General features: G+C 46.4%; 1 protein-coding gene and 1 non-coding gene across 3 annotated transcripts; both read left to right on the forward strand.

The window, feature by feature from the left end:
• Positions 1 to 31,798: 31,798 nt before the first annotated feature.
• Positions 31,799 to 120,449, forward strand: EP300 (E1A binding protein p300). 2 transcript variants are annotated; one of them, XM_002721395.5, is made up of 31 exons: positions 31,799 to 33,073; positions 62,672 to 63,309; positions 68,824 to 69,000; positions 71,710 to 71,971; positions 73,108 to 73,221; positions 74,377 to 74,622; positions 84,518 to 84,611; positions 85,067 to 85,204; positions 89,379 to 89,496; positions 90,147 to 90,318; positions 91,148 to 91,225; positions 91,347 to 91,456; positions 92,846 to 92,983; positions 93,323 to 93,757; positions 95,234 to 95,413; positions 95,652 to 95,796; positions 98,302 to 98,420; positions 99,520 to 99,759; positions 100,326 to 100,414; positions 102,171 to 102,251; positions 104,382 to 104,438; positions 105,683 to 105,760; positions 107,411 to 107,478; positions 108,280 to 108,430; positions 108,552 to 108,698; positions 109,293 to 109,406; positions 111,193 to 111,358; positions 112,365 to 112,529; positions 113,402 to 113,563; positions 116,736 to 117,017; positions 117,165 to 120,449. In XM_002721395.5, the coding sequence occupies exons 1-31, from the start codon at positions 32,980 to 32,982 to the stop codon at positions 119,361 to 119,363; spliced, it is 7,257 nt and encodes a 2,418-aa protein (XP_002721441.1). In that variant the 5' UTR covers positions 31,799 to 32,979; the 3' UTR covers positions 119,364 to 120,449. The 2 variants fall into 2 exon arrangements, with proteins under 2 accessions (XP_002721441.1, XP_017206421.1); XM_017350932.3 differs by lacking the exon at positions 74,377 to 74,622 and having other exon boundaries at positions 31,809 to 33,073.
• Positions 103,016 to 103,117, forward strand: LOC127487695 (U6 spliceosomal RNA). The gene has a single exon (XR_007914749.1). It is a non-coding gene; the product is annotated as a U6 spliceosomal RNA (small nuclear RNA).
• Positions 120,450 to 121,896: the final 1,447 nt, after the last annotated feature.

The raw sequence follows: 121,896 nt of genomic DNA on the forward strand, positions 1-121,896 counted from the left end.
AAATAAATATTTTAAAAATGTTTTCTTCACTCCCAAGAGAAAACCTGGGCCTTTAGCCTTCACTCTCCACATACCCCAACTTCACCCTGACAGTCACCAGCCAGCTTCCTGTCTCTATGGAACATTCCGGACAATGACATAGATGTTATCACACAGTGCAGCCCTCTTACAGCTGAGTTCTCTGGCCTAGTACCATGTTTTCGAGATGCACCCATGTTGTGACATGTACCAGTACTCTATTTAAAAAAAAAAAAAAAAAAAAAAGTTTTCCTGGCCGGCACTGCGGCTCACTAGGCTAATCCTCCACCTAGCGGCGCTGGCACACAGGGTTCTAGTCCCAGTCAGGGCACCGGATTCTGTCCCGGTTGCCCCTCTTCCAGGCCAGCTCTCTGCTGTGGCCAGGGAGTGCAGTGGAGGATGGCCCAAGTGCTTGGGCCCTGCACCCCATGGGAGACCAGGAGAAGCACCTGGCTCCTGCCATCGGATCAGCGCCGTGCGCCGGCCGCGGCGGCCATTGGAGGGTGAACCAACAGCAAAGGAAGACCTTTCTCTTTCTCTCTCTCTCTCACTGTCCACTCTGCCTGTAAAAAAAAAAAAAAAAAGAAAAAAAAGAAAAAAAAAGGTTTGCTTATTTGAAAGTCAGAGTGACAGAGAGGCAGAGAGATCCTCTATTTGTGGGATCACTCCCCAAATGGCCACAACAGCCAGGGCTGGGCCAGGCCAAAGCTAGGAGCCTGGAACTCCATCTTCTGCTGCCTTCCCAGGCACATGGGCAGGAGTTTGCATAGGAAGCAGAGGAGCCAGGACCACAAGCAACCCTCCGAGCTGGGATGCCAGCGTGGTGTGTGACGCGTTGGTTCCCCATTCACCCATCGATGGACGCTCGTCTTTAGCTGTTATGAGTAATCCTGCTAGGAAAATGATGTCGGGTTTTTGCGGGGTGTATGCTTGCCTTTCTCTCGGATGTCTACCTGCGGATGGCTTGTAGGTAACTGTGTAGCTTCCGCAGTGTTTCCCACAGTGGTGCGTCATCTGACATTCCTACGATGAGCTTGTGCGGATTCCAATTTCTCCACATCTTCACCCACAGTTGCTACTGTCTTTGATTGTACCCATCCTGGTGGGAGTGAAGCACCTCTTTGTGGTTTCAATTTACATTTCCCTAATGGCTAATGATGTTGAGATGTTTTCATGTGCTTGTTATCCACTTGTACATCTTCTTTAGAGAAATATCATTTCAAACCCTTGGTTGATTCAAACTCTGAGCCAATTATCCTTTTGTTATTCAGTTGTGAGTTTTCTCTATGTGTTCTGAATATGTAATTTGCAAATATTTTCTCCCATTCTGTGATTTGTCTTTGTTTTCATTGAACAAAACTTTTTTCATTTTCCAGTGACACCCAATTTATCTTGTTTGTTTGATTGTGCTTTAGGTGTCGTATCTATGAAACTGCTTCCTCACCAAGGTCATGAAGATTTAGTCCTCAGTTTTCTTCTGAGGGTTTTGCAGTTTTAGCTCTCACATTTAGGTTTATGATCCATTTTAGTTGGTTTTAGGTGTGGTGTGAGGTAAGGGTCCAGTTTCGTTCTTTTGCATAAGCATATCTGGTTGTGCCAGCTGCATTTGCTGAAAAGATTACTCTTTTTTAAATATTTAATTATTTGAAAGGCGGGGGTGTGTGTGTGTGTCTTCCATTCACTACTTCACTCCCCAGATGGCTGCAATGGCTGGAGTTGCACCGATCTGAAGCCAAGAGCCAGGAGCTACTTCTGGGTCTCCTACGAAGGTGCAGGGGCCCAAGCACTTGGGCCATCTTCTACTGCTTTCCCAGGCCACAGCCAAGAGCTGGATCAGAAGTGGAGCAGCCGGGACTTGAACTGTGTCCATATGGGATGCTGGCAGGTAGCGGCTCTACCCACTACGCCACAGCACCGGCCCCGAAAAAATTATTCTTTTCCTCATTGAAATCTTTTCTTGGCACAAAGACAGTGGATCAGAATGTACTTTTTTTTTTTACATTTTAAAATGTTTGATAAAAAGCCGGCGCCGTGGCTCAATAGGCTAATCCTCCACCTTGTGGCGCCGGCACACCGGGTTCTAGTCCCGGTTGGGGCGCCGGATTCTGTCCCGGTTGCCCCTCTTCCAGGCCAGCTCTCTGCTATGGCCAGGGAGCGCAGTGGAGGATGGCCCAGGTGCTTGGGCCCTGCACCCCATGGGAGACCAGGAAAAAGCACCTGGATCCTGGCTCCTGCCATCGGATCAGCGCGGTGCGCCGGCTGCAGCGGCGGCCATTGGAGGGTGAACCAACGGCAAAGGAAGACCTTTCTCTCTCTGTCTCTCTCTCTCACTGTCCACTCTGCCTGTCAAAAATTTAAAAAAAAAAAATGTTTGATAAAAATTATATATATTCAAGGTACTCAATATAGTGATGATTGGAAATATGCATACATGGTGTAATATTTACAATAACCACATTAACACATCCATCACTCATAGTCACAATTTACATATGGGCCTCTGTCCAGTGGTCCTTGTGTCTATCCTTATGCAGTAGCCTGTGCTACACGGTCTTGATTGCTGGAGCTTTGTACACAATTTTGGAACTGGAAAGTGTGACACTTCCAAGTTCTTTATTTTTTCCTTGATTGTTATGGCTATTGTGGGTGCCTTGCGTTTTCATTTAAATATCAAGTCCAGCTTGTCAACTTCTGTACAAGAAGCCCCCGAGGACGTTCTTAGAGATTGCACTGAATCTGGAGCTCGGTTTGGGGTCTCTTTCTTCTTGAACTATCAAGCCTTCTGATCCACGAGCACAGGACATTGCTCTCTTCATCTTCAATTTCCGTCAGCGTGTTTCTGCAGTTCCCACTCTTACATATCTTCTGTTAATCTACAGATAAATATTTTATTCTTTTTCTTGCCTTTATAACTGAAGCTGCTTTTTTTTTTTTTAAGATTTGTTTATTTGAAAGGCAGAGTTACAGAGAGAGAGGGAAATACACACACACACACAGATCTATCTTCCATTTGCTGGTTCACTCTCTAAATGGATGCTAACAGCCAGGTCTGGACCAGGTGGAAGCCAGGAGCCAGCAACCAGGACCTGAACTGGTACTTTTATGGGATGCTGGCATTCCAGGTGGTGGGTTAACCTGCTGCTCCACAATGCTGGCCCCTGGAGTTATTTTCTTAAGATTTTTTAATTTTATTTAATATTCGTTGCAAGCATTTAAAAATACAGTCGTTTTACATATATTAATCATTTCTCTGGTAACTTTGCTGAACTCATTTAGTGGTCTTAATAGTATGTTAGCAGGTTTTTCAGGATTTTCTTTTCTTTTTTTAAGGTTTTATTTATTTATTTGAAAAGCAGAGTTACGGAGAGAGACAGAGACAAATTTTCCGTCTGCTGGCTCATACCCCAGATGGCTGTAATCGCCAGGGCTGGGCCAGGCGGAAGCCAGGAGCCAGGAGCTTCCTCCCGATCTCCCATATGGGTGCAGGGGCCAAGTATTTCGGCCATCTTCTGCTGCTTTCCCAGGCGCATTAGCAGGGAGCTAGATCAGAAGTGGAGCAGCCGGGACTTGAACTGGCTTCCATCTAGGACGCTGGTGCTTCAGGTGGCTTAACCTGCTGCTCCTCAGTGCAGGCCCCTTGAGGATTTGTACACACAAGATCACGTCATTTATAAAGATCATTTTACTTCTTCCGCACTAACCCTTACCTTACCTAGGACCTCCAAAATAATGCTGAGCAGAAGTGAGGCAGGAGATGTTTGTCTTGCTCTTGGTATTCAGAGGGCATTATTCAGTCTCAAAACTGCATACAGTGGTAACTGCATATGCTGTTAACTGCATACAGTGGTAACTGCATACAGTGTTAACTGCATACAGTGTTAACTGCATACAGTGTTAACTGCATATGGTGTTAACTGCATATGGTGTTAACTGTGGGTTTTCCGTAGGCTCCTGTTATCAGGTGTGGAATTTCCCTTCCATTCCTGGCGTGTTGAGCTTATTTTCTCATGAAAGTTGTATTTTTCAGATGCTCTGTTGACCGTAAGGCTGTCACTTTTTATTCTGTTAATGTGATGTGTTGCATGAATTGATTTTCAAGTGGGGGGTCCTGGAGACCACCCTCAGGATTCATGATTTACCCACCAGGAGGACTGCACACTCAGCAGGCAGTTTTCATCCACAGCCAAGGACACAAAGCAACGTGAGCAAGCGGAAACAGCGCGCATGGGACAAAGTCCAGAGGAAGCCAGGCACAAATTTCCAAAGGGCTCTCCCGGTGAGCCAGCACATGACAAGCCGGAGTCCTCTGGCTGCGAGTTGTGACGACACGCATGCAATGTTCTCTCTCGGGGAAATGCACTTGAGACCCAGCGCCAAAGGTGTATCACTGGGGCACCCTCTGTGTAGCACGCACCCAAGGCGCAAACTCCGAGGGAAGGCAGCTGTTTAGCCATATTGCTGGTGCAGTTCAGGCACAGTGAGCCAGTCTTACAAGTCCTAAAGTCCGTGTTCCCAGAAGCCAGCCTCAGGCCAACCTCAGAAGCAGGTAATTCAGGGAATAAACGTCTGACCCAGCTGTTAGGGAGCCTGTGTTCCACTTTGAGTACCTGGGTTTGCTTCCTTGCTCTGAATTCTCACTCCAAATTCCCTGATAATGCAGGCCCTAAGAAGCAGCAATAATAGCTCAAGAAATTGGGTTCCTATCACCCATGTAGGAGACCAGCCGAGATCCTGGCTCCCAGCCCCAGCCCTGGCCCTGGCCCTGGCCCAGTCCTAGCCAGTGAGCAAGCAGGAAGCTCTTTGTCTCCTTGCCTCTCAAATTAAAACATAAAATAAAAGTAAAAAGGGCTGACATTGTGGTACAGCAGGTTAATCCAGTACTCGCAGTGCCAGCCTCCCACATGAGTACTACCTCCCTCCTGGCTGCTCCACTTATGATCCAGCTCCCTGCTAATGTGTCTGGAAAGCATCAGAAGAAGGCCCAAGTGCTTGGGCCCCTGCACCCACACCCACATAGGAGACCCGGATGGAGTTAGGGGCTCATGGCTTCAATCTGAATCAATACTGGCTGATGTGACATTTGAAGGGTAAACCAACAGATAGAAGATTCTCTGGGCCAGCACTGTGGCACAGAGGGTAAAGCCGTCGCCTGCAGTGCTGGCATCCCATATGGGCACCAGTTCAAGTCCTGGCTGCTCCACTTCCGGTCCAGCACTGCTATGGCCTGTGAAAGCAGTAGAAAATGGCCCAATTCCTTGGGCCCCTGCACCTGGCTCCTGGCTTCAGATTGGTACAGCTCCTGCCGTTGTGGCCAGTGAACCAGTGGATGGAAGACCTCTCTCTCTCTCGCTACCTTTCCTTCTCTCTGTGTAACTCTGACTTTCAAATAAATAAATTAATTTTAAAAAGATATTCTCTCTATCTCTCTCTAACACTTCCTTTCAAATAAATAAATAAATCTTTAAAGAAGAAAGTAAAAAGGTGGTGTTTCTGAGGATAATAGTCTGAGGCCCACCATGCTAACTCTTTTCTGACCAACCTTGTGTTCCCAGGGTGAGTCCCTCTTGGTTATAATATGCAATTATGCAATTCTTCTTGCATGCTCTTGGGTTTAATCTCCTAGTACTTTGTTCAGGATTTTTGTGTCTAAATTAATAAGAGCTGTTGACTTGTAGTTTTCTTTTTCTATAACTGCATCTGGTTTTCATATCAGAATGATATTGGCTTTATAAAATGACTGAGAAGTGTTTCCTCTTCTATTTTTTTTTTTTTAGAAGAGTTTGTGAAATGCTGGTGTATTTGTTTTCTGTTGCTGCTGTAAAAATTACCACAAACTTAGTGGCTTAAAAAATGCACACCAATTTGGGTCAGCAAATTTGTCGCAGGGGTTAAGCCACCATTCGGGATACCTGCATCCCATGTCACAGTTGTGGGTTCAAATCCCAGCTCCACTTCTGACGCTAGCTTCCTGCTAAAGTCCACCCTGGGAAGCAGCAGGTGGTGGTTCGATGGGGTCCCTGCTTCCCATATAGGAGACTTGAAGCCAGTTTGAAGATTTATCTTATTTATTTAAAAAAGGCGGAGTTACAGAAAGAGGGAGATAGAGAAAGAGAATCTTCCATCCACTGGTTCCCTCCCCAGACAACTGCAACAGCCAAGGCTGAGTCAGGCTGAAGCCAGGGCTTTCTTCCGGGTCTCCAACGTGGGTGGCAGGGGCCCAGGCACTTGGGCCGTCTTCTGCTGCTTTTCCCAGACCGCTAGCAGGGAGCTGGATCGGAAATGGAGCAGCACCCATATGGGACGCCGGCACCGCAGGCGAGGATTAACCGCGTGAGCTGCAGCGCCAGCCCCTGCAGTATCTTCTTTCTCAGACTCTGCCTCCCTCTGCTTCCTTCTGACCGCAGGGCTCTCACAAGGACCCTGTAATGACACGGGCCCCTGCATATTCCAGAACAATCTTCCCACCTGGAGATCCTCAACTTATCACTTTGGAAAATCCCTTTTGTCATTCAAATTAACATGCATAGGCTCTGTGGATTGGGACATGGATGTCTGAGAGGCCATTGCCCGGCTTACTAGAACTGACAGTAATTCTTCGAATGTTTGGCAGAATTTACCTGCAAAGCTGTCTGGGCCTGGACTAAATGACTTTTTCTCCCTTTCTCTCTCTCTCTCTTTCCTTTTTGAAAAGATTTATTTATTTATTTGAAAGGCAGAGTTACATAGAGAGCTCTTTCATCTGCTAGTTTACTCCCCAACTGGCAGAAAAGCCCTGGGCTGAGCCAGGCTGAAGCCAGGAGCCTGGACCTCCATCCGGGTCTCCCACGTGGGTGCAGGGCCCAAGCACTTGGGCCGTCCTCCACTGCTTCCCCAGGCACATGAGCAGGGAGCTGCATCAGATCTGGAATAGCCAGGACTCCAGCCGATGCCCAGATGGGATGTCAGCTTTGCGGGTGGTGAGCTGCACCATGATGCCAGTTCCTTCAATATCTTCCTGAGTCAGTTTTGATTATTTGTGTTTTTCTCAAATTTGTCCATTTAATCTAAGTTACCTAATTTAGCAGCATATGGTTATTCATAGTATTTCCCTATAATCTTCTTGATATCTGTTAGTTTGTATCTTATTCCATTTTCTGTTGCTATAACATAATATTTGAGGCCAGGTAATTTATAAAGAACTGAAGTTTGGCTCCTGATTCTGGAGATGGAGGAGGTCAGGCGCATGGCTCAGGGGCATGATGGGGGTGCAGGGTGGGAGTGCATGGCTCGGGCACATGGCTCAGACGCATGGCTCAGGGGCATGGTGGGGGCCTTCCTGCTACATCACAGCATGCCAGGGGGTGTCACCTGGAGAGAAAGAGCAAGTTGCAGAGTCTCTTTTCGTCTCTGACAAAGCCATTAATGCCATCAGAAGCGGTCCTTGTGACTTTATCTAGTCCTCATGACTTCCCAGAAGTCCCACCTCCAAATACCGTCAACATATGGATTTGAGGATTAAACTTGCGACACACACACCCTGGGGAGACACATCCAAACCACAGCAGCTTGGTTGTTGTGTCTCCTTTTTTCTTGGTTAGTCCAATTTAAAATGTGTCACTTTTGTTGATCCTTTTAAAGAATTAACTTTTGCTTTTGGTGATTTTTTTCTATTGTTTTGCTACTCTGTAATTCATTTCTTTCTGTTTGAGTCTTCATCATCTCCTTTCTTCTTGCTTTGTATTTAGTTTGCATTTTTTCTTTCTAGTTTGTTAAAGTGGAAGATGGAGTTATTCATTTGAGATCTTATGTCTTTTTTAAAGATTTTATTTATTTTATTTGAGAGGTAGAGTTAAAGACAGTGAGAGGGAGGAGACAGAGAGAGGCCTTCCTTCTGTTGGCTCACTCCCCAGATGGCTGCAATGGCCGGAGCTGAGCGGATCCGAAGCCAGGAGCCAAGAGCTTCTTCCAGGTCTCCTACGCAGGTGCAGGGGCCCAAGAACTTGGGCCATTTTCTACTGCTTTCCCAGGCCATAGCAGAGAGCTGAATAGGAAGCTGGGACTCAAACCAGTGCCCATATGGGATGCTGGCACCACAGGTGGAGGATTAACCTACTGTGCCACAGCGCCGGCCCCAAGATCTTTTGTCTTTTGCAGTTATAAATTTCCCTCTGAACATTATTTTAACCACATTCTGTACAGTGTTTCCTAGGGACTAAGGTCACAGCGTCTGGAATCGCACTCTGGGTGGAAATTCAGCTCTGCTCTTGGTGGCTTGGTTTTAGGCAAACAACGGCTTCTGTGCCTCATCTGTAAAATGGATATAATAATAATAGTAAATACTTCACACAATCATTCTAAGAATTCCTTCAACCTATTTCTTTTTGCCCATATCTACTACTATTTGAGGGTACCTCAGAAAGTTTGTGTAAAATGGGATTAAAAGATGAGGTTTTAGGGGCAGCTTTGTGGTGCAGTGGGTTAAACCACCTCCTGCAGTGCCAGCATCCCCTGTGAGTGCCAATTCAAGTCCCAGATGTCCCGCAAGCCATCTCGCTTCTAAGGGGCCTGGGAAAGCATAAAAGGACCTGAGTACCTGGGACACTGTCACCAACTTGGGGGGCCCAGATGGAGTTCCAGGACCCTGGCTTTTGTAGTCATTTGGGGAATGAACCAGTAGATGAAAAATCTCACTAGTTCTCTCTCTCTCTCTCTCTTTCTCTCTAACTGCTTTTCAAGTAAATAAATAAATAAATCTTTTTTAAAAAGGTTATAATGGAACTGAAAATTTCCTATTGTGAACTCATGGCTAAAGAAGGGGCAGGGTAAAAAGAAGTTACAGACGAAGAAAAAGAACCCCAAAAGAATAACTCCTCTTCCCAAGTCCACAGTAAAGGGTTTAGCAGAAGTTTTAAAGATTTATTTGTTTGTTTGAAATGCAGAGAGAGAAAGCAATCTTCCAGCTACTGGTTCACCCCACAAATGGCCGTAATGGCCAGGCCTGGGCCAAGCTGGAGCCAGGAGCCTGGCACTCCCTCTGGGTCTCCCAAACACATGGGCCATCTGCTGCTGCCATCCCAGGAGCAGTAGCCAGGACACGAACTGGCACTCATAAGGGATGCCAGCACTGGAGGCAGAGGCTTAGCGTACTATGCCACAGTGCCGGCCGCAGACATATTTCTAGAAGGCGATCCCGCCTCAGGGGGAGCCTCAGCTAAGCCCCTCAGGAACATTCCAGAAGGAGGCATTGCCATCACAGGAAAGGACAGCTCCGTGCACGCTATTGCTCCTGGAGACCTTCCACAGGGACCAGATGTGGTGGTAGGAGTCAGTGATCTTTTTTTTTTAACTCAATTATTGAACCCATAAAGTGTAGAGGGGAAATTTGCCCTGCCCTACACAATCTTGGGCTTTTTCTATGTTCTTTTTGTGTTTGTGTGTGAAGATTTATTTACGTATTTGAAAATCAGAGTTACAGAGAGAGATGGAGAGAGTGAGAGATCTTCTGTCTACTGGTTCACTACCCCAGTGGCTGCAATGGCCAAGGCTGGGCCAGGCCAAAGCCAGGAGCCAGGAGCTTCTTCCAGGTCTCCCATGTGGGTGGCAGGGGCCCAATCACTTGGGCCATCTTTTCCCAGGCCATTAGCAGGGAACTGGATCAAAAGTGGAGTAGCCAGGACTGCTGATGGCCACAGCACCGGCCCCTGAAGCCCCTCAAATCTGACGCGTCCAGAGGGAACCTATTCTTTGACTTCCAGTTTGCCTTGTCTTCCAGACCCGTGGTCCAGATGCTTTGACCAGGTCCTCAGGCACCCTAATGGTACACCGACCGTCATCCTCTTCACCTCCTGCCTAAACCCTCCCGCACCCCACCTGCTTGAGCCAGGGAATCCCCCGCTCCTCAAGTGTGCGTCATGTCGGTCTTCTATGTTCACAGCTACTGATGAATTCAACCCCTGGTTATGTCCCGCTCAGGAACCAGTCTTCCTCTCACTTTTATCTCTCAGTTCCTGATGCTTAGAATTCATATTTCCTGGGATTGCTCCACAGATGGTCAAAGTTCAGGTGATGTCACCGGGAACCAGTCTTCCTCTCCCTTGGCCTCTGCGCTCGCTCTCCACGCTGACTCCCTTCCTAGATTCCTGGATTTCATTCTCCTCCTGCTGCCGTGGCTCCAGCCTTTCTTGTTCAAGTCGACACGTTAAAGATACAAACATAAGCCTCCCTGGCTGTGACTGGAGACATTTGTGTTATGAGCCCTATCTTGGATCAATCATTGTGCTTGAGAATACAGAGAATTCTTTTTTTTTTTTAAATGTATTCACTTAAAAATTACAGAGAGAAAGGGAGAGACAGAGAGATCTTCCATTCACTGATTCTGGGGCTGGGCCAGGCTCAAGCCAGGAGCCAGGAGCTCCATCTGGGTCTCCCACATGGTGGCAGGGGTCCAAGCCTTTGGGCCATCCTCTGCTGCCTTTCCCAGGCCACTAGCAGGGAGCAGGATCAGAAGTGGAGCAGCCCGGACTCAAAAGGAGCACTGTCATCGCAGGCGGTGGCTTTACCTGCTATGCCACCATTCGGCCCCTGAGAACAGAGCATTCTCATTGGCTTAGGACAGGTCACATGCTCCACTCCTGCACAGGGGGTGGAAGAAGTTTTACCCAAAGAACAGGGCCGAGAGTGGAGGAAAGATGGTTCACCAAAGCAAAATCAGGACATCATTATCACCAGAAGACAGATCTGGCGCCGGGCACCTGCAGAGTCTGGTACAAATTGCCTTTTGCTGTCTTACTGTGTGGTGCCACCTTCAGTCAAGCCACTTAAGGTAACCCTTGTCACTTCCACATGCAGTCAACCACCTGATTCCAAGATCCTAACCTATTGTATCCTCTCTGTCCCCAAAGACAGGTTACTGTATAGACCATGTTGTATGTTCATAATAACCATTCCTTCCCTCCAACCTGTAACATGCTTCCATGATCTGTTGACTTTGGAAGAGGCCTTGTGACATGCTCTGTCACACTGGAGCAGAGCTTGAAGCACCATGCATGGTGTGGCTGGCTGGGACACATTTGCTTTGGCCCTCCTCTTGGAATATGTCCCAGATGTTGGCTATTGCTTCTCCCTAAGTTCCAGGATGAAAACTTATGTGCAGTTGAGCCCAGCAGAGTGACAGCCAATCTGCAGCCCTTGTACCATGAGAGATCATTTTATTTTAAAATATTTATTTGAAAGGCAGAGAGGGAGCAAGGGAGGGAGATAGAGAGAGAGAGAGAGAGAGAGAGAGAGAAGCTTCCATCTGCTGGTTCACTCCCCAAATGGCCACAACAGATAGGGCTGTGGCAAGTCGAAGCCAGGAGCCTAGATTTCCACCCAGGTCTCCCATATGAATGGCAGGGAGCCAAGTCCATGGGCCACCGTCGAGAGCATTAGCAGAGAGCTGGATTGGGAGCAGAGTAGCAGGGACTTGAACATGCTGTACAGATGTGGGATGTAGGTGTCCCAGGAGGTGGCTTAACCTGCTGTGCCACAACGCCCACTCCTACGCTGTGAGATTTTAAAGGCTCTTGTCACACTGCATCACGTAAGGAAAGCTGAGTAGGACAGGTGCCTCTGTCCGCGCCTTCACTCTCGCCTGGGTAACTGTGACCTCCTCCTAGGTCCTCCTGTCTCCCGGCCCCTCCCCCTGCCCTCACTGCAGGCACAGGCATCGGAAGGGTGGAGCTGGTCCTCTTTTGCCCCTTCCAGCCATAGAAGTTGCACTGCCAAGTCCAGGTCCACTGAGACTCTTGTTGAAGGGCAGTGACTTCCGGGCCCCCCCACACCTGCAGCCTTCTCCAGGGCCCCCGTTTCACTGACCCCTCGCCACTGCTGAGTGCGCCATCCTCAGACGACCACACCCTCAGCCGTGCCGCCCCGCTGCGTCCAGTGCGCTACCTCTTGCTCATCTAACCGTCAGCTCTGTTTCTTAAAGACGTTTGTTTATTTGAAAGACAGAGTTACAGAGAGAGAGGGAGACACACAGAGAAAGGTCTTTTATCTGTTGGATCTCTTCCCCAGATGGTCACAATAGCCGGGGCTGGGCTGGGTCAGACCAGGGCCCGAGTACTTGGGCCATCCTCTGCTGTCTTCCCAAGCACTTTAGCAGGGAGCTGGATCAGAAGTGGAGCAGCTGGGACTCGAACCAGCACTCATTCAGGATTCTGGCATCGCAGGCAGCAGCTTAACCCGCTGCACCACAATGCCGGCACCCACCACCTGCTTGTCAAGCCTTACCTGGTCACATCTGCTAAGGAAACGCCTCCCAAGTTGGCACGCGTCTCCTTCGCCTCTCCTGTGCTCCCAGCACACCCTGTGCCCTCCTGTCCTTCTCACAGCACAGGATTCACCAGTCTCACTCCACTCCTGGCCTCAAAGTTCCACAAAGACCGACTCAGCATCTGGTTCCTTTCTGTGTTCCCTTGGGTTGGTGATCCCAGCACAAAGTGGTGGTGATAGGTTGGTGCTTGGATGGTGCTTGGTGCTTGGTGATTCAATGAGAGCATGAATGCCTATTCTGGCTTTTCTGTTACTTATGTCTTCCTAACTCAGTCTTCCATGTTTCTGCCAGTTATCAACTTACAAATGAGATTGATTTAAAGATTTTTGGGTTTTTTTGACAGGCAGAGTGGACAGTGAGAGAGAGAGACAGAGAGAAAGGTCTTCCTTTTTGCCGTTGGTTCACCCTCTAATGGCCGCTGCGGCCGGAGCACCGCGCTGATCCGATGGCAGGAGCCAGGTACTTATCCTGGTCTCCCATGGGGTGCAGGGCCCAAGCACTTGGGCCATCCTCCACTGCACTCCCTGGCCACAGCAGAGAGCTGGCCTGGAAGAGGAGCAACCGGGACAGAATCCGGTGCCCCGACCGGGACTAAAACCCGGTGTGCCGGCGCTGCTAGGCGGAGGATTAGCCTAGTGAGCCACGGCGCTGGCCAAAGATTGATTTATTTATTTGACTTTTTTTTTTTTTTTTTTTTTTTTTTTGACAGGCAGAGTGGACAGTGAGAGAGAGAGACAGAGAGAAAGGTCTTCCTTTGCCGTTGGTTCACCCTCCAATGGCCGCCGCTGCAGCCGGCGCACCGCGCTGATCCGATGGCAGGAGCCAGGATCCAGGTGCTTTTCCTGGTCTCCCATGGGGTGCAGGGCCCAAGCACCTGGGCCATCCTCCACTGCACTCCCTGGCCATAGCAGAGAGCTGGCCTGGAAGAGGGGCAACCGGGACAGAATCAGGCGCCCTGACCGGGACTAGAACCCGGTGTGCCGGCGCCGCAAGGTGGAGGATTAGCCTATTGAGCCACGGCGCCGGCCTGATTTATTTATTTAAAAATCAGAGTTGCACAGAGGAGAGGCAGAGAGAGAGAGAAAGAGAGAGAGAGAGAGCGAGATGTCCTCCATCTGATGGCTCACTCCACAATTGGCTGCAATGGCCAGAGCTGGGCTGATCCGAAGCCAGGAGCCAGGAGCCTCCTCCAGGTCTCCCATGTGGGTACAGGGCCCAAGGACTTGGGCCATCCTCCACTGCTTTCCCAAGACACAGCACAGAGCTGGATCAGAAGTGGAGCAGCCAGGTCTCGAACCTGGAACCATATGGGATGCCGGCACTGCAGGCCAGGATGTTAACCCGCTGTGCCCTGAGATTTATTTATTTTTTTAATTATTTATTTGGAAGTCAGAGTGACAGAGAGAGAAAGGGAGAGACACAGAAAGAGAGATCTTCTAATCTGCTGGTTCACTCCCCAAATGGCCACAAAGGCCAGAGCCGGGCCAGGCCAAAGCCAGGAGCTTCATCTGGGTCTCCCATGTGGGTGCAGGGGCCCAAGCACTTGGGCCATCTGTTGCTGCTTTCCCAGGTGCATTAGCAGGGAGCTGGATTGGAAGAGGAGCAGCCAGGACTTGAACTGGTACCCATATGGGATGTAAGTGTCACAGGCAGTACTTTACTTGCTACCCCACAACACTGGCCCCTTTAAACAAGATTTGATCATGGAACTTATCTGCTGAAAACACTGTCTTGGCTCCCCTTTCCTCTTCGTGTATCACAGGTTGATTCTGTCTGCTCCTTTGAAATCAGGCACATTAGTTTGTTGGTGATGCGCACACCACTGCTTGTTGCGCACAAATTTCTCTACTTGTATATGTTATAAATCCGCATGCTGTCCTTATCTACCTAGGTGTCTTGCAGAGATTCTTTAATTTTAAATGTATTATTCTCACTTTATTTGAAAGGCAGAGAGAGAGAAAAGACAGAAAGACAACAGAGAGAGCTCCCCACCCAACTGGTTCACTCCCCCCAAATGCCCTTAATGACCAGGGTTGGGCCTAGAATGAAGGCAGGAATCAGAATCTCAGTCCAAGCTTCCCATGTGAGTGGGTGAACACAAGTACTGGAGTCACCCCTGCTGCCTTCCGAAATGCTGTAGCAGGGAGCTGGAATCTGCATCAGACAGCACTTGAACCCAGACACTCAAATACTGGATGCGGGCGTCCCAAGCGGCAAGTTAACCACCGTGCCACACACCCGCCCGTGGCAGAACCTTAAATATTCATACGCCCATTTCCTTTCTGAAACCACTGTCCTCACTTATGTTTTCTCTTCATAAATAATGTCATCAGGGCTAGTGTTGTGGCACAGTGGGTTATGCTGCCACTTGCAACTCTGGCATCCCGTATCAGAGTGCCAGTTCGAGTCCTGGCAGCTCTGCGTCCAATCCAGTTCCCTGCTAATGCGCCTGGGAAAGCAGAAGGTGGCCCAAGTGCTTGGCCCCTGCACCCACATGGGAGACCCGGTAGAAGCTCCTGGCTCCTGGCTTCAGTCCAGCCCAGCCTTGGCCGATGCAGCATTTGGGAAGTGAACCAGCGGATGAAAGACCTCTCTATAACTGTGCCTTTTAAATAAACTTTTTAGAGAATCTTAAAAAAAAAAAAAAATCAGGGCTCTGCCACATGCCCGCTGTGTGCCCTCCGGCAAGTTCCTTAGGTTCTAGATCCTAAATCTGTAGAATCCTGTCATGGAAGCTCCTCCCTCCCAGGTGACGGAGAGGATTGGGTGATAGGATCATCCCATAGACAGTGGTTACGGAGTGTCACCTTTTATTATGATGATCCTCGCTTCACACCATCACGCAATCCCCACGCCTGCGGGTGGGAGGTGGTCTAATTCTCAGCTTCCCTAGAATGTGCCCAGTGCGTGTCTCCTGCCCCCTCTTCAGTCTGATGCCCGCAGAGGCTCCCTGGCTGAGCCTGGTTCTGCTCATGCCCCGTTCGGTCCTTTCTCCACATTGCTTGCCTGCCTTTTTCTGAAAACCAGCTCGACTCACGTCAGCTTCCGGCTGAGCCGAACTTCTTTCAGTTCCTCAAATGGACAGAGCTCTGCTCCCTGTGACAAACACGGTTTCCTCTGCGGGGGCCTCCGGTCCCTCAGCCGCCTCCACAGACCGGCTTTCTCTTCTGCCTGCTCCCCCAGCAAACTTCAGGCTGCCTGGCCGCTCCCAAGAGCGCTGGCGTCTGTGCCAGGCGTCGGTCTCCTCCAGGCTCTCAGTACGCGCGGTCACTCGTGTCGCTGGGTTCAGTGAGAGTCTCCCCACACCAGACCAGGAGCTCCTTGGGGCAAGCTCTCAGCTTTCCTCACTTTTGGGCCTCAGAATTTGGCACAGGCCAGGTTCATAATAGGAGTTCAATGAAATTTAAAAATTATTTTAAAATATTTGAAAGGTAGAATGACAGAGAGAGAGAGAGAGAGAGAGAGAGAGAGAGAGAGAGGTCATCCACATTCTGGTTCACCTCCCAAGTACCAAACCACGAACCCAGAACTCAGTCAGGTTTCCCACGTGGGTGGCAGGGACCAAGTACAGGGGTGTGCGTTAGCAGGAAGCTGGATTGGAAGCAGGGTGGCCAGAACATTCCAGCATGGCATGCCGACATCCCAAACAGCAGCTCAACCTGGTGTGCCACATGCCCACCTTGCTCAATTAATTTTAAAATTAATTATTCGGGGCTGGCATTGTGGTGCACCAGGTTAAACCCCCTGCCTGCAGCACTCACATCACACATGGGTGCTGGTTCGAGTCCCAGCTGCTCCATTTCCAATCCACCTCCCTGCTAATGCACTTGGGAAAGAAGTGGAAGATGGCCTAAGTCCTTGGGCTCCTGCACCCACATGGGAGACCCGGAAGAAGCTCTGGGCTCTTGGCTTCTGATTACCCCAGCTCTAGGCCTCCCGGCCACTTGAGGAGTGAACCGGCAGATGGAAGACCTCTCTTCTCTCTCTCTCTCTCTCTCTCTCTCTTTCTCTCTCTCTGCCTCTGCCTCTCTGTAATTCTGTCATTCAAATAAATAAATAAATAAATAAATCTTAAAAGAAAGAAAGAAAGGGGCCAGCGCTCTGGCATAGCAGGTTACGCCACCACCTGCAGTGCCGGCATCCCATGTGGGCACTGGTTCAAGTCCCGGCTGCTCCACTTCCTCTCCAGCTGTCTGCTAGTGGCCTGGGAAAGCACTAGAAGATGGCCCAAGTCCTTGGGCCACTACACCTGTGTGGGAGACCCAAAAGAAGCTCCTGGCTTAGGATCAGTGCAGCTCCGGCTGTTGCAGCCAATTGGGGAGTGAACCAGTGGATGGAAGACCTCTCTCTGCTTCTCCTTCTCTCTGTGTGTAACTGTGACTTTTAAATAAATTAATTAAAGGAAGGGAGGGAAGGAGGGAGAGAAAGAAGCCAGGACTCAAACCAGGCACTGTGAAATGGAATGCAGGCATCCCAAGCAGTGACATAATGGCTGTACAGTATATGCACTCCAATATAAAATGTAATTTTTAAAAGCTCTACATAGAGGCAGTGGTTAAGTTGACAGCTGGGACACTTGCATTCCCTGGGATTCCTGGCTCCAGGCACAGTTCCAATCCACCTCCATCAGCTTCCTTCCGATGTGTACCTTGGGCAGCATCAGGTGATGGCTTAGGTTCTGCTTGAGTCTCCTGCCAGAGACCCAGATTGAGTTCCTGCTCCCAGCTTCTGCTTGACTGTGGCAAGCATTTGGGGAGTGAAACAGCAGCAGATGGACTCTCTCTCTCTCTCTCTCTCTCCTCTCTCTCGAGCTTCCAGTAAAATGAAAATAAATAAATACCCAGCCCTAGTATTCCTTTTGAAGATGTTTCATGATCATGTGACCAGTCCTGAGCTGCTGTACATCTGTTGTCAGTCCTTTGCTAGATGAACAGTGTAACCCTGCACATCCTTGCACATGTGATTTCACACATGAGTGAACACATCTGTGGGACAGTTTCTGAGAAGGGCGATGGTTGAGTCAAACTGTACAAAGTTTGCTTAGATGCACAAACTGATCTCCATGGAAATTCACTGGTCTGCTCGCTCATCCTTGATGGACTGCTGTCCATGTTTCAGTAGCTGCCAACACGATGTTACGCAAATCCTTGGTTTGCCCAGTCTGATAGAGACTGTCATTGTAGTTTTGTTACATCTCTTTGTATAATTGAAGGTGCCCATCTTTTTGACTACAGTTGTCCCTTGGTATCTATCAGGATTCAGTTTGAGAATCTCCTGCAAATATCAAACTCTATGGTATTTAAGTCCCCTGTATAAAATGGTGTAGGGGGTGGGTGTTTGGTCTCATGATTAAGAGGTCATTTGAGACTGTGGTATAGGGGGTAGAAGCCATGTCTGCAGGGTCAGCATCCCATATGGGTGCCAGTTCAAGTCCCGGGTTCTTTACTTCCAACCCAGTTCCCTGCTAGTGCACCTGGGAAAGTAATGGAAGATGACCCAAGTGCTTGGGCTCCTGCACCCATGTGGGAGACCTGAATGAAGCTTCTAGCTCCTGGCTTCAGCCTGGCCTATCTCTGGCTATTGGGGCCATTTGGGGAATGAACCAGCGGACAGAAAATCTTGCTCTTCATCTCTCTCTCTCTCTCTGAAATTTTGACCTCCAAATAAATAAATAAATCTTAAAAAAAAAAAAAAGATACCAGTGTCCCCTATTGGAATAGCTCCTGACTCTAGCCTCCTGCCAGTGTAGCCCTTGGGTGGCACAAGGTGATGGTTCGCGTAGCTGGGTTCCTGCCACCGCTGTGGAAAACCTGGATTGAGTTCCCCGCTCCCAGCTTTGTTCTGGCTCAGCCTTGGTTGTCATGAGCATTTGTGGAGTGAACCAAATGCATGGGAGCTTTCTCTCTCTGCCTCTCAAATTAAAAAATAATTTAAGAAAAATGTTAAATTTTTAGTAGAAAGAATTGGCATCGTGTTTACACATAACCTGCATACACCCTCCTATTACTTCAATTCGTCTTTAGGTTAATTACAGTACCTGATACAATGTGAATGCTGTGTAATTGGTTGCTGTTGTACCATGCTGTTTAGGGAATAATGACCAGAAAAAGAAACCTGTACACATTCAGCACAGATAGAAATACTAAAAAATATTTTCAGTCTTAAGTTGATTGAATCTGCAGATGCAGAATTTGCAAATATGGAGACCAATTTTACTTAGGATTCATCTGCAAAGCCACAGGGTAAAAGACAAACTCTGAAGCTACAAATTGGGTCTGGCACTGTGGCGTAGCGGGTAAAGCCGCTGCCTGCAGTGCCAGCATCCCATATGGGCACCGGTTCAAGTCCTGGCTGCTCCACTTCCAATCCAGCTCTCTGGTATGGCCTGGGACAGCAGTAGAAGATGGCCCAAGTGCTTGGGCCGCTGCACCCACGTGGGAGACCTGGTAGAAGCTCCTGGCTCCTGGTTTCGGCTCTGCGCAGCTCCAGCCATTGTGGGCAATTGGGGAGTGAACCAGCAGATGGAAGACTTCTCTCTCTCCCTTTCCTTCTTTGTGTAACTCTGACATTCAAATAAATAAATAAATAAATCTTTTTAAAAAAAGAAACTGCAAATTATGTCAGTCAGACAATGACAAACAAACCAATAGAAATGTAAACATTAAATTGAACTGGCCTCTCACCAAATAAGAAATCCAAATAGGCAATAAAGGAATTCTAAATGAAAAACCGAAATTGCCACATGTCACCATTGCATGCTCACCAGTGTGGTTAAAACGAAGAGGTCTGGAGCAGGTGTTTGGCACAGAAGTTGCCTGGGACTCCTGCATCCCGTAAGGACAACTGGACTCGAAAAGATGACCACCTTCAATTATACAAAGAGATGTGACAGAACTACAATGGAAGTCTTTTTCTCACTATCAGATTGGACAAAGAACAAGGATTTGGATAACATCGTGTTGGCAGCTACTGAAACATGGACAGCAGTCCATCAAGGATGAGCGAGCAGACCAGTAAATTTCCATGGAGATCAGTTTGTGCATCTAAGCAAACTTTGTGCATTTCCATATGGGAATGCCTGGCTCGAATCCTGACTCCTCTCCTAGTAATGGCTTCCTGTTAAGGCGTATCCTGGGAGGCTGCAGGCCTTGGGTACTTGGGTCCCTGCCACCCACATGGGAGACCCAGATTAAGTTCCATGCTCCTGGCACCTAGCTTTAGCCTGGCCCAACCCTGGCTGTTGAGGGAATTTGGAAGAGTGTACCAATGAATTGGAGCTTTGTCTCTCTCTGCTTCCTCTCTCTCTCTCTCTCTCTCTCTCTCTTTCTCTCTCTCTCCCTCCCCCCACCAAGAAAATGGAAATTAAAATTTTTTATTTATATATATTTTAAACATTTATTTTTGTGACAGAGTGACACAGAGAGAGGTCTCTCATGTGCTGGCTCACTCCCCAAATGGCTAAAGTGGCTGAGGCTGGACCAGGCTGATGCCAGAAGCCAGGAACTCCCACATGGGCGGCAGAGGCCCAAGTATGAGGGCTCTCTCCCTGTCTTCCCTGGAAAATTAGCGGAGAACTGGATTGGAAGTGAAGTAGCACCAGACCCCATAAAAACTTTGTAAAGATGAAGAATTCTGACAATACCAAATAGTATCAAAGAGGTAGAGCAACCGGAACTCACACATTGCTGGTGAGGATGCCAGTTGGTAAGTTGCTCAGAAAGGCAGTTTGGCATTGTCTAGAAAACATGAAGATGTACACATCCTGTAGCCCAGAAATTCTGCTCTTAGTACGCATTCTCCCTGAAGACGCCTTGCCCATGTGTACCAGCAATTGTATTAATTACAGTTCAGAGCCAGAACTTAAAAAAAAAAAAAAGATTTATTTATTTATTTGAATGGCAGAGATACAAAGAGAGAAGGAGAGAGAGAGAGAGAGAAAGAACTTCCATCCACTGGTTCACTCCCCAAATGGCCACAAAGGCTGGGGCTGGACCAGGTCAAAACCAGGAGCCAGGAGCTTCTTCCAGGTCTCCCACATGAGTGCAGAGGCCCAAGTACTTGGGCCATCTTCTACTGTTTTTCCAGGTGCATCAGCAGGAAGCTGGATAGGTAGTGGAGCAGCCAGGACTCAAACCTGCACCGATACGGGATATTGGCAGTGCAGGCAGAGGATTAACCTGCTGTGCCACGGCACTGGCCCCCAGAGCCAAAACTTTTAAAAAAGATTTATTTATTTATTTATTTATTTATTTAAAAAGCAGAGATAGAGAGATATCTCTCATATGCTGGTTCACTCCCCCAAAAGGCCACAGTGGCCAGACTGAAGCCCAGAATTCTGTCTGGGTCTCCCATGTGGGTGGCAGGGGCCCAAGCACTTGGGCCATCTTCTGCTGCTTTCCCAGGCACGTTAGCACATTAGATGAGAAATGTAACAGCTAGGACTTACACCACTCACCACAATGCCAGCCCCTTTATTTATTTTTTATGTGATAGGACTTATTTAGCGGTCGGCTTTGTAACGTAGTAAGTGAGGCCACCGCCCGCAGTGCCGGCATCCCATATGGGCGTCTGTTTGAGCCCTGGATGCTCCACTTTTTTTTTTTTTTTTTTTTTTGACAGGCAGAGTGGACAGTGAGAGAGAGAGAGACAGAGAGAAAGGTCTTCCTTTTGCCGTTGGTTCACCCTCCAATGGCCGCCGCAGCCGGCGCGCTGCGGCCGGCGCACCGCACCGATCCGATGGCAGGAGCCAGGAGCCAGGTGCTTTTCCTGGTCTCCCATGGGGTGCAGGGCCCAAGCACCTGGGCCATCCTCCACTGCACTCCCGGGCCACAGCAGAGGGCTGGCCTGGAAGAGGGGCAACCGGGACAGAATCCGGCGCCCCGACCGGGACTAGAACCCGGTGTGCCGGCGCCGCTAGGCGGAGGATTAGCCTAGTGAGCCGCGGCGCCGGCCTGGATGCTCCACTTCTGATCCAGCTCCCTGCTATGGCCTGGGAAAGCAGTAGAAGGTGGCCCAAGTCCTTGGGCCCCTGCATCCACATGGGAGACCCAGAAAAAGCTCCTGGCTTCAGATCAGCACAACTTCAGCTGTTGCAGCCAATTGGGGAGTGAACCATCCGATGGAAGACCATTCTCTCCCTCTCTCTCTCTCTCTCTCTATATATATATATATAAATACACACCCACACATATATATATAAATCTTCACCTTTCCTTCTCTCTGTGTGTAACTCTGCCTTTCAAATAAAAATAAATAAATCTTTAAAAAGAAAGACTTATGTATGTATTCGAAAGGCAGAGTTAGAGGGAAAGACGAAGAGAGGAAGATCTGCCATCCACTGCTTCACTCCTGAAATATCCACAACAGCTGGGCTGGCCAGGTGGAAGCCAGAAGCCTGGGATTCCATCCAAGTCTCCCACATGGAAGATGGCCAAGGCTGGGCCAGCCTGAAACCAGGAACCGCCACTCAGGTCTCCCACATGGATGGCAGGAGCCCAAGCACTTGAGCCATCTTCCACTGCTTTCCCAGCCACATTAGCAGGGAGTTGACTTGGAAGTGGGGCAAGTGGAACTCATGCTCCTATGTGATGCTGGCGTCACAGGTGCTGGCTTAACCCTCAGCACCACAACACCAACACCTTTTTGACTTTCATATTCAAGGAATCATACTGTATTCTTTTGTGGCTTGCTGATTTTGCTCAATATTATTTCCATGCAAGCCTACCATATTGGTTTAGGAAGCATCTGTGATTTAGGAAGTTAAAGAAAAAATAAAGAAATATGAATGTGGTTGTTTATACATGCAAGGATTAGCTCTAGAAGCATGTGCAAGAACAAAACAACAAAACCAGTCGCTGATTTCAGGGACTGCGTGTTTGGGGTCCAGGACAGGGAGGAGAAATAAACCTTTGAAAGTGTTAAACTATGTTAATGTAATTTTTCATCATAGACACATATACTTTTTTAAAGAGAGAGATCATTTTTATTTCCTTTCCTGAAATGTTACAGTCATTTTCTATTGCTGCCTAACAAATTACCACAAATTTTCGGGCTTCAGACAATATAGACATTTATCATCTCACAATTCCTCACAATTGCAATTGGGATTCCTGGCGTGACTTGGCCAGCTCCCCTGCTCAGGGTCTCCGGGCCCGTCCCCAGGGTGTCAGCTGGAGACTCAGATGGGAAAGTGAGTTTCTGAGCCCCTTCAGATTGTCGGCAGAATGCATTTCTCTGTGGCTGTGGGCCTTGGCGTGTTGCTGTTGTTGGCCGGAGGCCTCCCAGAATTCCTTGTCACGTGGGCTTCCTCAGTCGGCTGGCGACTTCATTAAGCTGGCAAAGGGCATCTCTTCACTCCACCTCCTAAAATGGGGTCTTACCTGACACCACCTGGCCTGGGGGTGACAGCCTGTTACTTTTGCCGCGTTCTGTTGCCTAGAGCCAAGCCGCAGGTTCTACCTGCACTCAAGGGCGAGAGATGGAGACCACAGGCGGAATTCCTGGGACTCACTGTCTATTATTTTAGGAGAGGCTGCCCATTTCCCCCTATTTTTTCCCTGTCCATTTGCAAGAGCTCTTTAAATGGAATGAAGTCACCCTTTGTTTATCTCACGAGGTGCTGATTCAATACTTTTTTTGGTAAATGACTTCATGAACTCCTACCAGTTCCTCTACTCATTTACCTGTAGTAACAGCGATTTCATTAGTCCTTTCTGAAATATGTTCTCCTTAACTGGAATACTAACTTGGGTCAAAGAACAGAATATTTTTTAAAAATTTATTTGAAAGGCAGAGTGATGGTGAGACTGGGAGAAACAGACAGAAAAAGAGATCTTCCATCTGCTGGTTCACTCCCCAAATGGCTATAACAGCCAGGTCTGGGCCAGGCTGAAGTCAGGAGCCAGAAACTCCATCCAGGCCTCCCACGTGGGTGGCAGGTGCCTAAGACCTTGTGCCTTCTGCTGCCTTCCCCGATGCATTAGCAGGAAGTTGGATTGGAAGTGGGGCAGCTGGGATTCGAACCAGCAAGCTGATTAGGGATGCTGGTGCTGTAAGTGGAGACTTAACCCACTGCACTGCCATGCTGGCCCAGAGAACAGAATTTTACTGAGGTTAGAGAATGGGCAAGAACGCTGATTTGCATTTCATTTGAAATTGTTTTTATTTTGATTTATGTGAAATGAGTCAAAGAAGTAATTTAAAGAGTCAACCAGTGATGAGGCTGCAGGTGCCAGGACAAGGCAAGTGTTCCTCTCCTGTGTCCTGCTGTCTTGGCAGCCCTCTGGAATGATGTCGGTCAGACTGCAGGAGTGGGCCGGCACTGTGGCTCACTTGGTTAATCCTCCGCCTGTGGCGCCAGCATCCCATATGGGCGCTGGGTTCTAGTCCCGGCTGCTCCTCTTCCAGTCCAGCTCTCTGCTGTGGCCCGGGAAGGCAGTGGAGGATGGCCCAAGTGCTTGGGCCCTGCACCCACATGGGAGACCAGGAGGAGGCACCTAGCTCCTGGCTTCGGATCAGCGTAGTTCTGGCTGTAGCGGCCATTTTGGGGTGAACCAACGGAAGGAAGACCTTTCTCTCTGTCTCTCTCTCTCACTGTCTAACTCTATCTGTCAAATAAATTAAAAAAGAAAAACCAGACTGCAGGAGTGTAGAAGAGTGGTTTGCTGCCCTGTCTGCCTGTGGTGACATCTTGCGTCCCCAAGTGATGCCAGACCTCCAGTCCCCCAGTAAGCCATAGCACCAGTGCCCATTGTCCAGGTTCTGTTCTCTCTGACATTTGCTGTTCCAGCCTGGGTCATGCTGGCGCCCCTTGCCAATGCCTGGACTGCAGAGCCAAGCAGTTTTCCCCTCACCACTTTGTTTTTTTAAAACTTATTTATTTATTTGAAGGACAGAGAAACGGGGGCAGAGGTAGGGGAGGAAGACAAGGAGACACTGTTGGCTTCCTAAAAGTGCTCAACAGCCAGGGAAGGGCTGAGAGCCTGGAAGTCAGTTGGAGTCTCCCACATAGATGGCAGCAACCTAACTACTTGAGCCGCCACCTGCTGCTTCCAGGGTGCTCATGAGCAGGCAGCTGGAATGTGAAACAGAGGTGGACTCGAATCCAGGCACTCTGCTGTGGTATGTGACGGTCCCACACAGTGTCTTCACCACCCACGATGTGATGGCCCTGAGCAGTGTCCTCACTACCCCCCGTTACCACTCTGGATCCCTCAGACTCAGCTACTTGGCTGTCTCTGAAAGGAACATCCCAACTTCAGTGCCATGGTCATCGTCCCAGCATCTTTGTGCAAAGCACTGTGTTAGCATCCACTGCAAGGACTGTGCCTGATCCACTGTACTTAGACTTCTCTCTCTTCCCCTAGCTAGCAAGAGCCCCAACGACCCTGACCCAGTCTGCTTTCCCGACAGACCTACCTGTCCAGCTGTCTGTGGGTGACACAAGCCCACTACCATGTCCAAAGCTGAACTCCCCTGGAGCACCCCTCTGTGTGTGTGCATTGAGCAGCCAATCCTGCCAGTGACCTAGACTGTAGGTTCTATTCATGAGCCTGCCTCTCCCACCAGACAGTGAGCAACTGAGGGCAGAAACCATGTGCATTTTATTTATCTTCGTGTGCCTGGAACTCAGCACAGTACCCGCCCCATAGGGGCTACTCAATAAACATTTATCGAACTGAACTAGTATTGTACCTTCCTGTCTGTGCACTGTGGGGACACGGAAGAAATGCTTGGGATGTGTTTGTTACATCTGATTCTAGGAAAGATGCTTCTCTCTAAGCCTCTGCCCACCCTCCTTCTCTGGCAGGCTTGGATGAACACTGAGAGCCAATAGTTTGTCACATAGCAACAATAGTAAAGAATGAGCTCCCGCCGCAGAGAGCCAGGCAGAGCTATTTTGAGATTCTGTAGGTAGAGTCACGGTCTGATAGGTCCGCGCACCGTGGCTATAGTTACCACACACGGCATCGGCTTAGCGGGCACGAGGCACGGGAAATCCGTCTTATTTACATGTCCATCTCTTCCCCATCTTTCAGAATGTAAAGGACCACATTTTAGGTCACGGTGTTTCTTGTTTTGAAGTCAAACAGATTTTAATCACAGTGCTATTAATAGAATTTAATATTTTACCAAACCACTGCCCTGCTGTGCTGGCTTATGGGTGAGACGACCACCTATTCCAAACAAAAAGCAGGACCTATGTCTCAGGTCCAGGTTCCCAGCAGGACGCACGCTGTCCTTTGTGGTCTGGCTGGGCTGCTTCCTCAGCGCCCTCTCCGACCCGGGCACCCAGTAGCATTTGCTCCCCGCTGGCTGAGGCACGGCAGACGCCAGCCTGACCGGTGCTTCTGCTCACGCTCAGCCACCCACGTTTGCCTGACGAGGGCCTGAAGCACTCTGGGCAGTGTCCACTTTCTCCCCAACGGCACGGTGTGCTGCAGGACGGAGCTCGTGCACCCGATATAGAGCTGGGCACGGACAAGACGCTTGATCAAGATTCGCTCAGGGAGTCAACGAGCCCCCCAGTCTCCAAGGGGCTGCTGACCCACCCCAGTCTCCAAGACGGCTGCTGACCCACGCCAATCCTCAGGTGGGATGCGGTGCCTTACGCTGGGGAGAGGGACGAGCTCCAAGGCTGCTTTTATGGGGTCGCCGCTTTGTGTTCTCGTCCTATACAAGAGAGTGTGTGTGTGCGTTTATGAACAGAACTGCCCTCCCTCCCTTCCTTTCCCCCTCCCGTGCCTCCCTAAGCACTCATTGGCTCTGAACTCTGTACGAGGTGTGAGAGTCTTGAGGAAACACCAGAGCTACCTCTTGCCCTAAGGCAGAGGAAGGTTCAGTGGCGTGAGCCTGGATTTGGTGTTGGGAGGCCCGAGTTCAACTTCCGGTTGCTGCTGTTTGGGGTCGGTGAAGGACATCTCACTCGTGGGAGAGCCATCTTTTTTCAGATCTTGAACGAGTTCCAACTCTTACCCTTCTTCTGGTGTAACTACAAAGAATCAAAGTCAAGATACCTGGGATTGGGGCTGGTGTTGTGTGCAGTGGGTTAGGCTGCTGCCTGAGGTGCTAGCATCCCATATGGGCACCAGTTTGTGTCCGATTGCTCCACTTCCAGTCCAGCTCACTGCTACTGGCCTGGGGAGGCAGTGGAAGATGGCTCAAGTGCTTGGGGCCCTGCCACTCACATGGGAGACTGGAAGACGCTCCTGGCTTCTGCCTGGCCCAGCCCTGGCCATTATGGCCATTTGCAGAGTGGGCTAGCTGATGGAAGACTGCTTTCTATATTTAAAACCCTGCTCTGTTCAAAGAAATAAACATTTATTAAAAAGTATATCTGAGATTCCAGGGTGGAGATGTTGACTGGCACCCTGATGGAGAGGTGAGACAGACCATGTCCCTTACCGGGCCAGAAAGTCCTTATTTCTGCAGTAGATTAGGTGGGGTTGGGGCAGGGGAACCCACCGACCCAAATCAGATTCACAAACTCATGGTATCCATTCACGCATTGCATCATCTTGAATTAGACACTGGGGAGAGAGAGATGTCAACACCGTCACCTTCCCTGCTGACACAAGGAATGGCTGACAAGGAGCCAGACAACTCGCGCACAGTGTGCATTGCTGGCAGCTCAGAAGTACACAGCGCTCACCAGGCATGCAAGGGAAGCAAGAGGCTGCACACAGGACTCAGGGTGCTGAGGGGTTTTGTAGGAAAGGGAGGGTGTAAGCCGAGACCTGAGGGGCAGTTGGGAATTAGGCGGGTGAAGCAGCGGGTGTTGCAGTTAGAAGGTGCATGTGTGGGAATGACCCAATGACAGTGGAAGCGTGGGACAAGGGGAAGAGAAATGAGTCCAAGTGGCTGTGTGCAAGGAAGTTAGGAGAAAGGAGGCAGGTGAGCTGGGGCCACTTCCTACCCAGGGAGCTTCGTTCTAATGGCAAAGTGGAACCACAGAAGGTTTAAATTTTTTTTCTTTTTGGTTCCGATCTCAAATGTCACGAATACTACAAATTTGATTATAGGCAGAATAATGTCCACAGTTATTTGTTTTAATGGTTGATTCATTTATTTCATCCACTTGAAAGGCAGAGCAAGAGAGAGATATCTTCTGTCTGCCAGCTCACTACATAAGTATTTGCACCGGTCAGAATTCTATCTGACTCACCTGTATGGTGGCAGGGAAGAAGCACTTGGCCCATCCTCTGCTTCCTTCCAGGATGCATTAGCCAGAAGCTGAATCAGAAGCTGAGCAGCCAAGACTTGAATCAGCACTCTGATGTGGGGTGCAGGTGTCCTGAGCCACAACGCCTGCACATTTGTTTTTTATTTGTTGTTAAATATTTATTTATTTGAAAGGCAGAGATGCAGAGAGAGAAGGAGAAAGAGAAAGAGAGATCTTCCATCCGCTGACTCAGTCCCCAAATGGCCACAACAGCCTGGGCTGGGCCAGGCCAAAGGCAGAAGCCAGGAGCTGCTTCTGGCCAGGAGCATTAGCAGGGAGCTGGATCAGAAGTGGAGCAGCCGGGACTTGAACCAGTGCCCATATGAGGTGCTGCATAGCGGCCCCTCCCCATCTTGTATTTAACCATTCACCATCAATGGTTTGTTTGCTTCCCGTAGTTTGGGGGAGGAGCCTGTCACAAGGCTCCAGGGAATCTCCTACACATTGGTGTGCACTTGTGGAATGTGTCCTAGGGACACTGAGGTTTTCCAAGGCTACAGATTGAGATGAACCTAAAAGTTTGTACCATGTGCTGTTCCCACTAACAGTGTGTGAAATCCACAACTCTCCCCACTTTTGCTAATACTGGCGATTACAGGTGTTTTTCAAGAACACACTTTATTAGATGTGATATCAACAAAGCAAACACTGGCAACATTTTGGAAGAGCATATCGCCCAGTAGTTCCTTGCGATGGGATGGGCAAGCAGCCACTTTCACACCCCTGTCGGCGGCGCTCTCTCGGCAGGAGCAGCCCAAGTGAAAGAAATATTCTTTCTTTACTGCAAGTGCTTTGGCAGAGCGCTGAGGTTTCCTTAGTTTCCAATTAAATTTTTGTGAGTAAGTAATGTTTCCACCTGGTTCAGGAGGAGGTGATTCGGAACACAGAACCCACAGGACTCGGTGACCTGGTACGCTGGAGGAGGAACCAGCAGACCAGGCAGATCCACGATGCCTCCCGGACAGCTGGACAGAAGCGGGACCAGGTGCAATCACTCACAGGAGTAAGGAAGACAGAGCCAAAGATGTGGGTCCCGGGGAGAAGGGGGGAGATGGACAAGGCTGTGTTCCCTGCGGGTCATGTAAACTGCTTCTTGATGGAATAATGCCTTTCTCCTCCACTGCTTGTGCCCACCACCTAAGGGCTCTCCTTCTTAACGGCTGAGGCGCCTGAGAGCCTGGACTCCTCATCCGAAGGTTTCCAAGCAAACAGAGAGTGATCCTCTAAGACATTCCCTTCTGGGCAGGCGCTGCGGCTCACTAGGCTGATCCTCTGCCTGCAGCGCCAACACCCTGGGTTCTAGTCCCGGTTGGGGCGCTGGTTCTGTCCCAGTTGTTCCTCTTCCAGTCCAGCTCTCTGCTGTGGCCTGGGAAGGCAGTGGAGGATGGCCCAGGTCCTTGGGCCCTGCACCCACATGGGGAGGCCAGGAGGAGGCACCTGGCTCCTGACTTCAGATCAGCACAGCGCGCCGGCCAAAGCGGCAATTTGGAGGGTGAACCAACAGAAGGAAGACCTTTCTCTCTCTCTCTCTCACTGTCTAACTCTGCCTGTCAAAAAAAAAAAAAAAAAAAAAGAGGTTCCCTTCTGGCAGTCCACTGGCAGGCACCAGACACTGCTCTTCACCTTACATGTATTAATCCCTTTTTTTTTCTTTTTTCTTTGAACAGGAGCCAGGAGCTTCTTCCGGGCCACCCACGTGGGTGCAGGGGCCCAAGGACTTGGGCCATCTGCTGCTGCTGCTCCAGGCCATAGCAGAGAGCTGGAGTGGAAGTGGAGCAGCCGGGACTCAAACCAGCAGGCAAATGGGATGCTGATGCTTCAGGCCAGGGCGTTAACCCACTGCGCCCTAGCACCAGCACAGAGACAGATCTTCCATCTGCTGGTTTACTCTCCAAATGGCCACAACAGGCAGGGCTAGGCCAAGCTGAAGCCAGGAGCCAGGAGCCATCCTCTGCCACTTTTCCCAGACCACCAGTAGAGAGTTGGATCAGAAGTGGAGAAGCCGGGACACTAACCTGCGCCCATATGGGATTGCAGGAAGCAGCTTAACTCACTGTGCCACAGTGCCGATCCCTAATCCCATTTATTTTCTTTGTATTTATTTATTTATTTTGAAAGGGAGAGACACAGAGAGATTATCCATCTGCTGGCTCATCCCCCAGATGGCTGTAAAAGCTAGGCCAGGCTGATGCCAGGAGCCAGGAGCTTCTTCTGGGTCTCCTATGTGGGTAGCAGGGGCCCAAGCACTTGGGCCAGCCTCTGCTGCTTTCCCCAGGCCATTAGCAGGGAGCTGGATAGGAAGGGGAGCAGTCAGGACAGGAACCAGCAGCGCTGGTGGTGACTTTACCTGCTGTGCCACGGTGCCGGCCCTTATCCCATTTTCGTACTCCTAGTAACCCTGAGTTTGCATATGATCCTTTTCACTTTAGAACAAATAGTTTGAATCAGCCAAGGTGTATGGGGTGCTCAGTATGTGTCAGACACAGTGAGAAGCATTACTCACAAATTATTGTCTTTAAAAAAATGAAGTTGTTCAAATCATGAAATCCACTTTGCTGCTGATGAGCCTGCCCAAGTCACGTGGCTACTAATGACGGAGCCAGAAAGGGAAACCCAGTCCTGTCCAACTCCAGTGCCCCTGCTCTCACCTGCCTGTCCTGTCCTGTCCTGCCTGTCCCTGTGTCCCCGTTACTGGCAGAGAGCTCCTTCAGGAACGCATTCCTCACCCTCAAGTGATGAAAACGTCAGTCGACCAGGTTACAGTCGATGGTTCAATTCTGCTTAAAAAAAAAAAAAAAAGTTTGTGGCCGGCGCAGTGGCACACTAGGTTAATCATCCGCCTGCGGCACCGGCATCTCATATGGGGGCCAGGTTCTAGCCCTGGATGCCCCTCTTCCAGGCCAGCTCTCTGCTGTGGCCCGGGAAGGCAGTGGAGGATGGCCCAAGTGCTTGGGCCCTGCACCCCATGGAAGACCAGGAAAAGCACCTGGCTCCTGGCTTGGGATTGGCACAGCACCGGCCGTAGCGGCCATTTGGGGGGTGAACCAACAGAAGGAAGATCTCTCTGTCTCTCACTGTCTATAACTCTACCTGTCAAATAAATAAATAATCTTAAAAAAAAAAAGTTTTTCACTTACTTGAAAGGCAGAGAGAGAGAGAGAGATCTGCCATCCACTGGTTCACTCTCCAAATGCCAAACACAGGAACCCGGCTTCACCACGAGGAAGCCAGCTCCTGGGCTGGGGGCTTTACGTTCAGCAAGCCACATTTCTGTTTCCTGCCTCCCTCCTTAAACTACCTTTAGCATATCGCTTCCCCTCCCCCCCATAAACACATTATCTTGTAAGACACGTGATCTTTCCTTAAGCTGGCCTGCCCAAGAGGAGTGGGAAGATAGACCCTAAACTTCTCTTCAGGGCCGAGGCATGTCCACAAAAGTATTTCGGGGCGGGCCCCACCTGGTCGGGGCGTGGGGGGGACACGTGGCGGGTCCTAAAGCATCCTCCCAGGACTGCGGGGTTTCTTGGTTGGTTTGTTTCCTAATTATCAAAGTACCACACGCGTCTCCTGTCCAAAAAAAAAAAAAAAAAAAAAAAAAAAAGGAAAATTCAAAGACTGTGGAAACAACCCGTAACCGGTGTGATTTTGGGCAGGGTGGGGGCACGCTCGGGGAAGGCGACGTGAAGATGCGCTGGGGTCTCCGGCCCCCAACTCCGGGCGGCGGGTGGCCACCGGCGGGTGAACTCGGCCGCCCAAGGCCGTCCGCACGGAGGCTCCCCGTCGGCCACCTGCGCGGACGGACACTTGGCGCCTTCCCGGGCGTAGCGCCTCAGCTCCGTCACCCCCGCGGCCACCGGCCCCCGAGGCAGGGAGACCCAGCCCAGGCACTTTCCCGGTCACTGTCTACCGACTGAAAATAGATCCCGAGTCCGCCCCCGGCTCCCCCCTCCCGCCTTGAAATCCTCCCCTTTAAAGGGAGCCACCGAGTGACGCCGGGGGAGTTTGCGGAAGCGCCAGCCGCGTTGGGGCCTTGGGCGGATCCCGTGATGGAACAGGACCCGCCCCCGGCTCCTCTTCCCCCATTGTGTGAGCGGCTCGCGCCCTGGCCCCGCCCCTCGCCCCCTCCCTCCGGCGGCGCGGCCCCGCCCCTTTTTTTCGCCCCCCCTTGGCTCATTTCCGGCCGCCGCTGCTACCGCTAGCCTGTAAGGAGGATTCGGCAGAGGGAAGAAACAACAGCCGCCATCTTGTTTGTGTGCTAGGCTCGGGGGGGAGAGAGGGCGAGAGGGAGCGGGCGCGAGTGGGCGAGCGGGACGCCGGGCTGAGTGCGAACTGCGGGAGCGGAGGAGCGCGGCGTGGAGCCGGGCCGGCGAGCGGCGGCAGGGCCGAGACAGTGGCAGGGGGCCCGGGGCGCACGGGCTGAGGCGACCCCCAGCCCCCTCCCGCCTTGCACACACCCCCAGCGCGGCCCGGCAGCCGGGCCCGGCGTCGACGCCTAGGGGGGACCATTACATAACCCCGCGCCCCGCAGCGCCTTCGCCCGCCGTCGAGGGCGGCCCCGAGCGGAGCCCCGAGGGGCGGGCGCTCCGGGCACCTGGCGGCCGGGGTGGGGGCCGCGGCGGCGGCGGCCGTATTTATTTATTTTCCGCGGGAGAGGAGGGCGGAGGAGGAGGAGGAGGAGAGCGCAGCGCGAGAGCAGGCAGCCTGCGCCGCCGCCCGAGCGGGGCCTCCTCGGTGGGCTCGGCGCGGGCCCGGCCCCCTCGGCCCTGCGGGCCGGCGAGCTCCGCGCCGGGCGTCCTCGCCGCGCCTCCGCCGGCCGCCGCGCGATGTGAGGCGGCGGCGGCGCCAGCCTGGCTCTCGGCTCGGGCGAGCTTCCCGCGGCCATTAGGGGCCGGTGCGGCGGCGGCGGCGGCGGCAGGAGGAGGGCTGGGCGGGTGGGGGCGCAGGCCCGGGAGGGGGCACCGGGAGGAGGTGAGTGTTTCTCGTCGCCTCCTCCTCTCCCCCCTTTTCGCCCCCGCCTCCTTGTGGCGATGAGAAGGAGGAGGACAGCGCCGAGGAGGAAGAGGCTGATGGCGGCGGCGGAGCTCCGAGAGACCTCGGCTGGGCAGGGGCCGGCCGCGGCGGGCCGGGGACTGCGCCTCTAGAGCCGCGAGTTCTCGGGAATTCGCCGCAGCGGACGCGCTCGGCGGGTTTGGGCCCCCGTTGCCCTGCTCGGGCCTGGGCGCAGGCCCGGCCCCTCGCACTTGCCCCTACCTTTTCTGTCGAGTCCGCATCCCTCTCCAGTCACCGCGACCCGGCGGAGAGAAAAAGGAACTTCCCCCACCCCCCTCGGCCGCCGGCGGAGCCCCCCGAGCCCACTGCGGGGAGCGGGGCGGGACCCCGGGCCGAAGAAGAGATTTTTTTCGGAGGATTCTCGTCTGCTTCGTCCGTATCTCCGAAAGAATTAAAAATGGCCGAGAATGTGGTGGAACCGGGGCCGCCTTCAGCCAAGCGGCCTAAACTCTCCTCGCCGGCCCTCTCGGCGTCGGCCAGCGACGGCACAGGTTAGTCCTCCGGCCCCAGCCTTTCGCGTTCCTGCCCGGTGCACCTTCCCTCTTCCATGTTACATGCGTATATGTCCCCCCTTCCCTCTCTTCCCACTTCCCTGCTCCGCAATTAATTTTTAAAGGTGTTTGAATGAGCTGGTCGAAGACGTCCAGTAGCCCGACCATTTTCTTGGCCTCCTAATACATTGGTTGCAACACTATGTCAAACCGATGTGTGTTCTGGAATTAGCGCTCGCTGGATAGAAACGGCCCTTATTGTTGCCCCGTGCACTCAATTTCGGGAATGCCGATGCTTCTGTGTGTGAGGGCTTTTACGTAGTTCTAGATTGAATGTGTTTTGTTGGTGGTAGATGAAAACTTGCGAGCCTTTTCTCCTCGATTGTACTTACCTCTTCCTTTTACTTTCCACTCTTCTTTTTCAAAATTTTTTCTCTCCGTTGCACAAGATAATCTGAGCAGGAATAAGATGTAAAAAAAAAAAAAAAAAAAGACCTTGGTTTTATTTGTGTGAGATCCAGATTTCAGATTTGATGTGAAGTTGAACCGAATTATTTTACCCATCACTCTCAGCTTTCTTTCTTTTTCTTTCTTTTCTGTTTGCTCTGAGAATCAATATGGGGCGCAGTTCATTTTTACATCCCCCTCCTCTTCGGTGTCAGACCAAAATGTCTGAAACTCTGGGTTTTCAGGTTGGGAATGCGAGGCCTTTTCTTGCAGTTTGTAGTCACTTTTTCACTTTGGACGAAAGCAAAAAGGAGAGACGGTTCTGCGGAGGAACGTCCCTGGGAATCCAGTTTGAACGAAGTTGAGTGTTCCAGTCGTGAACTCCAACTTGAACTGATTGTACAGAAGTTTAAAATATGCTGTAGGTTTTGGTTTGTGTGTGGTTTTGTCCTCTTCCCCTGAAAACGTCTCTGGAGTTGGAGATTTCAGTTTCAAAGCTCTATGAATTCTTTGCTTTAGTCAGTTGTGGACTGATCCCTTTGTTAGGAGAAGTTGAGGGAGACCTCTTGCATCCTCCTCCTCTTTCTCTTACGCTTGTCTCCTGATGGCCACCGACCTTCTCTTTGGCTGTCATGGTTGTTTGAGATGCCGGCGTAATGAAGAGAAGAATGGCTGGCCATCTGACAGTCCACAGGCTGTTCCCCAACTGTGGAGCATCCCCGTAACTCGCCAGAACGTCATCCCTCTGGCTGCCAGTGCGAGTGCATAATGGAGTTAAGTGCACCCCAGAAGTTGGTTAGACAACTTCTAGAGCTCGTTTCTAAGTAGGTTTCATTTTAAAGGCTGAAAATAGGAGGATTATAGCATGCTATGAATTTGTTGCTTTTTAAGAAAGATGTATCATCATAAGACATGAGTTTGTTAACCTGAAAAAGATTACAGCTAAGGATCTTGCAGTTCTCCACCTAAGGTTTGTAACATCAGCTTGTGTGGGTAACCTTGTGTTTCTGTAGTCTTTGAGGATTTTTTTTTTTTTTTTACTTCAGAATTCATGCACACACATAGTATTGTGTTCCTTGGCACTTAAAGGTGTTTCAAAAGAATTTTCTGGAGATATTATTTAGACAGGTATTCCCCTGTAGACTGTGGTGAAAAGTAGTAATGGATTCAACATTTGAGTTAACTTGGAATGCTGTTGGGAACACTTTTTTTATATACTTTATTTCCATGAGCCCTGATTTGATTGAGCAGCGTTGTTTTGGAACTCCGTTGTGCGGCTGCATTCTTCCTCCCTGATCTGTGTCCTTAGTGAACCAACTCATTCTGGTAGTGTCCTGTTCTTTTAATACACAAAAACTATTTTGCTACTTAAAATATCTTTGAATACTTCTGAGTCCTAAATGTATTAAGTGGATTTTTATAAATAAAAAAAAATCCCTCCATTAAGAGATTCATTCATTCACTGTTAGTATTAAGAGTTTATCTTAGTATTAATGATTTTTCTCCACATTTTATAGTGAGTAGTTGATTACCACTCCTCCACACTCCCAAATCAAGATTCAACTTGAGGAATTCTTTGGCATACAATTTTTAATTGTAACCAGTCTGGGTGTTTTGGATGAGAATTATGTACTATGAAGATACTGTTCCTCTGTGAACTTACTTCAGCCTGGTCATCATTACTTAGTGGGGGGTTTTTGTTTTTGTGTTTTCCGTTCAGCAATGTGTAATCATTTGCAGGCAACTTTTAATTGTGGTACTTCACTTTTAAAAAGTTAACAAACTTGTAATTTCTACGTTTTGACTTTTGAGTTGTCACTTGGATATTTTACATGATTTTTTTCTAGAACCAATCAAAATAAATAAATAAAATTCTAGATCCTAGAGGCTTTTAAACGTGACATAAGCTTCAAAGAGTATTTGAGAGTTGTATTTACAAGAAAGAATACTGGGATCCAGTGGGTTGACATGCTAAAGTGTTGAAAACAGATTTTAAATCCAGCTTTTTGAGTTTCTTTAGATTAGGTACTGATGGAGCATGAAAACGGTGACTGACTTAATATTCAAATATTGGAAGAAATTTTCCATGTTGATCAAGTAACTTGATTTAAGTTCAAATTTTTTGTTTTGGAATGGGGAGGAAAAGAGACTTAGAAAAATCTTTGTATCTTTGTGTAACTATTTAGTATTTCTATTGGATCTATTGAAAATTTTATTTAGTTATGGTTAAGGGCAAAACATTTGATAAATGAAGTGACTCCCCCACCCCCCAAAAATCATGAAAGCTATTTGTAAAAAGATCTTGGCTAATATTAATGACTAGAAAAGTTAGCAACAGGTACAAGCTAAAAATATTTCTTGAAGTGATGAGTATGGTGTGTGCCTTTGTTGGTCACTGAATGAATATGCTGTGTGCATTTACAAGTGGACTCTGGAAAGGTGGGTGGGCGTTTTAGGATCTTGGTTCAGTTTTGTGGCCCTGCTGTGTGTGTTAAGATCAACTTGGGTTTATGCCCTTTTTTCCTCCCTGTGTCAAAGGAACAGGACAGATCATGTATACCTGCATTTTGACTACTTGATTAATGTGCACAGTGGAGAAATTGTTAGGATTTTTTTGATGTTAGTTTTTCTTCCATGAAGTTGACTGTTAGTGATCTATCATCCTAACCAGAACATTTTCATAGAGACCATTCTTCAGGTTCAGAATCTGTGATACTGTGGGTTAGTTTTTAGGCATGAATGTTTACATTGGAGTTTGCTTCTGAGGTCTTTCAGATGCACCTCCTTGGTCTGTCAAGGTATTGATTACCTCACTGTTAAATTGCAAAATATTTTACCAGTTGCCTTAAACTTCTCTGACGATTATTTATTCTCAAAGCCCGGTAAGTTCATTGATAGGACTTCAAGGAAGTTGTTTGTGACTGATGTGAGATAAACTGAGGGTTTGTGTCAATCTGCTGTGTGTGAGAATTTGGGTGCCCTTAAAGAGCAGGAGTTCTTGGTTAGTACAGAGGTAGGAAATATATTGGCATGTCCCGTAAATGGAGCCTAGGGAAAGAGAGGGTTCTGCCTTAGTTGTCTTTTGGCATTATTTCTGATGTTTTCCAACTCTTCCTTTAATATATTTCATAAAGGAAAAAAACTGAATCAGTTGAAAACTAGTGTGTATGGTGGTGTTTGCAGGAACATGAAGTGGTAAATAGGAAAGGGGAGAAAAAGAGTAGGAAGAATGTTGGAGATACAAGTGGGAGTGTAAAATACTTCTTCTTGGTGTATTTACAAAAACAATTCAGGAGTTACTCTGCCAATTCATATGCCCAAAATTAATGAAAAAATAAAACATGCTGCTTTTTGTGTGTCCAGATTTTAGAGTTTGCTCCTTTCAAAGTTGAATTTGAGTGTGGCAAACATTAGTGAAATTAATGGGCAAGTGAAACAAATTATACCAAATGTAAAATGCTTTAACCATTGAAATTTTTAAAAAGATTATTTATTTATTTGTCAGGCAGTGACAAATCAATTGATCAAATGATAGATTTTCATCCACTGGTTCATTCTCCCAAATGGCCAGCTGGAGTTGGGAGCTTGGAACTGCATGTGGGTCTCCCACATGGGTGGCATGGGCCCAACTTCTTGGGCCATCTTTTGCTGCCTTCCCAGGCATGTGAGCAGTGAGCAGCCAGAGCCTGAACTGGTGCTCACATACAGGATGCCAGCATCATGTCTCAAGCGGTGGCTTAAAAGCTGCATAACAATGCTGGCCCCTAAACACTGAATTTTGCAGATGATTTTATTGTCACATGAGAACTACTTTCCTTTTTTTTTTTTTTTTGACAGGCAGAGTGGACAGTGAGAGAGAGAGAGAAAGGTCTTCCTTTGCCGTTGGTTCACCCTCCAATGGCCGCCACGGCTGGCACGCTGCGGCCAGCGCACTGCGATGATCCGATGGCAGGAGCCAGGAGCCAGGTGCTTTTCCTGGTCTCCCATGGGGTGCAGGACCCAAGGACTTGGGCCATTCTCCACTGCACTCCCAGGCCACAGCAGAGAGCTGGCCTGGAGAGGGGCAACCGGGACAGAATCCGGTCCCCCGACTGGGACTAGAACCCGGTGTGCCGGCACCGCAAGGCGGAGGATTAGCCTAGTGAGCCGTGGCGCTGGCCATGAGAACTACTTTCCTTCTGAAATTTTAATGGGAATTTAAAAATTGTTGTTTTCAATAAAGGTTTAAAAGAATAAATATTGAGAAATTAAGCCACTTGTGAGCCATTTGGATATGATTTGGTTTTAGATGTAGATCCTTTTTGTAAATGTTCGAATGGTCAGGTGTAATTTTGTTGAGAAAGTGAGATAGTAAAATTAAAACCACTGGAGGGGCCGGGTCTGTAGCGTAGCTGGTAAAGCCGCCACCTGCAGTGTTGGCATCCCATATGGGCGCTGGTTTGAGTTCTGGCTGCTCCACCTCCGATCCAGCTCTCTGCCGTGGCCTGGGAAAGCAGTGCAGAATGGCCCTAGTCCTTGGGCCCCTACACCCATGTGGGAGACCCAGAAGAAGCTCCTGGCTCCTGACTTTGGATCTGCTCAGCTCTGGCCGTTGTGGCCATTTGGGGAGTGAACCAGCACATGGAAGACCTCTCTCTGCATTTCTTTTATTCTCTGTGTAACTTAAATCTTAAAAAAATGAGAAAAATTACTGGAAAATAAGTGCTAAGTGAAGGAGTTTTAGAGTGAGACTCGAGAGTTCATATTAACTGAACCTTGAGCCAGTTACTTAGACCACGTCTCTGCTTCCTTTCCTGTAGTACTCATAGGGTTGTGCTGAAGAGTAAGTGAGAAATCTGTTAATAAAATGCCTAGGACAGTGCTTGTATGTACTCAAACTGTTTTAAAATGTAGTTGCTAAATATACCAGAAGGAAAGCAGTAGCTTTTTAATGGATATATAGGTTAGACAGAGAAGGCCAAGTACATGATGTTCATTGAGTAGTCTTAGAACAGGTCTTAATGTGGTTAGCTTATACTGCATCCACCAAAAGAGTAAGTATTTTAGGACTAGAGGAATATGGGAGGGGCTGGCACCGTGGCTCACTTGGCTAATCCTCCGCCTGTGGCGCCAGCATCCCATATGGTCGCCGGGTTCTAGTCCCAGTTGCTCCTCTTCCAGTCCAGCTCTCTGCTGTGGCCCTGGATGGCAGTGGAGGGTGGCCCAAGTGCCTGGGCACCTGCACCCACATGGGAGACCAGGAAGAAGCACCTGGCTCCTGGCTTTGGATCGGCGCAGCGCCAGCCATAGCAACCATTTGGGAAGTGAACCAACGGAAGGAAGACCTTTCTCTCTGTCTCTCTCTCACTGTCTATAACTCTACCTGTCAAATTTAGAAAAAAAAATGGGAGAGAAATTAAAGTAAGAGTAAAGATAATATATATATCCTATAGAATGTCTTACATGTGTAAGTAGTTGAAAATGAATATTTAAAGCATTGAAAAAGTGGAAAACAACTTGTCAGAAATGCTTAAGAATGCCTTTTTGCTAAAAGATTATGTGCACACAGTTTATTCCAGTTTTTGTTTGCTTACTTAGGTCAAAAGAGACTTTGTTTTAAAAGAAGAGGAAGGGTAATAGATGGAAGAGTACAGTGCTTTTCAAATTTTTTTTAAAGATTTACTTATTTTATTTGAAAGGCAGAGTTAGCAGAGGAGCAGAAGCAGAGGCAGAGATCTTCAGTTTGCTGGTTCACTCCCCAAATGGCTGCAATGGCCAGAGCTGGACCAGTCCGAAACCAGGAACCAAGAGCTTTCCCTGTTTCCCATGTGGGTACAGGGCCCAAGGACTTGGACCATCTTCTACTGCTTTCCCAGGCGCATTAGCAGGGAGCTGGATCAGAAGTGGAGCAGCGGCCGGCGCCACAGCTCAATAGGCTGGCTAATCCTCCTCCTGTGGCACCAGCACACCGGGTTCTAGTCCCGGTCGGGGCGCTGGATTCTGTCCCGGTTGCTCCTCTTCCAGGCCAGCTCTCTGCTGTGGCCCAGGAGTGCAGTGGAGGATGGCCCAAGTCCTTGGGCCCCACACACATGTGGGAGACCAGGAGAAGCACCTGGCTCCTGGCTTCAGATCAGCACAGCACGCTGGCCGCAGCTGCCACTGGGGGGTGAACCAACGGCATCTCTCTCACTGTCCACTCTGCCTGTCAAAAAACAAAAAAGTGGAGCAGCTAGGACTTGAACTGACGTCCATATAGGATGCTGGTACTGTAAGCAGTGGCATTACCCTTTATGCCACAGCACCGACCCCTCAAAATTTCTTAACTATTTATTTATTTATTTTAAAGAGTTAACATAGTGAGAGGAGAGACAAAGACAGAGAGAGACAGAGAGAGGGCTTCCATCCGCTGGTTCACTCCCCAATTGGCCGCAACTCCTGGAGCTGAGCAGATCCAAGCGAGGAGGCAGGAGCTTCTTCCCGGTCTCCCACGCAGCTGCAGGGGCCCAAGTACTTGGGCCATCTTTTACTGCTTTCCCAGGCCATAGCAGAGAGCTGGATTGGAAGTAGAGCAGTCGGAACTCAAACTGGCACCCATATGGGATGCCAGCACTGCAGGTGTTGGCTTTACCAGCTGCATCACAGCGCCGGCCCCTCAAATATTTTTTAACCATATGTAAGTAAGAACTGTATTTTACATGTAGAACCGGAGAGCCTATCTCAACAAATGAATGATTAATATTTTGCCCTTACTAATTGTAATGTATTTTGATATTTTCTTTGATTTTGTTTTCCTTAAGAGAACTGATTGTAACCTACTGTATTGATTCTTTTTTTTTTTTTTTTTTTTAAACAGGCAGAGTTAGACAGTGAGAGAGAGAAAGAGAAAAAGGTCTTCCTTCCGTTGGTTCACTCCCCAAATGACCGCCACGGCTGGAGCTACGCCTGTCCAAAGGCAGGAGCCAGGTGCTTCTTCCTGGTCTCCCACACAGGTGCAGGGGCCCAAAGCACTTGGGCCATCCTCCACTGCCTTCCCAGCCACAGCAGAGAGCTGGACTGGAAGAGGAGCAACCGGGACTAGAACCCGGTGCCCATATGGGATGCTGGTGCCGCAGGCGGAGGATTAATCAAGTGAGCCACGGCGCCGGCCCCCACTGTTAACTTGTAAGCCACTATTTGAAGAACAGTGGTTTGAAGAGTTGACAAGATGGCAGTTGTCCTGTACTGGCCCAGCATTTTCTGTATGCTAGGCATTTATCCTCAATCCAGGGAACACTGGTAATCCAGACAAACGTAGTCCCTTTTTTCCTTCCTGCAGTTTATAGATCAGAGGAGAAGGTGGGCATTAAAGTGGTGTGATCAGCATTGCATCCGGGAAGGGCAGTGGTGGGAGGAACAGGGATAGACAGGGACTCTGATGGCTGTCTTTGAGAAATGGTGTCTGATCTTGGGGTCTGGCGGAGACAGGGTTAGTGAGAGTGAGCCCAGGCTGGAACAGGAGAGCACAAGGGTCTTCTTTTGAAAAGCTCATGGAATAATTTAAAAGTAATGCGCATTTCCCAGTGAATTTCGTAAGGCCCAAGAGTATGGCATGCTGAGAAAACCTATAAATCCCACCTAGCTGGGAGGGACAGCAAGAAATATGGTTGTAGTGGTAATCAATGGGCTATTCATGCAGAGCTTGTAGAGGCTATAGGAGTTTGGCCAACTTAAATCGATGGGGTGGAATTTTACCTGGGATGATTAAAATGAGGAGGAGTGGTTTGGGAAGGAGTAGGGAAGAAAAGGCAGTGAGGCAGTGTTAGTATTCCAGTTGCGTAGGGCTGGCTTTCCTGCAGAATTTTCTTTTTCTTTTTTTTGACAGGCAGAGTGGACAGTGAGAGAGAGAGAAAGGTCTTCCTTTTCCATTGGTTCACCCTCCAAGTGGCCGCTACGGCTAGCACGCTGCGCCAGTCCGAAACCAGGAGCCAGAAGCTTTCTCCTGGTCTCCCATACAGGTGCAGGGCCCAAGCACTTGGGCCATCCTCCACTACACTCCCGGGCCACAGCAGAGAGCTGGCCTGGAACAGGAGCAGCCAGGACATTATCCGGTGCCCCAACTGAGAATAGAACCCAGGGTGCCAGTGCTGCAAGCGGAGGATTAGCCTAGTGAGCCGTGGCGCCAGCCCTACAGAACTTTCTTAAAAAGTAGATTTGAAAGATTGGTGGTTTACGTGAGGTGGTAATTGATTAGATGTTAGGTAGGAAGACAGAGGAATCAAGATAGTTCCCAAATTTCAAGTGTGGGCAGCTAGATAGGTGGTGAATTAGGGAACACAGGAAGTGAAGTGTTTGTGTAGGGGTGATGGGCATTTTGGAGCTGTGTGATTCTCCTGAATTGTGTAGTCACTGTTTTCATTTGGCGTGCCTATATCATTTCAGCCAACATACTGAGTAACTGCCACGAGTTAGGCATTTCTTTTTCTTTTTTTTGGACAGGCAGAGTTAGAGAGAAAGGTCTTCCTTCTGTTGGTTCATCCCCCAAATCCGAAGCCAGGAGCCAGGTGCTTCCTCCTGGTCTCCCATGCAGGTGCAGGGCCCAAGCACTTGGGCCATCCTCCACTGCCTTCCTAGGCCACAGCAGAGAGCTGGACTGGAAGAGGAGCAACCGGGACAGAATCCGGGGTGCCGCAGGCGGAGGATTAGCCAGCCTAGTGAGCTGTGGCGCTGGCCAAGTTAGGCATTTCTGATGTAAAGATTGTTAAGGTGGTTTCTGCTCTCAAATCCTTTTTGTGATATAGTGTAATTGGTATATGTATACATCACTTTTCCCGTGCTCTGATAAGTTTGAAAAATGTTTTTGATAAAGGCAGGATAGGGATCTTCTCTGACAGTCAGTTTGAGATGTTGGTGAAAAACCTGAGAAAACGTGTACTTGAGCAGGGTTAGTGGAGTGGAAAATAACACTTTTCATAAAAGTGGGGAGAAGTTGGAAGGCTATTTCAGGTTGAACAAAAATCAATGCATCTGAAGTCGCTGGAACTTGGGCTGTTTGGTGGGCTGTGTTCCTGGGAGACGGAGGGAAGAGGATGTTGGCATCCTATGAAGGAAAGACAAAGCTGCTGCGAGACTTGCCCTTCGTCTCGACTGCCCGGGTGAGTTTTAGAAGCAGGAGAGTGATGGGTTGGAGAGAGACGAATTCTGGAGACAGGCACGTGATCAGCAGCACAGCGAAACCTAATGGTGGGAAGACCAGGACCATGTTATTTTCCTTTTATTAAAAAGATTTATTGGGGGCCAGCGCCGTGGCTCATTTGGCTAATCCTCTGCCAGCAGCACTGGCATCCCAGGTTCTAGTCCCAGTTGGGGCGCTGGGTACTAGTCCTGGTTGCCCCTCTTCCAGGCCAGCTCTCTGCTGTGGCCAGGGAGTGCAGTGGAGGATGGCCCAAGTGCTTGGGCCTTGCACGAGCATGGGAGACCAGGAGGAAGTACCCGGCTCCTGGCTTTGGATTGGCGTAGCACCAGCCATAGCGGCCATTAGGGGGTGAACCAACAGAAGGAAGACCTCTCTCTCTCTCTCTCTCTCTCTCTCTCTCTCTCTCTCTCTCTCGCTGTCTATAACTCTGTCTCTCTCACTGTCTAACTCTGCCTGGCCAAAAAAAAAAAAATAAAATAAATTTATTGGGAGCTGGCACTAAGGCATAGCAGATAAAGCCGCTGCTTGCAGCACCGGCATCCCATATGGGCACCAGTTCAAGACCCAACTATTCCACTTCCCATCCAGCTCTCTGCTGACACGCCTGGGAAGGCAGTAGAGGATGGCCCAAAGTGCTTGGGCCCTTGCACCCTCATGGGAGACCCAGAAGAAAGAAGCTCTTGGCTCTGGATTGACCCAGCTCCAGCAGTTGCAGCCATCTGGGGAGTATATCAGCAGATGGAAGGAAGATATCTCATTGTCTCTTCCTCTTTCTCTATGTAACTCTAATAAATAAATAAATCTTTAAAAAGTATTCATTTAGTTGAAACTCAAGAGTGATGGGGGAGGGATGGAATGAGGGAGAGAGAGATAAGAGATCTTCCCATCCCTGATTCCCTTCCCAGAAGGCCATAAGAGCCAAGGTTGGATGGCCTCAAAGCCAGGAGCCAAGACCTCCATCTGGGACTCCCACATGGGTGACAGAGACTCAGGCACTTGCTCTCTCTTCCATTGCCTTCCCAGGCACAGGAACTTAGTTGGAAACAGCCAAGAGTTGAACTGGCACTCTGGTGTGGGATACATGCATTGCAGGTGGTAACTTAACTTGTGCCACAATGCCAGCCCCTATTTTCCTTTTATTTATTTATTAATTTATTTTTTATTTGAAAGACAGACGAAGAGATAGACATCTTCCCACCTGCTGGTTCACTCCTCAAATGGCCGTAATGGCCAGGGCAGGTTAGGCCAAAGCTAGGAGCCTGGAACTCCATCTAGGTCACCCATGTGGGTAGCAGGGGCCCAAGTACTTGGATCATTTCACTGCTTTCCTGGGTGCATTAGCAGGGAGCTGCATCAGAAGTAGGAAATCTGGGACTTGAACTGGTGCTCTGATACGCAGTGCAGGTGTTGCAAACGGTAGGCCAATTCACTGTGCCACAGTGCCGGCCCCTAATTTTCCTTCTTTTGAAATGAACTTATTTGCTTTGGAAGTTTCAGGTAAATTGTAATGACCAAAGTATATTGTTTAAGGTTCACATTTATGACGAGTTGCATAAATATGGAAAATATAGCAGATGTTAATTCAGAATCCATTTGTTCACTCTTGTTTATAGCTTTGCAGTTTTTAGGAATCTGGTTTGGTGGTTTTTTTTTTTTTTTTTTTTTTTTTTTTTTTTTTTTTTTTTCAGGCAATAGTGTGATAGCTTTTCCCTTTAGGATCCCATATAGACATACTATTGGAGTAAAAAACACCAAGATTTACTTAAAATAAATGTTTAATGATAGCACAGAGTTTAGGTTTAATATATACATATATAGTTGAATCTTTTCTTTAAGATTTATTTATTTATTTGAAAGTGAGAGTTACAGAGAAAAAGAGGGAGAGACAGAGATCTTTCATGTGTTTGCTGAAATAACCAGGGCTGGGCCAGGCAGAAGCCAAGGAACCAAGAGCTTATTTCAGGGTAGGTGTCAGGGGCCTAACAGGCACTTCGGCCATCTTTTGCTGCTTTTCCCAGACCATTAACAGGGAGCTGGATCAGAAGTGGAACAGCCAAGACTCAATATTGGCATCCATATTGTATCCCACAGTAATAGGTGGCAGCTTTACCTTCTGTGCCACAGTGCCGGCTCTGAATTGACTTTTATATATAATATATATTATATATAAAGATTTATGTATTTGAGAGGCAGAATTACAGACAGAGGGAGAGACAGAAAGAGAGATCTTCCATCTGCTGGTTCGCTCTCCGAATGCCCCACCTGCTGGAGCTGGACTGACCCAGAACCAGGAGCTTCCAGATCTCCGTGCAGGAGCAGGGGCCCAAGCACTTAGGCTATCTTCACGGCTCTCCCAGTGCATCAGCTGGGAGCTGGATCAGAAGTGGAATAGCCAGTCTTTGAACTGGCGCGCATCTGGGATGCTGCAGCATGGGGTGGGGCTTAACCTACCACGACACAGCGCCAGTCCCCTTGATAAACAGCGTTGTTCTCATCTTGTAGTTAATTTTATACCAAAAAGTGTCAACTGTATTAGTAAATTGATGAAGGTGTCATTGGTAGATAGAACTTTTAAATGTGGGTCCCAGGTCATATTCATTAATCATTCAATTTCTGTTTACATTTTGAGACTTAAGAAGAAACTCAATCTCTTCCCAAGCTGTAGGTATACCCACTGAGGTCAAGGTTGCAGGACAATGCTAAGAGTGTGTATTTTGAAATTTGCTTATACTTTTGCCTTTTGACTCTGTTAGGTTTCAGAGTTCAGTAGCTACATAGCTATGTGGTTCTGAAGAATTTATTATGATCTTCTATACAAATTTGTTTACAATAGGCGTTTCCAGTTGTATTGGGAGTTGGACCTGACTTTCCAGCATGGTTGTTTCATTTTAATTTTCTTAGAGTTTCTTCAAATTATGTAATTTGAAGATATTTGTCTTTCCTTGATGAGTTTGTGTGATTTTGGTTAATTGTTTATCTACAGGATGTTAAAATGCTGTGTGTGTGTCTGTGTGTCTGTGTTTTAAGATTTTATTTAGAGAGAGATCTCTTCCCATCTACTGGTTCGCTCCCCAAATGGCCACAACAGAGCTTCCTCCTGTCTCCCATGTGGGTATTAGGGGCCCAGGCACTTGGGCCATCCTCTGCTGATTTCCAGGCCTATTAGTGAGTATCTGAAGTGGAGCAGCCAGGACTCGACCTGCAGGTAGTGGCTTAACCAGCTGCACCATAGCGCTGGCCCCAGAAGTGGCTGTTTCTAAAATGAAGTACTGAGGGGCTGGCGTTGTGGCGTAGCAGGGTAAGCCTCCACTTATGATGCTGGCATCCCATATGGGCATCAGTTCAAGACCTGGCTGCTCTGCTTCTGACCCCACTCTCTGCTGATGCGCCTTGGAAAGCAGAGAAAGATGGTCCAAGTGCTTGGGCCCCTGCATTCATGTGGGAGACATGGAAGAAGCTCCTGGCTCCTGACTTCTGCCTGGCCCTGGCCCTGGCCCAGCCCCAGCCATTGTGGCCATTTGGGGAGTGAAACAGTGGGTGGAAGATCTGTGTGTCTAACCTCTCTGAAACTCTGCTTTTCAAACACATAAAAATAAAAATAAAGAATTGTGGTTAGGAAAATTGTTTCAGCCTGGTAAATTTGTGCAATTCACAAAATTTGCCTCGTTGCAAAAGCTACACTGTTTTAAAATTTCATGCATTTGAAGGGTCCAGTGTAAGTACGGATGTCCAAAGCCAGTAAGAAAAGAGATCTTTGTGAGATTGGTAATTTCAGTGTTTTAGATCTTTATCAGAATGATAAATGATACATAGATTTGTGCTTGGGCCCTGCACCCCATGGGAGACCAGGAGGAAGCACCTGGCTCCTGCCTTCAGATCAGCACGGTGCGCCGGCCGCGGCGGCCATTGGAGGGTGAACCAATGGCAAAAGGAAGACCTTTCTCTCTCTCTCACTGTCCACTCTGCCTGTCAAAAAAAAAAAAAAAATAAATAAAATAAGAAAGAAAGAGTTAGAGACAGAGAGAGGTCTTGCAATAGCTGGAGCTGAGCCAATCAGGAGCCAGGAGCCAGGAGCTTATGGGTTTCCCACATGGGTGCAGGGACCCAATCACTTGGGCCCTCCTCCACTGCTTTCCCAGGTGCATTAGCAAGGAGCAGGATCAGAAGTGGAGCAGAAGCTGGCTCTGTGGTGTAACAGTGCCGATATCCCAAATGGGCACTGGTTTGAGTCCTGGCTGCTCCACTTCTGATCCAGCTCTCTGCAGTGGCCTGGGAAAGCAGTGGAAGATGGCTCAAGTCCTTGGGCTCCTGCACTCACATGGGAGACCTGAGGGAAGCTCCTGGCTTCAGATCCGCGCAGCTCCAGCTGTTGCAGTCATCTGGGGAGTGGACTAATGGATGGGAGACCTCTCTTTCTCTGCCTTTGCCTCTGACTCTGTGACTCTGCTTTTCAAATAGATAAATAAATACATCTTTGGAAGGAAAAAAAAAAAAATTTTAACTCCACAGAGAAAGTTAGAAGGGAAGAGATGGCAGTGGGTCGATTCTGTCTTCTAAGTGGGTCCTTGAGAATTGACTGGTTTTGAAATAATTAATGTGGGCATTTTGTTTAGTGAACACAGTTTAAGAGCAGAATTGAGTTGATTTGACTACAGTACTAAAATACAAAAACCTGTTTATTCAACAGATAATGTATGAACCTTCTCAATGGGGAAAAATGTGTTACTGTTACATGTTAATATAGTAGAATTAGATATTGAGCATGCATTCTAGATAAAACACTTTTTGACTTCTGCTCTTAGTGCACTGTTTATATTGTTGGGACTGGCATTATTGCATAGCTGGTTAAGCTGCTGCCTACAGTGCCAGCATCCCATTATGGGCGCCAGTTCAAGTCCCAGCTGCTCTACTTCCTGTCCAGCTCCCTGCTAATGCATCTGAGAAAGCAGTGGAGGATTGCCCAAGTGCTTGGGCCCCTGCATCCACGTGGGAGACTTGGATGAAGCTTCTGGCTTCAGACTGGCCCAACCCTGGCCATTGTAGCCATTAGTGGAGTGAACCAACAGATGGACAGCCCCCCCCCCCATAACTCTGCTTCAAATAAGTAAATAGATTTTTTTTAAACTTTATTGTTAATGATCCTAGTTTTTTTTTTTTTTGGTTGTTTGTTTGTTTGTTTTTAATCTATTATTTATTTATTTGAAAGGCAGAGTTAACAAAGAGATATCTTCTATTCGCTGGCTCACTCTCCAGATGGCTACCTACAATGGCTGGGACTGGGCCAGGCTGGAGCTAGGAGCCCAGAGTTGTCTTCCAGTTCTCCCACATTGGTGCTAGGTCATCTTCCACTGCTTTCCCAGGCACGTTAGCAAGGAGCTGGATCAGAAGTGGAGCAGCTGTGACTGCAACCAGCACCCATACAGGATGCTGGCGCTGCAGGCCATGGATTAACCTGCTGCACCATAGCACCAGCCCTTGATCTAATTCTGAAGGTTGTGTTTCTCTTATGTGTTTCATGGTAAATAATATCTGATTTCTCCTGTATAGTGGAACTGTTTTGATCTTTTGGGTGTTAGGTTTAGTGAGCTGAGTTTATTTTACAAAAAATTACATGGTTAACTCTGGTCTGAGGACCACAAGAAATACAGAAAACACCAAAGGTGATCTATAGAATTAGTATGTAATTATGAAAGGATGTTTTGACTCAACGCTAGTTTCCCACGTTTAACCAAAACTTATTTTTGTTTAAATTGTCACATTTCAAATACATGGTCCATTGGATAAACTGGTAGTATGCTCAGCTTTTCAAATGAGATTTAAATTTGTCCTTTCAGTCACTTTTTTTTTTTTTTTTTTAAGGGAAAGAGTTTATTGGGGGAAACCCGACAGACCGGAGATAAGGGGTGAAGAAGAAAAAGAGGGAGAAGGAGAGCGTAAGAGAGAGATCAAGAGACAGAGGGAGAGAGAGTGAGAGAGATCAGGAGATGGAGAGAAAGGGAGCCATGTGTTCAGGAACAGGTCTTCTTAAAATGTTGTGGGAGGGGGGCAGGGAAGTAGGAGCAGCGAATCCCGTTAGGGTTGGGGTGGAGTTTGACACTGGTGGTTGAGCCATGTGGACACCTGGCTTCCAGCAATGGTGGGGGCTAGAGTCTGGGATGGTGTCAGGGTGTAGATTGCGCCATAGATACGACTGTGCTATTTTACTAACATTCCCCCCCTTTTGTTTTTTATAAAGCAGGAGTTGTATGGGATTACATTAGTCCCAAAAGTCTAGGAGGGGTAGAAGGACAATGATCTGTCTTTAGAACTACTTCCTGTTGACTTGGGGCGACAAAATACTCTGCTGTCAGGGGCCGTTGTCACAAGCTGTTGTCTCCTGGCTGGGAAGCCAAGTATATCCCTGTAGCAGCATTTGGTTGACTACCTGGCTGGTGAAGGCCTTGGTTCTTTCCATTATCACCTCCTGTAAACACTCAGAATTTGGAAGGCTGGTGTGTGGATGGAGATCACGAAGTGTTTGGTGGCGTGGAAGGAGTTCCGGGGGTGTGATCTTGAGTGGCAGAAATCCAGGACCCTAGGGGAGCCTGGATCCAAGTCACAGCACCAGTGTAAGGCCTCCACAAAACACACCAAACACCGGAATTAGGGAAAGGGTTTATTGGGGGTAATCCGAAAGACCAGAGGCAAGGGGCGAAGAAGAAAAAGAGGGAGGAGAGCATAGGAGAGAGAGCGAGAAAGAAAGATGAAGAGACACACACAGAGAGGGAGAATCAGGAGATGGAGAGAGTGTTCATCGCTGTGTTTGGACTGAATGTACACACAATGAAGAAACCTTTTACTCAGGTAACTTTGAATTTGAACATGATTGGGGTTTAAAGGAACTTGTCAACAAACTATTTGGTAGAAGTAGCCTGCTGATGATGATCTTTGATAGTTTAATAAGCAGGAAATGCATTACCTGGAGATGGTCTAGGTTCATTCATTTCAACAGTCATTTGTGACGCTCTTTTATAATATTTTCCATAGGATAGTTTTAAAATACTGGGATAGATTTCAGACTTGTAAATTTTTAATTAAATAGGGAGCAAAAAAATTAAGAGTTCATCTTACTATCTAGAAAGAAAATATTGGCTGTCTTTCACTTTCCAATCCTGTTAACTCCTATTGCTCATATTTTCAGTGACTTCTCTTTGGAGCATGGGTACCACTACCATTGCCATCTTGGAACCTAGTTTTCAGAACAGTATTGCTGGTTGAATGACCTGGGAAATTTTTCGTTTTTAGCATCTTTTGTTGGTTAACATCTTTGTAGATTATTGTCTCTTTTTTTTTTTTTTTTTTTTTTTGACAGGCAGAGTGGACAGTGAGAGAGAGAGACAGAAAGGTCTTCGTTTGCCGTTGGTTCACCCTCCAATGGCCGCCGCGGCCGGCGCACCGCGCTGATCCAATGGCAGGAGCCAGGAGCCAGGTGCTTTTCCTGGTCTCCCATGGGGTGCAGGGCCCAAGCACCTGGGCCATCCTCCACTGCACTCCCTGGCCACAGCAGAGGGCTGGCCTGGAAGAGGGGCAACCGGGACAGAATCCGGCGCCCCAACCGGGACTAGAACCCGGTGTGCCGGCGCCGCTAGGCGGAGGATTAGCCTAGTGAGCCGCGGCGCCGGCCAGATTATTGTCTCTTAAATTCAAAATTCTGTAGATTCTACTGGTCCTCTCTCGGCCTTTTTCTTGTTTTTTTGCCCCATAGATGCTCTCTGATCAGCCTTACTCTGTGGAGGGCTCACAGCAGCCCCTTCACAGACCTTCTCTTCTGTTTCAGAGCTATTGACTGGGTGTCTGCTGTTCATCTTTGTGTGGGTATTCCAGTGACAGCTGATGCTCCATTTCTCTTTCACATGTGTACCTTCTCTGATTGCCTGTCTATATAACTATATCACTAGACTGTTCCCTTGTCTATGCCAGAAGTTTGTCTTTCTCTTTTCTTTTAACACCTTACCTATTCCTGATGCCTCTGTCCCTTTAGTGCTTCTGTAGATGTAAATACTAGTCTCGCTCTCATTATTTCTCCAGCAGCAGCCTCCCTGACTTGACACTTGTTTGTCCAATTCATTCTTGATTGTGTTCCTGAATAGTCTCTAGTCAATACAAGTTTGTTCTTTTTTTTTTCTTTTTTTGAGGTTTTATTACTTATTTGAAAGGCAGAACTACAAAAGGAGAGACAGAAAGATCTTCCATCTACTGGTTCACTCCCCAGATGGCTGCAGCAGCAAGCTGGGCCAGACCAGTATCAAGCCTAGCACTCATCCAGATCTCTCACGTGGGTGGCGCATTAGCAGGAAGCTGCAATGGGAATCAAATCACTGCCCATTTGGGGGTGCTGGTGTCACTGTTGGCACTTTAACCCACTGTGCCACAGGGCCTGCTTCATTATAGTTGATAAAATTCTTCAGGGGCCAGCACGGTGGTGTGGTGGGTAAAGACGCCACCTACAATGCTAGCATCCCATATGAGTCCCAGCTGCTCCACTTCCCACCCAGCTCTCTGCTATGGCCTGGGACAGCAGTGGAAGATGGTCCAAGTCCTTGGGCCCCCGCACCCACGTGGGAGACCTGGAAGAAGCTCCTGGCTCCTGGCTTCAGACCGGCACAGCTCCGGCCATTGTGGCCCACTGAAGAGTGAACCAATGGATGGGTCCTTCTCTGCCTCTCCTTTTTTGTTTGTGTAAGTAAATAAATAAATCTTTTTTAAAAAATTCTTCAATTTTTCTCTAAAATAAAAGTCTCAAACTGTTATGTTATAGGTTGTTCTTACATGTTGAACATTAAATTTTATATAGCTAAATATAACTACTCACTATGCAGGGCAAGTTGAGCTAGAGGTCTAATAATTGATTTGTATCTTTATTTTTTTTCCCTTTGAAGATAAAAGGAACAACTTAAGCTTAGTAAAAAGCTATGAATGGGCTGGCACCACGGCTCAGTAGCCTGTGGCGCTGGCACCCTGGGTTCTACCCCTGGTTGGGGCACCGGATTCTGTCCTGGTTGTTCCTCTTCCAGTCCAGCTCTCTGCTGTGGCCCGGGAAGGCAGTGGAGGATGGCCCAAGTGCTTGGGCCCTGCACCTGCATGGCAGACCAGGAGGAAGCACCTGGCTCCTGGCTTCGGATCGGTGTAGCACGCTGGCCATGGCAACCATTTGGGGGATGAACCAATGGAAGGAAGAGCTTTCTGTCTGTCTCTCACTGTCTAACTCTGCCTTTCAGAAAAATAAAAAAGCAATGAGTGATATTGAGGCTGGTCAGTTTTAAAATGTTTGTTTAGACTGTGACCTTTTAATTTCAAAATTTTCTTATTTTGTTGATAGTTTTAGACTACTAGGTTTCTTTTGCTGTATTTTATAGCATACTTTGGCTAAAGGCATAAGCGCATATTTTTAAATATCCTTTTTGCATTAGATTACTCAATTCACTGCATGTGAACCTGTTACCAGGTTTAATTCTTGAAAGTCCTTGGAAAAATTTGATATTTGGCTTGAATAAAATACACAATAAAAAGTTTTTGATCTTTAGTACTCTTTTTAAAATCCATTTATTTGAGAGGAGAGACAGCTAACTCCTATTGAATGGTTCACGCTCCATATTCCCATAGCAGCTAGAGATGAGCTGAGCTGGGATTAAAACTGGGAGTAGGGAACTCAATCTAGATCTCTCACGAAGTGTTAGGAACCCAATCACTACCGTTTTCCAGGGTTGTCTTAGCAGAAGGCTGGAGTTGGTAGTGGGGTAGCTGTAAAACCCAGGCTTTCCTGTGTTAAGACACAAGCATCTTAACCTTCTGTAGTGTCCACTCTGACCTTTAGCAGAGTTACAGAGAGAGGGAGGGAGAGATCTTGTATCTGTTGGTTCATTCCCCAAAGAACTGCAACTGTAAGAGCAGAGCAGGGCCAAAACCAGAATCCTGGAACTCCATCCCGATCACCTATGTGGGTGCAGGGGTCCAAGGACTTGGGCCATCTGCTGCTGCTTTCCCAGGCACATTAGCAGGAAGATTGATCAAAAGTAGAGCAGAGACCGGCTCTGTAGCGTAGTAGGTTAATTCTTGCCTGCAGCACTGGCATCCCATATGGGTGCAGGTTCTAGTCCTGGCTGTTCCTCTTGCAGTGCAGCTCTCTGCTATGGCTTGGGAAAGCAGTAGAAGATGGTCCAAGTGCTTGGGCCCCTGCACTGCGTGGGAGACCCGTAAGAAGCTCTTGGCTGCTGATGGGTGCAGCTCTGGCCGTTGCGGCAATTTGGGAATGAACCAGTAGAAGACCTGTCTGTCTGTCTCCTCCCTCTCAATGTCTGTAACTCTACCTCTCAAATAAATAAATAAAATCTTTAAAAAAAAAAAAAAGTGGAGCAACAAAGACTTAAACCAGCACCCATATGGAATGCTGGCATCGCAGGCAGTGGTTTAACCCACTGCAGCACAAAGCCAGCCCTGAGCTTCAGTACTCTTAACTCTATCAGGATAGATTTGATAATCTGGAAGTTGGGTTCTTGGTCTGAAAATATTATTTAAATTTTGTTAAGAGGTGATTTCTCAGCTTTAAAAAGATTCTGGAAAAATTCTAGTTCTCAACAACAATCCACAGCCTAAAGCACCTGCAAAAATGAAGTGTGTGGGTTTTTTTTTTTTTTTTTTTTTTTTTTTTTTAAGATTTATTTGTTTATTTGAGAGGCAGAATTACAGAGGGAGAGGTCTTCATCTGCTGGCTCATTCCCCAAATAGCCACAATGGCTGGGGCTGTGCCAGACGGAAGCCAGGAGCTTCTTCGAGGTCTCCCATGTGAGTGCAGGGGCCCAAGCACTTGGGCCATCTTCCCATTGCCAGGCACATTAGCAGAAAGCTGGATTGGAAGTGGAACAACCGGGACTCGAACTGGCGCCCATATGGGATGCCAGCTTCTTGGAGGCTTAACCTGCTAAGCCACAGAGCCACCCAGAAATGTCTTTAATGAGGATTTCTATTCAGGTTCTTGGTGCAGCATTCTATTTAGCTTAACTAGTTTAGTTTGTAATTTACACAATGTATACTTTTTTTTTTTTTTTTAAGATTTAGTTATTTGAGGGGCCAGCACTGTTGCACAGTGGGTTAACACCCTGGCCTGAAGCACCAGCATCCCATGTGGGCATCATTTCAAGACCTGGCTGCTCCTCTTCTGATCCAGCTCTCTGCTATGGACTGAGAAAGCAGTAGAAGATAGCCCAATTCTTTGGGCCCCTGCACCCGCGTGGGAGACCCAAAAGAAGCTCTTGGCTTTAAATTGGCACAGCTCTGGCCTTTGTGGCCAATTGGGGAGTGAACCATCAGATGGAAGACTGACACTCTCTCTCTGTTCTCCTCTCTTTAACTCTGACTTTCAAAAAAAAAAAAAAAAAGGAACAAGTAAAAAATGAAAGCAAATAAGCAAAAAAAGGGGGGGGGGACTTTTTAAAAAAAAAAAGATTTAGTTATTTGAAAGAGCCACAGAGAGGCAGAGACAGAGAGAGAAGTCTTCCATCTACTGGTTTATTCCCCAGATGGCTGTAAGAGCTGGAGCTGTACCAATCCAAAGCCAGGAGCTTCTTCCAGGACTCCCACGCGGATGCAGGGGCCCAAGAACCTGGGCCATCTGCCACTGCTTTCCCAGGCCATAGCAGAGAGCTGGATCAGAAGTGGAGCAGCCGGGACTCTAACCAGTGCCCATAGGGGATTCCGGCACCGCAGGTGGTAGCTTTACCTGCTATGCCACAGCGCCTGCCCCAGTGTATACATTGTGAGATTTTTTTTTTGTTTTTATCAATGTTACTATAAAGGTTATTTGAAAATCATTTATAACCATTTGTTGCCCTTGTACAGAAATTAACCTCTATATACAGACATTTGCTTTGCATGTATTTTAGTTGACAAGTAATTGTGTGCATTTAAGGATTCATTGTGACATTTTGGTATATTTGCTTTGGATTTTTAGTCAACAGTTACATCACCTGCAGGCGGGTTTGTTTACTTTTATTTTTGTCATTTTTTTTTATATTGCTGTGACTTAATATTCTAGTATGGACTTAAATAGTGTCTTGTTCTTTTTTAAATATTTGAGAGTGCAACACAGAAAGAGGAGGAGAGGCACAGAGAGAGAGAAAGGTCTTCCATCTGCTGGTTCACTCCCCAGTTGGCCGCCATGGCTGGAGGTGCACCAATCCGAACCCAGGAGCCAGGAGCTTCTTCCTGGTCTCCCATGCTGGGGGCAGGGACCCAAGGAATAGGGCCATCTTCTGCTTTCCCAGGCCATAGCAGAGAGCTGGATCAGAAGTGGAGCAGCCGGGACTTGAACTGGCACCTATATTGGATTCCAACAGGAATCCAATAAAGGAGCAGCTTTACCTGCCACCCTGCAGCGCTGGCCCCTTTATCTTGTTCTGATACTGAAGACTAACATTTTCCCATATTTGTTGTCAAGATTTAGGTTTTTGGAAGAAACTGTTGAAGTTCCCTTTAATTTAATGATTTTTTTTTTTAAGTAAGCTTTATTTATTTGAAAGGCAGTGAGAGAGAGATCTTCTGTCCACTGGTTCACTCCCCAAATGGCCACAGCATCCGGAGCTGGGCTGATCTGAAGCCAGGAGCTTCTTCCGGATCTCCTACACTGGTGCCAGGGCCCAAGCACTTGGGCCATCTTCTGCTTTCTGAGGCCGTAGCAGAGAGCTGGATTGGAAATGGAGCAGCTAGTTCTTGAACCTGCGCCCTGTGGGATGCCAGCACTGCAATCAGCAGCTTTACCCACTGTGACAACAAATCACTGGCCCTTGATTGCTTAGTATTGTTTTTGCTTTTGTTGTGGCTAAGTATCAAATTTTATCCAGTGCTTTCCTTGCAGCCATGAAATGAGTCTTAAATTTTGTTTATTCTGCATATGATGAATGCAGTGACATTTCTGGAAGTATTGGTGTTCTAATGTGTCCTGTATTCCTGGTGGAGTTATCCCAACATGTTCTTTTTACCTAGCTTCAATTTATTCATATTTTACCCCACCCTCCCTATTTTTGTTGGAGTATTTTAAAGCAAATCCCAGCCATACCAGTTCATTAGAAGTACTTCAAGGGCTAGACTTGGTGGCATAGCAAGTAAAACCACAGCCTGTGATGCCAATGTCCCATGTGTGTGCTGGTTCAAGTCCCAGCTGCTCCACTTCCAATACCGCTCTCTGCTAATGCACCTGAGAAATCAGCGGGAGATGGCCCAAGTATTTGCCCCTTCACCGTCAATGGGAGACCTCAAAGAAGCTCCTGGATCTTGGCTTTGGTCCTGCCCAGCCCTAGCAATTGCCACCATTTGGGGAGTGAACTAGCAGTTGGAAGATCTGTCTGTCTCTCTCTGTGTCTTTCAAGTAAATAAATACTGAAGTACATCTCTCAATAAAAAGGATTCATTTTAAAATTTTTACTATGTCATTATCACACTCAACAAAGGTTTTTGGTTTTTTTTGTTTGTTTGTTTGTTTGTTTTTTTTGACAGGCAGAGTGGACAGTGAGAGAGAGAGACAGAGAGAAAGGTCTTCCTTTGCCGTTGGTTCACCCTCCAATGGCCGCCACGGCCGGCGCGCTGCGGCTGGTGCACCGCGCTGATCCGATGGCAGAAGCCAGGAGCCAGGTGCTTTTCCTGGTCTCCCATGGGGTGCAGGGCCCAAGCACCTGGGCCATCCTTCACTGCACTCCCTGGCCACAGCAGAGGGCTGGCCTGGAAGAGGGGCAACCGGGACAGAATCCAGCGCCCCGACCGGGACTAGAACCTGGTGTGCCGGCGCCGCTAGGCGGAGGATTAGCCTAGTGAGCCGTGGCACCGGCCAACAAAGTGTTTTTTTTGTTTGTTTGTTTGTTTTTTTTTAGTTTTTTGACAGGCAGAGTGGACAGTGAGAGAGAGAGACAGAGAGAAAGGTCTTCCTTTGCCGTTGGTTCACCCTCCAATGGCCGCCGCGGCTAGCCCACTGTGCTGATCCAATGGCAGGAGCCAGGAGCCAGGTGCTTTTCCTGGTCTCCCGTGGGATGCATTTTTTAGTGTCACCCATTACCTAGTCTATACAATTTTCTGATTCTTGTTTCTAATGCCTTTTTTTTTTTAAGATTTATATTATTTATTTGAAAGAGAGAGGCAGGTTTCTGTCTGCTGGTTAACTCCCCAAATGGCTACAGCAGCTGGGCTGGGCCAGGCCAAAGCCAGGAACTTCGTTCATGTGTGTGCAGAGTCCCAGGTACTTGGGCCATCTTCATCTGCTTTCCCAGGCACCTAAGCAGGAATTTGTTTGAAAGTGGAGGAGCTGGGACTTGAACAGTTGCTCATGTGGGATGTTGATGTCACATACAGCTGCTTTACCAACTACACCACAACATAGCCCCTCAGAAGATGTTTCGACAGTGGTTTGTTTGAATCCGTATCATCCAGTTGTTGAATCTCTTGAGAAAGAGTACCCGCATTTTGATCCTCTCTTTGATTCCCCAAATGCTCATAATTACAAGTGGAAGTGGGGCCTGTAAGCTGGGCATGGAACAGGAAAGGGATACAATCTAGGTCTCTCGCAAGGGTGGGAAGAATCCAGTTACTTGAGCTCTCAGGCCTGCCTTTCAAGGGGCTGCTTTAGCAGGAAGATGATGAAGTCAGGAGCTGCAGACATGACATGAGACCCCAGACAGGAGACAGTGGGCCTCTGAGTGCTAAGCTAACCCCCCTACCCTAAATCTCAATTTAAATCACAGCTCCTTTTTTTTTTTTTAAAGATTTATTTATTTATTTGAAAGGTAGTTACAGAGAGGCAGAGAGAGAGAAAGAGAGAGAGATCTTCCATTGCTAGTTCATTCCCTAAATGGCCGCAGTGGCTGGAGCTGAACGGATGAAGCCAGGCGTCAGGAGCTTCTGCTGGGTCACCCAAGCCCTTGGACCATCTTCTTTTATTTATTTATTTTAATTTTAATTTTTGACAGGCAGAGTGGACAGTGAGAGAGAGAGAGACAGAGAGAAAGGTCTTCCTTTACCATTGGTTCGCCCTCCAATAGCCACTGCGGCCTGTGCACCGTGCTGATCTGAAGCCAGGAGCCAGGTACTTATCCTGGTCTCCCATGGGGTGCAGGGCCCAAGCACCTGGGCCATCCTCCACTGCACTCCCTGGCCACAGCAGAGAGCTGGCCTGGAAGAGGAGCAACCAGGACAGAATCTGGTGCCCGGACCGGGACTAGAACCCAGTGTGCCGGCACCACAAGGCGGAGGATTAGCCTAGTGAGCCGCAGCACCGGCCTGGGCCATCTTCTACTGCTTTCCCAGGCCATAGTGGAGATCTGGATCAGAAGTACAGCAGCTGGGTCTTGAACTAGCGCCCGTATGGGATGCCGGCATTGCAGGAGGCGGCCCCTAAATCACAGCTCTTTCCATTCTCCACTCTACCTCCCTTTATGCCATTAATTTCTTGGAAAAACTGGAATAGCCTATGTCTTATCTTTTGGATTAAGGATTGAATGTTTTCTTGGGAATTACTGTTTTCTGTTGTGTTTTTTTGTTTTTGTTTGCATAAAATTGATTAGTAGTATTGCAGCCACCGCCTGCAGTGCCGGCATCCAATATGGGCACAGGTTCCAGTCCCAGCTGCTCCACTTCCAATCCAGCTCCCTGCTAATGTACCTGGGAAAACAGTGAAGGATGACCCAAATACTTGGGCCCCTGCCTTCAGTGGGAGATCTGAAAGAGGCTCCTGGCCTGCTCCTGGCCTCTACCTGGCCCAGCCCTGGCCTTGCAGTCTTTTTGGGAGTGAACCCAAAGATCTTTCTCTGGTTCCTACAGTTCCTACTGTTCTGTTTCTAATATAGTAACTTGGATACTGAACCCGTTAGTTTTTAGTCTCATTTTTCATCATAAGCCTTTGAATTTCTTTTTCTTGAGGCCAGTGTTGGCATAGTGGGTAAAGCCACAGCCTGTGATTCCTGCATCCTGTATGGACTCTGGTTTCTGTCCCAGCTGCTCCACTTTTGATCTGCCTTCCTGCTAATGACCTGGGAAAAGCTGCAGAAGATGGCCCAAGTGTTTGTGCCCCTACTGCCCACTTCAAAGACCCAGATGAAGCTCTTGGCTCCTGGCTCTAGCCTGGCCCTGTCCCAGTCATTGTGGCCATCTAGGGAGTGAACCAGCAGGTGGAAGAATCTCTCTTTCCCTCCCTTCCTCCCTCTCCTCTCTCTTTGTAACTCTAACTTTGAAATAAATAAAAAAAAAAATTCTTAGAAATTTTTATTTGAAAGAGGACCTGGTTCATTCTGCAAATGCCTGCAGCAGTCAGGGCTAAGACACACCAGATTCAGTCCAGGTATCCTCAGTGGGTGGCAGAGTCCCAACTCCGTGAGCCATCATCTATCTACTGCTTCCCAGGATGCTCATTAGTAGAGTGCCGGTATCAGAAGTGGAGCCAGGACTGAGACCTAGGTACTGCCGCGTGGAACGTAAGTGTCCCGAGCAAGCCTTTGAATTACAGAACTTTAAGTGCATGTATTTATTTTTTATTTGGAAAGCAGAGAAAGATCTGTCTGTGTGTTTTTTCATTCCCTTAAATGCTTGCAGCAGCCAGACTGGGCCAGGTCAAAGACAGGACCCCAGAGCTCAATACAGATCTCCCACTTGGGTGGCAGGTACCCAGCTGCTTGAACCATCACCACTGCCTCCCACAGTGCACATTAGCAGGAAGCTGGAATCAAGTGGAGCTCAAACTCCAACTCAGAAATTCTGTTTTTAAGATTTATTTATTTATCTCAAAGAATTACAGAGAAAGGGAGAGACAGAAAAAGGTCTTCCATCCTTTGGTTCACTCCCCAGTCGGCTGCAACAGCCACAGCTGCACCGAACCGAAGCCAGGAGCCAGGTGCTTTTTCTGGGTCTCCCACGTGGGTGCAGGGACCCTACCTGGGACATCTTCTACTTCTTTCCCAGGCCATAGCAGAGAGCTGGATCAGAAGTGGAGCAGCCGGGACTCTGAACTGGGATGCCGGTACTGCAGGCAGTAGCTTTACCTGCTTTGCCACAGCGCCAGTCGTACCTAAATTCTAAGGAGAGATTATTTTTTAAAGATTATTTATTTATTTATTTGAAAGCTGGAGTTACACAGAGAAAGAAGGAGAGGTAGAGGCAGAGACAGAAAGGTCTTCCATCCTTTCGTTTACCCCCCAGTTGGCCGCAACAGCCGGAGCTGAGCTGATCCGAAGCCAGGGGCTTCTTTGGGTCTCCCACGTGGATGCAGGGGCCCAAGCGCTTGGTCCATCTTCTGCTGCTTTTCCAGGCCAAAGCAGAGAGCCAGATTGGAAGTGGAGCAGCCAGTACTCGAACTGGCGCCCATATGGGTGTCAACACTGCAGGTGGTGGCTTTACTTGCTACACCACAGTGCCGGCCACATGAGAGGTTATTTTAATTCAGCTCCATTCCCATGTTCAATATGCGGATGATATTTTTTTTCTTGCTTGGATCAAGGGAACAGTAAACATAGAAAGTTTGATTCCAATTTTGTAAATTATATAAATAGAAAATAATGAAAGAAACATGTCAGTATATCAAACAACCATGTGAGAAGTGGCTTTAGGTTCATTGTGCTTGAATCTTTTCTTTATATTCCAAATCTGTTGTTTACTACATGTTTTTACTTTGAAGTGGCAAAATCTGTAGAACTGTAGATTTTAAGCCATGTTGATCTGGGAATACAGTTCAGGTGTGGCCACATGCTTACTGTGCTGGACATTTTTCAAGAAGTTGGGTGTAATAATAAGGCATATTCTTAGAGTTACAAGTCTGGGTGCATGGGTTGGGTGAGGGATGGTGAGACAAGATGCAGAGTAGGGATGGAGGCGGATAGATAATTTCAGTGGCAGGATAGAGCAGCAGGGGCAGAAAGCCATACTTAGATACCAAGATTAATTGGATCAAGTAGATCATTAAAGCAGTAGCTTGTTGGCAAGGGATGCATGTTTTTTATAGGATAAGCTTTTATTGATTGTGACTGTATTAAATACTCAGTACTGACTTTTTTACTTATAAAGATCTTATTTCTTTATTTATTTGAGAGGTAGAGTTAGGGCAGAGAGAGTGAGAGACAGAAAGGTCTTCCATCTGCTGTTTCACTCCCCAAATGGCAGCAGCAGCAGGAGCTGTGCCAGTCTGAAGCCAGGAGCTACTTCTGGGTCTCCCAGATGGGTGCAGGGGCCCAAGCACTTGGGCCATCTTCTGCTGCTTTTCCAGGCTGTAGCAGAGACCTGGATGAAGAGGAGCAGCTGAGACTAGAACCTGCACCCATGTGGGATGCCGGCGCTGCCAGCAGAGAATTAACCTACTGTATCACAGCACCAGCCCCAGTACTGCCTTTTTAATGTGAAAACTGGAGAATTGAAAGAAAGCTCAAAAACTTTATGTCATAGGTTAATGTGAGGGGACTTCAAAAAACAGGTTGTGGGTACTGGATTAAAAGATGTATTTTGGTGAAGAAAGATTTGAAGTTCGTTTCTTGGTTTTTCATGCTACATATCTCTGAACTTTCTGAAGATCCCTTGTCCATAAACAGGTCAATAAAAAGCAGTTTGCACCAGGACACAATTTGCTGATATCTGGAAGCCTTTTTTTAATTGTCATGTTTTGGGCACAGGTGCTGTTGCCAACAAGCAGAGAGACCAGGGATGTGCTATCTTCTTTTTTAAGATTGATTTATTTGGGGACCAGCATTGTGGTGTAGTGGGTAAAGCCATGACTTGCAGTGCTGGCTGCTTCACTTCTGTTCCAGCTCCCTGCTAATGTGTGAAAGCAGCAGAGGATGGCCCGAGTCCTTGGGCCCTGCCCTCGCATGGGAGACCCAGAAGAAGCTCCTGGCTCCTGGCTCTGGATAGGCTCAGCTCTGGCCATTTCAGCCATTTGGGGAGTGAACCAGCAGATGGAAGACACCTCTCTCTCCCTCTCCCTCTCCCTCATCCTCTCTCTCTAATTCTCTCATAAATAAATATTTAAACAAAAGATTTATTTATTTGAAAGGCAGAGTTGGGGGGGGTGGAGAAATAGATCATCCATCCCAGATACAATGGCTGGAGCTTGCTGATTGGAAGCCAGGAACTTCTTCCAGCTCTCCCATGTGGGTTTAGGGACCCAAGTACTTGGGACATCTTCTGATGTCCCAGGTGTGTTAACAGGGAGCTGGATCAGAAGTGCCGCTGCCAGGACTTGCCAGCACTGCAGGTGGCAGCTTACCCCCCTATGCCACAGCACTGGCCCTGAGAAATCATGTGTTAATCTGTAATTTCTTCCCTTTTTTGGTGGGAGTGGGATGGGGATGTTTTGTGTGTTGAAGGAAACATAGCTTTATGCCCTGGCTAGATTTTGGTTGAGGAAAACTATTGTGTCGCTGCCGGTCTTGTGAAAGCAAATTCACTTAGTTTCAAAGGACCTGCTTTGTGGTGGGCACTGTGATGGGTCCTTGAGAAAGCACAAACTGAGAATTCTACAAATGGTAGCTCTTTCATATCAGCTCTTTCTTTGTGACTATAAACTTCAAATTTTTGCTTTCATTCTGTGTTGTTTGTATGTAGACAAATCTTTTAACCTTCTAAGGAATTCTGCTTATTCATACAACATAATTGCTTATCTTTTTTTTTTTTTTTTTTGGACTGTCAATTTAAGCTTCCAGGAACTCACATAATGCATGTTAACTAACATTTCAGCTTTTTTTTCCCCTTGGTTTTATTTTAGGTACAGTTGTTATGTATTTAAACCTATTGGTATAACTAAATAACCCTGTTGTTGTTGTTGTTTTTCATTTATATTACAAAATGTTTTAGCATAACATGAAAAAACTGCAAAACAATAGAGAGGTACTGTTCCGTGGAGTGAAGGTTTGGAAATGATATCTATAATGCTTATTAAAAACAATGTACAGCAGTTTCTGATTTTCCTTCTGTTCAACTTTAACATCTTTTCTCTTTGCTTTTAGATTTTGGTTCACTGTTCGACCTGGAGCACGATTTACCAGATGAATTGATCAACTCTACAGAATTGGGACTGACCAATGGTGGTGATATTAGTCAGCTTCAGACAAGTCTTGGCATAGTACAAGATGCAGCCTCCAAACATAAACAGCTGTCAGAATTGCTGCGATCTGGTAGTTCCCCTAACCTCAATATGGGGGTTGGTGGCCCTGGCCAAGTCATGGCCAGCCAGGCCCAACAGAACAGTCCTGGATTAGGTTTGATAAACAGCATGGTCAAAAGCCCAATGGCACAGGCCAGCTTGACTTCTCCCAACATGGGAGTGGGTGCTGGTGGACCAAATCAGGGTCCCACGCAGTCCACAGCAGGCATGATGAACAGTCCAGTCAGTCAGCCTGCCATGGGAATGAACACAGGGATGAATGCTGGCATGAATCCTGGAATGTTGGCTGCAGGCAATGGACAGGGGATGATGCCTAATCAAGTCATGAACGGTTCAATTGGAGCAGGCCGAGGGCGACCGAATATGCAGTACCCAAACCCAAGCATGGGAAATGCTGGCAACTTACTGTCAGAGCCACTGCAGCAGGGCTCTCCTCAAATGGGAGGACAAACAGGATTGAGAGGCCCCCAGCCTCTTAAGGTGAGTGTTGGAGTCCGTTACCCACTTATTCCTCACTGTTCATGTTTAATCTTACACAGTGTAAGTTATATGTCAAGGGTATACTCTGTTGTCAGAGGTTTAAAAATTTTGGCCAGGCCAAGACCAAAGCTGGGGTCCAGGAACTCATTCCAGATTTCCAGTGACAGTGGCAGGGACCCCAGTACTTGAGCCATCACCTGCTGCCTTCCAGAGCGTACCTAAGCAGGAAGCTTTTTCGCTTTGCTTTGCTTTTGCTCTTCCCTTTTTGTAGGATTATTAATGTCAGTTATGGAGCTCTCTGACAATCAGTTTGTGATGTTCACTTGGCCTTTGCCAAGTAATGTTTAAAGAGTGTTTAACATAAAAAGTTTTAAAGTAAGAGATATGATCTGTTGCATGTCTGTTTAAGAACTTAGGTAGGCCGGCGCCGCGGCTCACTAGGCTAATCCTCCGCCTAGCGGCGCCGGCACACCGGGTTCTAGTCCCGGTCGGGGCGCCGGATTCTGTCCCGGTTGCCCCTCTTCCAGGCCAGCTCTCTGCTGTGGCCAGGGAGTGCAGTGGAGGATGGCCCAGGTGCTTGGGCCCTGCACCCCATGGGAGACCAGGAAAAGCACCTGGCTCCTGGCTCCTGCCATCGGATCAGCGCGGTGCGCCGGCCGCAGCGCGCCGGCCGCGGCGGCCATTGGAGGGTGAACCAACGGCAAAGGAAGACCTTTCTCTCTGTCTCTCTCTCTCACTGTCCACTCTGCCTGTCAAAAAAAAAAAAAAAAAAGAACTTAGGTAGCCTTGGGTTAGCAAGAAGCATTAAGAATGACTAGTTTTTGGGCCATGAGGTGTGTAAGACAGGGTCTAAGAGTCCCCAAGGGGAGGGAGACAGGCTTTCAATGCCATATTCTGAGACACTTTGTTTACTTTAAAAAAAAATTTTTTTTTAATTTATTTGAAAGGCAGAGTAGTAACAGAGAGAGAGATCCACTGCTTCACTTCCCAGATGACCCAGGGCTCGGCTGATCCGAAGCCAGGAGCTTCATCCAGGTCTCCCACGTGTGTGTAGAAGCCCAAGCATTTAGGCCATCTTCCACTGCCTGCCCAGGCATGTCAACAGGAAGCTGGATCAAGAGTAGAGCAGCCAGGTCTCAAACCAGCACCTAGCTTCGTAGGCAGTAGCTAAACCCACATCACCAGTCTCTGCCTTTCACTTTAGCTGGTGTCTACATGGTGCTGGGTCAGGCGACACTGGGAGTATATTAGCTATGGAAAAAGAAAGGAACTAGTCACTGCCCATGTTGTAGAAGAAATGGAATACAGTAAATTTTCTTCCTATGTATGTTTGGTGTGGGAGTAGAGAAAAGGTTCAGGAGATAGAAGGTTGTATTTTTTTTTTTTTATAACTCTGGCAGCAAAACTGAGGGAAATAGAAAAACAAGAACCAGAGCATCCTTGTTGGAAGAGTGACTTAAATGTCAGGACTAAATTACCACCAGCTGCCCAGCAGACACTACCATGTATTTGAGACCACCATGTAGTCTGCTGTAGAATGAGCTTGGAGTTTTCTAGGTAATGCCTTGTGGTTGAGGGAACAAGCAGTGTTGGTACCTGGTTGAAGTTAAGTTGCTGTAGGCAAGCAGGCAGTGTCTATGTAGTCATGAAGTACCAGATTGTGTTGGGATGTGTTTGAATAAAAACATTATAAAGGACATCAAGGCAGTGCACAGATGGCAGGATTTTTTTTTTCTTTTTCTTTTTTGACAGGCAGAGTGGACAGTGAGAGAGAGAGACAGAGAGAAAGGTCTTCCTTTGCCGTTGGTTCACCCTCCAATGGCCGCCGTGGCTGGCGCGCTGCGGCCGGCGCACCGCGCTGATCCGATGGCAGGAGCCAGGAGCCAGGTGCTTTTCCTGGTCTCCCATGGGGTGCAGGGCCCAAGCACCTGGGCCATCCTCCACTGCACTCCCTGGCCACAGCAGAGAGCTGGCCTGGAAGAGGGGCAACCGGGACAGAATCCAGCGCCCCGACCGAGACTAGAACCCAGGGTGCCGGCACCGCAAGGCAGAGGATTAGCCTAGTGAGCCGTGGCGCCGGCTTTTTCTTTTTTTCCTTTTTTCTTTGACAGATAGAGAGACAGAGAGAAAGGTCTTCCTTCCATTGGTTCAACCCCCAAATGGCCGCTATGGTCCCAACTACACTGATCCGAAGCCAGGAGCCAGGTGCTTCCTCCTGGTCTCCCACACTGGTGCAGGGGCCCAAACACTTGGGCCATCCTCCACTGCCCTCCCAGCCACAGCAGAGAGCTGGACTGGAAGAGGAGCAACCGGGACTAGAACCGGCACCCACATGGGGTACCAGCACCGCAGGCGGAGGATTAACCAAGTGAGCCACGGCGCCGGCCCCAGGATTTTATTTTTTAAAAGATTTATTTATTTACTTGAAAGGCTGAATTACTGGGGCTGGTATGAGACAGATCTTCTACCTGCTGGTTCACTCCCCAAAGGGCCACCATGGCCAGAACTGGGTTGATCCCAAGCCAGGAACCCGGAGCTTCTTCCCGGTCTCCCACTTGAGTGCAGGGACTCAAGGACTTGGGCCATCTTACTTTGCCTTCCCAGATGCATTAGCAGGGAGCTGGATCAGAAATGGAACATCTGTTGATTTGCCAGCACCACAGGTGCTTTAACCCACTACCCCACAGCACTGGCCCCTGTCCCTACAGTCGTACTGGTCAGATTTCCTTAGAAAATTTCAACTTTCTGAGAAATTTTTTGGCCTGGATGCTACCCATTCAAGCTGTCTCATTCTTGTATGCCTTCATCCAAACCATGCTACTTTCTTTATTCTCATTACCCTATCATTAGTGCATTAAGCAGGTTACTTCCTAGTCTCTAACTGAAAAAATTCTTTTAACTTCTTTTCCTTTCTACCACAGACAAACTTTTGAATTGACGAAGCTGTCACATTCATATAGATGTACAGACTATACAGACTGCATATGATTTAAAGAAATGAATTTTATTTACAGGGGGCTCATACAATTTATGGCTTTTATAGTTTCTGTTTTCCTAATTAAAAGAGCTATGATGACATTTAAGAGGTCAAGATCATGGGACTACAATGATAAATGAATTGAGATTCTGCCCCTTTTGCACATGGTTTGCCTCTTGGAGAGGCATACATTTTCACAAATGTGTTACTGATATAGACATGTTCACTTGTGAAAGAGCTGTCTAGAAGAGACAGTGCTTCACAGTAGTAGTAAGTAACATTTGGCATTTCAAGGATGCGTAGAATTCACAGGTTGTTCTTAGTTGTGACTGTAACTAAATGAACAACAACGACATTGAAGTGACTGCCGTTTGTTTCCTTTACAGGTTAGCATCAGGAAGTAGAGTAGGAAAGGAAGTGTGCATCTGCTCAGTTGCAGACAGGGAAAGCTTACAGCAAAAGTTGTACCCAAGAAGCAGGATATTTTTACATTTACAAGAATGTACAAGAATTAGTATAATATTGTGGAGAAGCAGTCGGGCCTCATGAAGCTCTTGGTGTTTACCTTAGTTTGTTTCTTTATTACTAGAGAGTTGAATACAGGAGGCAGGCATAACTGTTGCATACAGTGTATGCAAGCAGTGATAAAGAGATTGAACTTTGACAGTGACAGTGGCAGGAGGAGAAATTGAGAGAGAGGGAGAGTGATTATGATGGCTCCAAGTGAAGTTAACATAAATTTAGAAGAGAAGCTAGTTTTTTAAGTACATAGGGGTTACAAAATCAAATTACCTTTTTAAAAAAGATTTATTTTACTTGAAACTGAGAGTTAAATAGAGAAGAATTCCATCTACTGGTTCACTCCCCAATTGGCCTCAATGGCCGGAGCTGCGCCAATCCGAAGCCAGGAGCTTCCTCCGGGTTCCCGATCGATGCAGGTGCAGGGGCCCAAGGACTTGGGCCATCTTCCACTGGTTTCTTAGGCCATACCGGCACTGCAGGCGCCGGCTTCACCCACTACGCCACAGTGCCAGCCCCATTTTGTTCGTTTTTTTTTTTTTTTTTTTTTAACGATTTATTTATTTATTTTGAGAGTGGGAGAGTCACGAAGACCTTTGATCTACTGGTTTACTCCCCATAACAGCCAGTACTGGACCAGTCCAAAGCCAGGAGTTTAATCTGGGTTTCCCACATGGATGGCAGGGACCCAAACACTCAGGCCATCCTCTGCTGCATTTCCAGGCTTTCAGCGGGGAGCTGGATCAGAAGTGGAGCAGCTGGGACACCAGCTAGCACCAATGCTGGCATCATACGAGACAGCTTCACCCACTGTACTATGGTGCTGGCTCCAAAGTCAAATTACTTTAAGGACTAAGCAGAAGACTTAAGAAATAGAACTGCTAGGTTTAAAATAGAAAAGAATGGTAAAGAGTCCAGAGTTTTTTGCATAGCCTACCTAAATTTAGAATCAAAAGGTTTTATAGGGGCCGGTGCTGTGGCATAGTGGGTGAGGCCACCGCCTGCAGTATCAGTATCCCATATGGGTGCCAGTTCATGTCCCGGCTGCTCCATTTCCATTCCAGCTCCCTGCTATGGCCTGGGAAACAGTAGAAGATGGCCCAAGTACTTGGGCCCCTGTACCCACATGGGAGACCCAGAAGAAGCTCCTGGCTCCTGATCAGCATGATTTTGGCTATTGCAGCCAACTGGGAAGTGAACCAGTGGATGGAAGACTTCTCTCTCTCTCTCTGCCTCTCCTCTCTGTGTAACTCTGACTGAAATCAATAAATAAATCTTTAAAAAAAAAAAAAAGTTTTATAAATACTGCCATTGTTCCTAAATTAGGAGCCAATGTTGTGGCACTACAGGTTAAGCCACCTCTTGCAATGCTGTCATCCTGTATCAGAGTGTCAGTTCAAGTCCTGGCTGATTGGCTTTCATTCCAGTTTTCCTGCTAATCCACCTGGGAAGACAGCAGATGATGGCCCAAGGACTTGGGCCCCTCCTTGCCACCTATGTGGGAAACCTGGTTGAGATTCTTGGCTCCTGTCATTGGCGTGGCCCAGACCAGACTGTTGGGGCAATCTGGGGAGCTAACCAGAAGATGGAACCTCACTGAGCGATTGATCTTTCCGTCTCTGTCTGTCTCTCCCCTCCTTTCAAATAAATGTATTTTTTTAAAGGACAAATCCCATAAGCCACCAATTTTCTACCTTTTACATAAAGAAAATGCTGAAATACACATTAAAATGCTTTGACATGTCAAACTATAAAATGTCTAGGATTAAATGGTTGGTATTGTACTGAATTGAATTAGTCATGGTTTATACATTGAATGAAAGCCCATAAATATCATGTGTGTTACTCTGATGGACTGGAATGACAAACCTTGTTTAGTAGATACAATCATACTATATGTTTTCTGATGCAAGCAGAGGATTTCTTTTAAAATTTTCTTTATAATTAGGGAACAGGACAAGGAAGAGAATAATGCTCTAATCTGAGGAATAAAATTTTTCTCTGTTTCTTGCTCTTAGATGGGAATGATGAGCAACCCCAACCCTTATGGTTCCCCATATACTCAGAGTTCTGGACAGCAGATTGGAGCCAGTGGCCTTGGTCTCCAGATTCAGACAAAGACTGTACTACCAAATAGTTTATCTCCGTTTGCAATGGATAAAAAGGGTGTTCCCGGTGGAGGAATGCCCAACATGGTGAGTGCTAATTACAAACTTGTCTCAAACTGGCATTTTAACAAATGAATTGTGTTACTTTTGCACCTTCTATGCATACTAGGATTTTTACACATGAGGAACCCAGTTTAGTAGATGACCCCTGTGAACCTGTGGTTTAATTCATTTTATATGGTATTTTGTTCTTGTGTGTCATGATCAGCAAGAATGCTTATCCAAACAGGAGCCACGTGTGCTGCCATCATGAAGTTACAGGGTTCTATCATTGAGTACCTTTGGCTGGTGAACATTTCTGAAGGATAGGACAGTGGAAACTTTCTCTTTGGGAGAAGGACACTGGCACACAGGGTTCCAATTCTTAGGGACCATACTTACTGATTTTATTTGGTAAATACTACACAAAGCTAACTACTGTCTCAAAAGTTATATACTATTATTTTTCTGTATTTTTTAAGTTGACCCATAAAATTATACTTACAAGCAGTGGTTTTTGGAAAATTTTTCAGAAGCTTCTAACATTGATATTTTTCTAAAATAGCTCCATTTCTTGTTGTAAATTTATTGAGTAATTTCCTTTTTTTAAAAAAAATTGCTCTATAAGTAATTTTATTTCTGTTTCAGATGTTTTGTTTTTTGCTTTGTGTTACATGTTCACTGAATGCCTTTATTTCAGATAATCCGCTATGTGCTAGAGATGTAAAGATTAATAAAGCCATAGTATTTATGTCTTCAGAAATTGAAAACTAAATTTCTTCGAGAGTTTACAAAAAGTTAATTTTCTACCCACCCAAAACACCCCTGGTCTACCAACAAGCTTCACGTTGATCTTTTTTAAAATTCCTTTCTGCCTGCCTTCCTTCCTTCTTTTTTTTTTTTTTTTTTTTTTTTACAAGCAGAGTTAAGACAGAGAGAGACAGAGAAAGGTCTTCCTTCCATTGGTTCAACCCCCAAATGGCCACTACGGCCGGTGCACTGTGCCGATACGAAGCCAGGAGCCAGGTGCTTCCTCCTGGTCTCCCATGCGGGTACAGGGCCCAAGCACTTGGGCCATCCTCCACTGCCTGCCCAGGCCACAGCAGAGAGCTGGACTGGAAGAGGAGCAACCAGGACAGAACCGGTGCCCCAACCAGGAGTAGAACCCAGGGTGCCAGCGCTGCAGGCGGAAGATTAGCCTAGTGAGCCACAGTGCCAACTTTAAAAGAGAACTAGACCAGTGTTGTGATGTTTTGGGTAAAGCTTCTGCATGTGACACTGGCATCCCTTATGGGCCCAGTTTGATTCCTGGCTGTTCTACTTCTGGCCCAGGTCCTTGCTGATGGCCTGGGAAAAGCAGTGGAGGATGGCTGAAGTGATTGGGTCCCTGCCACTCACATGGGAGACCTGGCTGATGCTCCTGGTTTAGACTGGCTCAGCCCCAGGCACCTGTGGCCATCTGGGGAGTGAACCAGCAGATGGAAGATCTCTCTCTAATTCTGACTTTCAAATAAATTAAAAAGCAAAATAAAAATCAGGGCCAGCATTCCATTTGAGTACCAGTTCTATTCCTGGCTGCTCTGTTTCCACACTGTCTCCCTGCTGATGGTTTGGGAAAAGCAGCAGCAGATGGCTTGGGTGCCTGGGCCCCTACCACCCACAAAGGAGACCCGGATGAGGCTCCTGGTTCCTTTGTTCCAGCTTCGGCCTGGCCCAGCCCTGGCCATTGAAGCCATATGAAGAGGGAACCAGCAGATGGGAGGATCTGTCCTTCCTTCCCTCTCTGTAACTCTTTGAAATAAGTAAATCCCTTTTAAAAATTTTTTTTCATTTTATTCAAAAGGCAGAGGGAGGAGGGGAAAGCGTGGGAAAAAGAAACAGAGACAGAGGTCTTCCATCCACCTACTCACCCCTCAAATGCCATAAGGAAACCAGAAGCCGATAACTCAGTCCTTGTCTTGCTTATGGGTGGCAGGGACTCAGGTTCTTAAGTTACCATCTGCTGCCTCGTAGAATACACATTAGCAGGAAGCTGGATTGAAAGCAGAGTAGTGGCTGGCGTTGCAGTGTAGCGGGTAGAGCCACTGCCTGTAGTGCCAGCATCCCATATAGGTGCCAGTTCGAGTTTCGGCTGCTCCACTTTCAATCCAGCTCTCTGCTGTGGCCTGAGAGGACAATGGAGGTTGGCCCCTGCTCCCACATGGGAGACCAGGGGGCTCCTGGCTCCGGATCAGCGCAGCTCTAGCGGTTGTGGCCAATTGGGGAATGGGCCAGTGGATGGAGGACCCTTCTCTTTCTCTTTCTCTCCCCACCCCTTCCTTCTCTGTGTAGCTCTGACTTCCATATGAATGAATAAATCTTTAAAAAAGAAAGCAGAGTAGCCAGGCATTCTCATGGAATATGGGCATCCTAAGCTGTGAAAGTAACACTGCCACTGTTGCTCTTGAAAAACCTGGCAAGGACTTGCTAATCATGCTACCACCTCCTTGCTTTGCCCTCTCCCACTGGAATTTACCATGCCCTTCTCTTTGGTTTCGTTCAGTTTGTTGTGCATGTAATTAATTACATGGTGACGCTTTTTATTTTTTTACTAAATTGAGTTTATTGATGGTAGGAGCTATCATTTATTTATATTTGAAAATGTAGCATACTGTAAATCAGCAAGAGAGATTTTAATTTTAAATATCTAGGTCTTTGTTTATTAAGAGTTAGTACATTACACATAACATTAAGTGTCTTTATCATTCTAACCCTTAGGGCCAACAGCCTGCCCCGCAGGTCCAGCAACCGGGCCTGGTGACTCCAGTTGCCCAAGGAATGGGTTCTGGAGCACACACAGCTGACCCCGAAAAACGCAAGCTCATTCAGCAGCAGCTTGTTCTCCTTTTACACGCACACAAGTGCCAGCGCCGGGAGCAGGCTAATGGAGAAGTGAGGCAGTGCAACCTTCCCCACTGTCGCACCATGAAGAATGTCCTAAACCACATGACGCACTGCCAGTCAGGCAAGTCCTGCCAAGGTGAGTGGGTCCACGGGATGTAGGGATGGATAGGTCTAATACCTTGGTTGTGGTTATGATATTACAAACATACACATATGTAATTTAAACTCATCAAAATGTGTACATTAAGGCTGGTGCCGTGGCTCACTTGGCTAATCCTCCACCTGTGGCGCTGGCATCCTGGGTTCTAGGCCCGGTCGGGGAGGCAGTTCTGTCTCAGTTGTTCCTCTTCCAGTCCGGCTCTCTGCTGTGGCCCGGGAGTGCAGTGGAGGATGGCCCAAGTGCTTGGGCCCTGCACTCGCATGGGAGACCAGGAGGAAGCACCTGGCTCCTGGCTTCGGATCGGCACAGTGCACTGGCCATAGCAGCCAATTAGGGGGTGAGCCAGCGGAAAAAGGAAGACCTTTCTCTCCACTCTGCCTCTCAAAGTGTACATTAAATGTGTATAATACTTCGTGTATCATTTATAACTCAAGCTTTTAAAAATTCCATTTTCTGGATGTACCATAGTTTATCATTCACCTAGTAAAGGACATCTAAGCTGCATACAACTTTTGGGAATTATAGAGAAGCATACAGTAAACATATAGTTACTCTGATGTCTTTACTGGTCATGTCTGTCTTAACTGTGTATTAGGAAATAATAAAAATTCAGTATCCTTTTAGGAATGAATATATAGGTATATGGTAGCAGAGGAAGGGTTAAAGGTCTTCCCCCTTTGTGGTGATCTTCATTGAATTTGATTTGCCCCAACATCGCATCTTTTATATATGATTATTTGATTGTCATGTAGGGAGATCATTTAATTTAACTTTACCCAGTTTAATACCCAGTTTGTGTATGGAATCATTAAAATCCTTTCATAGGCCTGTCTATGTCTGTCGTAACTTTGGTTAGAATTTGTTCACTCAGCAGCATATGGGTCAAATAGCATGTTGGGGGGAAATGGTTATAAAGGCAGACTGAGTTTCTGCAAATGGCTTGACGATTTTCTACCTGTTAATTTTAAAATGAGAGTATGAATTAGAGCTACCTGTTAAGGATGTTAGGAAGGTGACATGAGTAACATTTGTAAAATCTGTTAAATAATCAGTAAGTTAGCTATTAATGTGAGTATATAACCTGTTCATGGAAAATTTTTTTTTTTCATTAGTGGCACACTGTGCATCTTCTCGACAAATCATTTCACACTGGAAGAATTGTACAAGGCATGATTGTCCTGTGTGTCTTCCTCTCAAAAATGCTGGGGATAAGAGAAATCAACAGTGTAAGTCATAAAATCTTTTGAAGGTTTATACCAAATGACTCTGGATGTAGATAGAGTACTTCTTGATGATGTGAAATACTTGTGATTACCTGGTGCTATTTTAAATGAAAATGAAATGTACTGAGTTGACGGAATGTTTATTTTGGTTTTTCTGCTTCCCATTAACCTCATATTAATGAATAGATTGAACTGCTTTAATAGCTAAAATAAGACTCAGGAACTTTCAAATTCATTCTTTATTTAAAAAAAAAAATAGCTGATGTTACATTTCAAGTACGAGGAAACATTATTGTTCTGGCACTAAACAAGTTGCTGTTTGGTACCTGTGATCTAAATACTCAAGATAGTTTGAAATTATTTAAATAGAGAATTGAGACTGATTTTTATAATTTTAAAGAAGCACTTAGAGAAAAGTCATAAGTAATACCATGTGAATAGAAATAGGGAGGCCTGGTGTTATGGCCTAGTGAATTAAGCAGCCTCATGCAATGCCAGCATCCCATGTGAGTGCCATTTTGAGTCCTAGCTGCTGCACCTGCAGTCTGGTTCCCTGCTAATATACCTAGGAAAGCAGTGGAAGCCTCTGCCACTCATGTGGGAGGCCTGAACACAGAGTTGAGGACTCCTGGTTTTGACCTGGCCCAGACCTGGCCATTACAACCATTTGGGGAGTGAGTCAGTAGATGGAAGATCTCTCTCTCTCCCTCTGTGTGTTTCCCTCTCTTTCTATAACTCTGCCTTTCAAATAAATCAATCTTCTAAAAATAATAAAAGGAATAGGAAATTCACTTGAGAGGGAAAACCCCGTGAATTTCACTGTTGAAATAATAAATAAAGGGACCATTTCTCTCCTATCATATTTGCAGAAATGATGCTATTTGGTGGCATTTGTGTGACTGTAAGATATGCATACACAGGTGGCTGTGAGAAGCCGTATGTTGTTTTTACACTAAAAATCCCCTTTGATCAAGCAGTTCTATATCTACTAAAATTTTTAAGAAACTAGTGGGAGACAAGATACATGCACTGTGATGTTTTATAACCAAACAACAATTTTGTTTTTCTTTTTTCTTTTTTTTTTTTTTTCCAAATTTAATCAAACATGTTAGTCTCTCTCTCTTACCAACTTTAATCCCTATCTTTTGTCTTCTCTAGCAATTTTGACTGGCGCACCTGTTGGATTAGGAAACCCTAGCTCTCTAGGGGTGGGTCAGCAGTCTACCCCCAGCCTAAGCACGGTCAGTCAGATTGATCCCAGTTCTATAGAAAGAGCCTATGCAGCTCTTGGACTACCCTACCAAGTAAATCAGATGCCGACCCAACCCCAAGTGCAAGCGAAGAGCCAACAGAATCAGCAGTCTGGGCAGTCTCCCCAAGGCATGCGGCCTATGGGCAACATGAGTAAGTTTGTGTCCTGGTAATGGATGTGATGTCAGGTGTGTGTGTGAATGACATCTGTAAATGCAGGACTAAGTCCTTATTTTACCTTTTTCTCTATTTTTTCTTTTGCTACATGATAATTTTCCAAAATTTTTGGATTATAACTCAGAAGAACCCTTAAAAGTTTATCTACCAGATAATAACTGCCATTAGTGTATATTTTTCTTGATCTCTTTTTTGCATATATGTGTTTACATGTGCAGAAATGGGATCCCATGATTTCATATCTTTAACACTATGTAGATACTTTGATATTTAATACACAGTATATCCTTTTGAATGTACAAGGAGTCTTCAAAAAGTTTATGGAAAATAACATGAAAAACTATGCATGGTTTTCGAAAATACTTTGGACCATGAACTTTTGGAAGCATCTTCGTATACTATTTCATTAAACAGTCTTTTACAGTTGGACATTAGGATTTCTAGGGTGTTTTTTTTTTTTTTTTTTTTTTTTTTTCCTAATAATTTACTTTATTCAGAAGTCAGAGTGAGAGATCACTCTTCCATCCACTGGTTCATTCTACAACTGGCTACAACGGCTGGGACTAGCCTAAGACAAATCCAGGTTCCCAAAGCTCTGGATCTCCCAGACACTCATGCCATCCTCCACTGTTTTCCCAGGCTCATAAGCAGAGAGCTGGAACAGAATTTGAGGAGCCCCAACTCAAACTGTAAGCTATACAAACAGTGGCTCAATTGGTACACCAGAATGCTGGCCCTACTTGTGTTTTAAACATCAAAACAGAAATATTTGTGTCAGGGTTTGAGGTTTGTAACATGCAGAGAAATTACTGTTAATGGAGATGATTGATCAGGAGGAATAGTGTACCTTTTTTTTTTTAATTTATTTGAAAGAGTTACACAGAGAAGGAGAGGCAGAGAGAGAGCGAGCGAGCGAGCGAGCTGGATTGGAAGTGGAGCAGCCGGGACTCAAACTGGTTCCCATATGGGATGCCAGCCCTGCAGGCTGCAGCTTTACCTGCTGTGCCACAGCGCCGGCCTCCAGTGTACCCTTTCAACAACTCATATTTCTTGAATGCCTAACCTCTTCTTAAGATAGGAATAAGAGCAAAAGAGGATGAGAAGGATTCTAGCATCCTAATTTTGGGTCTGTTCATTTCTCTGCTTGTGTGTGATGAAAATTTTGCTTTATAACCATCCCTTTGCTACCAAGCAGTTAAACATCTTATGCACTTTATTTTTTAAAAAAAAGATTTATCTATTTATTTGAAAGGCAGAGTTATAGAGAGGCAGAAGCAGAGAAAGAGAAGTCTTCCATCCACTGGTTCACTCCCCAAATGGCTGCAGTGGCTGGAGCTGGACCAATCCGAAGCCAGGAACCACCAGCTTCTTCCGGGTCTCCCATGTGGGTGCAGGGGTCCAAGCATCTGGGCTGTCTTCTACTGCTTTCCCAACCATAGCATAGAGCTGAATCAGAACTAATATGGCTTATCGGCGCTGCAGGTGGTGGCTTTACTCACTACGACACAGCACCAGCCTCTGAGACATTTATTAAAATAGATGCCAGAGGGGACCAGTGCTGTGGTGTAATGGATTAAGCCTCCACCTGCAGTGCTGGAATCTCATATGGTACCATTTCTTCTCCCTGCTGCTCCTCTTCAGATCCATATCTCTGCTATGGCCTGGGAAAGCAGTAGAGGATGGTCCAAGTGCTTGGGCCCCTGCTCCCACGTGAGAGATCCAGAAGAAGCTCCTGGATTCGGATTGGCTCAGCTGCAGCTGTTGCAGTCATCTGGGAGTGAAGCAGCCGATGGAAGGCCTTTCTCTCTCTCTCTCCCTGTCTTTGTCTGTAACTCAAATTAAAAAAAAAAAAAAATAGATGTCAGAGCTTACCTTATGCAGCAGGCTAAGCCACTGCTTGGGATGCCTACACCCTTTATTGACCCCTGCTTCAGTCTCCAGTCCAGCTGATAATGGCCCAAGTACTTGTATCCCTCCTACTCATGGGGGACCATGGGGCACCCACATATAATTCCTGAATTCTGTTGACCTGGCCTATCCTGAGCTGCTTGGGGCTATTGAGGAATCAAAGATTTCTCCCTCCTTCTCGCTGTCTCTCTCTTTCCCTTCTACCCCTCTCTCTAGAATGCTGCCTTTCAAATGAAAAAATAGAACTTGTATGGGAGTGGATGGTGGAATTGTTGTAAATCAGGATAAGCTGCCACTTGCTAAGACTCTGGCATCCCACATCCAAGTGCTGCTTCTAGTCTTGGCTGTGCAACTTCCAATGCAGCTTCCTGCTGATGCGCCTGGGAAATCAGGGTAAGATAGCCCGAGTGCGTCAGCCCCTGACACACATGTTGGAGACCGATAGAGAGCTCCTGGCTTCTGGCTTTGGCCTGGTCCTGTCTGTTGCTGCCATTTGGGGAGTGAATGGAAGAGATACACATATCCGTCTAACAGCCTGCCTCTCTCCTCTCTGCATTTCAAATAAATAAATGAATCTTTAAAATAAAAACTTTAAAATGGGGCCAACTCTGTAGTGAGTAGGTGAAGCATCTGCTTGTGGTACTGGCATCCCATATGGGAGCTGGTTCAAGTCCTGGCTGCTCCATTTCCAATCCAGCTCCGTGCCAAAATTTTTTAAAATGTTATAGTATGTTTTTCTCTTAAAACATTTTTTAGCCAGCGCCGCGGCTCACTAGGCTAATCCTCCGCCTTGCGGCGCTGGCACACCGGGTTCTAGTCCTGGTCAGGGCACTGGATTCTGTCCTGGTTGCCCCTCTTCCAGGCCAGCTCTCTGCTGTAGCCCAGGAGTGCAGTGGAGGATGGCCCAAGTGCTTGGACCCTGCACCCCATGGGAGACCAGGAGAAGCACCTGGCTCCTGCCATCGGATCAGCGCGTTGCGCCGGCCGCAGCGCGCCGGCCGCGCCGGCCATTAGAGGGTGAACCAACGGCAAAGGAAGACCTTTCTCTCTGTCTCTCTCACTGTCCACTCTGCCTGTCAAAAAATAAAAAAATAAACATTTTTTAAGATTTAGATATCCCTCACTACTATGTTCATGTTGTGTTTTGTTCTGAAATTGTTCTTGGTGATGAATTCTTTCTGTAGCAGCGTGTGAAGTATTCACTGTACTTATTATTTAAAACAAAAATTCAGCTGTCCCTTAGTATTGGAGGTGGCAAGGATGGAAGTTTCAGAACTAAACCCCCCAACTGTTGTGGATACCAAAATCCATAGATACTCAAGTCCGTTATATAACATTATGCATTTGTAGATAACCTGCTTAAATCATACTCCATATTCTTTTAATCATCTCTGATGACTTAGAATACTTAATACAATGTAAATAGTGGTAATATTGTTTTATAGGGAATGATGACAAGGAAAAAAGTGTACATGTTCAGTGCTGGAATTTTTTATGTGTTATTTTCAATTTGTAGAATTAAATCTGCGATGAGGGAACCATAGTTTTTTATTTATTTATTTTTAATCATTTATTTGAAAGAGTTACAAAGAAGGGGAGGCAAAGGCAGAAAGAGAGATCTTCTATCCACTGGTTCCCTCCCCAAATGGCCGCAACAGCTGGGGCTGGGCCAGGCTGGAGCCAGGTGCTTTATTCAGGTTTCCTACTTGAGTGCAGGGGCCCAAGAACTTGGGCCATCTTTGCTGCTTTCCCAGGCACATTAGCAGGAGCTGGATCAGAAGTGGAGCAGCCGGGACTCTGGTGCCCATATGGGATGCAGGTGCTGCATAGGCAGTGGCTTTACCTGCTACGCCACATCGCCAGCCCCTGTTTTTTGTTTTTGTTTTTGTTTTTGTTTTTTAATTTCTTTTAAAAGATAAGTTCATTTCAGGGACCAGCACTGTGGCACAGTGCTAACCTGTGGCACAGCAGGTTAAGGGTAGTGCTGGTTGGCGTCCTGGCTGCTCCACTTCAAATTCTTCTCCCTGCTAATAGCCTGGGAAAGCAGCAGAAGATGGCGCAAGTGCTTGAGCCCTTGCACCCACACGGTAGACTGGGTGTAGCTCCTGGCTTCAGCCTTGCCCAGCCCTGGCCAGTGGAACCATTTGGGTATGAAACAGCAGATGAAAGGTGCCCTCCTCCCCCACCTGTCTCTCCTTCTGTCTCCCTCTCTAATTCTGTCTTTCAAATAAATAAATGAATCTTTAAAAAAATTTATTTGAAAGGCAGAATGACAGGGAAAGTCAGAAAGAGAGAGAGAATCTTCTGTCTACTGGTTCACTCCCCAGATGACTGCAACAGCCATGGTTGGCTGATCCAGACCGAAGCCAGGAGCCAGAAACTCCATCTACTCACAAGTGGGTGGTAGGAATCCAAGTACTCAGACACCAGATTGGAAGCAGAGCAGCTGGGACTCATCCTGGCCCTTCAGTATGGGACTGTGGTGTTACAAGCAGCTGAACTGACTGTAGCACGTTGGCAGCCCCCAACTGTATTTTAATGTAATGGTATTTATTTATTTTTAAAGAGTTATACAAAGGGAGAGAGACAGATCTCTCTGCTGATTACTCCCCAGATGGCTGCAATAGCCAGGACTGGGCCAGGCTGAAACCAGGAGCCAGGAGCTTTATCTGGGTGTCCCACATTGAGTATCAGGGGCGCAAGCACTTGGGCCATCTTCTGCTGATTGCAGAAGCAGGGAGCTGGATTGGAAGTGAAGCATCTGGATGCAAACCAGCCCCCATATGAGATGCTGGTGTCAGGAAAGTAGTTCTCATGGCCAGCGCCGCGGCTCACTAGGCTAATCCTCCGCCTTGCAGTGCCGGCACACTGGGTTCTAGTCCCAGTCAGGGGACCGGATTCTCCACAACACTAGCAACAGAAAGGACTGGATATCTAATTAGAAATCTGGGAAGAAAATTCATCCCAAAATTAAGGCCATTAAAAAAAATGTGTGTATATATCCCAACTGTGATTTAAAATCTTAGGTCAAGGCAGATTTAAGGAAAGATGGTATTATGGTGTATCTATTCCCCATTTCTTTCTTTTCCTATATATAAAGATTTTTTATTTACTTGAAGGGCAGAGTTACAGAGAGGCAGAGGCGGGGCGGGGGAGGGGGGGGTCTTCCATCCACTGGTTCACTCCCCAGATGGCCGCAATGGCCAGAGCTGTGCCTATCCAAAGCCAGGAGCCAGGAGTTTCTTCTGGGTCTCCCACATTGTACTGGCCCAAGGACTTGAGCCATCTTAAACTGCTTTCCCAGGCCATAGCAGAGAGCTGGATTAAAAGTGGGGCAGCCGGCACTCATACCAGCACCCATATGGGATGTCAGCACTGCAGGCAGCAGCCTTACCCACTACACCACGCCGGCCCCTCTACTTCCTATTTCTAACACATGAATAAATTGTTTCTCAGGAATTTTATCTTGAAATTTTTAGACCTTTCTAAAAAATGGGAGTAGTCCAGTATAGACCCTGTACATAGCTAGATGTGCTGATATTATTACATTTTTTTCACATCTCTATGTGGACTTGGGTCTTTGTGACTCCTCACTGCTGCTTCAGCACCTATCTCATTATAAGGACATTCTTTTCTATAATTACAACATAATTTCCTTCAGTGATATCATGTAATGTATGTGCTGAATTTAGATTTCTCCACTTAGCCCCAAAGGTCAACCTTGGTTTTTTTTTTATTTTGTCTCCTAATCTAGAAATCATCTTGCCTTTCTTTGTTCACCATGCACTGACTTTTTTTCTAAGATTTATTTATTTGTTTGTTTGAAAGGTAGAGTTAGAAGAGGGGAACAGGAGTGCAGGATCTTTTATTTGCTGGTTCACCACCCCCTAGATGGCCGCAACATCTGGGCATGAGCCACAAGTTGCATCAGGATCTCCCACAGAGGCACAGGGGCCCAAGCACTTGGGCCATCTAGCACTGCTTTTCCATGAGGATTAGTAGTGAGCTGGATCAGAGTGAAGTAGCCAGGACTACACCCATGATCTGGCATTGCTGGCATTGCAAGCAATAGCTTAACCTGCTGTGCCACAACACCCATATCCGTGTATTGACTTTTTTTTTTAAGATCCATTGTATTTATTTGAAAGAGTTACATAGAGAGGTAGAGCCAGAAAGAAAGAGAGGTCCTCCATCTGCTGGTTCACTCTCCAGATGACCACAACGGCTAGAGCAGAGCCAATCTGAAGCCAGGATAGGCTCCCACAGTGGTGCACGGGCCCAAAGGACCATCCTTCACTGCCTTCCCAGGCCATAGCAGAGAGCTGGATCAGAAGTGGAGTGGCTGGGACCTGAACTGGTGCCCACATGGGACGCCAGCGCCACAGGCCAGGGCTTCAACTCGCTGCACCGCAGCACTGGCCCCAGCACACTGACTTTTGATGAGTCCTGTAGATTATTCCACAGTGTGAATTTGTCTTATGGCTTCTTTATAATTAGATCCAGATTAAGCATTTTTTAAGACAGGTCATCAGGATGCTGTCTCTGTCATCAAATTTGTTAGATTTCAATATAAACATTTATTGGGACTCATTTAGTCTTTTTAGAAATTGTTTTTATTACAGATACTCAAATTCTTCTATTTTCATTTTATTTGAAAGACAGAGCGAGACACCAGTCTTCCATCCCCAAATGCCTACAACATCTGAAGTTGAGCAGGCCAAAACTGAGAATCCAGAATTCAATCTGATCTTCCGTATGGCCCCAATATATCTGCGCTATTAGTTTTTTTGAATAATGATGATTTATTTGAGTGGCAGAGAGACAGAGGCCTTCCACCTGCTGGTTCACTGCCCAAGTGGCCAAAATGGCCGGAACTGGGCCTGTCCGGAACCAGGAGCTTTCTCCCAGTCTCCCATATGAGTGCAGGGGCCAGAGCGCCTGGACCATCCTCCACTGCCTCTCAGGCACATTAGCAGGGAGCTAGATGGGAAGTAGATTAGCCAGGACTTGAACCAGTGCCCATATGAGATGCTGGCACTGCAGGTAGTGGCTTTACCCACTACGCCACAGAGCCAGCCCCATACACTGTCACTTTCTACCTCCTAGGCTGTACACTGGCAGAAAGCTGGATCAGAACCCAGACACTGCTGTATAATACACGGGCATATCAAGCTGTGTCCCAGCACCTGCCCCTGATCTCAGTTATTCTATAAAGATTTCTCTGGATTGGGTTACCTCCTAGGACTTAGGAAGCAAACTGTGTTCTCTTTCTGATTATTAGGTGCCATGAATTCTTTTCTTCAGTTTTTTTTCTGAATGTCTAGCAGGACCACACCTGTATTTTTATATTCTGAAGTGAATGCTCACTCTTAGGGTTTTAAATACTAGCCAGTGTACTCAAGTTATGATTGAACCATACTTCCAGTCAGTAAATGGACCTGCAGATAAAGATAATTGTTTTGCCATGTTTTCATGCCTTCAAAAGAGGTGGTAAGATAAGCAGCTGCATATAGTGTCATCTTTTATCTCATTGCATTACCATTTTTGCCATCAATGAAACCTATTTTCTATGTGTCAAGTATTAAGTGTGACAAATACAGGATTCTGGACAACACAGTTCTGCTGCAGAAAGACCACTTCCAGGTGTCATTAGAGAGCTGGTCTGATAACATCGGAAGGAAAGCTCTTCCTGAGCATTTCCTGAGTTCAGTGGAGAAAGACAGCAGCATTTCCCTTTGTTTGCACCTCAGTGGGAATTTTATTTGTTCACTGAAGTAACGGGGGTGGGGGAGCTGTAAGCATAGCTGCAGTGCTGGCATCTCATGAGTGCCAGTTCTGTTCCCTGCTGCTCCTCTTCTGATCCAGCTCTCTGCTATGGTCTGGGAAAGCAGTAGAAGATGGCCCAAGTGCTTGGGCTCCTGCACCCGCGTGGGAGACCTGAAATGGTTTCTGGCTTCTGAACACCTCAGCTCTGGCTGAAACGTCCATTTTGGGAGTGAATCAGTGGATGGAAAATCTGTCTGTCTCTCTGCTTCTGCCTCTCTGTATCAAAAAAATTTTTAACATGAAAAGCTGATTTACTTTGAAGATGGCTATTGGTTTTTTTAGACTGTTACCATTTTTTTGGTTTTGTTTTGTTTGAGGCACAGACAGGGTTCCCATCCACTCTTTCACTTCCCAAGTGTTCCCAACCCCCTGGGGCTGGTGTTGCCAAAGCCAGAAGCCAGGAAGTCAATCCAGGTATTGCACATGGGTGGCAGTGACCTTGCACCCGTCAGCTGCTGACTCCCAGGGTGCACATAAGCCAGTAAAGTTGAAATTGGTAGTCGAGCTAGGAGTCAAACCCAGGTACTACAGTATGTGATAGAAACTACATAACCAACCACTGGCTTAACCCCAAGTCAAACAACTCCCCATTTTTAGTTCTTAAAGAAATAGAATGTTTTTTGTTGAATTTTTTTTTTTTTTTTAATTTTTTGCTTCCTGGCTGCATGATCTTCAACTGTCATCATGAATGACACTGTAACTGTCCAGACAAGGATATTCATGACAAGCCAACTACTTTGGGGGAAGCAAATGGTCATTGGGAAAACAGCAGTGCCTTAGATGGAAATTCAAGCAAGACTAGCTAAATGTACAAGAGCACACCAGATGTCTTCTTTGTATTTAGATTCAGAACCCATTTTGGTGGTGGCAGTGGAAGACAGCTGGCTTGGCATGATTTAGAATTCTTTGATTATGAAAAGAAAAATGAACTCAGGCAGCCTTGCAAGGCATGACCTGTATAAGGAGAAAAGGACCTCAAGAAACAGCCAAAGAGTGCAAGATTAGGATGAAGCAAGCCAGGAGAACTTCAGAGGCAAAAAGTAGAAGGGGAAAGACTCTGCTGCGTTGATATTATCTGTCAAGATTGTTTTAACTTTGCATGGGAATAAAAATCATAAAATTAGGAAAAGAAACAATACTTAGATTATTAATTGAAAAAGTAAGATATGTACATGGAGTATATATTCAAGCCATTTTGAAGGAATATTCAATAGAAATTTCTCCTGACGCAAGGATTTGGCCTAGAGGTTAAGGTGTCCATGTTTTCTCAACTGAGAGTAACTGGCTCTGATAGTGCAGGCCCTGGGTGGTAGCAGTGATGGTTCAAGTAATGGACTCCTCACCACTATGTAGGGAACCTGGATTAAATTCCCAGCTCCCAGCTTATTCCATAGTCCAGTCCTAGCCATTGTGGGCATTTGTGTCTCCCTTTCAAATAAATTTTTTAAAAGGAACAAACTTTTTTTTAATGTTTTAACTGAAGCATTGCTTCTCATTTCATCCTGGGGGGTGTACCATTCCTAGGCTCTTATGTCCTTACATAAATTTCCTGTGTTAATAAAAGGATATGCATACATGAATCAGCTTGCTAAATAATTTTGGTTCTAGTTTTTAATGTTCCTTTTAAAATCATACATACATACATAGTCAACCTGTACCCATTGAAGATAAATGATCAGAGGTGGAAAAATATCTGAATATTTTTGTTGTTAGCTCTTGCCAAGTAGTCTTCCCAGCCATTTGTGGGTTTATACATCCCTGCATTTTGGTTGAAGGTGATTCTTCTCTCACATTCTTGTAAAGGCATCATTTTACAGTATTACCTTTCAAGTTTTGAAAACTTTTGTACATGAAAAATTGCTATTGTAAGTTTTGCTTTTATTTAAGGATACTTGAATTTCTTTGAAAGCACTTTGTTTTTATGTGAATTACCTATTTCTTTTTCGTGTGGATTCTCACTGGTTTGTAAGGTTACTTTACATATTAGCCTTTTTATATTTGTTGCTACTAGTTTATGCTACTAGTGATTATTTTCTTGTATGTATTGCCAGTTTTTCTTATTTGTAATTTGTCTCTTTGTTTATGGTGTTGATGGTAGTGATTTTGTTTACTTTTGTATTTCATTGTTTTGACTTAGATGCTAGCCCTATGGGAGTCAATGGAGGTGTAGGCGTTCAAGCACCAAATCTTCTTTCTGACTCCATGTTGCATTCAGCCATAAATTCTCAGAAGTAAGTATCAACTTGGTTTGTGTCCTGAGTCACATTTCAGTGCTTAGTTAAAAAATGCCCTGTTTACATTTTTTTATTATTTGAAGTTGTATCAGTTACCTTGGGTAACCTACAGGGTACCAAATATAACAGGAAGTTGCAAGATTATAGCTGCATAGAAAGTGAATTTGCCCTATCCCAATGTTAAGAATTTTCCAGGGTTTCTGTGAGATAATGCTGTGTCAAAATGACAGGTTAGTGTGATAGAGGTTGGTTAAGACTTCATCCTCCCTTCGGTGCAGAGTAACAACTCCTGCCCTCACAAAGGTACAGATACATATGTAATTCTGTGGCGGTCTGGTCACACACTTCCCCACCTTGCAGACTCCTTTGTGTAAACAGAGTACAGTAATCACTGTCAGTTGCATTGTGACATCTCAACTCTGCTTTGCTAAAATTATGACTCCTTTTTAAAGCCAATTGATGAATGAAAATGCCAGCGTGGCCTCCCTGGGTCCTATGCCAACAGCAGCTCAACCATCAAGTACTGGTATTCGGAAACAGTGGCATGAAGACATAACTCAGGATCTTCGAAATCATCTTGTTCATAAACTGTAAGATAGTGGGGTTGTCTCATAAAGCGTTGTCATGTCAGCATGCCTCCAGTATGCATGTGGGCACCAGAGCAATATTACCAGTTCCTGTATAGCTTGTCTACTGTTGTGTCGTTCGTGCTTCCCGTTCTCTACTTCTTACTCCTCAACCTTTCTTCTCACTATCATTTGTAGAATCTTCCAAGGTTTAACAGTTGATGATCTATTCTGCGTAGTGCCTGTAATTAAGGTATTGAGTAAAATTGTTGATTTTTAGTGTCATTCCCTATAAGCTCATATTTCATAAGGAAATTCAGGCCTACTTCATTAAAACATGGCAATGTTCCCATTGTCTTCTGTTTTATTCCTGGTAGTTTTATTCTTTTATCAGGGTGAATCTGGTAGGGTGGTCTCATGTGGTGTTCTGATCCTCCAAATGTGTTTATGAAATATTTTCTGTACTCTTTGTTGTGAGTTGATGTATACCGAGTACTATATCTCAGAAACTCCATCTTGCTCGCTGTACAGAGTGGTTGTCAGATGAAGGGGGAGGATATGTGAAGTGGAAAATGAAATATACCCAGGATCATATAGTAGGGCTTAGTCCCTGATGATTGCAAGATTTACCCTTCAGCATTTTTTCTTAAAGAAAGCAATCTTCTCTTGCCTTCACTTAACAGCAGATACTCCTTTGTTCCATCTGTTTTGGTTTTTGGATATTTTTGATTGATTGATTGATTTGAAAGTTAGAGTTAGAGAGCTTGCATCCATTAGTTTACTCCCTAGCTGGCCACAACAGCCAGAAACGATGAGCTTCATCTGGGTCTCCCATGTGGTGACAGGGATCCAAACATTTGGGCCATCTTCCTCTGCTTTTCCCAGGCCATCAGCAGGGAGCTGGATGGGAAGTGGAGCAGCCAGGACATGAACTGGTGCCCATGTTGCATGTGGCATCTTTACCACTCTATGCCACAATTCCAGGTCCTCAAATATTTTGAATTTCCATTTATATCTTCTCTATATGGTTGCTTCAGATGGTACACAATTGAATATTACGTGATCAGATAATAAAATTAGTGCCTTTAAAATATCACATTTGTCAGTCTTATTTCCTGGTTTGTGTGTTTTTGTTTGTTTGTTTGTTTTTGTTTGTTTGGTTTTTTTTTAAGATTTTATTTATTTGAGAGGTAGAGTTACAGGGAAAGACAGAGAAGTCTTTTTTTTTTTTTTTTTTTTTGGCAGGCAGAGTGGACAGAGAGAGAGAAAGGTCTTCCTTTACCGTTGGTTCACCCCACAATGGCTGCTGCGGCCGGCGCACCACGCTGATCCAAAGCCAGGAGCCAGGTGCTTCTCCTGGTCTCCCATGGGGTGCAGGGCCCAAGCACTTGGGCCATCTTCCACTGCACTCCCGGGCCATAGCAGAGAGCTGGCCTAGAAGAGGGGCAACCGGGACAGAATATGGTGCCCCAACCGGGACTAGAACCTGGTGTGCCGGCACTGCAAGGCGGAGGATTAGCCCATTGAGCCTCGGCGCCGGCCAAGAGAAGTCTACATCCGCTGGTTCACTCCCCCAAACGACCGCAACAGCCAGAGCTGGGCCAATCTGAAGCCAGGAGCTTCTCCAGTATCCCACACAAGTGTAGAGGCCCAAGCACTTGGGCCGTCTTCCACTGCTCTCCCAGGCCATTAGCAGGGAATTGCATAGGAAGTAGAGTAGCCAGGACACAAACTGGAGCCCAAATGGGATGCCAGCACCACAGGCAGAGACTTAACCTACTATGCCATGGTGCCAGCCCCAAATATAAGTCTTTTTTTTTTTTTTTTGGACAGGCAGAGTTAGAGACAGACAGACAAAGGTCTTCCTTTTCCGTTGGTTCACCCCCCCAAGTGGCTGTTACGGCTGGCGTGCTGCGTTGATCCGAAGCCAGGAGCCAAATGCTTCTTCCTGGTCTCCCATGTGGGTGCAGGGCCCAAACACTTGGGCCATCCTCCACTGCACTCCCGGGCCACAGCAGAGAGCTGGACTGGAAGAGGAGCAACCAGAACAGGATCCGGCGCCCCAACCAGGACTAGAACCCGGGGTGCCAGTGCTGCAGCAGAGGATTAGCCTAGTGAGCCGCAGCGCTGGCCAAAAGTCTTTTTTAGAAATTAAATAAAGGTGGGATAGGTGACTTCTTTAAAAAAAAAAAAAAAAAAAAAAAAAAGATTTATTGATTTGAAAGGTAGAGAGGGAGAGTCAAAGAGATCGTCTATCTTTTTGTTCACTCCCCAAATGGCGAAGACAGAACTAGACCAGGCTGCATCCAGGACCCAGGAACTCCATCCACATCTGGGTCTCCCATGTGGGTGTCAGGGGTTCCAGTAATTGGGAAATCTGCTGCTGTTTTCCCAGGCTCATTAGCAGAGAGCTGGATCAGTAGTGGAGTAGCTAGATGCTAAATGAAATTTTAATATGGAATTCCACTGCCGCGTGCAAGTCAGCCTACTCTGCAACATGAGCTCCTCTCTGTTGCTTGCTTTATTTATTTATTTATTTATTTATTTATTTATTTATTTTTTGGCAGGCAGAGTGGCTAGTGAGAGAGAGAGACAGAGAGAAAGGTCTTCCTTTTGCCGTTGGTTCACCCTCCAATGGCCGCCACGGCTGGCACGCCACGCTGATCCGAAGGCAGGAGCCAAGTGCTTCTCGTGGTCTCCCATGGGGTGCAGGGCCCAAGCACTTGGGCCATCCTTCACTGCCTTCCCTGGCTACAGCAGAGAGCTGGCCTGGAAGAGGCAACCGGGAAAGAATCCGGCGCCCTGACCTGGACTAGAACCCGGTGTGCCAGCGCCACTAGGTGGAGGATTAGCCTAGTGAGCCGTGGCGCCGGCCGCTTTATTTATTTTTAAGATAAATTAAGGACCGGCGCGGCAGCTCACTAGGCTAATCCTCCGCCTGCGGCGCCGGCACCCCAGGTTCTAGTCCCGGTAGGGGCGCCGGATTCTGTCCCGGTTGCTCCTCTTCCAGTCCAGCCCTCTGCTGTGGCCCGGGAGTGCAGGGGAGGATGGCCCAAGTGTTTGGGCCCTGCACCCGCATGGGAGACCAAGAGAAGCACCTGGCTCCTGACTCCTGACTCCACTGCCGATTTACTCCCCAGAGTTCACAGGGACAGAGCTGGGCTTAGGGTCAGAGCCAGGAACTGTGAACATGAATTCTAGCCCATCACAGGGGTGACAGGATCCTAATTACCCGAGCCATCACCACTGGCTCCTAGGGCCAGTATTGGCAAGAAGCTGTATGTGAAACCCTGATAACGCCTGTGGTGGACATGAGTTATCTGCACTATTCTAAATGCCTTCTCTCACATTTGTCATTGTTGCAAATTATAGAAGTTGTTAGACTGTTAACCTTGAATCTAGCAAAATCATGATTTCTTCTAAGTACTAACCAGGCCCAACCCTGCTTAGCTTCTGAGATCAGAAGAGTGGATACGTTTAAGGTGGTATGGCCAGAGAGGCATTTCTAGTCCCTTTGCTTCAAGTTATTGTTCTTTACAATTTTGGGTGGCAGCATTGTGGTGCAATGGGTTAAGCTGCCACCTGCAACACTGACATCGCCAATCAGAATACTGATTCAGGTCCCAGCTGCTGGCTTCTCTGCTTCCTATTCAGTTCCCTGCTAATGCGCCTTGGAAAGCAGCGGAGACGCTTCAAGTACTTGGGTCCCTGCCACCTATGTGGGAGACCCGGATGGAGCGCCTGGCTTCAGCCTGGCACAGTCCTATTTGTGGCCCTTTGGTGTGTGTACCAGAGAATGGAAGACTTCTGTCTCTCCCTCTGTTTTTGTCGTTCTGTTTTCCAGTAAGTAAAATAAGTCTTTAAGAAAATTTTTGGAGGCTTAGTTGTTACTTTTAAAAGTTGAATAAATTTATGTAGCACAGAATAATTTTTTCTATACATCTAGAGTAACAGGGACCAAAGAATATCTTCATGGAGTTACTTTTTAGATTGTGATCAGGAAAATCCTTTATCACAAGAAGACAGTTTTCATTTTTGGTGTTGACTTGTCACCCTCTGTTACTTTTCTTGTACTCATTGTATCCAGTGTGTAGAATTGGGAAAACACTAATTGAGAAATCGTTTAAAGTAGTATACATTTCTATGATTGAATGTGAAGCTGGCATTGTATTACAGTGGTTGCATTTTCCATTCCTAGAGTTCAAGCCATATTTCCCACTCCGGATCCTGCTGCTTTAAAGGACAGACGGATGGAAAACCTGGTGGCATATGCTCGGAAGGTAGAAGGGGACATGTACGAATCTGCAAATAATCGAGTGAGCATCTGGTTGTTCTTTACATGTTGATGGTCAGGAATGGGTCTGCTTTAGATACTTAATTACCCCTCATGGTTACTCTTCATCCCTAGCACATGTAAGCAGCATTTTCCAGCTGTCCTCTCTCACTGTCTCTGCGTATAGTTAGCAGTTTCTTAGGTGATTGTTATCAAAAACCTTGGGTTTTTCCCCTTACTTCAGTGCAGTTCTATGGCACTTCATCTGGGTTGTCCTTCCGTCAAATCAGAAAGTAGCAGAGCTGTTGTTACCAGCCCGGTGCTGTTTTCACTCGAATATAGTACATAAAGAATATTTTAGTTTCTGTACATCATTTTAACTTTCTTTTCTAAATTGGCATTACTTCAAAATGTAACATGTTCTTTCCATGTTCTGTAAATTGACAACATATGTTTTATAAAACCTGCTTTGAAAGAGGTCTCATTTTAATGTGTAGGTTCCTAGTAAAACTGATGATCACTTGATTATTCTATAAATATGAGCTCATATTTGGAAAATGGATTAATTTCTTCCCATTTTTAGTTTCTACCTATTGTTTAAATGAAACTAATATCTGCCTTTGATTTAGTTTTTCTGTTTTCTGGTGGTAATTCATGTTTTGTCCTTATCTGTTATTTCAAAAATCCAAAAAGGCGGAATACTACCACCTTCTAGCTGAGAAGATCTATAAGATACAAAAAGAATTAGAAGAAAAACGAAGGACTAGATTACAGAAACAGAACATGCTTCCAAATGCAGGCATGGTGCCAGTTTCTATGAATCCAGGGCCTAACATGGGACAGCCACAACCAGGAATGACTTCTAGTAAGTGCTTTTTGTTATATTTATGTTGGGGAGAAATTGATAATGAAGTGATTTCTAACCAAATCCATCAATTTGTACAAAGTTGTGTTAACTGTTAATAGGGTTTTTGAAAGGCCTTTTGTCTTTGCAAAGAAAACAGGTCATCCTCTGCCTTAAAGAGTAAGCACTACTTACACAGCCCACTGTAGACATGCCTGATAGTGACACGTAGGAAGGGGTTGCACGTAGATTTTCCCTAGTTGTCTCTAACACCGTCTGTGTAGAAAGCAGCCAGTAGATGGATGTAGGCTGACTAGGGTCCAGTGTGCAACAGAGGCTCACATACTTCCTTAGTGATCACCTTAATCTATGACTTGAAAAGTGGCAGAGCAGAGAGAACATGAATCAAACAGGAGAAATACAGGGAAAGAATCGAACAGACACATCCTCAGGCTGAAGGATGAAATGGTTGTTGGAGACTGTGCAGAAACTTCACGCTGGATGGACTGTGCTATTGGTGTGAGTGTAAATGCTGGTTTGTTCCCTTAAATGCATAGATTCGGTCTAGGTCTGTCATGTAGGTACAGGGGTCTAAGCACTTGGGCCCTCTTCCACTGCCCTCCCAGGTGCATTAGCAGGGAGCTGAATTGGAAGTGGAGCAGCCAGATCTCAAACCAGTGCCTATATGGGATGTCAGTGTCACAGGTGGCGGCTTTACTCACTACGCCGCAACACCGGTTCCCCAAGTGGCATCTAAACTACTACACAAAACACCTGCCCATATTTTGTTTTCCAGTAAAGGGCAGCCAATGCAGGGACTTCCTTAATTTATTTCTCTTTTCTGCCCTAGATGGTCCTCTCCCTGACCCAACTATGATCCGCGGCAGTGTGCCAAACCAGATGATGCCTCGGATAACACCACCATCTGGTAAATTTTATAACCGGGAAGAATGAGTTACTAGTTTTGATAAATGGTGACCAGATAGAGGAATAGTGCCTCTTATTCTCCAGAAGGGTGCTGAGATTTTATACTCTGCATGTATTCATAGGTTTGAATCAATTTGGCCAGATGAGTATGCCCCAGCCCCCTATTGGACCCCGGCAAACCTCTCCACTTCAGCACCATGGACAGTTGGCTCAGCCTGGAGCTCTAAACCCGGTTGGTTTGATTTCTTTATGTAATCTGTTTGGATTTTATAGGGGTTTTCTAAAAATTCTTGTTTTTGCTTCAAGAACAAAACTTCTCATACTTGCCTAGACACAAAATACAAGAGCTTGTTGTTACATTTTAATTGTTGTATTTTGCCCTTAATATAGATGATTATATGTATTTCAGAGATGAGACTAAATAGTTGCATTATGTTAAAGAGGTGGAGTGACAGGAATAATTATTACTAATGGGAAACAAATGCTGAAATCTCTTCTGCTTATCTCTTTCACTTAACAATAGTTAGAAATCCCACAGAAATAATTACTAAGGGACTTGGTGATGCAGTCTGAGGAAAGGGTGTTACAGTGTGCGAGGATATAATGTGATGGAAGTTCATGTGAAGAAGAGTAGAGTGTCTTGATTACAAACAAGTCAGTCTGTGTAAAATAAACACTAAAAAAGGCTCACATCCAAGCAAATACTATTCATAGTTGTAAAAATCATAGCATTAGAAAGTTGACAAAAAGCAGCCAGTACCCTCTCTTTGGAGTCCGCATGTCCAGTAGCCTCCCCACTTTTTTTCAGTTTACCTCTCCTCCATAATAATTACCTTCTCTTCCAGGCAGTGAACTGTGGATCTTTGATAAGAGCAATGGGGGAGCCATTGCCTGGTTCTAGAGACTGAAGTGGAGATGCTGAGCATACCCGGACTCTTAACCGACATTGGCCCAGCCCTCACCCTGTCCTGCTAGTTACCTGGCACCTCTGTTTCTTGAGCCTTTTTAGGGTTTTGCAGCATTGATACTTTTCACAGCTGGCAACATTCAGCAAGGAATCCTAGTTCTCATGTTAATCTATAAGGCAGATGCATTTCTTTAACTGGTTGAGATTTTTGCTTTTGGTAATCCAGATTTCCATCATCTGTTAAAGGAAACAATCCAAGAGCAATTGTGGGCCATGAATGGTGCTAGATTCAGCCACGTCCTGTAAGGGTTTTACTTTTCTTTTCCCACACATGGAATCTGAAAATTTTTACTGTTGCCATGCCACTTACAGTGAGCAAAGAGCCCAGGATGTTGTGCTTTGGTCCTTCACTTAACTTAGAGTGTTCAAAGAAATGGCTAGCTCTTTTCCTGTTAGTTCCAGATAGAGCGCTGTGTGTCCCCATCCTCCTGTAACTTAGAGAAGCCATGACATGAGACCATCCCCATGGTCTAGGCGTAAAAGTCAGTTCTTCACCACTTTTCTCCTCTCTCTCCCTGCCCCTCCCTTTACCTGTTTTCCTTTCTTCTCTTTCTCTGCCCAGTCAACCTGACAGCAGGGCCAAATTAATGGATGATTCCAATTGTGATAGAAGAATCGTAATGAAGCAGTTTGGTACTTTGTGTTTTTTTGCAGCCTATGGGCTATGGGCCTCGCATGCAGCCGCCTACCAGCCAGAGCCAGTTTCTTCCACAGTCTCAGTTCTCATCACAGGGAATGAATGTAGCAAATATGCCTTTGGCTCCACCCAGCGGTCAAGTACCAGTGTCTCAAGTATGTCTCACAAGGGGACCTTTGCCCTTATGGGGATGGGGGAGGGGGAGGGGATTTGTGAATCTTCTGTTAGGTTTTTGCCCGGAAGAGTGGCAGCAAATAGTGGGTGATGTTTAAAAATATGAACACTTTTGGATTTAGGGTATTCTGGATATGAAGAGATAATTATGTGTATAACAATGGCTTTGTTAAAAAAGTAACACATAATTTAAATTTGAGGGTTTTAACCCTGTGTTGTTATTTTACATTTAATTAGTTTGTGTCCTAAATGCCTATCTGCCTATGTAAATTTTCCTTCATTCTGTTTGAATTATCATCTTAATGACTTCATTTTAACAGGCACAAATATCTGGTTCTTCCTGCCCAGTAAACTCGCCTATAATGCCTCCAGGATCTCAAGGAAGCCACATGCACTGTCCCCCTCTGGCACAACCCCCTCTGCATCAGAATTCACCATCTCCTGTACCTAGTCGTACCCCGACCCCTCACCACACTCCTCCAAGCATAGGGGCCCAGCAGCCACCAGCAGCAGGGATCCCAGCCCCTGTCCCTACACCTCCTGCCATGCCGGCCGGGCCACAGCCCCAGGCTCTGCACCCTCCTCCGAGACAGACACCTACTCCGCCCACAACACAGCTGCCTCCCCAAGTGCAGCCGTCGCTCCCTGCTGCTCCTCCAGCCGACCAGCCCCAGCAGCCCCGCTCTCAGCAGAGTACAGCAGCCTCGGTCCCCACCCCGACGGTGCCACTGCTGCCTCCGCAGCCCGCCACTCCGGTAAGCGGAGGTTTGCATTTCAGTGGAACGGTTTCAGCGCTAATGTAATATTGTGTTACTTTTGTGCCATTTTTGATTCCATGATTCATCTCTTACTGTTGTCTCCATAAGTGGAATGGAATGTTTGATTAAGAACATTGCCCCCCCTACTCTTACTGCCTTCGATAGTACTTAACGTAGTAGGAACTCAAAGATTTTGTTTAGGTCTTTCATTATTGTATGCCATGTAGTATTCTGGGGCCTAAAAGCATAGAGCATAGCAAGAGGTAAGAGGCCCCTCTTGCTTCCTTAGTGTGACAGTTAGTGTACCTCCTGAATTTAACATATATTTAAAAACCCTTTTCTAACGTTTTAAGGTTCAGTACTCAAAGATTGAATCTCTGGCCCTAACAAAGGTTAACAAAGTCATGGTAAAGAGACAAGAAATACAGACCTAAATCTCTACAGCTTCCTTGTGAGAGGCTGATTATGTGTAGAGTAAAAATCTAAATTCCTGTCTAGTAGTTGAATCCTTAAAAATTGAACCTGTGTATTGTTAACAGGCTAGGATGTTCTTTCTACCTTGATCGTTGATGCTATATATTTTTTTGAGATTTATTTTATTTATTTGAAAGGCAATGTTAGAGAGATCTTCCATCTGCTGGTTCTCTCCATATGGCTGTAACAGCCAGGGCTGAGCCAGGCCAAAGCCAGAAACCAGGAGCTGCTTTCAGGTCTCCCATGTGGGTGCAGGGGCCCAAGCACGTGGATCATATTCTGCTTGTCCAGGCACATTAGCAGGGAGGTGGATCAGAAGGGGAGCAGGGGAGTCTCGAACTGGTGCTCCTATGGGATGCCAGCATCCTAGCAGCAGCTTTACTCACTCTAAATCACAGTGCTGGCCCCGAAACTGATCTTTTAGTTTGTTCACAGAGAGACCAAGTCACATCTAGCTGTGGGCCCCTCTGATCCACAAGGAATGGCAGCCTGCAGAGAGGAGTCTGAAGCCCAGTTATTTTGTTATTTATGGGATTGCTCCAGAAAACACTGCCTTGCTATGTAGTTTCTTGCTGGAAGATGCAGGGAATAGATGTGGATTGCCAGTAACCCTGTCACAGTGTAATGATTGAGAGTACCAACTCTGTAGAGGAGTTCAGCATATTTGTCCTCTGCTTTTCTGCAAGGACAGATTGAAGAGCAAACGAGACAGCTTGTCATTCTTATGTTCTTTTAGTTTCCATGTCTCTTTAAATAGGAGCTTCTCGGAGAGAAGCACCTGTGACATTTCCTCTGCTCACACACTGCCCAGAATTGATGATGACTAACGAAACCATCGCTGGCGGCTTCGGTCTCAGCTGGCTGGCCAGTATTGAAAAGTCCTCAAGTATAATTAAGGAAGGTGCAGTGTACAGAGAGAAATGACACTAGTCCCCCAGTATGTGGTTTATTCTGAATATGTTGTTGGCAAATCTGTCCTGTTTCCCTGTTTCTGCCCAGCTTTCCCAGCCGACTGTGAGCATTGAAGGGCAAGCGTCAAACCCTCCCAGCACGAGCAGTGCAGAGGTGAACGCTCAGGCTGTCCCTGAGAAGCAGCCTGCACAGGAAGTAAAGGTGGAGGCTAAGATGGAGGTGGACCAGCCAGAACCAGCAGCTGTTCCACCAGAGGATGTCCCAGAGGTGAGGACAGGGCCGCTGCTCCCAGGGTTTGCATAGGACCCCAGCTGGGGAGCCTAAGTTTTAAAAATCAGTGTTTGAGAAAAGCATTTTGATAATTAGGTCTCGGTGCATTGATTTCATGTGAGAAAGGTTGTTAAGATAGGTCCATGGGGCGAATAAAGGATGTGATGACAGTGATCTTACTGCTCCCCAATTGGATACCTTTGGAATACTAAAAATATCTGCCACACGTTTTTAGAGCAAAGCTGAGGACTGTAAAGTGGAGCCTCCAGAAACAGAAGAGAGAGGCACTGAGTTAAAAACCGAAATCAAAGAAGATGACGACCAGCCAAGTACTTCCGCCCCCCAGTCATCTCCAGCTCCTGGCCAGTCGAAGAAAAAGAGTAAGTCTCTCCCTCCCCTCTTGGGTCCTGAAAGTTGCAGTTAGTGTGATTTCGTTACCATTAGGGCTGTGAGCTTGGACTTTGATGTTGAAAAGTTCCTTTCCTTAAGGTAGATGCACTTGCTGCAACCACTGGGTTAGTTATACCCTCATTTTTTCAGGTTCAGTGGTTAGCATTCTCTGGAAATTACTTTTTCAAAAAGAAATTGTTAATAATACTCTTGACTAAGCTGCAGGAAGTAATAACACTAATGATAGTCCTTCTCCTTCTATGGGCTAAGTACTCAGATGTTCTTAATAATATCATTCAACTGCGTGAGGGTTCAACACACACCAGGATTACTCGGTGCCTAGGCCAGCATACAAGTCCAGACAGCCCAGGCAGGATCTCTCCTGAAGGGGAGGGGAGTAAGGCTAGCTGCTCAGGCCAAACTGTTGTAGAGTTCTCCATTCAGACAGTTCCCATGGAGATTTATTGATGTGCTTAGGGACTAGAGCTTCCTGTGACCCTAGTAACCCTGCAAGTGGCACAGGTAGGGTGTATCTTAAGGGTGAGTCTGCTGGCTCTTGGAGATGATATATATGAAAGTGTTCTGTTAGGGACCGGTTTTAAGTTCAGGTGAGCCACCAGCTGCTCTGCTTCCAATCCAGCTCCCTGCTGACAAGCCTGGGAAAGCAGAGGAAGATGACCTAAATATTTGGGCTCTTGAAACCCATGTGGGAGACCTAGGTGGAGTTGCAGTCTCCTGGCTTCTGCCTGGCCCAGCCCAGCCACTGTGGCCATGTAGGGGAGTGAACCAGCAGAGGAAAGATCTCTGTCTCTTCCTTTCTGTCACTCTGCCTTTCAAATAAAATTTTAAAATAAATGAAGTGTTAATAAAATTTGCTATAAAATTTCAGGTTTAAAAATGACTATTTTTATTTAAAAATAAGATTCATGTACATTACTGCAGACTGTAGCAGACGCAGTCTCTCTTCGCCCAGCATGTCTAATAAGTTTAATCAAGTCTGTTTACTTTGAGCACAGCCCCAGTGTGAGACACAAGCCTCTGCTGCCTGCGTAGTCTGGTTTTTATTCATGACCTTACCTTTCGCCTTAAAGGTGAAGCGTAGTCACGGGCCTAACAGATACGCCCTTGTGAAGACATGTGAACTTAAGTCCAGCAGCTACGTCCATTGTTGCAGTGACAGCAGTGGAGTTCTCTTTTTTAGACCTCATCCTAATTTGCCGTTGAAGTAGTGTTTCTTTCTCAGCTGTGTAGCACCAGGCATGTTGATGAGGGTCTCTTTCCTTCATCCATTGCTTCTAATTCTTTTAATGATGAGCACTGCGACATCTCACTTCTAACTTGTCAGATACTGCTGACCTGAAAGACGACTTTGTTCTTGCAGGATAGCCACCCTCACTGCTAGTATCTTTTGGCCTATTATTTTGGGAAATCTTTTCATGAACTTTCAGAAGAATTTGGATTCTGTTTTTACTTGGCTAGGTCAACCTTAATTGAATTTCTTACTGAAAAATTAGCTGAGCCTTGAAAAGTGTTCAAAAGTGACATAGGCCGGCGCCGTGGCTCACTAGGCTAGTCCTCCGCCTACAGCACCAACACACCAGGTTCTAGTCCCGGTTGGGGCGCCGGATTCTGTCCCGGTTGCTCCTCTTCCAGTCCAGCTCTCTGCTGTGGCCTGGGAGTGCAGTGGAGGATGGCCCAAGTGCTTGGTCCCTGCACCCCATGGGAGACCAGGAGGAAGCATCTGGCTCCTGGCTTCAGATCAGCACAGCACACTGGCTGTAACGACCATTTGGGGGCTGAACCAACAGAAGGAAGACCTTTCTATCTCTCCCTCTCACTGTCTAACTCTGCCTGTCAAAAAAAAAAAAGAAAAGAAAGAAAGAAAAACAAAGGTGACACGACCTGAGGCAAGAGTAGGAGCTGTTAGGAGCCAGCAATGTGGCATAGTGGGTAAAATTGTTGCCTGCAACGTCAGCATCCCATATGGGTGCTGGTTTTTGTCTCATCTGCTCCATTTCTAATCCAGCTTCCTGCTAATGGCTTAGGAAAAGCAACAGAAAGTGGCCTGAGTGCTTGTGCCCCTGCACCCCTGTGGGAAACCTGGAAGTAGCTCTTGGCTTCGGCCTGCCCCAGCCCTGGCCATTATGACCATCTGGGAAGAGAACAAGTGGATGGAAAATAATATCTATCTCTAATTCTCTCTCTCTCTCATTTTCTCACTCCCTCCCTTTCTTCCTCCCTCATCCTCCTCCTCCCTTTCTCTCCCTCTATCTCTATCCCTGTCCCATAACTATGACTTTCAGAAGAATAAATAAAACTTAAAAAAAAAAAAAAAAAAAAAAAAAAAAAAAAAAAAACAGCTCAGAAGTGTGGAGCCTTTTTGCCTGAGGATGCTGTAGTTAGTTTGGCTGTTCTTGAGATCCTTTTAGGGCTTCAACTTGAATGTTTTGTAAATTTTTTGTATGATGGATAACATTTAAAATCTACTTTTAAAGTTTTCAAACCAGAAGAACTACGACAGGCACTGATGCCAACCTTGGAGGCACTTTACCGCCAGGATCCAGAGTCCCTTCCCTTTCGTCAGCCTGTGGACCCTCAGCTTCTTGGAATCCCTGTGAGTATTTGGTGTACTTCTGAGTTGTTTTTCTTTTGATTTGGTACAGCTCTACTGAGATAGAACTCATATTCTGAGTGGTACAGCCATAACCACAGCTTTAATTCATTTTTATCAATCCCAGAAAGAAACCCCATATTCGTTAGCAGTCACTTGTCAATTCCTCCTGCAGTAGTTACTCCACCGGCCAACCTGTGTGCTCGCCATTTACCTTCTGTCTCTGGATGTTTCGTGAAATGGAAACGTGCACACTGTGCTTGTTTGTCTCAAGGTGCATTCACGATGCAGATGTCAGGATTTCAGTCCTATTTATGGCCCAGTGATTACACTGTTTGATAGATCCCATTTTCTTTACCCATTCATTAAGTGATGGAAATTTGTGGGCAGGTAAAGATTTATTTTATTTATTTGAAAGGCAGTGTTGGGGGGGGGGGGGTTCCCATCTGTTGGTTCACTCCCTAAATGGCTGCAACAGCCAGGGCTGGGCCAGGCCGAAGCCAGGAGCATCTTCTGGGTCTTTCACATTGATGCAGGGTCCCAAGTACGTGGGCCATCTTCTGCTTTCCCAGGTGCATTAGCAGGGACTCAAATCAGTGCCCATGCAGGATGCCAGTGCCACAGGTGTCAGCTTAACCACACTGTGCCACAGCACCAGCCCTGGACCCAGCTACTTGAGCCATCACTTGCTACCTCCCAGAGTGTGCATTACCGGGTAGCTGGAGTCAGGTATTAAACCATAGGCTCTGATAGGGAATTCAGTGATCCCAACCAGCATCTTAACTGCCAGGCCAAATGGTAGCCTCAGCTTTGTCTGTTTTTAAAGTTAACTTTAGGGGCCAGCATGTGGGTACTGTGCGTTATGCTGCCACCTGCAGTGCCAGCATCCCATATTGGAGTGCTGGTTGTGTGTTCTGGCTGCTCCACTTCCAATCCTGCTCCCTGCCAATGTCCCTGGGCAGGCAAAGAAAGATGGCCCTTTTACTTGAGCCTCTGTCACCCATGTGGGAGTTACTGGCTTCTAGAATCAGCTAGGACCAGCCCCATCTGCCCTAAAATACTGAGACTCTTGGGTAATGTCTGGTGTTGCTTGTTCTTCTAGGATTACTTTGATATTGTGAAGAGCCCCATGGATCTGTCTACCATCAAGAGGAAGTTAGATACAGGACAGTATCAGGAGCCCTGGCAGTATGTTGATGACATTTGGCTTATGTTCAACAATGCCTGGTTATATAACCGGAAAACGTCGCGGGTATACAAATACTGCTCCAAGCTGTCTGAAGTCTTCGAACAAGAAATTGATCCTGTCATGCAAAGCCTTGGATACTGTTGTGGCAGAAAGGTAAGAAAGAGCTTCCAGACCTGCCTTTAATTCTCTGAAGATATCTTTAGGTAGAATAAAGTGATGACTGGGGTTTGAGAGGATTCTGCTTCTGGCTCTGATAGAGCCGTGCTCCTGAGGCGTCAGTTGCACTTACTCGCACACCATTGTAGTGTCTGTTTCTATAGAATGAGCTTTCTATAAAGACATTTTTTCACTGGTGCACGTTGTAAGGAAAACCTGACCAAGTTAGAATTCTAAATCATCAGACTAAGTTCATCTGGAAGAGGGATTTTCTGTTCACTGGTCTGTGCACATTGTCCAGCATGTACTGGTTTTCCTGTGCACACCAAGTCACAGTATTGAGCTCCCTGGGTCTTGTTGGAGTCTGCAGAAAGGAGAGAAAAGAATGTGACTGCTAGGCCAGCCTCAGGATGGTGGAATCAGAGCAGTAAACTTAGAATGGGTTTTGGAAGCTGAATAGCCCACTTTGCATCAGGAGGACGTTTGTTCCTGAATTGCTGTTGTGACTGGTGTAGCTCGTGCTGCAGGCCTCTGTGCTCTTTAACAAATGGTTTCTTTTGCAGTTGGAGTTTTCTCCACAGACACTGTGTTGCTACGGCAAACAGTTGTGCACCATCCCTCGTGATGCCACTTACTACAGTTACCAGAATAGGTAAGCTCAACCACCTGTGGGCCATGGTCTGTGTGTCCGCATGTCTGGGGCCTGCGTGCGGATGGACCAGCCCACAGACAGTCCTCAGTCACATGTAACTGGCTTGAAGAACTCTGTGTGGCACGAGCTTTGTTGTTTGCAAAACTAGAGCATTTTCTGGTGCAAAGTAGCCTGCACTAGTTGTCTAGGCCCTTCTTTTCATAAGGGAGGAGACTCGGGCCTTGGGGAGTTCAGTAACTTTGTTCCTGGTGGCACAGATGGGACCGCATTCCAGGCCCTGCTTCTCTATCCACTGTGCCTTTGTTGAGCACCACAGACTATAGCAAAACAGGAAATTTTCAGACTCCCTAGAAAACTTTTCCCTGAAGCTTTTTAGACAGCTTTTTGGGAGTATTTCCTTTCTGTAAGTTGTTCTCCTCAGAATATATGAAAGCAGGATTGCATAGTACTTGCTTTCCTTCAGTAAGCAAATGTAAAGGGAAATTTCCAAAAACACCTCTGCTCCCTGACTTTGCCCTGCAGAGACGTGGCACGTGACAGGAGGGAAGAGTTCTTACAGACTAGGCACTGCTGCTCGTTCTCGCCCAGTCAGTGGTTGTAATCGCATGAATTCCTATTCACGGATCTCTGCCCCATGGTTGTCTCCTGTTAGTAATGTTAGTAATCAGCCTGTAGAGTAGCTTGTACAGGGATCTGTTTGCACATGTAATACAGTAGCAGCAAGGCTGGACGATTAATACCCTAATTTAGTAATAGCAAACTCGTGCTCTTGGTTTTTATTGAAGTTGTGTGATACAGATGCATTTCTACCACTGAAAAGTCACTTAATCTTTGTTTTATTTGTGATGAATTAGGTGTACTGCTAGTGCTTTTTAAGCATTAGAATACCATTTTTACTCATTGAAATTTCATAAAAATGGTTCTAAAGTTGCTAAAAGCAGCTTATGTTCAAAAACAAGTAACTGGCATGAAACTTGTTAGAATTTGACAATATTTTTGGATTTTTTTAACAGCAATTTGCAGTGTTCTTTGTACTGAGATATGTTTAATCATATACAAGCAAACACCACTGCATTTTTTTAAACAGATTATGCAGACTTTTCAGTGCAAAACACTTATTTTATTTGTGGCTTCTTTGGGATCAAATAGAAATTTTGTTTTTTTGAGTCTGTGGTGCTTTTTAGATGATTTTTTTTTTCTTCTTGGAAGCAGGAAGAAGTGCCATGATGGGCTTTTTAAGTAGCAGAGTAGCCCCACAGTGTCTCTCCCCTCCTCCTCTTGATTATTTAGATCAAGTAGCATTAATTGCTGAAATAAAAGGGTGTGGGTCTGTGTAAGTGAAGCGTTTTTGTTTTTATTTGCTGTAATCATTTGCTACTGTAATCCCATTTGAGATATTTAATGCTAATCTGAGCTTTGCCTTGGCTTTCTGCTTTGTGTTGTACTGTCTTGCTTTTATGTTTTTTGTTGTCCTGCAATCCCTCATTTCTTCGTTTGTTTTGTGTTTTTTTTTTTTCTCCCTCATGCTTGTCGTTGTCTGCACTTGGCTTTGATTGCAAAAAAACAAAAACAAAAAACAAAACCCAAACTGTGGGGCCCATAAATCTGCATCATTGAATGTCCTTGTCGCCGTTGATGACCTGCTCTCTGCTCCCGTCCCTTCCTTGGCCTGCTGTGATTGGTGGCTTCGTTGCTTGGCTTGGGCTGTGTTGTGTGAACGGAACAGTTCACCCCAGTATGGCCTTCTTGCCGACAGGTATCATTTCTGTGAGAAGTGTTTCAATGAAATCCAAGGGGAGAGCGTTTCTTTGGGGGATGACCCTTCCCAGCCTCAAACGTAAGTAACTGCATTATCTTGAAAAGTATGACCTTGTTTGTCTGCTTGATCTTAGGGGATTGTGCTTAGGCTTCTTTCTAAATGTTCTTGCGCTATGTTGTCCAGCTTAGGGAGTCATTAGCCACAGATTTCTATTAAATAGAAATAAATAAAAGTAGAATTAAAAATTGCTTCTTTGTTGCACTATTTAAATTTTGAGTGCTCAGCAACCACCTGTGGCTGGTGGCTGTAGTAGTGACCAGCACAGGTAGAGCACACACCCACCACAACAGCATGTCCTCTTCGCGATGACCAGAGAGGAGGCCCGCGCTGACCGTCCGCTTCCAGGTGGTGAGGATTTCTTCAGAGAAAGAGCAAGCAGCTTCCCTGAATGATCAGTGCACGAGCACTCCATAACGAAGTGCTTCGAGTTGGAGGATTGCGTTAACAAGCACCCTTCTCTTGTAGGCTTACAGAATATGTTAATAGCCATAACAGCGAATAGAATTTAACATGTAGAGGCTTAACTGACTCAATTAGGCAAACTCACTCGTTAACATTTGGTAAATGCCAAGAAAAATTTTCAAGCATATACCCTAAACTAATATTACTTATATTCTCTTAAGATGTAGTTAAATATTGCATTTCAAACTTGGTTTACAAAGAAAAAACTGCTTTGGCAATTTTAATATTCTTGTAGATTCATATTTACTATAAATAAACAGAAGCTGTTGAGAGCATTCCACAGAAATAGGGAATTGTGTTACTAGAATAACAGGGCTTCTGTGCTCACTTCAGCACATATACTAAAATTGGAGCAAAATAGAGATGAGCACAGCCCCTAAGCAAGGGATGACTCGCAAATTCATAAAGTGTTCCATATTTAAAAAAGAAACAGGGCTTCTGAAAAAACATAGTTAGATTTTTCCAAATTGGGTTGTAAAGTTGCATTTTCCATTTCAGTCTCCTGAAATACGGTACAGTTGGAGGCTGGGTGCTGGTGTAGGAGACGAGATAGTGGGAACCTTGAGCTTTTCTGAGCTGTTCTGACTCCTTCCAGAACCAGAGGGGTCAGCCCCAGTGATGCACAGTTTGGCCTGGCTGACCAAATGTTCTACAACTTACAGCTCTGCATCTTTCTGAAGAGTATAGAAACAAACCCCCTACTGGTTCTCCCTGTCTGTGCCAGTAGTGACTGCGAGTCTGCATTTCTGACCAGCTCCCAGGTCTGTCTGGTGCTGCTGCTCTTCAGATTGCATCCTGAATTGATGGTCCTTAGCCATTCAGGAAGATGCTACAGAGATGGGTGGATCTCTAGGCTTTAACTTGTGTAGATGTGCACATGTCTACATTTTTGTAAGCAGGATCCAGTCAAATTTAGCTTTCTAAAGTTGGTTCTGGGTAGAAGATGTTAAGACGATGGGAAGCCATGTGAAATTCTAAATGAAGCACTGTGAAACACAGACTTCCCAATCTAGGGACCTGTAAGAACCTGAAGTGGACAGTTGGCCCTTTGTATCTGCAGGTTCCACATCCATGGATTCAACCAGCCTAGGGTCAGAAATACTCCAGGGTGAGGGGCAGTGTTACTTCCACTGTGGACGTGTAGTTGGGGTGTTTGTTTTGTTTTGTTTTTGTGGTAGTGTTGGAGGGGTTTTTTTGGTTTTGTTTTTTTTTGTCATTATTCACTAAATAACACTGCATACAGAGTGTCTACATAGCATACTAGATAAGAAATTACAATGCATACAGGAATAGGTTATTTGCAAATACCACACCATTTGATTTAAATGGTATCTGTGGTATCATGGAATCAGTCTCCCTTGGAAGCCAAGATGCAGCTATATTTTAATAATGTTGAAATTTTTTGTTGATATAAAAAGTTAAGACTTTCCTGAAAAATACTGTTGTTAAGAGGTGGTTTGCTTCCCCCTCATACAATCCCATTTTATAACTCAATCTATGAACACAGAGTCATAAAAAATATCCTATAAGGGGAAATTATAAGTCTTAAAACAGAATATACCTGATTATGTATGCTCCTATTAGAAGATCTAAAGTGATCCATTTATAGGATGATATTTGTTCATCTTGATTAGAACCGTGATCAGAGTGCTCATTTTTCTCATTACGTCCATCTTTTTTCCTTAGTACAATAAATAAAGAACAGTTTTCAAAGAGAAAAAACGACACACTGGATCCTGAACTGTAAGTAGTTCTTTTATTGTTTTCTTTTTTTGAGATTTATTTATTTGAAAGGCAGAGTCAGAGAGAGAGATCTTTATCCACTGGTTCACTCCCCAAATGGCAGCAACAGCCAGGGTTGGGCCAGGCTGAAAGCCAGGAGCTTCTTCAGTCCTCACACATGCGTGCAGAGACCCAAGGACTTGGGTCATCCTCCATGGCTTGTTGGAAGTGGAGCATCTGGGACTTGAACCAGGTGCCCATAATGGATACCGGCATTGCAGGCATTGGCTTAACTGGGTAATGCCACGATGCTGGCCCCTGTTGTTTTCAGTGACCTAAATGCACGTAACATGTCTACCATAGCCAGCAGAAATGTGAAAGACACTCCAGTACTAAGGATGCTTGTCTACATTCAGTTAGTACTCATGTATGTTCCACTAAATTAACTTAATGTTTGGGCATTTCATGGGCCTAAGTGAAGCACCAAGTTACCTCTGCTGGCCACGATGTGTTCCAGCCCTGTTCCTTCTGCATTTTCAGGCCATAACTCATACTCCTTCAGTTTATAGTGAGACCTTTTGAAGCCTGGAGCCCTGAAAAATGCAGTACTCCTATGTGTCCTAAAAAGAGTAGGATGGCGTTGCTCATAAGTTGGTTTTTTGTTTTGTTTTTTTTGTTGTTGTTGTTGGTTTTATTTATTTTTTTTCTGACAGAGTTAGACAGAGAGAGACAGAGAGAAAGGTCTTCCTTCTGTTGGTTCATCCCCCAAAAGGCCATTATGGCTGGCGCACTGCGCCAATCCGAAGCCAGGAGCCAGGTGCTTCCTCCTGGTCTCCCATGCGGGTGCAGGGCCCAAGCACCTGGGCCATCCTCCACTGCCTCCCCAGGCCACAGCAGAGAGCTGGACTGGAAGAGGAGCAACCGGGACAGAATCCGGCGCCCCAACTGGGACTAGAACCCGGGGTGTTGGCACTGCAGGTGGAGGATTAGCCTAGTGAGCCGCGGCGCTGGCCGTTGCTCATAAGTTTTAACAGCAAGTAATCTTTCTCATCTCCTTTCCAGTCAGATTTAATGACTGAATTTTCTCTTTGCAGTTTGCTCTGCTCATAACACTAAAGAACTCTTTTAAAAGTAAAAATTTGGTTAAAACAATTTTTTCAATTCATTAGACTTTTTTACCTTAGTTATCTTTGCATCGTCAGGAATCACAGGAAACGGTTGGTTAGAGATCTGGGATTAATGCTGGAATCGCTTTGCACCTCCAGGTTCGTAGAGTGTACCGAGTGTGGAAGAAAGATGCACCAGATATGTGCCCTCCATCATGAGATCATCTGGCCAGTGGGGTGAGGCTTAGGTCTTCTTTGCAGTGACTATCATTTCTTCAACAATTACTGTCTTTAACAGTTTTTCTGTTGATTGGGAAAGGGTCGTTACAGTCCAGTTTTAACACATTAAAAGTCCTAGAATCTGAAAATAAAAAATAGATCTTTCTCTTATTTGCATGCATTCTTCAATTCATACATTTTTCTTTCTTTTTCTTTTTTTTTTTGGGGGGGGGGGCTATTGTACATCAAAAGTAAACCTGGTAGATAAGGCATCTGGAAAGTAGCAAGCAGGTATTAGATGTGATTAAATTTGGCAGATTTTGAATTTATTTGTATTACAATAGAAAAATTAGGAGGACAGGGCATCAAAGGGGACAACTCTGTTGCTACTGCAGAAAACACACACTAAGCAGTGATCAGAGTAAGGACTGTCTGCTAGTAGTGAAGACAAGAAGCTGCAGAGCTGTAGTCATGGTGTCCTGACTCTTCCTGTCCCCGAATGAGGCTTCCTGGCTGTGTTCCCAAGTCGGGGGGGCGGGGTCTGGGTCACAGTACCTCTTGGTAGGATGGAGTCACCACATTGCTTCTGTTCCTCTCCTGCTCTGATTGTTGATGTTGATTCGGTGGTCATGGGAGAGGGGAACTGACGGATTTTGTGAAAATGGCAGTAGCTACATTTCAGTTTTCAGTGAGACTTGTCTTTAAGTGCACCTTTTTAGTTAGTACTTGCCTTAATCACACACTTTATAGGAATGACTAAGATACTTCTAAGTAATTCTTACAATTTGGGATCTGATGGTTAGAGATAAACTCCTTAATTAATTTATTAAGATTGCTTTTTCTTATTCTAATACTTTAAAATTTCAGAGTAAAGGAAATAGTGAAGGTCTTGCCTTCTCCCCTCTTACTCAGATTGCCGCAAGAATAACCATGGCCAACAGTTTACAGTTTACAGACCTTTTCTATGCACATTCATAATTTTATTGTTCACATGTAATGTTCTGAATTTTTTATTCTTACCTCATAGATTATGGACATTCATATTTATTTGAGGGGCAGTGATGCCTAGAGAGCTGCCGACTACTAGTTCCCTCCCCAGATGCATGCACGGCTGCCATTTCAGTCCAGGTCCCTGAAGTGGGTGGCAGGGACTCCAGGACTTGCTGTCCTCTGCCCCTGCAGCATGAGGCTCAGCAGAGTGGGAGTGGGAAGGAGAGCTGAGAACTCGGGCACTCTCGCGGGGCAGGATCCCCAGGGCACCTTTCATGAGATGCTGCTGTACACACGTTGTAAGCAGTTGCGGGAACGGAGGGATGTGTGCACGTTGTGCACCTGTTAGTCCTGCTCTCAGTGCATCCCCGTGTCAGCACCTGTGCCCGTGTGATTGGCAGCACAGAGCTCCCATCTTCGCTTGTAATCTCTGCAATCAGTTTATTTGCCCTTCACATTTCTTCCTGTCTATTACCGTTTTCCCATTAGGTTGTCTTTTTGTTGTACTAATTTCTGAAAGTTCTATGTATATTGCGTGTGTTCCCATTTTGTTAGCTATGTAGAGAGATTTCTGCCAGGTTGTTTCTTGAATATTTTACTCAAATAGTGGGTTTTGTTACAGATGCTTCTTTAAGTGCTTCTCTGAGTTGTGTAAGCAAAGCTTGGTTTACATTTTAGATTTGTCTGTGATGGCTGCTTAAAGAAAACTGCACGAACTAGAAAAGAAAACAAGTTTTCTGCTAAAAGTAAGTTACTTTCTTACAGATAAGTCTGGCAAAGTTTCTCTGAAGCCTAGTTAAGAAACCATCCAACATGAATTATTTTAACTTTAATTATAATTATTTAGCCAGAGTTAAAATAAATCTGTGATCTACTTAGAACTGAACTGTAATGTGCTTTTTGATGTAAAATTCCTGAGACCTAAAAGCAGAAAATTATCAAAAAAAAAAAGGATTGTAAAATATACAAGACACATGTTTTTCTTACTGGGGAATTTCTCCTTGTTTCATAATAAAGGCCAGAGGTTGATAAGAATTGCCATCCCTTGAGTGTTCTATTAGCATTTATAGAGGACACCTTTAAGCCTTACCTGATGTTTTCGCTGGTGGAGAGGTCAAATTGTATTACACACATTATTGATACAGACGATCTCACTGAAGTATCAGGTTTAGTTTTCTTCATGCCTTGTAGTATTTTGTGGTTGCTCTTGATTCCTGTAATTCTCCACCATTGTTATTAAAATATCATTGTAGTCCGTGCAAAGTATATGTGGATGTTCATTGGTGTATATTTTTAACTTCCAAAATTGAAATATTTTCCAAATAAAAATTTAGAATATTGAGTACCATACCTATTGTAACAATGCAATACACCAAAAATGGAACAACACCCAAGAAGTTAACATGGCCCCTGCGCTAGTATGATATGATCGATATATACTGACTACCTTTTTGTTGTTGTTGTTTGAAAAGAGCACAGTTGCCATTTGAACCTTAAGAGTGATGTTACAGATGTGCCTCTTGGTAACTTAACTTGTCTGTTTCTAGGGTTGCCGTCTACCAGACTTGGCACCTTTCTGGAGAATCGTGTAAATGACTTTCTGAGGCGGCAAAATCACCCCGAGTCTGGAGAGGTCACTGTTAGAGTAGTTCATGCTTCTGACAAAACTGTGGAAGTCAAGCCAGGCATGAAAGCAAGGTATCTGATATTTCTCTTCTCTTCTTTCATGAATGCAGAGTTGCTTATACGTGCTTTCTTTTGGTGATTGCAATCTGAATGAGGCATGTTGTGGTTTTCCCCTCCGATCTGACTTGTATAGGTTTGTAGATAGTGGAGAGATGGCAGAATCCTTTCCATACCGAACCAAAGCCCTCTTTGCCTTTGAAGAGATTGACGGTGTTGACTTGTGTTTCTTTGGAATGCACGTTCAAGAGTATGGCTCTGACTGCCCTCCACCCAACCAGAGGTATGGTTGCCTTATTACTGTGACTAGCTTCTCTTTGTGTGGGAGTTTTAAGTTACAATAGATGGAAGAGCAATAAGGAGCAAGAGAGTATATGGTGGACTTGGTTTAGAAATGCAGGATCTTAAGTGTCCAATAGTGTTAAAGTGAAACATTAATAATAAAACTGCTCCAAAAAATGACTGCTCAACGCCACTTGTGTGTGGAAAAGGATACAGAAAGCAGGCTGAAAGTGGAAGTAGAAACCAAACTCACTACTTTTCACAGACAGGCTTAACATCTAGACTATTAGAGTTATAGGAAAGAATGTCAGATAAACAGGGTAGGGTATGGTTGAAAATTTCTTGTCTCCAAAAATACCTTGAAGGCCCAAATAAAAATCTGTCAGAAAATACAATTAAGTGCCAGGCAGTGGTTGGTGCCAAAAATATCATGAAGTATGGGCTCAGTCAACTTCTGTAAAGGGTAATAATCTAGTCCTTTACTTAGTCTGGGGTGAGCTTGACAAGTGACAGCACAAGCAAAGAGCAGAGAGAGGGAAGGTGTTTAGCTGCATAAAACACAGACTCATTGTGTGACCTGTGTTCCTTCACCTAGGAGAGTGTACATATCTTACCTCGACAGTGTTCACTTCTTCCGTCCTAAATGCTTGAGAACTGCAGTCTATCATGAAATCCTGATTGGATATTTAGAGTATGTCAAGAAATTGGGGTAAGCATATTGATAATGTTTTTAAAAACAATTATTGTATTGTGAGATGTAGGTCAAGATGTACAATAAGTAGCTGTCCTTTTAAATTTGTTGGAACCCATTTGAAGTTAGGGGCTCCAGCCCTTCTTTATTCTTCAGTGGGAAGAGATTGGTACTTCTCCAGTTCCGCCCATCCCACTTCAGGTTCACTTTGTTCACTTTGGATGATGGATGGGTAGGTTAGAGCGGGTTTTTTTGTTCTTGTTTTTCTGTTTTGTTTTTTAAGGTTGATTTATTTATGTGAAAGAGTTTCAGAGAGAGGGAGAGACAGAGATGTATCTGCTGGTTCACTTCCCAGATGGCTACAACAGCCAGGGTTGGGCCATGCTAAAGCCGGGAGCTTCATCCAGGTCTTCCATGTGGGTTCAGGGGCCCAAGCACTTGGATCATCTTCCACTGCTTTCCCAGGACACAGCAGAGAGCTGGATCTGTTGGAACCAACACCCATATGGGATGCCAGTGCTGTAGGTGATGGCTTAGGCTGGTATACCACCACACCGGCCTGGCCAGAGAGGGCAGAAATCGTAAACTGTGTCTGATCCTTTTTATACCCCTCTATCAAGACCAAAAGCAAATTAAGCAGTGGAAATACTTCCTTACCTCTCAAGTACATATGTCCTTGAGAACATTCACCACCTTTTCCAGCCGGTTTGTTTCTGGTGGTTGTTTTGTTTTGTTTTGTTTTGTTTTGTTTTGACAGGCAGAGTGGACAGTGAGAGAGAGAGAGAGACAAAGGTCTTCCTTTGCTGTTGGTTCACCCTCCAATGGCCGCCACGGCCAGCGCGCTGCGGCCGTGCCGGCCGGCGCATCACGCTGATCCGATAGCAGGAACCAGGTGCTTCTGGTCTCCCGTGGGGTGCAGGGCCCAAGCACCTGGGCCATCCTCCACTGCACTCCCTGGCCACAGCAGAGAGCTGGCCTGGAAGAGGGGCAACCGGGACAGAATCCGGTGCCCCGACCAGGACTAGAACCCGGGGTGCCAGCGCCACAAGGCGGAGGATTAGCCTAGTGAGCCGCGGCGCCTGCCTCCAGCTGGTTTTAACAGTTTGTCTTTGACTTAGCCTCTGTTGTTCTTTTTTTAAAATTTTATTTACTTGAGAGCAGAGTTACAGATGGAGGGACAGACAGGGAAAAAAAGGTCTTCCATCCACTGGTTCAGTCCCCAAATGGCTGCTGAGCCAATCTGATGCCAGGAGCTAGGAGCTTCCTCCAGGTCTCCCATATGGGTACAGGAGCCCAAGCACTTGAGCCCTCTTCCACAGCTTTCCCAGGTACATTAGTAGGGAGAGGGAGCTGGATCAGAAGAGGAGCAGCCAGGACACGAACTGGCGCCCATATGGGATGCCAGCACTGCAGGCGGAGGCTCAGCCTACTAGGCCACAGCACCGGCCCCTTAGCCCCTATTGTTGAGTCTATGTTTCTTTGCAGCGTAGCACTCATTTTGTCTCAGAAATGCAAACTTAAGATTTTTTAATCTAGGGCTAAACAGTCTACCCCTTCCACAACTAAATTTAATAACATTTTCTTGGCTAAAAAAAAAAAGTAGGCAATATGAAATCCTTTATTAGTGCTAGGAGTCATCCCTAGTTCTGGCCTAAAAATTTTGTTCTCTTGCTGTATTTATTTGCAATATTTATATGTATATGTATCGTGAGAAATCATTGTTTTCTGTATTGGTGCCATCTCTGGTTTCAAGTGTAGCGTTCTGTCTAGAGTTGACGCCTCTGCCTCTCCCTTGTGTTCCTAGATACACGACAGGGCACATTTGGGCATGTCCTCCAAGTGAGGGGGATGACTATATCTTCCACTGTCATCCTCCGGACCAGAAGATACCCAAGCCCAAGCGACTGCAGGAATGGTACAAAAAAATGCTTGACAAGGCAGTTTCTGAGCGCATTGTCCACGACTACAAGGTCAGTTGGTGCATGGAGGGAAATGACAGTTTTGGGAATGTGCTGATCTTGCTGCTCTGCACTGTATCGTTTATCAGCAGTCTTCTCTTTGTTCTGTCTCTTACATATAATTTATGAAATTATGCTAATTTACATTTTTCTTTTCTATGAGATTTTTCAAAGAAAAATCCTTTTTTGAAGCACTGTGGATCAAATATTTCTGTAATGCCGTGTTATTTGTAACCTTCATGAATATAGGCTGAGGTAGGATATGAACTTGAACCAACTGGACATTGCCTGGTTCTCAGTTAAAGCTGCTGACACCTCGAGAACGGGTGGAGGAGGCCTGTCTGCCATCACGGTCACTCCATGGTGAACGAAGGCCGTCCTGCCCCGGCACTGTTCCGGCAGGATGCTCAGCTGCTCGGTTGTGAAGGCAGAGAAACCAGACGTCGTGACTGCAGGCCAGGCCTTTCCACTGCGCAGTCACCGAATGCCTCACCCTTAAGTCTGAGAGACATTTTCATCTTCCATGTTTCTTCTTAACTGTGACTGTTTCCTGTAATCAATGCTTTTGTTTGTTTGTTTTTTTCTAAACTAAAATATTTTATTAATGCTGATTCATTCTTTCTATAGAGAAGTTTAAACTGTTTCCAGTAAATTAATCAGACATCAGGCTCGGATGAATTCAGGATTAAAAAAAATAAGTTGGCAAAATTTGAAATTTATCTTATTAGAAAGTTCCCATTCTCCTTAACCCAAATAGATATCAAACAGCCCAGTTTGTCTTTAGTGCACTATATGCAGAGTCACAGCCATTTCAGACAATCTAGTGCAATCTTGGAATTTTTAGAGTTAGAGAACCAAACATAGAAGTCATTTGTAAATAGCCAGAAACAGGGCTCACTGGACCAGATGAGATTAAAAAGAAAGGGCAATAAGTACAGAAACAACCACCAATAACTAATCAATGCTGTTAAAGAGAAAACATAGTAATTCTAATTTTTGTATGTGGATTTTTTTACAGGATATTTTTAAGCAAGCTACCGAAGATCGGTTAACAAGCGCAAAGGAGTTGCCTTACTTTGAGGGTGATTTCTGGCCCAATGTTCTGGAAGAGAGCATTAAGGAACTGGAACAGGAGGAAGAAGAGAGGAAGCGAGAAGAAAACACCAGCAATGAGAGCACAGATGTAAGGATGGGCGTGGGGTTCCTTTCCAGCCTCACCTGTGATTTTAACAGAAAAGAGCTTAATCTTTTCACCATGGTCTTTGAGCTTTGACAAATGTTGGATTAGAAAGGTTACTATACTTTGACTTAATTGTTTTTTTTTTGTTTTTTATTTCCAGTTTTTATTTTTGAAAGAGAGAGAGTTTTCCGTCCACTGCTTCACTCCCCAAATGCTAACAATAGCCAGGGCTGGGCCAGGCTGAAGCTGGGAGCCCAGAATCCCATCCAGGGGCCCAAGTACTGCTGCCTTCTGGGATGTAAAGCAGGAAGCTGTTGAGAACTGGAACACAAACCCTTAGGGCCTCGCCTCTCCGGCATAGCTTTTGACATGTAAAAACCACGCTTAAGGCTACACAAAAACATACCTAGAGCCCTGGCATTGCTCTTGAAATCCCATAGTTGAGTCCCTGCAGTTGGTGGTGAACCATCAGTGGAAGATCTCTTTCTCAACACCCTCCACCATTATTTCTGTCGGTTTTTCAGATAATATTTTTAATGCCTTAGTCAAAGCTTTGCCTATCTCTCACAGAGAATCTAGCCTGTTGTTCCTCACAGTATATGCAAAATTATTAGCATAGAATCTAGCGTTGCCTTTAAAAAGTCTAGTGAAAAATTGACATTTTTGTTGTTTAGATTCCTTTAATTGGTTTTCATGGTGGAGGTTTGGTTTGTAAGTCCTTAGAATTCTAGAATACTAATTGAAGGAGTTGAAATAAGTGGAGAGCAAAAGCTAGTAGTCTTTTTTTTTTTTTTTTTGCCTTCAGTGTTACTTCCAAGTAACTTCTTCTTAATAAACACTTGACATTTTCTTGTGTCCTGTGTACTCCCTTGCAGGTGACAAAGGGAGACAGCAAGAATGCTAAAAAGAAGAACAATAAAAAGACCAGCAAAAACAAGAGCAGCCTGAGCAGGGGCAGCAAGAAGAAGCCTGGGGTGCCCAGTGTTTCCAACGACCTCTCACAGAAGCTCTACGCCACCATGGAGAAGCACAAAGAGGTGAGAAACAGCCACCAGGAGTCGGGGCCAAGACTCAAAACCTGGCCACCTCAGTTGGCATTTACAATGTGAACACCAGAAAGAACAACTCATTTGAGGGATAACTGGGTAGAATGGGTGGTAGAACAGGAAATGTCCCATTTTATTAGTATCAGTCTAGATGGTGATTTAGTGAGTGACATAAGGAGAGAAAGATCTTCATTTACTGGTTTACTCCCCCTGTGGCCACAGTGGCTGGGGCTGGGCCAGGCAGGAGCCAGGAGCTTCTTCTAGGCCTCCCATGGAGGTGGCAGGGGCCCAAGGACCTGAGCTGTTTTCTGCTGCCTTCCCAAATGTATCAGCAGGAAGTTGGATGAGAAGTAGAGCAGCCAGAACTCAAAACCAGAACCCAAACCAACATTCCTTCTATGGGATGCTGGACTCAGGTGGCAGCTTAAACCCTTCACCATAGCACTGGGCCTTTAATCGCATCTTTCTAGCATAGTTTGTGTGTCCCTGTTTGTAATTCTCTTAGGTTTGTGACTTTTTAAGATAAATTTGAAAGGCAGAGTAACAGTGTAAAAGAGAGAGAGATGTCTTCCATCCACTGGTTCACTGCACAAATGGCCACAACAGCTGGAGCTGGGCTGATCCAAAGCCAGGAGCTTCCTCCTGATCTCCATGTGGTGCAGGGGCCCAACTACCTGGGCCATCCCCCGCTGCTTTCCCAGGTACAGTACCAGGGAGCTGATCAGAAGTGGAGCAGCCAGGGCTTGAACCAGTGTCCATGTCCAGCACCATAGGCAGTGCAGTGGCTTTTCCCCCTATGCCACAAGGCCAGCCCCTTGTGACATTGTTACAACTCCTCAACTAAAACTGTATTACTTACTTTTTGGGTTTTTTTGTTTGTTTTTTGTTTGGTTTGGGAATATACCTGAATGTTAGGGTTGTGGTTTTTTGTTTTTGTTTTTGTTTTTTTTGTTTTTTTGTTTTTTTTTACCCTTCAGCATCATTGGCATGATAAGGAAAGCTAAAGAGGTTTTTGTTTTGTTTTGTTTTGTTTTTTTACTATCTCAGTTTGACTCTTTAGGCAGTTATTTGGAGAGAGAATTGAAAGACTGATTTTTTTAAATACAGAATTATCACTAGATTAGCTAAGCAGTCTCTTTGGGAGAGAAGTAGTTTCATAGATTCCTTTTTGTGAGAAACTGTTGTCTTTAATTTTTATTTATGTATTTGAGTGCAAGCTGCCATCCACTTTTTCACTCCTCAGATGCCTACAGCAGATGGTGATGGATCCAGACAGGCAGCAGCCAGAGCCAGGAATCATGCCTAGGTGCTCTTGATACAGGAAGCAGGTGTTTTAACAGCTGGGCTAAGTTGCTGCTCCCAGAAGTACTTGTTACAATGATGCTTCACCTCTATAGATGTGATGGCTTTTCCATAGTCCCCTACTCTACCCACACCTCCCCTTTATTCATTAGGCCTAACTAACTTTAGCCATGTTGATCAAATGAAAATCCTTGGGACAGGCACTGTGGCATGGAAGGTAAAAGCTGCTGTCTGCAGTGCCGGCATCCCATATGGGTGCTGGTTTGAGTCCCGGCTGCTCCACTTCTGATCCAGCTCCCTGCTGTGGCCTGGGAAAGCAGTAGAAGATGGCCCAAGTCCTTAGGCCCCTGCACCAGCAGAGGCGCTCTGGATAAAGTTCCAGACTCTGACTTCAGATCAGTTCAGTTCTGGCCGTTGGGACCACTTAGGGAGTGAACCAGTGGATGGAAGACTTCTTTCTCTCTTTTTCTCTCTCTCTCTCTAACTCTGCTTTTCATATAAATAAATATTTTAAAAAAAAAATCCTTAGTTCTAGTGGGTTCCTCACTTCACTAGTAACTATTAATAGAGATTACATTTCAAACATGATTTAGCTTAACAGCCATTGGGAAAGGCCCATAAAATATGTATACAGTGAGTTTGGCATAAGTTGTAGACACATTCATGGCTTCAGTTTGAAAACAAGGTGTATGGTCAACATACAGAAGCAGCAAAATTGTTTTTTAAGGCCCTAAAAAAAAAAAACCATAAAATCCTATGAGAAATACAGTAGTTTCTTATGAGTTCCTGATTTCTTGAGGGTGTTTTATTAAACTATTAAATTATGAATTTATGGACATGATTTCAAATAGAAATAGAATACCAACAGTGAAGAGTTTCCAGACTCCAGTGAACAAAATTTCTTACAGCTTCAGCAGCAAGGGCTAAGGGCTTTTATCCCTCCCACCCACACTAAGAAAGCTGCGCAGAGGACCCCTCCTACATACCATGCGCTATTTTTTTTTTTCTTTAAGATTTATTTATTTATTTGAAAGGCAGAGTTTACAGAGAGGCAGAGAAGTCAGTCTTCCATCCGCTGGTTCACTCCCCAAATGGCCACAATAGCTGGAGCGGAGCCGATCCGAAGCCAGGAGCTTCTTCCGAGTCTCTCACATGGGTGCAGGGGCCCAAGCACTTGGGCCATCTTCTACTACTTTCCCAGGCCATAGCAGAGAGCTGGATCACAAGTGGAGCAGCTGGGACTCGAACCGGTGCCCATGAGGGATTGCCGGCACTTCAGGCTGGGGCTTTAACCTACTGCAGTACAGCACCAGCCCCTATGTTTTCTTTATTTTAGAAAATACTCTCTACAAAAGAGTATATCCTCTACATGATCACACCACAGTTGGTTTTGCCCTCAGGAAACTTAACCCCTTATCACCCTCTAGTGTCTGGTACTTGTGTTCCCCATCAAGGGAGTGGGTCTTTGAGCGTCATGTCTCTCCTTAGACTTCTTACATCTGGAACAGTTCCCAGCTTGCTTGCTTTCATGACATGGACATTTTATTCATGGGTCCAGGTGAGATGTTTTGCTGAAATGCCTAGACAGATGGATTTTCTGATTAGTTTATTGTGATTCGATTCAGATTAAGCTGTGCACTGCGTCTTAAAAGTGGCCTGAGGCAGAATGTCTCACGGATGCTTTGAGGGAACTAGTGAAGGATAGAAAATACAACAGAGTGTGAAACTTTGTTCTCTAAAACTGAGCATAATGGACCTGAGGTTGTGAAGCTGGAGGTGAAAGCGTTCACCCATCTGGTTGGTGTGCATCCTAACTCGCCTGTCTGCCCAGATCCAAGGGATGAAATTGTCTATCTTGTAGGTCTTCTTTGTGATCCGCCTCATTGCTGGCCCTGCTGCCAACTCCCTGCCTCCCATCGTTGATCCTGACCCTCTCATCCCCTGCGATCTGATGGATGGTCGTGATGCCTTTCTCACCCTTGCAAGGGACAAGCACCTGGAATTCTCTTCCCTCCGAAGAGCCCAGTGGTCCACCATGTGCATGCTGGTGGAGCTGCACACGCAGAGCCAGGACCGCTTTGTCTACACGTGCAATGAGTGCAAGCACCACGTGGAGACGCGCTGGCACTGCACCGTCTGTGAGGTAGGCACCGGGTCGAGGGGAGGCACAAGGGGGCGCTGCGGACATGTTGGGCCTGTGACAGTGCTGAAGAGGCTGGTTTTGTTCTCTAAAAAGAAACTGCCTTTGAACGACAGTCTTGAGCTGACCTGCACCTTCTTTTTCCCCCAGGATTATGATTTGTGCATCACCTGCTATAACACTAAGAACCATGACCACAAAATGGAGAAACTAGGTCTCGGCTTAGATGACGAGAGCAACAACCAGCAGGCTGCGGCCACCCAGAGCCCTGGAGACTCTCGCCGCTTGAGCATCCAGCGCTGCATCCAGTCCCTGGTGCACGCCTGCCAGTGCCGGAATGCCAACTGCTCCCTCCCCTCCTGCCAGAAGATGAAGCGAGTCGTGCAGCATACCAAAGGTTGCAAGCGGAAAACCAATGGCGGGTGCCCCATCTGCAAGCAGCTCATTGCCCTGTGCTGCTACCACGCCAAACACTGCCAGGAGAACAAGTGCCCTGTGCCGTTCTGCCTGAACATCAAGCAAAAACTCCGGCAACAGCAGCTGCAGCACCGGCTCCAGCAGGCCCAGATGCTCCGCAGGAGGATGGCCAGCATGCAGCGGACTGGGGTGGTGGGGCAGCAGCAGGGCCTGCCCTCTCCGACTCCTGCCACTCCCACCACGCCAACTGGCCAACAGCCTACCACCCCACAGACCCCTCAGCCCCAGCCCACCTCTCAGCCCCAGCCCACGCCTCCCAACAGCATGCCTCCGTATTTGCCCAGGACTCAAGCTGCTGGCCCTGTGTCCCAGGGTAAGGCAGCAGGCCAGGTGACCCCTCCAACCCCACCTCAGACTGCTCAGCCACCCCTCCCAGGGCCGCCACCTGCAGCAGTGGAAATGGCAATGCAGATTCAGAGGGCAGCCGAGACGCAGCGCCAGATGGCCCATGTGCAAATTTTTCAAAGGCCGATCCAGCATCAGATGCCCCAGATGACGCCCATGACCCCCATGGGTATGAACCCACCTCCCATGGCCCGGGGTCCCAGCGGGCATTTGGAGCCAGGGATGGGGCCAGCAGGGATGCAGCAACAGCCACCCTGGGCTCAAGGAGGTTTGCCTCAGCCCCAGCAGTTGCAGTCTGGGATGCCGAGGCCAGCTATGATGTCAGTGGCCCAGCATGGTCAGCCCTTGAACATGGCTCCCCAGCCAGGATTGGGCCAGGTAGGGGTGAGCCCTCTCAAACCAGGCACTGTGTCTCAACAAGCCTTACAAAACCTCCTGCGGACTCTCAGGTCTCCCAGCTCTCCCCTACAGCAGCAACAGGTGCTTAGTATCCTTCACGCCAACCCCCAGCTGTTGGCTGCGTTCATCAAGCAGCGGGCTGCCAAGTACGCCAACTCTAGTCCACAACCTCTTCCTGGGCAGCCTGGCATGCCCCAGGGGCAGCCAGGGCTACAGCCACCTACCATGCCAGGTCAGCAGGGAGTCCACTCCAATCCAGCCATGCAGAACATGAATCCCATGCAGGCGGGCGTCCAGAGGGCTGGCCTGCCACAGCAGCCGCCACCGCAGCAACTCCAGCCACCCATGGGCGGGATGAGCCCCCAAGCTCAGCAGATGAACATGAATCACAACACCATGCCTTCCCAGTTCCGAGACATCTTGAGACGGCAGCAGATGATGCAGCAGCAGCAGCAGGGAGCAGGACCCGGAATGGGCCCTGGAATGGCCAACCATAACCAGTTCCAGCAGCCCCAAGGAGTCGGGTACCCCCCCCAGCAGCAGCAGCAGCAGCAGCAGCGGATGCAGCATCACATGCAACAGATGCAACAAGGGAACATGGGACAGATGGGCCAGCTCCCCCAGGCCTTGGGAGCAGAAGCCGGAGCCAGTCTGCAGGCCTATCAGCAGCGACTCCTGCAGCAACAGATGGGGTCCCCCGCTCAGCCCAACCCCATGAGCCCCCAGCAGCACATGCTCCCAAGTCAGGCCCAGTCCCCACACCTACAAGGCCAGCAGATCCCTAACTCTCTCTCCAATCAAGTGCGCTCTCCCCAGCCTGTCCCTTCTCCGCGGCCACAGTCTCAGCCCCCCCACTCCAGCCCTTCCCCAAGGATGCAGCCTCAGCCTTCTCCACACCACGTTTCACCGCAGACCAGTTCCCCGCATCCAGGACTGGTAGCTGCCCAGGCCAACCCCATGGAACAAGGGCATTTTGCTAGCCCGGACCAGAATTCAATGCTTTCTCAGCTCGCTAGCAATCCAGGCATGGCAAACCTCCATGGTGCAAGCGCCACGGACCTGGGACTCAGCACCGATAATTCAGACTTGAATTCAAACCTCTCACAGAGTACACTAGACATACACTAGAGACACCTTGTAGTATTTTGGGAGCAAAAAAATTATTTTCTCTTAACAAGACTTTTTGTACTGAAAACAATTTTTTTGAATCTTTCTTAGCTTAAAAGACAATTTTCCTTGGAACACATAAGAACTGTGCAGTAGCCATTTGTGGTTTAAAGCAAACATGCAAGCTGAACCTGAGGGATGATAGAATACAAAGAATATATTTTTGTTATGGCTGGCCACCGCCGGTCTTTTCCCTTTATGTGTGTGGCTCGAGTGTGCACTGGGAGGAAGCTGAGGTCTGTGAAGCCAACCAAACGCTCCTGCCTTGCACCTCCAATAGGTTTTATTATTTTTTTTAAATTAATGAAAATATGTAATATTAATAGTTATTATTTACTGGTGCAGATGGTTGACATTTTTCCCTATTTTCCTCACTTTATGGAAGAGTTAAAAGAACATTTCTAAAACCAGAGGACAAAAGGGGTTAATGTTACTTTAAAATTACATTCTATATATATAAATATATATAAATATATATTAAAATACCAGTTTTTTTCTCTGGGTGCAAAGATGTTCATTCTTTTAAAAATGTAAAAAAGGAAAAAAAATTCCCTTTCCTCTCCTCAAGTCAACTTTTGTGCTCCAGAAAATTTTCTATTCTGTAAGTCTGAGCGTAAAACTTCAAGTATTAAAGTAATTTGTACATTAGAGAGAAAATGACTTTTTCAAAATATACAGGGGCAGCTGCCAAATTGATGTATTATATATTGTGGTTTCTGTTTCTTGAAAGAATTTTTTTTGTTATTTTTACATCTAACAAAGGAAAAAAATTAAAAAGAGGGTAAGAAACGATTCCGGTGGGATGATTTTAACATGCACAAGGTCCCTGGGGTTTCTTCTTTGCTTGCTTTCTTCTTACCCTGTCCCTCTACACACAGACACACACACTTTCTGTAAAACTTGAAAATAGAAAGCAAAAACCCTCAACTGTTGTAAATCATGCAATTAAAGTTGATTACTTATAAATATGAACTTTGGATCACTGTATAGACTGTTAAATTTGATTTCTTATTACCTATTGTTAAAATAAACTGTGTGAGACAGACACCCTGACTTTGTTGCACTTCTTGATGTCACATCTTGTAGAATGTACCAGTTTAAGTGATAGCAGAAAGGGAAAGCACTGGCTTATGTGTTACATATGATGAATTCCCAAGTAGATTCTGGCGATGCAGGACTGCACAGTCCTCTGAGGATGCCCTCGTCCTCTCACTGCAGAGGTGGTAAAGAGGGACTGGCATAGTAAGCTAATAAGCTGCCTGCAGTGCGGGCATCCTGTATGAACACTGGTTCTAGTCCCGCCTGCTCCTCTTCCAATCCAGCTCGCTGGTATGGCCTGGGAAAGCAGAAGATGGCCCAAGTCTTTGGGCCCCTGCACCCACATAGGAAACCTGGAAGAAAATCCTGGCTTCAGATCCAGCCATTGTGGCCATTTGGGGAGTAAACCAACAGATGGAAGACCTTTCTCTCTGTCTCTCCCTCTCTGTAACTACCTCTTGAATGAATGAATGAATAAAAAGAAATGAGACTGGAAGTTGGGTAAACTACATGTTCCTTCCCTCTGGTACTCAAGCCTTTTGTCAGCTGCTAACAAAGTTGGGATCAGATTGAAGAAAAGGGAAATTGAGAAGGCTGAGAGTCTAAAGGTCCGATAATGTGCTAGGTGTCTATAGCTTCTTCCAGCTGACCATAATGCTGGCATGAACGTGTTAAGAAACTAGGATGTTACTGCCTAGCTGTTTTGACATTGGTTGGCAAGTCTTGTTTTTACAACAGAAAACACTTGGCGGGGCAGGGGCTGGCACTGTGGCACAATAGATTAATCCTCTGCCTACAGAGCCAGCATCCCTTATGGGCACCAATTCTAGCTGCTCCTCTTCCAATCCAGCTCTCTGCTACTGCCTGGGAAAGCAGTAGAAGATGGCCCAAGGGCTTGGGCCCCTGCACCCACATATAGGAGACCCAGAAGAAGCTCCTGGCTTCTGATAAGTGCAGCTCCAGCCATTGCAGCCATTTGGGGATGAACTAGCGAATGAAAGACATTTCTCTCTGTTTCTCCCTCTCACTCTGTAACTCTCAAATAATCAGAAACACTTGGGGCCAGCATTGTGGTATAGCAAGTTAAACAGCTGCTTGCACCACTAGCATCCTATTTGGGCACTGGTTAAAGTCCTGGCTGCTCCACTTCTGACTGAGCTCCCTGAGAAGGGTCTGGGAAAAGCAACGGAAGATGGCCCAAAGGGCCCCTGCAACCCACATGGGAGATTCAAATGAAGTTCCTGGCTCCTAGCTTTGGCCTGGCCCAGCCATGTCCATTCCAGCCATCTGAGGAGTAAACCAGCCAACAGAAGCTTGCTCATGCTCACTCCCTCTCTCCACATAACTCTTTAAAATAATCTAAAGAAAAACACTGTAATATGACACAGTCTACGAAAGAAGATGAAGCATCTTGCTGCAAAAATTTGTAGTCTCAATCAGTATCTCACTGTGGGGT

This window comes from Oryctolagus cuniculus, chromosome 11, assembly GCF_964237555.1.
Source record: "Oryctolagus cuniculus chromosome 11, mOryCun1.1, whole genome shotgun sequence".
Classification (NCBI taxonomy): Eukaryota; Metazoa; Chordata; class Mammalia; order Lagomorpha; family Leporidae; genus Oryctolagus; species Oryctolagus cuniculus.

Excerpts from the sequence above, each read along its gene's own strand:
- EP300 (XM_002721395.5), top strand. The coding sequence starts at position 32,980 with ATGGCCGAGAATGTGGTGGAACCGGGGCCGCCTTCAGCCAAGCGGCCT. Across the intron at positions 69,001-71,709 it reads GTGGAGGAATGCCCAACATG|GGCCAACAGCCTGCCCCGCA; the intron begins GTGAGTGCTAAT and ends TCTAACCCTTAG. Across the intron at positions 93,758-95,233 it reads CTCCGCAGCCCGCCACTCCG|CTTTCCCAGCCGACTGTGAG; the intron begins GTAAGCGGAGGT and ends GTTTCTGCCCAG.